This window comes from Helianthus annuus, chromosome 15, assembly GCF_002127325.2.
Source record: "Helianthus annuus cultivar XRQ/B chromosome 15, HanXRQr2.0-SUNRISE, whole genome shotgun sequence".
NCBI lineage: Eukaryota > Viridiplantae > Streptophyta > Magnoliopsida > Asterales > Asteraceae > Helianthus > Helianthus annuus.
This window is the reverse complement of record NC_035447.2, coordinates 80,451,933-80,596,111: the sequence shown is the minus strand read 5'-3', so window position 1 is coordinate 80,596,111 and position 144,179 is coordinate 80,451,933. Positions and strand designations below refer to the sequence as shown.

At 37.7% G+C, this 144,179-nt stretch overlaps 4 protein-coding genes and 1 non-coding gene across 7 annotated transcripts; 2 read left to right on the top strand and 3 right to left on the bottom strand.

Moving 5' to 3' along the window:
* Positions 1-9,777: 9,777 nt before the first annotated feature.
* Positions 9,778-14,998, top strand: LOC110912038 (probable prolyl 4-hydroxylase 10). Its single transcript, XM_022156707.2, has 8 exons — positions 9,778-10,080; positions 10,151-10,235; positions 11,663-11,760; positions 11,862-11,959; positions 12,684-12,813; positions 12,898-13,085; positions 14,207-14,294; positions 14,792-14,998. Exons 1-7 carry the CDS (start codon positions 9,875-9,877, stop codon positions 14,278-14,280), a joined length of 879 nt encoding a protein of 292 aa, XP_022012399.1. The 5' UTR covers positions 9,778-9,874; the 3' UTR covers positions 14,281-14,294; positions 14,792-14,998.
* Positions 14,999-32,694: 17,696 nt separating this feature from the next.
* LOC110913948 lies at positions 32,695-33,303 on the bottom strand. The gene has a single exon (XM_022158765.1). The coding sequence runs from the start codon at positions 33,301-33,303 to the stop codon at positions 32,695-32,697; it is 609 nt and encodes a 202-aa protein (XP_022014457.1).
* Positions 33,304-77,028: 43,725 nt separating this feature from the next.
* On the top strand, positions 77,029-91,177 carry LOC110912039 (NEP1-interacting protein 1). 2 transcript variants are annotated; one of them, XM_035983960.1, is made up of 5 exons: positions 77,029-77,377; positions 77,995-78,173; positions 78,632-78,715; positions 78,789-78,956; positions 90,999-91,177. In XM_035983960.1, exons 1-5 carry the CDS (start codon positions 77,212-77,214, stop codon positions 91,071-91,073), a joined length of 672 nt encoding a protein of 223 aa, XP_035839853.1. In that variant the 5' UTR covers positions 77,029-77,211; the 3' UTR covers positions 91,074-91,177. The 2 variants fall into 2 exon arrangements, with proteins under 2 accessions (XP_035839853.1, XP_022012401.1); XM_022156709.2 differs by lacking the exon at positions 90,999-91,177 and adding an exon at positions 79,229-79,491 and having other exon boundaries at positions 77,036-77,377.
* Positions 91,178-108,051: 16,874 nt separating this feature from the next.
* Positions 108,052-114,638, bottom strand: LOC110912040 (probable protein phosphatase 2C 46). Of its 2 annotated transcripts, XR_002577609.2 has the most exons (6): positions 114,383-114,638; positions 112,904-113,333; positions 112,451-112,818; positions 111,674-111,910; positions 108,907-109,218; positions 108,052-108,613 (listed from the first exon to the last, which is right to left on the bottom strand). XR_002577609.2 is itself a non-coding variant. In XM_022156710.2 (5 exons), exons 2-5 carry the CDS (start codon positions 113,211-113,213, stop codon positions 108,958-108,960), a joined length of 1,176 nt encoding a protein of 391 aa, XP_022012402.1. In that variant the 5' UTR covers positions 113,214-113,333; positions 114,383-114,637; the 3' UTR covers positions 108,059-108,957. The 2 variants fall into 2 exon arrangements, 1 of the variants encoding a protein (XP_022012402.1); XM_022156710.2 differs by having other exon boundaries at positions 108,059-109,218; positions 114,383-114,637.
* Positions 114,639-122,859: 8,221 nt separating this feature from the next.
* On the bottom strand, positions 122,860-122,966 carry LOC118487876. The gene has a single exon (XR_004882818.1). It is a non-coding gene; the product is annotated as a small nucleolar RNA R71 (small nucleolar RNA).
* Positions 122,967-144,179: the final 21,213 nt, after the last annotated feature.

Genomic DNA, 144,179 nt, shown 5'->3' with positions numbered 1-144,179 from the left:
TAATTGCTAAATTCTTCCCTGAAGTTTGACTCAAATTGCTAGATCAGTCCAAAATCAAGTTTTGTTGCTAAAACAGTCCCTGAGCCTAGTTTCTGTTGCTATTTCAGTCCAATTAATTGACGCCGTTAGAACCTTCCGTTAATGAATGAGTAAAATTGCTAAATTTGTCCCTGAGGTTTGCCTCAAGTTGCTAGATCAGTCCAAAATCAAGTTTTGTTGCTAACAGTCTAGGTAATTTTTTGAATTTGTTAATTATAAACTTATTTAGGTATATAATTTTTCTAGACTTGCATTAATTTTTTGAATTTGTTAATTATAAAATTATTTAGATTATAAACTTATTTAGGTATATAATTTTTCTAGACTTGCATTAGTACAATATTTAAAATATAATAGTATGTACAGTTGTATGTTAAAATAAGTGAAAAAACAAACCTATATACTAAACAAAAAACAAACATACTTGTTTATATCAAATTACATACTTAGTTGTATCAATTCAAACCTGTAATAGAACAGTGTGCATCATTTAATTAACTGCAAAGAGTCATTATAAAATATAAACGTATAATTAGATAGTTTACCTATGATATATAATTTTGTTTGGTTAACTTGCATTTAGATATTAACAACTGAATCTCCACTTTTGTACCAGCATTGTTTATCATGTGATCAAATTATAAAATTTTAAAAAATAATAATCTTCAGTTAGCGAAATATTAGGTATTTTTACCATGTTTGCAACTGTTGATTTAAATTCCCACCAGTTTTCAGTTGATAGACGAAGAAACTATCATGTAGTGGATAAGTGGGGTACATTGAAACTCCCAATTACAGCCTCTATATAAGAAGCACCACAATTAATTTTTCTATAATAAAATAGGTAATCAAAGTTTAAGCAAATGGAGCAGATACATATGAAAGCAACAGATCTAAATTCCAAGGTATTTTAACTACTCAAATGTTTTAATACACGTACCTTCTAATTTGAAAGTTTCGTTTCATGCTAGGTTGAGCCAGAGAAGGGCCTTGCAACTAATGAGACTGTTCAGACCCACGCCCATTTTCCAGTCATTTGACATCCGATATACACCGTGACCTAAAGTGAAGGTTAATATATTGAAAATTGTATAATTAACAAATTCAAAAAATTAATGCAAGTCTAGAAAAATTATATACCTAAATAAGTTTATAATTAACAAATTCAAAAAATTACCCGGACTGTTTTAGCAACAAAACTTGATTTTGGACTGATCTAGCAACTTGAGTCAAACCTTAGGGACGAATTTAGCAATTTTACCCATTCATTAACGAAAGGTTCTAACGGCGGCAATTAATTGGACTGAAATAGCAACAGAAACTAGGCTTAGGGACTGTTTTAGCAACAAAACTTGATTTTGGACTGATCTAGCAATTTGAGTCAAACCTCAGTGACGAATTTAGCAATTAACTCTAAAAGTGGTTGTAAATTGTTGTGAATAGAGGGGAGAGAAAATGTTGTTCATTTGTAAATTTAAGAGGACACTATTCATCTTTTATAGTTTTTTTAATATATTTTGAAAGTGGTTGTAAAGGAAGAGAGAAAAAATGTATTGATAAAGGTATTAAAAAGTATTATTTAATTGAAAAGATAGCAATTATTAGTGTAATATTTGGTAAAAATAGGGGATTGGATGTGAATGCTCTTATTTTGTTGTAAAATTCACTTGACTGTTACTAGGTTGATTGGTTCAGTAATTATCTTTGATTACTAATCTTTGTGTTTTTGTCTATTATCTTTGATTCTTTAGTACACTTGTAAACAAATTGAATAATTAAAATTAAAAATAAGCCCTGACTAACTGAATAATTAAAATTAAAAATAAATCTTAAAAGGGCCTTAATTTTTTTGTTCGTTTAGGTTTCTAAAACTGTTGGACCGACACATCTCATAAATTTAGACCTAAGCGAGTATAAACTTCATAAAACTTTATCTTTTGAAATGTAAACCTTCTTTGTTAAATTAAAATAGGGGTTTTCGTTACTGAAAAAACCTGTTTGATCCTCATTCCTAAAATGGCAACAAATCGAAGACGGTTTTTAGGTTATGTGATTTGGAAAGAATATATATAAATTTTAATACAAGGCAAAGTCAATTGTAATTTGAGACCTTGTAGTTGTTGACTATTAAAATGATAATATATGGTTGTCGATATACTATTTATATGGGTGCACATCGTTTGCTCTCTCTAATCTATGGGCAACCAATTGGATTGCAAACGGTTGACCAAAATAAGTAGACCAATTCTTCAAGAATTGATAGATCATTATTAAAAGTGCGTCTTGTTTGAGATAAGATCCAATCATTGAATCAACTAAAGTTTAAATAAATAAATTTAGAATTTATAATACATGGAAAAGTTCAAATCAAAACCATTTTTATTGTGAAAAAACTTGAAAACTAACTAAAAAAAGCTTAAAAAAACACACCAATTTTTTTCCAGTTTTTTTATAAAAATCATAGGTTTTTTTATATAAATTTTTTTTTTCAAATTTTTTTTTTGTAGTACACTTGTGTAATAATACACATGTGTGTATTACACATGTGCACTATAAAAAAATATTTTTTGAAAATTTTTTTATATGTATAAAAAATGGTGAAAATTGGTATGCAAAAAAAAAAATTTGGTATGTATTTTTGGTTTTTTTAATTAGTTTTCAAGTTTTCACAATAACTAGTGGTTTTCCTTTGAAACTTCCCCTATAATACATTTACTCTATAGTTGATACAAGATAATATTACTTCAAAAGTATATGTGTTCTTATTTTAGTTCATTTAATATAACGGATATTACGAAGTTTCTAAATGGAAATTGCATCAACATAGAAGATTAATGGGCAAAAAGTTGTGGTGCTATCGCCTTTTGAATAACAAAACTAAGTCAATTAAAAACTACATCCAATGATCTCGGGATCATAACATTACTATGCATGAGTCATGACCCTTTGAACTCGACTAAGTAGGTCCACAACTTCTGACGCAAGAAAACCAAAAGTATTAAAGCAAATGGGATAAACACGTGTTGGTTGTCAAGGGGGAAAACCCCTGTCAGATCTATACACGCGTGGTTTCCTCTTATCCATCTGAAGACCAAAAAGTCGGTTGGTTTAAGGGTAGATCTTGCTTCCAATAGGTCAGTTAAGAAATTCACGAGTACCTTTTTCTTAGCGGAAATCCAAGTGCGCTAAATATGTCAAAAAGAACATCCCTAACCAAATGATGTCGGTACTTGAATCCCGTGAGCTCTCTACAATAAATTGCGTGCTCCCCAAAAGAGTCCAATCACGCCTTATGATAAACAAAACATATCTTGTCAAATGGAAATAAATGAATCATGAAATGATACTTAAGGATAGTAAGGTACTCCACCGGCAACATATGTTGGCCTAACCCATCTACAGGTATAACAAGAAGAAATCTTGGGCATGTGGTGCTCGTAGATACCCAAAAACAGTCAAGTCAAACTGTACTTCAATATCATGGACAATTTTACTAAAAGAGCACTCGCCAATGCATGTTAGGCTTTAGGGGGCGGTGTCCTTATTAGTGAAACCGATAAAGTTGAAGCTTTGAATTGTATCACGAAGACAAGGCAAAGCACAAACATAATCAAAATTCATACCACATATGGTACTGTCTCGTAAGATGTAGTCCTATAGCACCTAAGATTGGGCCCTCGAGGCCACAAAGGCATAGAATAAAGCATCTACAGCCAAATACAACCCCAAAGCTCCAAACCTAATATGTAAGGAAGCAAGGCACCACTGAAGTCTTTTAACTTCTTTTTATTCAATAATATTTAAGGTTGTTACAAAAATCAGTTTAACTTCTTTTTAACGACAGGGAAATATCATTAATTATAAAAAGTAGGATCTAGCAAGTTTTTTTAATGGCAAGATGGAAACCACATAAAAGCACCGCTGGATGTTTTTTGGTTAGATCATTGCGATCGCTCTTAGCTACCCCAACTTCAAACTGAGATGGATGTATGATGACTTGAAATAGGTGTCTAGAAAAAAAGTCAACATCTTCGGATGGAGACTTGCTCTTAATCGTCTCCCAACACGAATGACACTCGTTAGACGAGGTATTGGAGTTTACTCTTCTATGTGTCCACTTTGCGGATAGAAAAGAGGAAACTCTTGAGCATATAATGATATCATGTTATGTAGCTTCAGTCGTTTGGCAACGGGTTTTTAATTGGTGTTGCATTCCACAAATCTTTGCTTAATCTTTTATGGATCTATTTGATATATACAGAGGCGTCTCTGAGAATTCACGTATTCTGTTCGAACTCGAAAAAATATGCAATTCCGTAATATTTTATTAATATTTAAAAAAAATCAAATTAGTTTTGGGCTCAATAAACCTAATGCCAAATGGTCTAAATTCTAAACCATAAAAAATGATTTGTAAATGGGCCTATATTGGAATTGGTACGTGTTTACTATTTGAAAAATAATAAATAACATTTATATATCGGATTTTTCTTATTAATATCGTGTGCCCTTCGAAATCACGGGTCTTGTGTGGAGGTCCTCCCCGCACATCATCATAGCCGCCACTTGATATATACAAGGGCGTTGAAGGGTCTGTGCAAAAATAGAACGCAGTGCAATCGTGGTTAATTTAGCGAGAAAGGAATGGAGTTATTTTTCAAGTCGAAAAGATTGATAATAGGTAATATATTGGATGAAATACGTACACTTGTGTTTTTTGGTAAAAAATCGGTCCAAGTTAGACTCATTAGATTGGGAGCACTAGTGTAGATTTGACTTTTATAGTTAACACGTAATTTGGGATTGATTTGGGTTATATATGTTTGATGTTAGCGTACTCTAGATTGTTAATAAAATTGCCTTTCAAAAAATATAAGAGACACCATGAAACCATATATCATTAATCACAAAAATTAGTTTATTTATTTATTTTTTAAACGGCAAAGGTTACATTTCTTTAAACTACACCAATAAATACTAAATTACACCTAATGTCAGGATTTGAATCCTGGTCTTTTCTCCAAAAGGTAAGAGCCTATACCACCCAACTATAGCTGGAATGGCTAAAAAAATTAGTTTATTTCCCAATTTACTTTGCGTCGTCATTTAAGGCCATGGGGTATGGGGCTTGGGTTGGGGCGTGGGTTAGGGGAAACGCCCAAGGCACCACCCCGGGTGGGCTTGGGTTTGGGGCGTGGCTCTTGGGGCTTGGGTTTCAAGCCGGGCGTGGGGCGGAGGAGCAAGGTGACATGACGGTTGCTGAGTGGCCCATTCAAAGTAGCCGTTGGGCTAGCCGTTAGGGGCTAGGTTTTAAAAAAAAATCTTTTTTCCTTTATATATACTTACCACATTTAACATTTTTCTCACACAATATCAAACACATAAAACACAATATTACCATGAGTTCTTCAAGTTATAGTGAATCGTCATCATCATCTGACGATGGTGCGGAAATATTTCTACAAACGATCGCGGCGGTGGTGAAAGCTATCGTGGAAGACGAAGACGATGAGGAAGAGACTCAACAACCTAAACGGAGGAGGAGGTACATCGCTCGTGAATGGCACACCGCTAACGATTTGTTGGTAAGCGATTACTTCTCAACGGAACCTAAGTATGATGAAAAAATGTTTAGGCGTCGTTTTCGTATGAGTGGAAACTTATTTTTAAGAATATCTAGAGATCTTGAGGAGAAATATGATTATTTCCAACAAAAACCCGATGTAACCGGGCAATTAGGATTTAGTACGTGGCAAAAGGTCACGGCCACACTTAGGTAGTTAGCGTACGACAATAGTTCGGACATTATGGATGACTATTTAAAAATGTCTGCACGTGTAGCTAGAGAAACTCTTCACAACTTTTGTTCGTGTATTCTAGAACTTTATAGGAAAAGATATTTGAGAAAGCCCTCCTTCAGTGACATGCAACAAATATTGGAACATCACGCTGATTATCATGGGCTACCCGGGATGCTAGGTAGTTTAGATTGTATGAAATGGCCCTGGGAACTTTGTCCTACCCAATGGCAAGGCGCTCACACTAGTGGATTTCACGGGGTGCCAGCCATCATGCTTGAAGCGGTTGCGTCCCAAGATCTTTGGATATGGCATGCGTTCTTCGGTATGCCAGGTTCACATAATGATATTACCATCATAAACCACTCGCCTCTTTTCAATGATCGGGTAAATGGTATAGGACCCAAAGGAACTTTCTTTGTAAACGGGATTGAGTACATGTACGGGTACTACCTAGTTGATGGGATTTACCCAGAGTGGGGAGTTTTCGTAAAATCGTTCACAAGACACGGTACCTCAGATCCAAAGAGATTAAAGTTTAACAGGGTCCAGATGGCTGCACGTAAAGACGTCGAGCGAGCATTCGGTGTTTTGAAGAAAAGGTGGAGAATATTGGCAATGCCTTGTCGACTATGGGACAAGGATCAAATTGGAAACGTGATGTACACATGTATCATTCTTCACAACATGATTTTGGAGGATGAAGGTAGAGCGGTCGTAACCTACTATGATGATGATGACCACCAACCAGGTAACGTAACAGACGAAGATAAAGCGGCAAATGAATTTTTATTAAAGTCAAGGGATATACATCAGAACCTTCGAGCTGATTTGGTGGAACATGTTTCAACGATTCCTGGGTTCGAAACCGACGAAGACGAAGAAGAATGACTGTTTATTATTTTGATAATTATTATGTATGTTTATGTATTTTTTTTATAAAAAATATGTATGTTTATTTTTTATGTAGTTATAAATATAAATATATATTAAAAAAAAATTGTTGATGTGGCTATGCCACCCGCCCAGTCACGCCCAACCCAAGCCCCAACCATACCCCTTGAAAACTTGGCTTTGGGTTGAGAATATTCAACATCCACGTGTCACCAGATACCCAACCCAAACCCTACCATACCCATGGTCTAAGAAAATTAATTTAACATTTTAAGGATCATTAAAATCAACTTTAAAGCACTTGTTAATTCAACCATGAAAAGTGGAAACCCAAATTTACTTGCTTAAATAAGCAACACGAGATTGATATTTTTTTTCTTTATATTTCTGACTTTTCATTTGAACTAAGCTTTTGGTCTTCTCACTCAAATTCAAATGTATATATAACGAGAGGGACTCAATTGTTAAATTTGTATAACATTGGGGGTTGAAACTAAAAAGATAAAAACTCAACATGCAATCTAATTTTAACCACATGGTTCAATAATAGTAACAGGGTGCCCACGTAATGTGATGGAGGTGATACTTTGCAATACTCTACTCGTGTTTCTGGTAGTTTCTTATTCATATAAATAGTCATTGTAGCATAATTGTGGTGGATATACGTCATAAGTGAAGTTATCGGTTAATCTATTTCTTTGTAGCGTGCATAGTTTGGTCGGTTCAACTATTATCCTCAACCGAAGTTGAAACTGAAATTATCGGTTAGTCTATTTTATTAAAAAAATCGGTTTTCATTTAATCAGTCCGGGTTATTCAGTTAGAATAACGGTTTTTTGTTCGATTCGTTCAATTTCGGTTGATAGCTAAAACCAAAAGTTGGCTAAAGCTTTTGCTTAGAAAAACATGAAATTGAGGTATAGATACATGAAATGAAGGTATAAATACATAAAATGGAGGTATACATATAAAATACATGAACTAAAGGTTTAAACGCTAGAAATATATGAAAATAGTAATGGTTTGGTTGGATTAATTTTGGTTAGTCGAAGGTACAAAAATAAAATCAATAACCAGTTGTGGTTAATTGGTTTTCAATTCATTCATTTTTTGTAAATTTTGGTTCGGTTTCGTCTAAAAGGGTGCCCGCGTGATGCGGCGAGAAACACAAACACTGTCAGGGCGTGCATTGTTCAGTTGGTTCAATTATTATCCTCAACCAAAACCAAATGCATCAATTAGTCTATTATTAACCAATCGTTTTTCGGTTAATTGGTTTGGTTTACTCGGTTCATTAGTCTATTTATACTCATTTTTTGTTTGATTCGTTTAATTTCAGTTAATAGCTAAAACCAAACCTGAGCTAAATTTTATGCTTAGAAATACATGAATTTGATGTATAAATACATTAAATGAATGTTTAAATACATGAAATGGAAGTATAATTATATAAAATGGAGGTATAAATATGAAATACATGATTTGAATGTATAAACGCTAGAAATATATGAAACCATGAATGGTTCGGTACGGTTGATTTTGATTAAACGATGGTAAAAAAAATCGATAACCGGTTTTAGTTAAACTGGGTTTCTTTTAATCGGTTTTCGGTTAATTAAAAAACTATAGAAATACTATACTCAAATTAAAGAGAATAAAATACTCATTTTTATGATGTAATTTAAAAAGAAAAATATTAACATACAAAAAAGTTACGAACATTTAAAAAATAATAGAAGAAGTTATTTTTTTCTATCAGAGATAACGTGTAACAATTGATTAATTATCTAATGCTTTGTTAATAAATGAAATTAAAGTGTAATTAAGATGAAAAAGAAAGCATAAATAGTGGTTGAAAGACCCCAGTTTTTATTTTTTGAAAGGTGTGAATTATTCGCGAATGTCGGGAGGTCTAGCATACGTTGTCTTAACCAGGTCCGCGCTAAAGAGCCCTCTCGCACAATAGATCTCCAATTTAAACCTTCAATGAGAAACCCCTATCACCTAGACTCAAACTTGAAACCTGGAGGGGAAAACTCACCCGTGTCCACCATAGGTGAAACTTAAATACCATTTGACCACCACTAGAGCACTAGTGATGGTTTGAAAGACCCCAATTTTAAGTTGTACAAAACAAAAATAATTTATTAACCTTTTGATATCTTAAAATATGCTTTGCTTGATATAGATAGAATATACTTTGGATTTAGTTTAATTAAAAACTACCACGAGTTGTGAGAACCATAAGAAATTCTACTTTTCGCTCGAGTTGGGCCTTCATAATTTGCACAAAGGTAAATGAAAATGTTATAAACACATCTGTAAAGAAAAAAAAACAAAAAAAATTGTACAGTCATTAATTACGCCTAATGTAAATTTTTTTTACACCCGATGTAAATTTTGCATGCGTCATTTTTTTATTTTTTATTGGAAGAAGTGATTTTTTTAAGATTCTTGAGAATTTTTTTAAAACACCTTTTGGTAAGCTTAATTCTCATAGTTCACACAACTCAAGGTTATTCTCATTTTACCCTTTCTCGAATACATGTTTTCCTTTACTTTTGAGTAAACTACCAAAATGGTCCGTAAGGTTTGATCACTTTTGCCAGTTTAGTCCAAAACGTAAACATTTTGAATTTGGATCTCTGTGTTTCAATTTTGTTTCCATTTTCATACAAAATCAAAGTCTTGTCAAATTTTTCAGTTACCTTCCAGCTTTTTGTCCTTTTTATCCCTTTTAATGAATGGCAAAATGGTCAGATCTTTCTAATTTGTTATAATAAAACGTTAAAAGACCATTTTCCTCTTCATTAAAATGGAGGAAAAAGACAAAAAAAGATAGATATTAACTGAAAAATCTGATCAGATTTTGATTTTTGAAAATAACAACAAAATTGAAACCATAGGGATCCAGATCCAAAAAATTTAAGTTTTGTAATAAAGTGGTAAAAGTGAACAAAACGTGAAACCTCAAGGAGCATTTTGGTAGTTTACTCTTACTTTTTGTCAAAACAAAACAAACAGAGATGGAGGACCAAAACACGACACATGTTGAACAACAAGCACCCACTACCGTTGACTACTCATTTTTTTAAATTACAATAATCAGCTCATCCTCACATTTCAATCTCAAATCTTCAAAAATGGGATCCAAATCACGAATCCACCACCCTCGACCTTCTCAATTTCTACGTAAATCATCTTCAAATCTCATCTTCACAGTACTCATAACGTGTTCATTCTTCATCTTAATCCTTCTGGCCTTCGTAATTCTTTCGATTCCGACCAGTTCCTCCGATTCTCCCAAGGCCCGTGAAGTCAACTCCATTGTTCATCGTTCTGTTGAAAGGTTTGTTGACTTTTTTTTTTGAATTTGTTGTTGATCTGATGATTGATTTGATGGGTTTTGGTGAATGTAGCAAGAAGAATGGAGATGAGAGGAGTGATCAGTGGGTTGAAGTTATTTCATGGGAGCCTAGAGCTGTTGTTTATCATAATTTTTTGGTTAGTATTTTTTCATTGACACAAAATTAAACCGAACCGGGATGTACCGATTTTTTAAAAATTAAACCGAGCCTGCCGGGTCAGCTGGACCGGCCCAAATGGTTCGGTTTTGGTGGCTTGCCGGTTTGGGCTGTATTTTTATTACCGAATCGCATCATTAGCTTTTCGGTAGTATAGTTTTAAAAAAAGTTAAACCGAACTGGCCGGGTTAGCTGGGGCGGCCAGATTGGTGAAACCGGCCCAAACGGTTCGGTTTTTGATGATTTGATGGTTTGGGCCCTTTTTTAGTACCGAATCGTATCAATAGATTTGCACTAAAGGACACCGTTTTGGCGGTTCAGTTCCAAATTGTAAACTGTCATTAGCTCGGTTTGGGTGGTTAGGACGGTTTTAATGGTTTTTGAACACCCCTACAATTAGAATAGAATGAATCTTGACACCAATCACAAACACCTTAAGCCTATAATTCATGACAGACAGAGTAATACTTGACTATAGTACCCATGGCTTTATAGCCTAGTGGTTTGGGGGTGAGACAAGACTTTGGACCAATAGGTCCTGGGTTCGATTCTCACAAGGGGGGTTTTTCCCATATTTATTGGGTTTCCTCTTGAATTAGTGTATAGGCATTATGCCTAGTGGAGATGGATATGACCAGGTGGTTCCGCTGGTGACACGATGATACTCCAGTGGTCCGTCAGTGATCCAAATTTGCCGTTCAAAAAAAAAAAAAAAAAAAAAAAAACTTGACTATAGTGTGTTAAGATTGTGCTCCATTCTTGTCATTGTTGGAGAATAACTTTTCATTACAAATCCATAGTCTAGCAACTAAACCAACAACCGCGCGCGAATGAGCTTCAAAAGAAACATATAAGTTATGCCTCTAATATAAAGTCACTGATTTTAACTTCATGGGGTCTGGATGACCAACATAATTTATTCTTCATGTTCAATATCTTACAACATGACTGTACCCTTTCGTCTCGTTTTGGATTCCTCTGCATCTCTTCGTTAGCCGAATCCGGAGCTTAGTTTAATAGGACTCCGAGACATTTTGGTCATAAATTCTGAGGCGTGAGGCGCACACATCACGTACGCAAGGCGTTGCTCTATGCACAACCAGATAAAACCGACCGCTTTATTGTTTTCTTAACTTGCAAAACAGGTGATCGTGTTCAAACTGTTAGGTGTTGTCATGTAAAGTTGTTTAGTTCCAACGGTTAAGTAACTCACGTAGCACATGCACAATATGGATCGTAGAACCGAATAAAATTTACCATGGTATTATGTTAAACCATTGCAAATTTAGAATCCTAACATTTAACACAACTATAAGCATATGCAAACACAAAAGTAGTTACTTAGTGGAGTCTGTTTCAGTCTTGCATAAGTTGACCAAAATAATTTTAGTCAACTTCCAATGGCAGTCCCAGGATGAATGTCAGCATCTGATTGATCTTGCCAAGCCTCACATGGAGAAGTCGACCGTTGTTGATAACGAGACTGGCAAGAGCAAAGATAGTAGGTGTGCTTTGTATACACTTCAGTTATTAATATTAGTAGTATGTTTTTTTAGTGTCATTGAGATATTTATACTGCCGAGAGTTTTGCGTGTCTCTTGTTCAGGGTGCGTACGAGTTCTGGAACATTTCTGGCCAGAGGGTATGATGAAACAGTCAGAACCATTGAAAAGAGGATTGCGGATTTCACCTTCTTGCCTGTAGGTATGCGTTTTTTCACTCTAACCGGATGTTCTAAACACATGGGAAATATCAATCCTTTCACTCTACCACGTTGTGTTTTATCTCAACTGGGTCAAATTGTAAAAAAAAAAAAAAAGCTAAAAAGGAAATGGTTAAAGTGTCAAACGGGTTAATAGCGAATAGAGGACGATAGTGACAAGCTACCTATACGCTACGTAACGATACGATGAAATAGCGGGCGCTATTTTATGTTTAACGATATACTAGAAGATAATTTTAGAAATATTGTATATGTGTATTTTATCAGTCATTTATTAAAATACGCTGTCTTCATATGTATATTAAAAAAAACAAAAATCCTGCTATTTTAGAGGCATATATCATCGCTATTTATATTAAAGAAAAAGAAAAGAAAACCTACAATCCCGCTATTTTCACGCTTGGAGTTGCCAAAATCAGATAGCGACATATTGACACATCGCCACGCTAAACGCTATAACGAGCGCTATGATCGCTATTAACAACACTGATACAACCTCCTAAATTGTATTTGTTTAAAGATTAAGATTATTATTGTAGTACTATTATTTACATAATCATATTTAACACATTATATATTTATAAAAAAATGTCCTAAATGGGCAAAAGAAAAGTGTTTACGGGTCAACCGGCCCGTTTTGACATACAATGACCCGTTCAATCACAACCTATTTTAACCCATTCTTACTGTCTAATTTGTGTCCAGAAAATGGGGAAGGACTGCAAGTTCTACACTATGAAGTCGGGCAGCAATACGAGCCTCATTTTGACTACTTCCTTGATCCATTTAACGCCAAGAATGGTGGTCAACGAATGGCTACGGTTCTGATGTACCTGTAAGTGATGCTTTCGTTTTTATTGAGTTTTCCTCGTTTTTTTGTAATCACATCATTGATATCTTTTTGTACTCTTGTTCGCAGCACAGATGTTGAAGAAGGGGGTGAGACGGTTTTTCCTAACGCAAAGGGCAACGTTAGTGCTGTGCCTTGGTGGAACGAGCTGTCTGAATGTGGTAAAGACGGGCTATCTGTTAAGCCCAAAATGGGAGACGCGTTGCTGTTCTGGAGCATGAAACCTGATGCATCTCTAGACTCTTCAAGTTTGCATGGTTAGTTGATTTTCATTTATGCTATGTATTAAACGTGTCAAACTAGACAGTTAGACATGTCTGTCAAGTTGGGTAACAGGTCAAAAACGGTTTGCGTTGAAATGGATCATTTTTAGCATTGGTTGAAAGAGTTGGGTTGACCAAGAAAGATTCTTTTGTCCATTTTTTGGATCTTTCCATAAATATTGATGTACTATATATAATTACAAAAAATATAGAGTAAAATGCCAAAATGGTCCCTGAGTTTAGGCTACTTTTGCCACTTAAGTCCACAAATGAAACCGTTTGTATGTGGGTCCATGAGGTGTCATTTTTTGTTATTTTCATCCAATTGTCAAACTGGGTTATAATTTTTTGTTAACTTCTCCCCCTTTTGTTGTTTTCCTCATTTAAATGAAGGGTATAATCGTCATTTTATACCATAATATATTTTAATTAAATGAGGAAAACGACAAAAAAAAGAGAAGTTAATAGAAAGAGTTAAATGCCATTTTAGTCCCTGTGGTTTGGACGATTTTGCCAGTTTAGTCCAAAGGTTTCATTTTTTGCCTGTGGGTCCAAAAAGGTTTCATTGTTGCCATTTTAGTCCACTGGGTTAACTCCATCCATTATTTATGTAAACGAGAAGGGCAATTCGGTCATTTTATATGTAATTCTATTAACTAGAAAGGCAATTCGGCCATATAAAATGACCGAATTGCCCTTCTTGTTAACAGAAATAATGGATGAAGTTAACCTAGTGGACTAAAATGGAAACAATGAAACCTTTTTGAACCCACAGGCGAAAAATGAAACATTTGGACTAAACTGGCAAAATGGCCCAAATCACAGGGACTAAAATGGCATTTAACGCTAATAGAAATTTCTAATCCAGTTTGCCAATTGGATGAAAATGGCAACAAAAATGAAACCTCAGGGACCTAGATACAAAAAAAAATTCATTTTTGGATTAAAGTGGCAAAAGTGGCCTAAACTCAGGGACCATTTTGGCATTTTATTAAAATATATATATGCCCGGTAAAATGGGCGGGTCGGGTAACAGAGTAAACTGGTGTTATGGTCAACATGGGTTCTTTTCAATGCTTTCTCTTTTGTCATGCATATCTTTTCTTGATTTGTAGGTGGGTGCCCTGTTATTAAGGGAAACAAATGGTCCTCTACAAAATGGATTCATGTCGAAGAGTATAAGGTTTAAATTTGCTTTAAAAGGTATTCCTGTTAACGACCTCCACTACTCAAGAATGTTATATGCATAGTTAAGAGTAAAACAAGAGACTCAAAACTCACACATAGAGGTGAATTTCGACCCATTTAGTTATAAATGAGTAGATTTGGGTCAGGTTGTGTGTTATCTTAAATGGGTCAGATCAAAACAATGAGCTAGAAAGGGATGTGTGAGTCAAATGGTTTGAAAGTCATCCATAGCCGATTTTTGTAGTCTATTTTAAATGCATACAATCTCCTAAATTATTTTATTTAAACAATTATTATCATACTAATAGTGTATTGTAAACATGCTACACTAATTTTTTTTTTAACGGAAAATTCATTAAAACACTAGCAAGACGTCCCTACTCGTGTTGACTCATTACCAACATTTCGGACTTGCCCATCTTGCTACCTCTACTCGCGTCAATTTGGTTAAAATATTTTCTCACTACCCGGTTGACTAATTTGAATGCTCTTGATTTAATCTGTTTTGGCAGGTCTGAATGACATCAACTGTTTACAAAAGCCAAAATATTTGATGTAGTCATCCCTCATTTCCATGTAATTTCTTTCATATAATATATACATAAATATTCATAATTTATACTTTTGTTCTCATTATTTCAGACATCAAGTTTATATAATTTCAATATATATTTTTATACAAATAAGAAAACAAGTCAGTGTTTGAACAAGTTAAAGTATGACATCCTTTACATTGTTATATCTTTTATTATATTTTTATTATATTGATTATGATATGTATGCAAACGAGGATATGACCACCATTTAATCCAAAGGCATATTGATTATGATATTGTTAAAAACTATGGTATTATGATGATTCAGTAACATGAACAACAAGAACAACACAAAATAGCGACAAAACAAAGTGACAAAATCTTATTTAACCCAAACCAAAAAAGTACCCCCCAAACCCTAAGATCTTACAATCGTAAGATCAATACAAACAGGAACGATACAACCGTCTTGATGATCATCCACTGATGATCATCTATACCAATACTTGCAACAGATCTCTCAAACAGATGAGAGAAACCAACAATACAACCGGAGAAAGATGAACAAAACCCTAGATCTAAAGAGATGAAAGTGATTATACAGAGAAAGTAAATAATGAAGAGAGAGAAGTCTCTTTTATACTCCTCTTGATCATATGTTCCACAACGCCTCCAACAGATCCAGAACTTGTCAACATAAGCCCTCAGATTTTCACTTTCAACCCTCCAAAATATCTGGCCCAATATACTGTTATAACAAACTTAAACAACCAAAGAATTAGTTACAACAAAGCCCACAAGTTAGGCCCAACAGGTATTAACAAGCCCAGCTAGAATGTCTAAACCCAATAAATGAAAGCCTGTATATCACATTCTTTCAACATCCCCCCATCATTCATTGGGTTTAAACATATTAATCATGCCTAACTTATTGCAAAAGAACTCAAGCTGACCCACACTAACACCTTTAGTGAACAAATCAGCAAGCTGATTTTCAGATTCAACTTTTACAGTATTAATGAACCCAGCTGCAACCTTTTCTCGTAAATAATACAAATCTACCTCAAAATGCTTGGTCCGTTCGTGAAACACAGGATTTGCTGCTATTGATATAGCTGCACTACTGTCACAACACACTTTAATAGGTAATTTGCATTTAACATGCAACTCATCAAGCAAGTTAACAATCCAAACCAATTCACAGGTGGCTGAGCACATTGCTCTATACTCAGCCTCCCCTGTAGACCTGGAAACCACACTTTGTTTCTTGCTCTTCCAAGAAACAAGGCAATTTCCAAACAACACACAGTAACCAGTCACAGACCTTCGGGTATCAAGACATTTTGCCCAGTCCGAATCTGTATAACAAACCAAATCTAAAGAACTATCCTTATTAAACAAAATACCCTTTCCTGGACACAACTTCAGAAACCTCAACAATCTCAAAGCAATTTCAAGATGAACAACTAAAGGTTTATGCATAAACTGACTCAAATACTGAACAGTATAGCTAATGTCCGGTCTAGTTAGAGACAAGTAAATCAATTTACCAACTAATTTCTGATAATTGGTAATATCATTTAATACTCTTGTATCTTCACTAACTCTTTTGTTAACCACATGGCTTAACTCAACAGGAGTATTAACAGGCTTGCAGCCTAAATACCCAAACTCAGACAGCAGCTCCAGGCAATACTTCCGCTGGTTTAAACACATTCCCTCATCACTATAAATAATTTCCAAGCCTAAAAAATATCTAAGGATGCCCAGGTCCTTGATTTTAAAACTATCACTAAGCAGTTGCTTAATTTTATCTATCTCATTATTATTATTACCAGTTATGATAATATCATCTACATATACAAGTAATACAACAAACACAGCTTGTTTTGACAAAGTATATAAAGAATGATCACAACAACTCTGCACAAAACCAACATTAAGAAGAACATCTGTTAACTTCTCATTCCACTTCCGTGGAGCCTGCTTTAAACCATACAACGACTTAACTAATTTACACACTTTGTTGCCATTATTAGAAAAATAACCTTCAGGGGGAGACATGTACACATCCTCAGTTATTGACCCATACAAAAAAGCATTATTAATGTCTAATTGAAACAACGACCAACCATTTTTAACAGCTAAACTTAAAACACACCGAATAGTCACCATTTTAACAACTGGTGAGAATGTCTCACCAAAATCTAACCCTTCACGCTGGTTGTAACCCTTGGCAACCAGCCTAGCTTTATACCGTTCAATTTCGCCATTCGCCTTATACTTAATTTTAAAAACCCACTTACAACCTATGGGTTTTCGGTTAACAGGTAAATCTACCAATTCCCATGTTTTATTACTCAGTAAAGCCTCCATCTCTAAGTTCATTGCTTCGACCCATTTAGGGTCCTTAGCAGCCTCACTATATGTTTTAGGTTCAAAACCTTTATTTAAACTACTAACAAAACATGCAGAATCAGCAGATAAACAAGCATAGTTAACCACTTTGTTAATGTCATATTTTACATTACCATTTAACACAAAATCCTGAAATCGTTTAGGAACAGACACAATTCTAGAGGACCGTCTAAGGTCTTCTAGATTTCCCTCAGCTGGGCTGATCTCATCAGTTGACACACCAGTGTCCTCTGCCCTGCCAGTCTCCCTACTACTACTACCTTCTACACCAGATCCTAAGTTACAACCTGAACTACTTGGACTAGGAGTGGCAGACGTAGAGGAACCTGGCTGCTGATCATCACTGACTGTGTCGTGAGAATCAGTAGTACCCTCTTCATCATCGGGAGTTAAAGAAAACTCAGGTGAATTTGTTTCAGTTTTATCAAAAAAATTGACCAAGTTTAAACTGTTATCAACATTAACATCATCATTAATCTGTTTAGACTTAAAAGGATACACATGTTCATAAAACTTGACATCTCTAGAGAAAAAAACCTTTTTCTCATCTATACTCCACAGTTTATAACCCTTTTTTACATTTGAATATCCTATCAAAACACACTTATCAGCATGATAAGCAAATTTATCAGACTCATTCAAGATAGTACTGAAACAAAGACACCCAAAATTTCTAAAATAAGACAGAGAGGGTTTAAAACCAAACATAAGCTCATAAGGACTTTTTCCACTCAACACAGAAGATGGCAGCCTGTTAATAATATACACAGCAGTTAGCACACAATCACTCCAAAATTTCAAAGGTAGGCCACTCTGAAACATTAAAGTTCTGGCTGTGTTTAAAAGATGCCTATGTTTACGTTCAACTACCCCATTTTGTTGTGGGGTATATGAACATGAAGTCTGATGTATAATGCCTTTCTGTTTACAAAACACATTCATTTGATTATTTACAAATTCGGTACCATTATCACTTCTAAACATCTTTACTTTCTTTTTAAATTGAGTTAACACAAGTTCATAAAAGTATTTCAAATTTTCAAAAACTTCAACCTTACTTTTAAGCATATAACACCATACAGTTCTAGTAAAGTCATCAACAACAGTTAGAAAATATTTATAACCTTCATAGCTAGACACTTTGTAAGGTCCCCACAAGTCCAAATGTATTAGATCCCCTAACTCCTTTGACTTATGTTCACTCAAAGGAAAAGGGACTCTAACTTGTTTGGACCTGTGACAAATCTCACAAGGACTATGCTCAACATTTTTAACATCCAAATTATCTTTCAACACAGCCAAAACCTGATCAGAAGGATGACCTAACCTACTATGCCAAAGATCAGTTCTAACAAAACTATTAAAACACAGGCTAGCAAAATTACCATCTCTACCAACAAAATACAACCCATTCTCTTGTCTACCAATCACCAGAATTTTCTTTGACCCCAAATCCTGTAACATACAGTTATCTTCATTAAACAAGACATCTATTTTATTGTCTTTTGCTAATTTGTGAACAGACAACAAATTAACACTATACCCAGGAACATAGAAAACATCTTTTATAATGACATTGTTAATCAACCTAAGATCTCCAATTTTTAACACACTAACACTTGTTCCATTAGGGTGACCAACTTTTAACCCACACTCAGACACATCTATACAATTAAACATGTCCTTATCACTTTTAATCATGTGCTGATTAGCACCTGAATCAACAACCCAATTATAGTCATGATCAAAACACACACTGCTAGAACAACTCAGAAAACCAGACACACAAGCAGACATACCTCCCATATTGGACTTCTCCTGATCCCCATCAGGCTTTTCACCAACTAAACTCATAAGCTTTGCAATCTGTTCTGGAGTAAAAGGCAAAGCAGACACAGCAGAACTAGAAGGACCAGAAGACATACTAGATCTACCAGTATTGTTACCATTACTTTTACCAAAAGACACATTACCCCTTTTTTTCATACCAGGAGGATAACCAATTATTTCAAAACACCTATCAACTGTATGACCTATCATGTTACAATGAGTACATTTTAGGTTTGAATTAGGTCCTCTAAAATTTCTTCTTGATGTGTTTTGATTAGATTGATTAGACCTAGCCACATAAGAAACACTTTGACTCTTAGACCCACTACTTGAGAGTCTATGTGACTCTTCTCTAGAAACAATAGAAAAAGCAACTTTAACAGATGGAAATGTTTCCCTTGTCAAAATGTTAGTTCTCACAGGCTGATAAACATCATCAAGCCCCATGAGAAACTGCATTAACTTTATAAGAGCAGAAAAATCATTGTAGTCCTTAGCAGCTTGACAAGAACATGAAGGCAGTTGAAGCATTGCATCAAACTGCTTCCACATTGTTGTCAACTTGTGTCACACCCCCAAAATCCACCTGCGGAGTATCACCGCTTGGGAGCGTGACTGACCAGGATCAAGCCACCAATCATATTGAACATGCATATAGTATTAAGTAAGGTAAAAGAAAACCATCCGTTCAATACAAAAGGTGTTCAAAACATGTTATTGTTTTAAAGTGTAGCGGAAGCATAGTAATAATCCAACAATAGTAAATAGTTCAAATGTTATAATAGTTCAGCATAGAAACCACGAATCCTTGTCCACAACGACCCGCTTCTCCAGTGCAAGCTCCAAGTACCTAACGATCTGCAAGGCATGTAACAGAATGGTCAACAAACTAGTTGAGCGAGTTCACAGTAAGTAAATGTGTAACAGTAAGTAACAGGTGGCTCTACAGGGCCGATAGTAAGTTATGCTGGTGGGGGCTTCCCATGTTAAGTTACCACTAGACTATTCGTATTATTATCCCTGTTCTTCGTCCGAGAACAGAAGCGTGTATAAAGTGTGCGTAGGTTTTACGCACGTATCCTTCGTAACCTGAGGATAGGAGTAAGTAATGCGTACACGTAGGTTTTACGTGCGTATCCTTCGTAACCGAGGATAGAATGGCATGTGAACCCGTAGGTGTTATCCCAACCTACGTAACCGTCCTGACATCCGAGGACATGATAGGTGATAGTCTAGTAAAGCATTAGTACGTTCCTTTCAATAATAACCTTTAACCCATTCCCACGACCCGGGAATCCCATGCCTTAGTAGGAGTGTGAACTCACCTCGGTTTGCTCGGTATGCTAAGTTATGCACTCACAAGTAATTAATCACGTCCTAGTGTATGCACGTATAACAAATCAGTTCATGTTCACAATTGTACGCATGCAGTTAATGTTCACATAACAGTCAGTTGCATAACAACACACACGTATTATTTCACCTTGCACGAATACAGATGCTAACATTCATCTCTAGCATGGCATGTCAAATAATCCAGCATATAATCAATCAGTCAAAGTATGTTCATAATCCCTAACATCCTTCGAATCCAGTCACTATCTTTCGACAACAGTAATCACAATTATCCTTCGGACCAATGTTATGTTCCGAATCCTATGTCATCTTTCGGCCAACCTATCTTTCGGTCCAACTATCTTTCGGTCCAATAATGGTTCGGTCAAACTAGTATCTTTCGGTCAAATTTATGGTTCGACTAACAAGCATCCTTCGACAACAACTATGTTTCGGGTAGCAACATCTTTCGACAATTAACAGTTACGTTTGATCACCATCAGTTACGGATATCATGCAGCCAAAAACAGAAACAGAAACCCTAATCATCTACAGCCGTCATCATCATAACAATCATCATCTATCATGCATGTCCAAACAAATCACAACAAGTACCAATTCTTAACAGTACATCTACATAACGAGTATCATACAAGCACGATTCCTCACTACAATCGATCTGTAATATTGATTAATAATCCGAACAGAATACCAAAGATCCTAATTGATAGCAGGTTTAGATCTTTGCGTTTAAACTAACCAAACCGTGTTCACTTGTTTCGTTTTCGTTTACCATAATCAATATCATCACAATATATCCGATTAGCATCTATATCCGATTAACATTCATATTCGATTAACATACGTGTCTGTTTAACATACAAACATATTGCAAGACAACTGGAAAAATCACGAGATCATATACACATAAAGCATCACATACTAACCGGAAATCTGGATTACGTAATGAAATCCTTTGAACAGAGTGTAGGTCTGCTATATGCCGTCACACACACAAGGGAACCGAAAGCTCTAGGGTTTTGCCGATCAAAAATGTTATTACGTAAAGTTTCTAATCCAACTTATATTAAATCGGCAGTGGGCCAAGGCCCAAATTGAAAGACTGGGCCGAAACATATCGAAGGATATGTTTCGAGTGCGAAGGATATGTTTCGAGCGCGAAGGATATGTTTCGAGTCCTTCATATGTTTCGACATCCTTCGATTCATGCATCATGTTTCGTGGAACATCCTTCGTAGGTTGGGCCATGATTCACACTAACTAGCTAACATACAGTACAAGTTTCACAATATGGAACCCATTATACACGATCAAACAATTATGCACAATCAAGCAATCAACATATATATATACTTTCATATCAATCCAATGTGCAATTAAGTAATTAGTCAAACACATGCTCGTGTAATACGTATGAAATCAATCTTAGAAATTCGAGTTGTCACATTATCCCCAACTTGAAAGAAATTTCGTCCCGAAATTTGGTACGCACTTACTGAGGTAGCTAGGCAAGTTACATAGTTCACCGGTTTTCCTGGGGTGTCACATCATCCCCCCGTTGATTTGGAATTTCGTCCCGAAATTCAGTAGTAGTAGCTTCAGCCTCAGAAGTGGATGCATTGGGTTCGAATAGCTGGGGGTACTTTTCTTTCATCTGGTCTTCGCGTTCCCATGTATACTCCGGGCCACGCTGGGAGTTCCAACGAACTCGAACAAGAGGGATTCTCTTGTGTTTGAGGACCTTAACATCCCGGTCCGTGATTTCAACTGGTTCCTCGACGAACTGCAACCGCTCGTCGATAGTGAGTTCCTTAAAAGGAACTATAAGGGTCTCATCTGATAGGCATTTCTTCAGATTCGACACGTGAAATACATTGTGAACTGCACCGAGTTCAGGAGGTAGGTTTAATCTGTAGGCTACCTTGCCAATCTTTTCTAAGATTTCGAATGGTCCGACGTACCGCGGATTCAGTTTGCCTCGTTTACCAAATCGAACCACACCCTTCCAAGGTGAAACTTTCAATAAAACCCGGTCCCCGACCTCAAATTCCAATGGCTTTCTACGCTTGTCCGCGTAGGCTTTCTGACGGTCGCGCGCTGCCGCCATGCGTTGTCGTATCTGTGCTATCTTTTCCGTGGCGTCCACAACAATATCTGGACCCGTAATCTGACTATCCCCCACCTCTGCCCAACAGAGAGGTGACCGGCATTTACGTCCGTACAATGCCTCGAATGGAGCGGCTTGAATGCTGGTATGGTAACTGTTATTGTACGAGAACTCCACCAAAGGGAGGTGCTTTTCCCAGCCGTTGCCAAAATCGATAACACACGCTCGAAGCATGTCTTCTAGAGTTTGAATAGTTCGCTCAGACTGTCCATCCGTCTGAGGATGATATGCTGTGCTCATGTCTAATCGTGAGCCGAAGGATTTGTGCATTGCTTGCCAAAGCTCTGACGTGAATCGTGCATCGCGATCCGAAATAATAGAGGTGGGCACTCCGTGCCTCGAAACAACTTCCTTCAAGTAAATGTCTGCTAAAGTAGAAAACTTATCCGTTTCTTTGATAGCCAAAAAGTGAGCAGACTTTGTGAGTCGATCAACGATTACCCAAATAGTGTCATTCCCACGCTGGGATCTAGGTAAGCCCGTAACGAAATCCATGGAAATTTCTTCCCATTTCCACTGCGGTATCTTGGGCTGCTGAAGTAGACCGGCTGGTTTCTGGTATTCAACCTTGACTCTCGCACAGGTTAAGCATTTTCCAACGTACGTAGCGATGTGAGCCTTCATACTAGGCCACCAATAAGTAGTGCTGATGTCGTGGTACATTTTATCCGACCCTGGATGTACCGAATAGCGAGACTTGTGAGCTTCATCCATTACCAGTTGACGTAATCCGCCATAGAGTGGGACCCAAATACGCCCCGTTACATAGTAAGCACCGTCTTCCTTTTGTTCCATGCGTTGCCTTGAACCGCGTAAGGCTTCAGCTTTGACGTTTTCGGGTTTCAGTGCTTCTAACTGAGCAGCTCGTATCTGTGCAGGAAGACTGGACTGAATGGTAAGCTGTAGCGCTCGCACGCGCTTAGGTAGAGAGTCTTTCCGACTGAGGGCATCAGCCACAACATTGGCCCTGCCTGGATGATACTTGATGGCGCATTCGTAGTCGTTCAGTAGTTCAACCCATCTTCGTTGACGCATATTCAAATCCTTTTGCTTAAGGATATGCTCGAGACTCCTATGATCGGTGTAAATCGTGCACCTGGTACCGTACAGGTAGTGTCGCCATATCTTAAGCGCGAAAACAACAGCTCCCAGCTCTAAATCGTGCGTCGTATAATTCCGTTCATGAACCTTGAGTTGCCGAGAGGCGTATGCGATAACTTTATCCCGTTGCATCAATACACAACCAAGCCCTTGTATTGATGCGTCACAATAAACCACGAAGTCATCCGTGCCCTCGGGCAGTGAGAGAATAGGCGCGCTGCAAAGCCTATCCTTTAAGTACTGGAAAGCGGTCTCCTGTGTATTACCCCATCTGTAAACGACACCTTTCTGTGTAAGCATAGTGAGTGGTTGCGCGATCTTGGAGAAGTCTTTAATAAATCGCCTGTAGTAACCTGCCAAACCCAAGAATTGGCGTATTTCTGTCGGTGTACGTGGTGCTGGCCAGTTTCTGATCGAATCAACCTTGGATGGATCGACATGAATCCCATCCTTGTTTACCACATGGCCTAAGAAGTGGACTTCACGAAGCCAGAAGTCGCATTTTGAAAACTTTGCGTACAGTTGCTCTTTTCGAAGAAGTTCCAAGATAATACGTAGATGCTGCTCATGCTCCTCCTGACTCTTGGAGTAAATCAAAATGTCGTCGATGAAAACGATGACGAACTTGTCGAGATACGGTTTGCACACCCTGTTCATGAGATCCATGAAGACTGCAGGTGCGTTTGTAAGCCCGAATGGCATGACCAGAAACTCGTAGTGACCATAACGAGTTCTGAAAGCAGTTTTGGAGACGTCCTCATCCCGGACTCTCAGCTGATGATACCCTGACCTCAAATCGATCTTGGAATAGTAACACGACCCTTGCAACTGGTCGAATAAGTCATCTATGCGTGGAAGAGGCTAACGGTTCTTCACCGTCACCTTGTTGAGTTCACGGTAGTCGATGCACATCCTGAACGTACCGTCTTTCTTCTTCACAAATAACACTGGAGCTCCCCAAGGCGAAGAGCTTGGACGAATAAAGCCCTTTTCCAAGAGCTCTTGCAGCTGTTTCGACAGTTCTTCCAGTTCGGTTGGAGCTAAAGGATATGGTGCGCGGGCTATTGGCGCTGCTCCAGGTGCCAATTCGATCTGAAACTCGACTTGGCGATGAGGCGGTAAGCCTGGTAAATCTTCAGGAAACACCTGAGGGAAGTCACGTACAACTGGGATATCCTCCAGCTTCTTTTCCTTTGCTGATGCATCAGTAACGAGAGCCAGAATGGCAGTATGCCCCTTTCGTAAACATTTCTGCGCCTTCAAGTAAGAGATGATGCCAACCACAGCACCACTTTTGTCACCTTGTACTTCGAGAGGTTCTTGACTGGAGCGAGGAATACGAATAACCTTTTCCTTGCATAAGATCTCTGCGTGATGTTGAGATAACCAATCCATGCCGATGACGACGTCGAAGCTACCCAAGACTATGGGTATAAGATCAATCGTGAAAGTCTGACCCGCTAGAACAATGCTACAACCCTTGACTACATGAGCGGCTTCTACACTTTTACCATTTGCTAGTTCTACGACGTGTTTAGTGTCTAGAGGTGTTGGTGTACGTTTTAATAAGTTACTCATTTTCATGGACATATAACTCGTATCAGCACCCGAATCAAATAAGACAGTAACGTAAATATCGTCGAGAAGGAACTTACCCATAACCACGTTAGGATCATTCACTGCATCTCCTCGACCCAACACAAATGCTCGACCACGAGCTTCATTGCCGTTGTTGTTGTTGTTGTTGTTGTTGTTGTTGCCCCCATTATTGTTGTTGTTACGGTTCTGGTTCAACTGTGGGCAATCGCGTTTGAAGTGACCTTCAGCCCCACACTTATAACACCCCCTGTTGCCCTGTTGCTGATTCTGCTGATTCTGTGGAGCTGGTTGCTGAGACTGCTGATTCTGATTTGCAGGACGAGCGCTTCTACAATCTTTGGCCTCGTGACCCATCTTTAAACACCTTTGACAACGGCCCTTATTGCACTGGCCGCTGTGATGCCTGTTGCAGTTGTTACACTTTGGAAGGTTTCCTCGATACCCTCCCTGTCTGTGGCTGCTCGATGAGTGCTGACTGGGACTTTGGTAACTATCCGTCTTTCGCTGCTGAGACTGTGACTGTACCGATGCTGATCCCTTGCTAGAATCCCCCTCCCATTTTCTCTTACTTTCGCTGGGAGTGGCAAGTGTAGTAGTAGCAGTAGCGGTAGCACTGATACGCTTTGGCAGTTTGCCCTGGTCTACTGCCTGATCTGTGATGCGATGAGCGAGGCGCTGAATTTCTTGGATGTTGTTGAGGTTAGCCGACGTAACGTGGCTCTGTATTTCTGGTGCCAAACCTTTGAGATACAACTCAATTCGCTTGTATGGAGGATCTACCATAGTTGGGCACAGCACAGCCAACTCATTCGATCTTTTGGTGTAAGCTTCGATTTCCGAACCAACCATTTTCAAGTTATACAACTCGTCCTCCAACTTGTGAATGTCTTCTCTAGTGCAGTATTCCCTCTTGATCAGTTCTTTGAATTCATTCCAGGGTGTGGCGTTAGCAGCTGCCAACCCTAAGATCTGCACTTGTGCGTTCCACCAAGTGAGCGCAATCCCTTCAAGTGTGCCAGTGGCGAACTTCACCCTGCGAGCCTCAGGGCATTCACACATTTCGAAAACCGACTCGATCTTTTCAAACCAGTGGAGGAGTCCGACTGCCCCCTCCGTGCCACTGAACGAGCTAGGACGACAGTCCATGAAAGTCTTGAAGGTACACGCAGGTTGTTGCTGAGCGGGTTGACCTATTGTGTACGAATAGGACAAGGTTAAATACGAGAATTATTGTAGGATCTAAAGATCCTTGTATGAATCTATACCGCAGGATATACTACCTGCTTGGGCGGCTGCAACTGCCGCAGCAACGAGAGCCTCTAGCTGGGCTTGAGTCATGGTAATTCGTGCGGCCATTGATCTTCACATCAAAGGCAACATAAATGAGAAAGGTTCGCGAATAGTGCGATGACAGAAGAGTGTAAGCACATAAGTATTCTCATGCAATGACAAGTTGTGAGCAAGTAATGTAAGCATACTATGAGCAAAGTTCTATGCAAATTCTAGCATGTAGGCAATAAACATAAACCTTATTACCTAGGAAGTTGAGTCTTGCACGTGGAGCGAAGCGTCGTTGTGGATCGTTGAGAGCACTGTTCGGGTTATAGTCTGGTTTTAATAAAAACGTTTTCCCATATTAAAACCAAGTTCTCTATAACCAATGGCTCTGATACCAATCTGTCACACCCCCAAAATCCACCTGCGGAGTATCACCGCTTGGGAGCGTGACTGACCAGGATCAAGCCACCAATCATATTGAACATGCATATAGTATTAAGTAAGGTAAAAGAAAACCATCCGTTCAATACAAAAGGTGTTCAAAACATGTTATTGTTTTAAAGTGTAGCGGAAGCATAGTAATAATCCAACAATAGTAAATAGTTCAAATGTTATAATAGTTCAGCATAGAAACCACGAATCCTTGTCCACAACGACCCGCTTCTCCAGTGCAAGCTCCAAGTACCTAACGATCTGCAAGGCATGTAACAGAATGGTCAACAAACTAGTTGAGCGAGTTCACAGTAAGTAAATGTGTAACAGTAAGTAACAGGTGGCTCTACAGGGCCGATAGTAAGTTATGCTGGTGGGGGCTTCCCATGTTAAGTTACCACTAGACTATTCGTATTATTATCCCTGTTCTTCGTCCGAGAACAGAAGCGTGTATAAAGTGTGCGTAGGTTTTACGCACGTATCCTTCGTAACCTGAGGATAGGAGTAAGTAATGCGTACACGTAGGTTTTACGTGCGTATCCTTCGTAACCGAGGATAGAATGGCATGTGAACCCGTAGGTGTTATCCCAACCTACGTAACCGTCCTGACATCCGAGGACATGATAGGTGATAGTCTAGTAAAGCATTAGTACGTTCCTTTCAATAATAACCTTTAACCCATTCCCACGACCCGGGAATCCCATGCCTTAGTAGGAGTGTGAACTCACCTCGGTTTGCTCGGTATGCTAAGTTATGCACTCACAAGTAATTAATCACGTCCTAGTGTATGCACGTATAACAAATCAGTTCATGTTCACAATTGTACGCATGCAGTTAATGTTCACATAACAGTCAGTTGCATAACAACACACACGTATTATTTCACCTTGCACGAATACAGATGCTAACATTCATCTCTAGCATGGCATGTCAAATAATCCAGCATATAATCAATCAGTCAAAGTATGTTCATAATCCCTAACATCCTTCGAATCCAGTCACTATCTTTCGACAACACTAATCACAATTATCCTTCGGACCAATGTTATGTTCCGAATCCTATGTCATCTTTCGGCCAACCTATCTTTCGGTCCAACTATCTTTCGGTCCAATAATGGTTCGGTCAAACTAGTATCTTTCGGTCAAATTTATGGTTCGACTAACAAGCATCCTTCGACAACAACTATGTTTCGGGTAGCAACATCTTTCGACAATTAACAGTTACGTTTGATCACCATCAGTTACGGATATCATGCAGCCAAAAACAGAAACAGAAACCCTAATCATCTACAGCCGTCATCATCATAACAATCATCATCTATCATGCATGTCCAAACAAATCACAACAAGTACCAATTCTTAACAGTACATCTACATAACGAGTATCATACAAGCACGATTCCTCACTACAATCGATCTGTAATATTGATTAATAATCCGAACAGAATACCAAAGATCCTAATTGATAGCAGGTTTAGATCTTTGCGTTTAAACTAACCAAACCGTGTTCACTTGTTTCGTTTTCGTTTACCATAATCAATATCATCACAATATATCCGATTAGCATCTATATCCGATTAACATTCATATTCGATTAACATACGTGTCTGTTTAACATACAAACATATTGCAAGACAACTGGAAAAATCACGAGATCATATACACATAAAGCATCACATACTAACCGGAAATCTGGATTACGTAATGAAATCCTTTGAACAGAGTGTAGGTCTGCTATATGCTGTCACACACACAAGGGAACCGAAAGCTCTAGGGTTTTGCCGATCAAAAATGTTATTACGTAAAGTTTCTAATCCAACTTATATTAAATCGGCAGTGGGCCAAGGCCCAAATTGAAAGACTGGGCCGAAACATATCGAAGGATATGTTTCGAGTGCGAAGGATATGTTTCGAGCGCGAAGGATATGTTTCGAGTCCTTCATATGTTTCGACATCCTTCGATTCATGCATCATGTTTCGTGGAACATCCTTCGTAGGTTGGGCCATGATTCACACTAACTAGCTAACATACAGTACAAGTTTCACAATATGGAACCCATTATACACGATCAAACAATTATGCACAATCAAGCAATCAACATATATATATACTTTCATATCAATCCAATGTGCAATTAAGTAATTAGTCAAACACATGCTCGTGTAATACGTATGAAATCAATCTTAGAAATTCGAGTTGTCACAACTTGTTATAATATTCTGCTACAGTACTACCATTTTGTGCAATACAGTTTATTTTTTTATATAGGTCATAAACAACAGAACCATCAATTTTATCAAAAGACTCTTTTAAATCATTCCAAACTTCAGAAGCTAGTTTAGAAAAAACTTGTCCAAGAAATAATTCTTCTGAAATGGAATTCAATAACCAAGTAAGAACAACTGAATTGCACCTATCCCATTGAGCAGCTAATATATCATCATCCTTAGATTTTTCTACCTTACCATCAATAAACCCATACTTATTTTTGGCTTCTAAAGCCAATTTCATGGCACTGGACCACACAGCATAATTTTCAGTACCTTTGAGTTTAATACTAACAATGGTCAAACTACTAGAGTCACTAGGGTGTAAGTACAATGGATCTCCTATATCCAATTTACCAATCAATGTCTGTGAAGTGCTAGGAGCAGGTTCAGGAGGCATAATGACAACAACAATAAGACACCAAATATTCAAACAAACAACAACAGGTAACAACAGCAAACACACAAACAATCAACAAATAATCAAAAAACACAACGGCGAAACTGAGTCAGGGACCAGATTCCAGGTTCATCACTCAAAAGGTGCCTGGACAAGCCTTTACTCAGGAGCCAATCTATCCTAGACAACCAATAACAACCAAGAACAAATATATGTGCCGGTCCTCACTACCCCGACTTCAACTATACCAATCAACAGAAATAAAAGAGAGAGATAGAACAAGCTTACAGTGGGTGCAACCTCCAAGATCACCAGATCTGTAGTTTTCAAGAACTACAAGATCTGATGCAAAGAAAACACAAAATAACCCTTCTGGTCAGTTTGCCCTAGATCTTCTAGGATCTAGAGACCAACGCAGAAGTCTTGACACAAAGAGGGTACAAAGAATCTTCAAATAGTGAACAGATCTAAACAGATCTGTTAACAAATCATCCAGCCCTAAGCTAGGGTTTCGTCGAACACCACCAAGAACAACCAGATCTAACCAGATCTGGTATCACCAAAAATTTCCGAGCACAGAAACCCTAACAAAACAACAATAAAGAACAACAAATCAGAGACACAAGATCAAAAATGCAGCGGATATACAAAACAGATCATCAACAGGAGCTCATAGCTCTGATACCATGTTAAAAACTATGGTATTATGATGATTCAGTAACATGAACAACAAGAACAACACAAAATAGCGACAAAACAAAGTGACAAAATCTTATTTAACCCAAACCAAAAAAGTACCCCCCAAACCCTAAGATCTTACAATCGTAAGATCAATACAAACAGGAACGATACAACCGTCTTGATGATCATCCACTGATGATCATCTATACCAATACTTGCAACAGATCTCTCAAACAGATGAGAGAAACCAACAATACAACCGGAGAAAGATGAACAAAACCCTAGATCTAAAGAGATGAAAGTGATTATACAGAGAAAGTAAATAATGAAGAGAGAGAAGTCTCTTTTATACTCCTCTTGATCATATGTTCCACAACGCCTCCAACAGATCCAGAACTTGTCAACATAAGCCCTCAGATTTTCACTTTCAACCCTCCAAAATATCTGGCCCAATATACTGTTATAACAAACTTAAACAACCAAAGAATTAGTTACAACAAAGCCCACAAGTTAGGCCCAACAGGTATTAACAAGCCCAGCTAGAATGTCTAAACCCAATAAATGAAAGCCTGTATATCACATTCTTTCAACAGATATGTATGCAAACGAGGATATGACCACTATTTAATTCAAAGGCAATGCATACTAATCTTTCTAAATATGATATATTAAATCTCAATATGTGTAATAACTATAAGAATCAATCACTATTAGACATGTGTTCTTCATTCAAAAAACTAGACAAGGGTATTTTAGACTTCATCACTCTGTTTTCTGAATTTAATTAATTTCAAATTTTAATTATTCCCTATATTCATGCACTATTTCAAATCAAAATTTGAAAATATTCAATAACAGGCACTTTGTAAATCAGCACAATCTTCACAAATCGCAACAATAGGCACTTTGTTAATCAGCACAATCTCCGCCAACAACAGGCAATTTGTTAATCAGCACTTTGTAACAAATTATTACAACTATATGATTGTTTTAAACGAAGATAAAAGTCAATAAAGATAAGTACCAAGAATTCAAATAAAGAAATAAACAGATAAATTAAAATAAAAACTTGAAATTAATTTTCCATTACGCAATTAGCATGTGTATTTATATAAATTTAGTTTCCTGTTGTGCTTGTTTTTCAAGTGCAGCAAAAAATAAATTTAATTCCCTGTTGTGCTTGTTTTTCAAGTGCTGCTAAAACATGTGCTACTTATTTTTTTTCAATATGTTTTTAATGTGCTGTTTACACATGTGCTAGTATGTTTCTAAAGTTCTGTTAGCACATGTGCTGATATGTTTTTAAAGTGTTGTTATCATATGTGCTGGTATGTTTTTAAAATGTTGTTAATACATGTGTTGGTTAGTTTTCAAAGTGCTGATTCAAATCACCTTCAAGCAGCATAAAATCTTATGAGAAGAATATTTAACAAATTTTATGAAATATCTCAATGGGCAATTATAATGTAATTAACACATAATCAGCACAATTATAAAACAACTTTTGGTAACTTTTTTAAAAGTTACTTTTATAAATAAAAAAAAAAGTATAGCAATATGGTACTCATATTAAAGATAAAAAAATACTTGATTTTATGGTATATTTTTTTAAAAAAATAATGAAGTATATAAAAGTTATTTTAGTTTAAAAAACCTTAGTGGAATTTGTATTTAATTGAAAATGTCAAATGACTAGCAATTTTACATAATTACCTCTAACTTGTTAGTACTAATTTTTAATTATAAGGGTTTTATTTATAATCAACCATAACCCTTAATTTAAACTATCAATGGTTCAGATGATCTGTTCTTACGATTCTTACACATATATAAAACATGTTTTTAATAAAATACACACATAATACAATACACGTATGTAGTTTATGAGGTCTTAAAGTAGGATATTTAGGAGTCTTTTAAGTGCATAATTCAACATTTAAAATAGGTATGTAGTTCATGTACAAAATGCTTTTTACTAGTATTAAAATGTTTAATTATCATCAATTTTACATCCGTAATAGCAACTAAAAACAGGTCTATTAAGGAGAAGACGCAATTGTGATGTCTGACAAGTAAAAAACTATGATTTGACATTTAGTGGGTTCATGATTGGTAAACCTTCTTTAACTCACATCTTTTTAGTGAATTTCATTAAAACACGCAAACACCACCCAAACTCCAAGACGGAGAAGAGGGGCCGCAAAACAACATTACATTAAAAGCAGATTACACCAAGACTTCCAATCTCTATCCTTGCATTTGTGTCTATTACTAAACAATAAGAACGTAATCGCCTTCACATCCGTAACAATCTCTACCACCGTGCGTCGGTTATCTTCAAAAATTCGATCATTTCTTACTTTCCAAATCCTCCAACAACAAGTTATAACTAACTTCCCCTCTAATAATTTCCTTTCGCACAGGGGACAATCCGTTTATCTTAGGCATATCCATCACATATTTTAAGCTAAATGCAAAAAAATTAGGAATACCACACCATCTTAGAATAGCATCCCACACCCCCATCGAAAAACCACATCCAGTGAATACATGAACCACCGTTTCCTCTCCATCCTCGCAGAAAGCACACAATGTATTTTCCATGTGAATATCCGTTCTACTTAACGTCGTTTTTGTAGGAAGACGGTCCAACAAAGCTCTCCACATAAATATATTACATTTATCTGGTATCCACTTATACCAATCGAGCACTATATCACCACCTTCTGCATTATTTTCGACAAGCCACCTTCTCACTGCAGCTACCGTGAAGCACCCAGTTGTATCCCCTTCCCATCTCCAATCATTTATACATTTGTTAAGAGACACATATCGAATAATTTCCATAAGCTCCTGCATCTCCCTTAATTCAACGTCCGAACCCGGTTCCCTTTTCCATGACCATTGGACCGAAGTGAGGCTATCCGCTTGAACAAAAATATCCGAGACCAAACACATCTTACAAGTCTCCAACTTAAATAAAGTCGGTACATTTATCTAGTATGAGAGCTCAAAAGAATTACACAAGTGTGATCATTTTAAATGCTTAACGTTATTTTTAAATCTGGAAAAATGTTAAATCAATGGAGAAGTAGCGTCGTAGTGCTCTTATATAAAAACAAAGGTGACACACAATGTTGTGGGAATTACAGAGGGATTAAGCTTCTAGGTCATACTATGATATTATGGGAGAGGGTTACTGAGACTAGAATTATAAGAGAGACTCAAATCATGGCAAATCAAATTGGTTTCATGGTAGGACGGTCAACTACGAAAGCGATGCACATTCTAAGGAGGTTGTTAGAAAAGTATAAGGAGAAGAAGCAAGATTTACATATGATGTTCATTAACTTTGAAAAGCATACAACAGTGTGCCACGTAAACTGATTTGGGATAGTTTGGAGGGTAGATGTGTACCTGAGACTAGTATGACAATACTGAAACTAGTGTCCGGGCGCCTGTAGGGGGATATTGATTTCTTCCTTGTGGAGGTAGGAATCCACCAAGGGTCTACATTGAGTCGATTTCTTACTCAAATAAATGCAGCAATTCGCGAATGGGGGGTATGCTATTTTGCAGTCGTCCTGGATAAGTTGTTTATGTCGATTCAAAAGACAGTTCTGTTGGGTTTTTCACATGTTTATCAAAGTGATTTCATCCATATAAAATCAAAACGCAGCGGAAAAATTATTTAAAACATGTTACTTACAAGATATAAAATTCATTTGATATGTAAAACCCAATACCCGGATCCATATACGAACATGCATGCTATCAAAATAAAACACAACCATATGGTGTTTCAAGAATACTACCTTCCAAGGAGTAAAAACGTGAAGAAGATGATGCTTCTTGAATGGTAATCTTCAAGTGTAGAAGACCTCAAGCTTGTATACCTCAAGCCTTCCAACAAACACTTTAAGTTTAGCTAGGATTTTACACTTGTAACTCGCTTGAAAATTCCCTCTTGATCAACCATACATGGCCGAAAATTAGAGAGAGCTTTCTTAAGTTTCTTGCACTTGAAAAATCAAATTTGAAAAACCTTCTAGGATGAGACACTATGGCGGATTTTTAGAGAGCAAAATTTCAAGTCATTCTTTTGAATCTTGTCATACAAAACTTGCTAAAAGATGTGAGATATGTTGCCACCACAATCACCCAATCATGGGCCATCTAACCATGCAAATTGCATGTCATCTTATTGGACCAAAATTGGTCTTGGGAAGACCATGGGGGGGGGGGGGGGCACATGGATTTTTATAAAAAAAAATTCAAAAATTCTTTAACATTTTAAGTCTTATTTAATTTTATAACTTTTATAAAATTATAACATCACATGTTATAAGACTTATACAACCTTTTAAAATGTTATTTAACCCATTAAATAACAAAATAAAATACCCTCTCAAAATAAATTATCCATATAATTTATTAGTTTCTCAAGTGCAATTATTTAGAAAACCAATTTCTAAATATTCTAAGTGTTAATATTTATTTGTTTGATCATATCATAAATAAATATTATAAGTGTTTGTCTAGCTTGTTATTGGGTATAACTCGACTTGGATCATAACGTACTAGCCACATCAATTTAATATGTGTCTTGGGCATACAGAATCCAACAATCTCTCACTTGCACAAGATACATAGAAGATTGATGCAAGTAGTAAAGACCACCTAACTACAGTTTACTACCCCTAATACGTATGACTATATGTGCCATTCAATAACATCATCCCCTTCAAGTCCCTTACTTGAACATGATTTAGGTGAATCTATCATTTATCCCTTTATTACAGATGTCATGTCAAATCCAAATACATAGTGTGATCATTCTCCGTTGATTTAACTTTAGCATGCCTTAGACATCTTACTCTCAACGAATAAGAGGAACAAATCCCTTCTTGACTACATACGTCTCTCACAATCACATTGTACCACACCTGGGCTTAGCCTTATGTACTGTCTTATTACAAACAGCGAAGAACTAAGTCAAGGTATGATATTTGGTGAATATCAAGACCCAATATGTATCTCAGGTCAGAGGATACTATGGTATTCTCCTTTACTCAAATTTACTATGATCAATCACAAATGATTCCATGCAGTAACATTTGAGAGCGAGTCAGTCCAATATTTGTATCCCACAAATATATATGAACCTTGGTAGCAACACTTTGCTCTATATTCATACCTAATGAATATCCACCAATCCAAGTTCATAATAGTCTTACATTCATATTTTTTCCCACAAGTATGATCGACTACGAACATTTAGAATAATTAATTTATTCACGGATTTAAACATGCTAAAATGGAACATAACTCAAAATATCATAAAAGAGTTAAAATAACAATTGTTCCAATATCCAAATATGAAATAGATCAAATCCAATCATTAGAATATCGAAGTCCTAGGGCACAAGTGGCAGATCCACATGAATTATTTCGATCAATGAAGTGGCGATGTATTCTGATTCTGTAGTGGACAATGCTACCCTGATTGTGATCGAGAATCATCTCGATCAGTTTGGAAACTCGTGTCCGTGTAACCCTTTACAACGAGTTTCGATTCTCACATCCTTGTAATCCTTTACAACGAGTTCCTCTTCACCAGACCCATATATTAGAAACATATCCTTAGTCCTTCTAAGGTATTTCAATATACTTTTAACAGTCATCCAATGACCGTTACTTGGATTTTGCTGGTATCTTCTCGTCATGCTTAAAGCGCATGACGTGTCCGGTCCAGTGCATATCATTACATACATAATGGATCCTATAGCAGACGCATGTGGGATTCCTTTCATTCTTTCTTGCTCATCCTTTGAGCCTGGACATTGAGACGCACTCAAAATTGTCCTCTTTTGAATAGGTACTAAACCTTTCTTAGAATTCTCCATCTGGAACCTTTTCAAGACTTTGTCAATGTATGCACTTTGGTTTAAACCTATCAAGCGCCTTGATCTATCCCTGTAGATCTTCATTCCAAAAATGTAGGCGACTTCACCAAGATCCTTAATGGAAAAACAACTTCCAAGCCAGGTTTTATACCTTCCATGGTTGGAATGTCATTTCCAAATAGTAAAATGTCATCGACATACAGTACTAAGAAAGTGATGATGCTCCCACTAGCCTTATTATATACACAAGCTTCATCAGCGTTCTTGATGAATCCATATTCCCTAATCTCTTCATCAAAACGGTGATTTCAACTTCTAGATGCTTGTTTCAATCTACAGATTGATTTCTTTAATTTGCATACTTTGTTAGGATGTTTTGGATCGACAAAACCTTCATGCTGAACCATATAGACATCTTCCTCAAGCTATCCATTAAGGAAAGCCGTTTTGACATCCATTTGCCAAATCTTATATTCATAATATGCAGGTATGGCAAATAATATCCTAATTGACTTTAGCATCGCCATGGGCGAGAAGGTCTCATTATAATCAACCCATTGAGTTTGAGTGAAACCTTTTGCTACAAGTCTTGCTTTTTAAGTATCCAAATTACCATGCATATCAGTTTTCTTCTTGAAAACCCACTTACTTCCAACTACTTTGTAGTTAAGAGGTGGCACAAGCAATTCCCAAACTTGGTTGTCATACATGGATTGCATCTCTACGTTCATGGCTTCAAGCCATTTGTCACAATCAGATTTTGACATTGCATCATGGTATTGTCACACCCCGACCACGTAGAACATACAAAACGTGGCGGAAACGTCGGGGAGTGTCGTAACAGAATCATTGTTTCATAACACATGGAAATTTAAATATTGTTTTATTGATTAAATGAACTCGTTGTTCTATTACAATCACATAAGTACAACTATGATCTTCCAAGTTTTAAAGTTGCTAAGGCACGAGTCCATCCTAAATGTAGCATGCATCAACAATCATCTCAAGACAGCACCTGAAACATGTGTAAAAATAGGTACGTCAGCATAAAAATGCCTGTGAGATACATAGGTTTTGTGAAAACGGAGTTCATGACTTGAGTTTGAGAAAATGTTTAGTCATGAACCTCGTATTTTTGCTTTGTCTTGTAAATCATTTGAAAAACGATAGGATCAGATGATATGTATAAATAAGAGAATAATGTATGGTTAACTGAATAACCATGTAAAATGAGTTTGTATAAGTTAAGTTTGTTTGAAAAACAATGTTTTAATAAAACGTTTATGGTATATATAAAATATACCTTGGTTTTAAGAAAGTTGAATAAGTAATATATTAAAATATATTTCAGTTCCAATATTGTTAACCCAAGTGTACTAAATAACGCCACGGTATGTAATGCAATGAAAACACTTATATATAAGAAGTACCAGCGGCGTATCTACCATGTTTTCATCACATTACACTCGTTCCGTTATCTAAACACTAACCAAAACCAAATCGTTTGATAGATAGTATATTAAATATACTTTAGTTGTTCAAAATAATAGTTTCCAGTAGTATATTACAAGTATACCTTGGATTTATAAATAACACATTAAACCATGTTTTAGTTATGTAAGTAACATATCACAATATGCTTTGGATGATTACAAAATATATGTTGGTTCTGTACAATACCACACATGAGAGTATATCAAACTATACTTTTTGGGAGTATATCAAAATATACTTTAAAGGTGCGATTTAAGAATTCATTCAGACCTGGTGCATCAAACTACACCTTTGAGACTATAGGGATACCACAAAGGAAATCCCTATTTGGATGGAGAAACGAATTGGTTTCAGACATTCCATGACAACAGGAATGGGGTGTCTAGTCCTATAGCGCTATATCATACTACCAATCGGTCTGGTGAACAAAATAGGTACTATTCCAACAATTACTTTTGTAATTTTTTTGAGAAATCAGTGTTTAAACCATAGATAGTCATTTAGTTTGTCAAAAGATAAATACTATCATGTATAATCAATTATACTTTGAAATCATGAAAATAACAGATAGGTACACATGTTTCACCCCAAAACAGTTCAGAAACAGTAAAAGAGGGGAACTATGTACTCACCTGAGATTGCTTTGAGTTCCTTGTATAACAACCAGATAATGCTAAAGATCACGGGATATCAAACGACACCTAATAGGTAGCTATGTTAATATACCGGACCAAATCGGAAGGATCGGACAGTACGCGGGTTCGTAAACCAAACGAGTATGGAGACTCGTGTGATATGGCTTAGCAAAGCCTACATACTAAAATGAAACCTAATCTAAGTGCTTACGGTCCATCACGACCCGTTTAGGTAGCTTATGCTACCCTAACGCGTCGTTCGCGTAGAACGCGTTCGGGACGCCTAACATTGCGACCACACGGTATAACCTCGGAAGGTTATAGCTATGGTCACCTAATGTGTTTGGTCGGGTCCTAATGACCGACCAAATGGGTCGGGTTCGAAAGTATAAGCGATGGTTTAAATCGCTTACCTTACGACCCTATATAAGCACTAAACTAAAAGTGACGAGCTAAGCATGTTAGAACATGCTTAACTAAGTTTAGAAACAGGTTTGGCATCAAAACAAACGGCTTTGATGCCTACGAGTAGTTTGGTTACAAAATACGCAAGAATGCGCATTTTGGCCGAAACTACGACTCGTCACTGGGCCTAGTTAACGTGGTGATCAGTAGGTATAGTCACTACGGACTATAACCATCGTGATCACGCTCACGTTATGAAGTTCCATGAACTTCGCATCGACCATAAGCTGGTCAATGCAGAAAGTCAACAAAACGTTGACTTTCGGACTCGAAAAGCGAATAAAAGAGCGAAAGAAGACTTACGGAGGGTCCCCGAGTGCTAATCAAGACCAAATAGCTCAGGTATGAAACAATGGTTTCAACTTAGAGCTCTAAGATCTGATTTTGTGAATTTTACACTAAAGGGGGGGGGTATTTATAGGAAAAGTGGAACCGTTAGGATCGTTTTATCGAATATCGTGCCTTGATCTCGTGCGTACATGTGTCCAAGTGGATAAGTTCAGTGAACTTGACCCTTGGCTCTTCGTTGGGTGAAAAGGCATCGCCCCTTGATCGAACGAAAGGCCAGATTCTGCATTAAATGCAAAATCTTCTGTCAGACATGTTCACGCGGCCCGCCTAAGGATTTGGCAAATCCTTACGCGCCCCGCCTAAGGTTCCCAGACCAGAATTTTCAATTTTGGTCCCTGCACTTCAGAAACACGTATTTTGGCCCATTTTTGGCACGTTTAAGCCCCGTTAACCTCATTTCAAGGCTCTAAGATGAAGTTAAAGTGTAGGGGACTTGAAATATGCTCAAAAATATTCCGGATGTCGGTTCGTTTGGCCGTACGATCGCGATGTTCGCTTAATTACGACGGAATGCGCATAAGCGCGAAAGATGATCCAAATGACGCGACGAATGGATTTTTCTCATGCCAAACACTAAGGCATAATATTATAATGCTTACATAAATTTTTGGATGTCCGGATGTATTCAGAACGTGAGTTATGCGCGAAAGTGCAAACTTATGCACTTTTTGACACTTTTAGTCCCTGAATGATCCAAAAGTTTGTTTTAGCATACCAAACCCCTCAAAGCCTATTTCTAAGCTATGTAAAGGATATATATGGTATGTTTAACTTATGGACATGTTCCGGAATGTTCGTTACAGTTCAAATTGGCATACTTTCGCAGTTTGTCAAGTTTAGTCCCTGTAAGCGAATTAACTTGTTTTTGCCATACCAAAGCCTTCAAAACTTATTTCTAAGTTATGTAAAGGTTATTTAAGGTATGTTAAGTGTATGATGGTCTCCCGGAGTATTTGTCGCATTAAACTGAGTACGTTTATGCACCAGTTTGCGTATAATTCTCCAGAAAGCGTTGTAGAGTATGAAATTGAACAAGAATTGATATGTGCATAGCATACACATATTTATACAAATCCCAAGTATGAAATACAATATTTCCTTGGTTTGGCATTTGTTTGATGGTTGAAGTGACACAGGTGTCACAGGTATGTGGTTGGTTCATCTGAATCTACCACGTAGCATCCATCCATGAAAAATCCATATCTTTCAGGTGGACTGCTAATTCTACCAGATCTGCGAACGTTTTGTGTGTATTGATCAACCACTTGATCGTTTTCAACAACCTCTTGTTGAGTGCTAGTATCAACAAAATGTGTATCGGCTTGTGGTTCTCGATCCTCATCAAATGTTCCACTGTTCTACTAATTCCTTCCACAAGGGACTTAGCTTCCAAGAACTCAGCCTTTCGAGCAACAAATACCTTTTGCTCTGTTGGATCGTAGCAATAATATCCTATATCATCTTTAGGATATCCTACGAAGATACACTTAGTGGATCGTACTTCCAATTTATTTGGGGTGTATTGCTTCACATAAGCTTCACAACCTCATACCTTCAAATATGATAATGATGGAGCCCTTCCATGCCATATTTCAAAAAGGTGTCTTATCCACTTTCTTGGTTTGGGCCATATTTAATACACGGGCCACGAAGAGCAAAGCGTAACCTCAAAATGATAGAGATAATGTGCTCCTAGCCATCATACATCGAACCATATCCAAATAGAGTTCGATTCCTCCTCTATTGGAAAGAAGAACTTTAATAGAGTTGATTTTCTACTTCACTTTGAAGATTCTGAAACGTTTCAAAAACTTCATCTTTGTGTCTTAGCAAGTACGCATAACCATAGCGACTATAATCGTCGGTAAAATAATGAAGTATCTTTCACCATTCCTAGTCATTGGCTTAAAAGGACCACATACATCCGAATGTATGATACCTAATAAATCTTTTATCCTTTTCCATTAAAGGGTTTCTTAGTCATTTTACCTTATAAACAAGATTCACATGTATCAAATGAACCAACTTCATTTATCTCCAAAAGACCATTCTTTCGAAGTGTTTACATGCGACATCTGTTTATATGACCAAGGAGATAATGCCAAAGATAGGTCTCACTCAAATGCATTTTGAGTTTCTTGGTGATTGCTTGGTACATTTAACTATCAAATGATGTAATATCATGAACCAATTCATAAATACCATTTGAAAGCATAGCTTTAAAGTAAAACATGTCATTCATCAAAATATAAATGTCATTGTTTACAAACTTTAAATCAAAACCATATTGTCTTATAAGGGAAACTTGAATAATGTTCCTAGTCAAACTAGGAGCATTCAAAACATTTTTAAAACAATTTCCAAACCATTCGGAAGTTTCAAAACATAGTCTCCTCGGGTTTCAACTTGAACTTTCACTCCATTGCCCATGAAGAGACTAATGTCTCCCTTCTTGTAATGCTTATTTCTTTTGAACTCTTGCAACAAGTTGCAAACATGAATTCCACATCCGGTATCTTATACCCATGTGTTTGGAGAAATAACATTTAGGTCAATATGTATCATAAAGATTGTACCTGAGGTTTGCCCCACATCCCTCTTGTTTTTCAACTCCTTGAGATAGGTAGGACAATTCCTTTTCCAATGTCCTATCTCAACACACTCAAAGTGTGGATCGTTCGTGGTAACCTTTGCCTTCTTTTCTTTTGGTTTCGGTGGTTCTGCTTTAGCGTTTCTTTTCTTTTCCCTTTGAATTGCCCCTTTTCATTTGCAACACTTGCCTTGGTGTCAGGATGATGCCCTTTCTCCTGTTGCCACCCTCAATGATCGTTAGAATGGATAAAGCCCTTTTACCCATATTGAGCCTTTCGAGGTGATCAATGTGGCTTTTTCATCTTAACGATATAAGATGAGACCGATTGGATTTCCTCTATCCGACATGCATGAAGTGCTCGAACCGTTTCGAAGCGCTCTACCCTTGCTTATTGTAGGAACATTTACTTCAATTAGGTAATCATGTCGTACGCTCATGATGTTCAAAATCCTTTTGAATCTCGGGAATCATAGTTCCAACATGAGACGAGAGGCTTGCATACTATCCTCGGTATACTTAATTCAATCGTTATAGGCATCCTCATCTTCCATAAGATGTTTATCGGGAATAGGATCGTTCAACACATAGGATATCCTCTCTTGCTTGAGAACAATTCTTAAGTTTCGATACCAATTCATGAAGTTGTTATGGTTGAGACGATCCTTTTCAAGGATTGTTTTTTAGTGATAGGTTACGTACGATTTGGGTAATTGTTAGCGGCCATCTAAAAAATTTTACAAAGTTTAATTTTAGTATTTTCGATATCATTTTATTTTAATCATTAATACCCTTTCATGTCTCATAGACAACTAATAATTAAAATCTAGAATCCAACGTGACATTTAAATATTGGTTAGGTGACTTTTATCCCATTATTTAAATTAACAAGGTAGTCAACGTTTGACGATTGCAACCCTTTGCAACTTCTAGCCATATGGGATCGGTTAAACATCTTTATGTTTAGTTGGCATGTTTAATCCCATAAACACCTTTGTACGCCATGCTTCGGTGACCCTGAGCACATGGTTTCCAAATCAAGTCGTCCAACTTACACACACATGTGAGTTTATACATATAAGTGATTAGGAGTCCTTTATCCCACAAACATGGTAACCCATCTCGAACATACAAGTTCCCTCAAATGTGGTTAGGTGACCTTTATCCCTCAAACAAGTTCCCAAGTGATTCGAGTGTTGTATAAAAGGATGGTGTTTGACTTGTTTTATAAAAGGGGTTTTTAATATTTATTCTAGTTTAGAAAATATTATGTACCATACATTTGCATGTATTCAAATCCTTGTTACCTTAGTGAATACAAATTTTCAAGGTTCTTTTTAATAAAACCCGTTTTATTATAAAAATCATTAACTTTTAATAACCTTTTATTAACCCTTTTAGTGATGTTGTTAAGAACTAATTTTAAGCTTGTTGTTGATTATTAGTTTGTTAAGCATGCATATCGACATATCACCCAAACAACATAAATAAGCAATCACACAAGCATAACACACATATCAATAGGTGCATAACCATAGCTAACTATTTTTGACAATACTTGTTAGCCGAAATAAGTGTGCCAAAAGGTCCTTCCTAAGGGGTGAATATTGACACAAGTAATGTGTCGTTGAACTCCCACTTGATCCCGCATCCAAATGCTTCAAGCCTTCCTCTTGTGTTGTGATTTCTCCACTTTCTTTGAGCTTCTAAATGTCTTTTATATTCAGCTCCAAACTCCTTTGGGCTTCAAAAATATGTTTTGGTTATTGGGCTAAAATCCCGTTAAGAACTATGAAGTCCTTTAGGCCCAAAATTAGCCAAAACCAAAAACACATTTTTGTGTGCATATTCTTTTACAAAACATTATCCTAATACATTTTTCTAGTAAAATAAAATGCACCTAATCTATTTACTTACATACCAAATGAAAATAAATAAATTACATATTTTACAAATGGAAGAACAAAGATAATTAATTATTACAACCCATTGAAATAATTATACCCTTATACAATTAGCAACTTGGTTATGTTTCATTTATTTAGAAGTCATACCCCCTTTGCTTGATTTTACTCACACCCTTTCATTTTATATATTATATATTATCTATGCCATACGAAAACGAATTGGCACTGTTTCATCATAAAAACCAACTTCCAACGTGTCAATTTAAAAACCAATTTCCACCGTTTCAACTTTATGCCACCGTTTCGTTGTTAATACATCGTTTCGTAATATTTATTCCACAACTGAAAAAGTAAATTTTCCTTCCACAATATTATATACTTTTTAAAACTACGTACACATTGTCTTGGTTATCAAATAACTGCTTCAACCCACACCAAATCGTCGATTGCAATCTTCTCCATATCCCTTTCTCTTTCTTGATGAACAATTCGGCTTTTGCTACGCCCATTCCTCGCCGGTAAATGCTTGCCTGAGTGCAGAATACGACCATGTTTGAATTGGTTATCGCCAATCAGAGATCCGGCGTTTTTCAAAATCGTCAAAGATTTGATGGTCATGGTTATTGAACGGGTTTAAGCTTCGACGGTTATTGTTATTGAGAACGAATACAGGATTTTCATCACCATCTCCAAAGTAATGAACCAGGAGGAAAGTGGAGATTTTCATCACCATTAAACTCTGATTCACGTTTTAAATTTCCAAACCGTTGTTACCGGCGAGTGAAGCATTGGCGCGTAGAATATCGTCGATATTATACGTATCTGACGGAGCAATTTTACCAACGAATGGAACGATAAAGTCCCGATGTGTAGAAATCTCTCATATGGCGGAGAACGCGGTAGAGAGTCGAGGAAGATAATGACGCCACTTCGACCAGGGATTAATTGGTGTCACTTCATAGAAAGAAGATGTCGTACATCAAACAAAAAACATAAATTATATGTTTGTTCCTTTGAATATAAATTGCTTATGTGATATGAACGCACGAACTAGGTACTAAAATATTCATATGCGGTGCCAACTAATTGGGTTTTTGTATGTTAGGGTTTACTGTGTGTTCATTATTTGAATGCAATTTGCTTATGATGATTAGTTACCAATTTGCTTTTATGCCACTTATTATTTCTTCTTTAGGGGTATATTTTGTCTTCATCAATTTTAAATATTCTTCCCTCTGTTTTTTTCCGTGAATCATACAGAATTTTATGAGTTTCAATTAGTTGTTTAGACTGCCTAACCAGGTACTAATATAAAAATAATCTATTCCTAGATTGCATAATCAGGTACTACTGATATAAAAATAATCTATTTTCAACGTACTACTATATTGATTACATACATATACATATGCTGATGACCAATAATTCAACCCTATATCTAAAGTCAAAGATGCACTCGAATTTTGGACATCAAACCCCTAATTATAAGTTTATAACCCATTTAGTGGTTTATATTTCTCATAAAGCAAATTTCATGCTTTTTTTAATTTTCATCCTGTTGGTAAATTTGTATTTTTTATACATTTGATTCAAATTATTTTTATTGATCTTCGGATACTAACCCTTAAAAGTTTGTGTAATTTGTACATCATCTCAATCTCATATATGATGTGTTATCTGCATACAATTCCATAAACCATATGTAATTCTTATCGTGGGATGTCAAATGCAAGTAATCTGCATTTAGTTACCCATGGAAGGAGATGGAGAAGGAAGTAAAAACCTTAACTTCAAATTTGTACATACATAATCAACATCCCGCTGCAACGTGTGGGTTCACACCAACTCGTTAAATATAAATCACAAACACAATCATTCAACATATTCAAACACATGGTCATGGCTAGATTATGAGCACCAAAATATATATCCACATATATATATAAAATTGAAGAAGCAAAAATGGTTCCCTTTTTTTTAGGGGAAATGGACTGTATCACCCTCAACTATGCAAAATTGGCCGATATCACGCTCAACTTTCAAGTTGGCTCCCACCACCCCCTACTCGACAACTTGGTGTCACTGTCACCCCTTCGTTAAAAAAACACTAACTGAGTTTGTTTATTTTGCTGATGTGGCTTTTTATCTGATGTGGCAAGGTGACGTGGCAAGGGACTTGTGAGGTGGACAGCTTACATGGACTCACCCTTTATAATCTCTATCTCTCTGTCTCTATAAACATAACAAAAACCCTAATTCAACACAAAGTCACAAACACATATTCTCCAAATTGCAGAGGACCAGTTACCGGAATCCTCAAAGGCTATCTCGGCTTAAGCTCTGCCATCTTCACCGACATCTGCAAAGCACTCTTCAACAACGATCCAACACCGGCGAAGTTCCTCCGTCCTCCACCGCCGTCGAAGAAAAAACCAAATCTCGGTATTTCAACATCTTCAACGCTGTCGCCGTCATCATCGTCGTTTACCTCTTATTCTTCGACATCACAGGCGAAAACGGCACCACACTTTCTCAAATCCGGTCAGATCTGAAAATCCTAGTGGTGAGAAGGGGGAAGAAGGTGGTGGCTGAGTCGATGGCGGCGGTGGTCAGAAGGGGGGGAAGGAGGTGGTGGTGGTGTTGACGGTGGCGGCGGTGATCGAAAGTGCAGGCCGTGGTCTTTTAGATCTTGAACTGATCGAAAATGCAAGCCGTGGTCTTTTAGATCTGATTGTATAAAGTTGCGATTGATGAATGTTAGTGAAATACATACTGTCACTTTATAACAACAACAATTACATATCTTTCTTCACCAATTCTAAATCATTGCTGAATATTAGTGAAATACATACTGTCACTTTATAACATACTGTCACTGATCGAAAATTCCAATTTGTGTTGTTGCTGAAATATGCAAAGTAGAAGAAAGATTTTATAATTGTTGTTGTTATTCATCGATTAAATCTGCAGTGGTTGCTGCACTCGTATGCAACGTCACTGTGTTTCAGATCTAATGTTCACAATTCTCAACTTTTATGTTTAAAGTTTGGTTCTTGATGAAGATTTGAGGTTCTGATCTTGTTTCTTGATATGGGTGTTCTCTTTCTTGAAGAAATTGATCATCATACTCTGTTTTTGGATTGATTTAGCTTTTGTTTTGATCTGATCTGGATTTTGACCTTCAAACATTATTCCAACCGGAATAAAATGAGAATCCACATAGAGCGGTGCCGGTTACATCCAGCGGCAGTTAACGACACGTAAATGAAGGTTCTCAGGTGGCTGAGAGGTTGAATCGGAAAATATTGAATCGGACCACCACTGATTTAGGGTTTTTATTTAGTTACAGGAATGATGGTAAAGGGTGAGTCCACATAACCATGTCATGTTAGTAAAAATTGGCCACGTCAGCAAAAATTGGCCAGGTCAGCAAAAAAAACTAACCTCGTTAGTGTCTGGTTAACGACGGGGTGACACAGCAACCTAAGTGTCGAGTAGGGGGTGGTGGGAGCCAACTTGAAAGTTGAGCGTGATATCGGCCAATTTTGCATAGTTGAGGGTGATACAGTCCATTTCCCCTATTTTTTAAAACCTACTTTTCAGTCAAGAATGAAAAAACCGAAAAATATGGGTTTTTGTCCAAACAAACAAATCATCCAAATGATATAATTTTTCAAGATACTTTTATGCATGTATGAAATAATCTTGAAAAACAAAAGGAGAACCATGGTGAAAATTTCGGCCATAGGGTTTTACCTAAACCCGAAACCCGAAAATTTCAAATCCTATGAAGCATGCACTCACATAAGCGGCTCTAGATGCCATTGCTGGGTTTTTCACATGTTTATCAAAGTGATTTCATCCATATAAAATCAAAACGCAGCGGAAAAGTTATTTAAAACATATTACTTACAAGATATAAAATTCAATTTATATGTAAAACCCAATACCCGGATCCAAATACGAACATCCATGCTATCAAAATAAAACACAACCATAGGGTGTTTAAAGAATACTACCTACCAAGGAGTAAAAGATACGAAGAAGATGATGCTTCTTGAATTGTAATCTTCAAGTGTAGAAGACCTCAAACTTGTATACCCCAAGCCTTCCAACAAACACTTTAAGTTTAGCTAGGATTTTACATTTGTAACTCGCTTGAAAATTTCCTCTTGATCAACCATACATGGCCGAAAATTAGAGAGAGCTTTCTTGAATTTCTTGCACTTGAAAAATCAAACTTGAAAAACCTTCTAGGATGGCACACTATGGCCGATTTTTAGAGAGCAAAATTTCAAGTCATTCTTTTGAATTTTGTCATACAAATCTTGTTAAAAGATGTGAGATGTGTTGCCACCACAATCACCCAATCATGGCCATCTAACCATGCAAATTGCATGTCATCTTATTGGACCAAAATTGGTCTTGGGAAGACCATGGGTGGGGGGGTGGGGGGGGGGACACATGGATTTTTATAAAAAAAATTTCAAAATTTCTTTTAACATTTTAAGTCTTATTTAATTTTATAACTTTTATAAAATTATAACGTCACATGTTATAAGACTTATACAATCTTTTAAAATGTTATTTAACCCATTAAATAACAAAATAAAATATTCGCTCAAAATAAATTATCCATATAATTTATTAGTTTCTCAAGTGCAATTATTTAGAGAACCAATTTCTAAATATTCTAAGTGTTAATATTTATTTGTTTGATCATATCATAAATAAATATTTTAAGTGTTTGTCTAGCTTGTTATTGGATATGACTCGACTTGGATCATAACGTACTATGTGTCTTGGGCATACAGAATCCAACAAGTTCCATGGCACATGCTTTTTGAAGATGATATTGTGGTAGTGGCGGAGACTAAACAAAGCTTGCATGAAAGGTTAGAGGAATGACGAGCAGCTTTAGAGGATAAGGGTTTAAGAATTAGTCGGTCTAAGACATAGTACTTGTACTGTGATGTCAGTGGTGTAGGCGATGATGAGGACAACCAGATCACCATTGAGGGGTAAGTGGTTCCACGGGGAACTAAGTTCAAATGTTTAGGATCTTTTGTATAAAGGGATTGGGAGATAGATAGTGATGTACCCCACCGCATCCAGAGCGGTTGGTGTGGGTGGAGAGCATCCACTAGGGTACTGTGCGACATAAAAGTTCCCAACTAAATCAAAAGAGGAATTTTAAAGGATTGCAGTTAGACCGGATATGTTATATGAGACAGACTGTTGGTCCATCAAGAAGACACATGCATGCAAGATAGAGGTAACAGAGATGAGGATGCTTAGGTGGATGTATGGGCATATAAGATTAGACCAATAAGAAATGAGTTTTTTTAGAAAAAATGTTAGGAGTGACTAGTATATCAGATAGGATAAAGGAGGGAAGAATGAGATGGTTTGGACATGTGAAGAAGAGGTAGACAACGACGCTAGTTAGAGTTGTGGCAATCCTCAGTGTGCAAGGGAAGAGGAGTAGAGACAGGTCTAAAGTGACTTAGGAGGAGCGGATTAGACAAGATTTGCTAGAGTTGCACCTATATGAGGCCATGGTCCATGATAGGAGTTTGAGGAGGCGTAGGTGTAACATCCCGTATATTTTCATCAAGAGAAATTTATAGGGTTGCACTTAGACCGGCTATGTTATATGAGACAAACTATTGGCCCATCAAGAACACACATGCGTGCAAGATGGAGGTAGCAGAGATGAGGAAGCTTAGGTGGATGCATGGGAACACAGGGTTAGACCAAATAAGAAATGAGGTTTTTAAAAAAATGTTAAGAGTGACTCGTATATCAGATAGGATAAAGGAGAGAAGAGTGAGATGGTTTGGACATGTGAAGAGGAGGTAGACAACGACACTAGTTAGATTTGTAGAAATCCTCATTGTGCAAGGGAAGAGGAGTAGAGATAGGCCTAAAGTGACTTAGGAGGAGCGGATTAGACAAGATTTGCTAGAGTTGCACCTATATGAGGTCATGGTCCATGAAAGGAGTTTGTGGAGGCGTAGGTGTAACATCCCGTATTTTTTCATCAAGTTATAATGCGACACGTGTCCAAACTCTCCGTATAATTCCGATATGTGGAAGGAGAGGGACCAAAATCATCAAAAAAAGGGATGAATCAAAGTCGAGGGACTAAAAGTTGAAAAAATGCAATTTTTCCATTTCTGGAGGTCCCTTACGGACCGTAAGGGGTTTCAAAACCTTCGTGCGCCTAAGGTCCTTACGGATCGCAAGGCAGAGGCCTTACTGTCCGTAAGGCCTTCGCTGGAAATGAAACCGCAGCTCGCAGCTGCAGGTCTGTTTCCTTGCCACCTAGCCATGATTTTTGCCACTCTTCTTCTCCTATGGACAGCTAATATGACAATAATCCTTCTCCTAAAGCCTCTAGTCACACTTGGCATGATTTGGGAGATCTTGGGTTAGTATAAATAGGTGATCATTGTGTTCATTTTGATCACACATTCACAAACACTCTAAATCTCTCACTTGGAGCTTCTTTAGAGATTAGGAGCAGCTCTCTGGTGTTCTCAAGAGTCAACAAGTCTAATATATCCTTTCCCTTTGGTCAATTTCAATTATTTAGCTAGTATTCAACCGAAACAGTTTCACTTCTAGTTTGACTTTCAGTTCTGACCACTTTGGTCAAGTCAAAGTTCTAATTGAACTATCCTACGTGATCATAATAATGAAGGTATGAATCCCCTGCGATCATACCTTCCGACAATCACGTTAAGTAGGCGAAATAACGAGTCAAGCGTGTTATATATAAAAGTCAAAACTCAAAAATAAGCGTTTGGCGATAGATGAACTTCTAAGTATCCAAACCACATATTTTGACATGCCCAACTCGTCATACTTAGTTTAGCACTCATTCTTATATCGAAAGTCAAGCAGTTTGACTTTTCCTTTGACTTTCGATTCTGACCCATTTGGTCTACTTTGAAACCCAATCAAGGCATGTTATGTGACCATAATATTATAGGGAATAACCCTCTGAGGTTATACCTCATGTTCGTATCATTTGAAAGGTTAATTGACGAGTCAACCATATATATACTTTTAAAAATGTCAAAAATGCCCTTACGGCATGAAAATGATTTTAAAACCTAAGAGGAATATAATTTGACCTCAATACTGATCATACAATGTTATAAAATATATTTTGACATAACGGACTCGTCATATACCTATTCGACCACCTAATGCCGTATTTGCGCACACAACTAGTTTAAATATATATAAAATATATAAACTACTCGAATTGGGTTTAAACCTTTCGAAATCACACCAAATCAGAATGTTTGGTTTAATAACCCATATCCAACAAGGCTTTGCACTCGGAAGGGTATAAAACACATTCTAACCGGTCAACGCTTACTCTAAGTGAAACCGAATAAAATTCTAAGTAACGGGTCAAGTCATAGAACTTACTAAATGACGCGTGAATTATGACACCCTGCGAAAACGCTCAACAAAACTTGCTTCCTCAGTGACTGTTTGCTAAATTTCGGGACAAAATTTCTTTAAACTTGGGGATGATGTGACAACCCGTAACTTCGTGGTAAAAACCATTCGTTTCGCTTTTACAAGTTAATTATACACTTATCTAATTTATTTTAAACAACAAATACTTGAAGCCAAATCCTTATTGTGTCGGACCGACCCGGACCATTTGAACCAAAACACCTGTTTCACTTGTCGATCCAACTCACTTGCATAACTCAAAACTTAGAACCGTAGCATAAATCTTATACAATCATTATTATTGATTTATTATTCATTTAGATTAGTTGTTTATGAGTTAAAAGAAATATATATATATATATATATATATATATATATATATATATATATATTATGATATGTATGTATGTTAGATAATCAGTCAATGCCACCCCACATATTATTCTTTTTTTTTTGTGGACAACCCTTATCGGCCCAACACCAAACTCCATGTATTTGTTTCTTGATTTTAGCCCACCCCTTCCCAAACCGCCACAACCTACTGTTGATTGATTGTCCGAATTATTGGCATCAACAAACAATAGGAATTATATATATAACAAAACCACGTCTCCTCTTTCATCTAAACCCTAACACCTCCACTTTTGGTTACAGCAACCACCACCGTCCTTGTTTCAGTCAAGCGCAATCACCGGACGACGGTAAGGTCCCTCTCCCTTAGTTCGTAACTCTTTAAACTAACACTTTCATCATGGTTCCTTCATCGCGGTTTTGGTTCGAGTTATGATCTTTGTTTACATGATACCATGATTAACTGTCTTTGCAAACTTGAATTGGTGTGTTAAATCTGTATGTATGTATTTATATAAATAACAATGATCATGAGGAGTAGGAAAGTATGTATATGTTGTGATAAATGAACGTGATCGTTTGAAAGTGTATTGTCACGACTAACCGGCACTTATGGATCTGATCATACATAGCCGTAGATTATGATTAGTATGTGGGTAATTAATAATTATGAATGTACAGTGACATATGTGTATATGTGGAATATGATTATGATTAAACATGAAACTCTATGAGAGTATATGTTGCACGATGATATATATACCTGTGAATGTAGAGAATAGGGGAAGTATGATGCTGTGTTGCGCATGAAGGTGTCCAAAAATATAATATACATGTGAAACTGTATGTTTGTATGATGATACATATATGCACTATACCAGCTCGATGATATATATAAGTCGAATGTGTGAATGTTTATATGCTATTGAGTACTGATTTCGTGATAATGACACTTAGAACCGTAGTAGGATGCATGAAAAACAATTTAAAACAAGTAATGCTTCGTTCAGCGATTTTCTGCAGAAAATACGCTGACTTGCGTAGCCTGTTCCGGGACTTTAAATTATCGAAACCTTACGTTTTCAGAGTCTAAAACCAAGTATCCGGAAATATCTTTCAAACAGAAGTGTTTCGTATTTTTCGGACAGGTCTAGCTATTTTTAGCGGAATTGTTTCTAAAACTGCTATGAGCTGCCATTTTCTGCAGAAAATGCAGCGAACGTTTTGCGTTATAACTTGGTGTGTGTTTACTGTTTGAATGTGAAAATGTTACTGTAGATACTAGGGATCGGACATGCGATTTTGATTTTGGTTTCACGCCAATCAGATAAACGTATATTTTTAAATAAATTTTTCAGCAAACCTGACCAGATTATGTCAAATCTTATCATGGTTTGGCGCAAGATTTTTCACGAAAAATCCGTAAGGAATTTGGTCACCAAATTTTAACGCAATGGTCTCTGGTTCGATTGAAACATTCTGCAATTCTTGGGGAACTATCCGGTGACCGAACGGTCCCGATTAACGCACCGCAAATTGCCCGAAAATGCACTTAAAAGCTGAAATTTTGTGACAAGATTTATTTGTGATTTGTGACGAATATGTGGTCGCTAATCCGAATAGCGACACATTGCATGCATGTGTACATATATACATTATAATATTTTATGTGCAACATGTTAGAATACGTGTAGGAACTTTGTGCTCTATTTGAAACCACTAATTGACTAAATGGTAATCATACTAGGACGTGATTGACCAACCCTGACCTTTAGCTATTTTAAGAGTTCAACCGAGCACCCTAAGGTGAGTTCACACTTTCCACAAGGCATGGGATTCCCAAGGGTTGGGAATGGGTAAATGATTTAAACTGAAACTGCGTGATCTCTTGGCTTGGGATACGTACACACCCTCTTTATTGAAGGGTGACAACACGTGATAAGGATATAATTGGAACCTGCGTAATCTCCTGGTTTGGGGATTACGTACACACCCTCTTTACTGAAGGGTGACAGCACGGATACTAGACCAAAACTCTCTATCATGAAGTCCCCCCTTTTATATCGACTTAATCGCCGGGCCAATGGCGAGCGGGTCATTAGTTAGATAGCGCTATTTAGGTCTGACAAGCCTCACACCGTGCCGCAGAGGACGGGCATGAACTAATGGATCTGGGCACTAGTCAATGATGATAGACATTGACGTCAGGGCACCAACTTACTTTAGTCAGTGGTCGATATGGTAAACGGGTCTAGTGGTTCACATGGGGAAGCCCCCACTGGTTATGGATATGTTTGGGAAACAGGGTAAACGGATTAACTTACAACGTACAAACAAACTTCTGGTTTTTGAAACAACTTAACAATGAACACCAACTGTGAACTTGCTCAACTTTGTTGTTGACTCGTTGTTACATGCCTTGCAGGTCGTTAGGTACTTTTGGAGCTTGCACGAGGAGGCGCGGTCGTTGTGGGACATGGATTGTCATATACCATGTCCAGCATTTGATACATTTGAACTTTTGTTTTTGGTTTTAAATATTATGCTTCCGCTGATTACTTAAACTATGTTTTGTTTGGACACCAATTATATTGTGTTTGGGTTTTATATTTACTTACACGTTATGTTCAATATGATTGGTGGCTTGATCCTAGTCATGTCACGCCTCCAAGAGGTGATACTCCGCGTGTGGATTTTGGGGGTGTGACAGATTGGTATCAGAGCCATTGGTTATAGTGAACTTGGTTTTAAAAAGGGAAAAGCTTTTTGACAAAACCAGACTATAACCTGTTCAGTGCTCAACGATCCACAACGACGCTTCACTCCACGTGCAAGACTCAACACTTTAGATGGTATGGTCTATGTTTATGTTACCTACTTGTTAGTTACATTTGCATGGTGCATTGTTTATGGTATGCTTAGTTAACGTAGTAGCATGATTGCCCTTATTAGCCCTAGTGTGCTTGCTTTGACACTCAACTGTTTACTTTAAACTTGACAAGTAGTGATCAAATTATTTTCCTGTTTTCTCCTCACCCCAATACGACAACTGTTTTATGCGTTCTATTTATCCATACGACTGTCTCGACATGACGTCGCCATCTGACCCTCCGTACATTCGGTTTGCATGTCAACATTCATGAAGACCAGACCTGGCTCAAACAAACTTGGGTTTAGGAGAACTACACCTACTCATCCCGGTTGACGAACCCTATCACCTTCGCCTGTCATCGTCACCAGAAACGAAGCAGCCACAGTTACACGCGTTCGTCGTTTTGCAACTCGCAACCTTACCCACCAAACTCTGTTTTGGACAAATGATACACTCGCGCGGCCACGATGTAACGAACTTCCCTGTTGTGCCCTGCCGCCATGCACCACTACTGGAAATTACTTCTAGACAATAGATTAGTTGGTCGAATCCTTCGGTTATTAATGGACCTCTGTTTTCGCTCGAATCTTCGTACGAACCTCATTAATCCCCTGTTTCTTTAATTGGCAACTGATATAACGAAACGCTAACAACCATACCATGATTTCCACCGATCACAAGATTAGCCCCCCCCCCAAGCGTTGTAAGGTATCTATAGATCGAGTTCGTCGGAACTCACTTCAAGCCATTGTTTTAGAACAATTTTCGGGACGGAAATTCTTTCAAGTAGGGGATGATGTGACACCCTGCGAAAACGCTCAACAAAACTAGCTTCCTCAGTGACTGTTTGCTAAATTTCGGGACGAAATTTCTTTAAACTTGGGGATGATGTGACAACCCGTAACTTCGTGGTAAAAACCATTCGTTTCGCTTTTACAAGTTAATTATACACTTATCTAATTTATTTTAAACAACAAATACTTGAAGCCAAATCCTTATTGTGTCGGACCGACCCGGACCATTTGAACCAAAACACCTGTTTCACTTGTCGATCCAACTCACTTGCATAACTCGAAACTTAGAACCGTAGCATAAATCTTATACAATCATTATTATTGATTTATTAATCAATTAGATTCGTTGTTTATGAGTTAAAAGAAATATATATATATATATATATTATGATATGTATGTATGTTAGATAATCAGTCAATGCCACCCCACATATTATTCTTTTTTTTTTGTGGACAACCCTTATCGGCCCAACACCAAACTCCATGTATTTGTTTCTTGATTTTGGCCCACCATTCCCAAACCGCCACAACCTACTGTTGATTGATTGTGCGAATTATTGGCATCAACAAACAATAGGAATTATATATGTAACAAAACCACGTCTCCTCTTTCATCTAAACCCTAACACCTCCACTTTTGGTTACAGCAACCACCACCGTCCTTGTTTCAGTCAAGCGCAATCACCGGACGACGGTAAGGTCCCTCTCCCTTAGTTCGTAACTCTTTAAACTAACACTTTCATCATGGTTCCTTCATCGCGGTTTTGGTTCGAGTTGTGATCTTTGTTTACATGATACCATGATTAACTGTCTTTGCAAACTTGAATTGGTGTGTTAAATCTGTATGCATGTATTTATATAAATAACAGTGATCATGAGGAGTAGGAAAGTATGTATATGTTGTGATAAATGAACGTGATCGTTTGAAAGTGTATTGTCACGACTAACCGGCACTTATGGATCTGATCATACATAGCCGTAGATTATGATTAGTATGTGGGTAATTAATAATTATGAATGTACAGTGACATATGTGTATATGTGGAATATGCTTATGATTAAACATGAAACTCTATGAGAGTATATGTTGCACGATGATATATATACATGTGAATGTAGAGAATAGGGGAAGTATGATGCTGTGTTGCGCATGAAGGTGTCCAAAAATATAATATACATGTGAAACTGTATGTTTGTATGATGATACATATATGCACTATACCAGCTCGATGATATATATAAGTCGAATGTGTGAATGTTTATATGCTATTGAGTACTGATTTCGTGATAATGACACTTAGAACCGTAGTAGGATGCATGAAAAACAATTTAAAACAAGTAATGCTTCGTTCAACGATTTTCTGCAGAAAATACGCTGACTTGCGTAGCCTGTTTCGGGACTTTAAATTATCGAAACCTTACGTTTTCAGAGTCTAAAACCAAGTATCCGGAAATAGCTTTCAAACAGAAGTGTTTCGTATTTTTCGGACAGGTCTAGCTATTTTTAGCGGAATTGTTTCTAAAACTGCTATGAGCTGCCATTTTCTGCAGAAAATGCAGCGAACGTTTTGCGTTATAACTTGGTGTGTGTTTACTGTTTGAATGTGAAAATGTTAATGTAGATACTAGGGATCGGACATGCGATTTTGTTTTTGGTTTCACGCCAATCGGATAAACGTATATTTTTAAATAAATTTTTCGGCAAACCTGACCAGATTATGTCAAATCTTATCATGGTTTGGCGCAAGATTTTTCACGAAAAATCCGTAAAGAATTTGGTCACCAAATTTTAATGCAATGCTCTCTGGTTCGATTGAAACATTCTGTAATTCTTGGGGAACTATCCGGTGCCCGAACGGTCCCGATTAACGCACCGCAAATTGCCCGAAAATGCACTTAAAAGCTGAAATTTTGTGACAAGATTTATTTGTGATTTGTGACGAATATGTGGTCGCTAATCCGAATAGCGACACATTGCATGCATGTGTACATATATACATTATAATATTTTATGTGCAACATGTTAGAATACGTGTAGGAACTTTGTGCTCTATTTGAAACCACTAATTAACTAAATGGTAATCATACTACGACGTGATTGACCAACCCTGACAGTTAGCTATTTTAAGAGTTCAACCGAGAACCCTAAGGTGAGTTCACACTTTCCACAAGGCATGGGATTCCCAAGGGTTGGGAATGGGTAAATGATTTAAAGTGAAACTGCGTGATCTCTTGGCTTGGGATACGTACACACCCTCTTTATTGAAGGGTGACAACACGTGATAAGGATATAATTGGAACCTGTGTAATCTCCTGGTTTGGGGATTACGTACACACCCTCTTTACTGAAGGGTGACAACACGGATACTAGACCAAAACTCTCTATCATGAAGTCCCTCCTTTTATATCGACTTAATCGTCGGGCCAATGGCGAGCGGGTCATTAGTTAGATAGCGCTATTTAGGTATGACAAGCCTCACACCGTGCCGCAGAGGACGGGCGTGAACTAATGGATCTGGGCACTAGTCAATGATGATAGACATTGACGTCAGGGCACCAACTTACTTTAGTCAGTGGTCGATATGGTAAACGGGTCTAGTGGTTCACATGGGGAAGCCCCCACTGGTTATGGATATGTTTGGGAAACAGGGTAAACGGATTAACTTACAACGTACAAACAAACTTCTGATTTTTGAAACAACTTAACAATGAACACCAACTGTGAACTTGCTCAACTTTGTTGTTGACTCGTTCTTACATGCCTTGCAGGTCGTTAGGTACTTTTGGAGCTTGCACGAGGAGGCGCGGTCGTTGTGGGACATGGATTGTCATATACCATGTCCAGCATTTGATACATTTGAACTTTTGTTTTGGTTTTAAATATTATGCTTCCGCTGATTACTTAAACTATGTTTTGTTTGGACACCAATTATATTGTGTTTGGGTTTTATATTTACTTACACGTTATGTTCAATATGATTGGTGGCTTGATCCTGGTCAGTCACGCTCATTGCGGTGACACTCCGCGTGTGGAATTTGGGGGTGTGACATGAATATTCTAACAAATATATAAACCTGTTTTATTTTGGACTATAGAGACCTCCAAATAATCGTGCCTAGGATTTACAACTTGATTTACGGCCTTGCTTCAAAGGACTTAATTAACAGTTTTTTTGCTAAGCAAAGGTAAATACTCTTAACCTATTTTATTTGAAAACTTGGGATATGGCATTAGTAACTTGGAGCGGGTATTATATAAATGGGCAAATGCTTTAATAAATATAAGAACCCATTTAATCCATTTTGCTTGAATAACATTATACACTTGAGGGTTAATGGTACCGTATCCGGACGTCCCTACTCATAAATTAGGAATGACCATATAAAATATGTGTAGGGTAGTAGGCATACACCCGGAAGATGTTATATTAAAGATGGTGTATACCATCATCACATACCGGTATAGATTTCTGGTATCCGGCTATATTGACAAGCATGTAAAACAGGTGACAAGAAATCTATCCCAAGAAATACTAAATGATTACCTACGGGTTATCATAGTATATATATCAAATGATTTATAAAACTTATTTTTAAAATGTGTCAGTTAATTGTATTTACCAGTGAAAACTGAAGTATTTTCAAAAGATTAAACCACAGGCAACGAACCTTGATTATCGGCTGGAAACTGTTCGGTCAAAGAAAAGCTTTGGAATTTGCGACTCCACTTCTTAAGGCTTATGATGTCCTAAGTTTGTTTTATCTCCTATCCCACCTTGTGGGAATTGTATCGAACAACTTGTATAATTTCAATAAATAAATTTCAAGCCTTTATGATTATTACTTTATAATTCTATCTTCAGCTGCAAATTGTGAAACTGTTATCAATCGTCACGCATAAACCCACCAACCAAGCCCACTGGAAATCAGGGTGTGACAGGTTGGTATCAGAGCTACAATTTGAGGGATTTAGACACTAGCCTTTTGTGTCTAAACTCAAATATTACAACCACGGATTCCATAGGAAAACTCCAAGTCTAAGTCCTCCAGGACTAGGCTAGTACTCCTATAGTTATTGATTTTATATATTTAAAAGGAAAATGCCTCCACGACGACGGGGACAAGGCAAAGGACCAATGATGGACGAGGACCACCGCGACTCCAACAATCACATTCACATCATTCTAGTGGATCATTTCATGCATCCAACTATATAAACTCTCCTTATCCAAGTCAGATTCCACAAGACGATTTGGATCTAGAGATTCCAAACTCCGAAACAGAATACTACCCTATCGAAACGCCTAGTGACACCGCATCCTACCACGGTTCCCCGTACCATGGTCCCGACGAATGGAATATGTACTTCAACAGTTCACCTTTTATAATACCACCGAACATCATTCATCTGAAAACCTACATACACCTTCTCATTAACCTCCTGAAATTCCTCCTCCTCCGTAGGATAACGCCCTAGTACCCCCCCCCCCAACTAGTGGAAGAACAAACATCGCACCAAACCAAGAATGTCGGTGCGACCAGGAGTACCTCTTAGCCCACTTCCCCCTCTCCCTCCATCTACTAGCCACTATGCACCTATTCAAGAGTATCCACAAATGGGAGGACCCTCAGACCTGGCTTCGGTCGAAGATCCTACACCACCAGGTTATTGTAAGCCTTCGGCTTAATGAAATTTTGAATTTTATTCTTTTTTATTAAATTAAATTGATCTTCTATAAATCGACAAATCTTCTTGATGGCATGTAGCATAAAGATACAATGGCAAGCCAACAAAATGGTAGTAATAATGGCGGTGGTGGCAATACGGTTCACACTGACCGAGAAGGTGGAGGAGATAACCTCTAAACCGTTACATGACATTGTATTCTTGTATTTATGCCTATCTTATGACATCATATCTGCTTCTATTTTTCTAGGTTAATCTTTCATCAATCTTGTTTTTGTTCGTGTTCTTGCTAGTTTATTCATTCTTATATTTTATTGTTCATTTATTTGTTTTGTCTACTGTCTAAGTTGAGTTGGGGTTCTCTCTAGAAGCAGCCTCTCTATCCCATGGATAAAGGTAAGGTTTATCTATATCTCACCCTTCCCATAACCTATAATAGCTTTGTTATTTGTGTGATTTACTGTGTACGGTTATTAATCATTTTTAACGTGTTAGTTTCGATTAATTTTTACCCATAAGAAGCAAGTCTATCTATTTCTTCAAATAGCTTAGTAAGAAATACAATCTTGTTATGAAAAATTTATACGTGTTGTATATATGCACCAATAAGAATTAAGCACCACCATTTGCACCTTTTGGCTTTTCAGTCTTTGCTTTGGTACGGTCAGGTGTACTAGTGTATTACTATGCAACTAGCCTAAAAATCTTGATGGGGTATATATTTTTCTCTAAACCCACCTTGTGTTAGAATTTGATCAAATTTCTTTAAGCAATAAATAGCTTTTAAGAATTACGTAAAAGCTTGTTATTTAAGATAATACTTAAAAACGAGGGTTACAAGAAACGCAATTTCAAGATCTTTCGAGTGTCAGTTTACAAGATTATTGGGGAAATCAGAATTTTGAGTTTGACTTTGTTGAAGCTCATGGGAGGTGTCGAGTCCTAGTTCCCGATGGACGGTTAAAAGGTCTCGTCACGTGTAAAGGCTCCACTTAGTCGTCCTACAAAAGAGAACACCGTTAGCCTCGCCACGGAGGACCCTGGGGAGGGGGGGAATCCGTGACCAAGCTCCGGCGTGAGAATAAGTAAACTTGCCGGAGAGGTGAGTAGCTTATTCCGACGAGTATGTGATCGCCGGAATATTCTCCCTTGTGTGAGTTCTGGATAATGTGTATTGAATATGGTCCGAGGATGTCGGAATAAATGTAGTGTTTGAGTATTAAATGAGAAGGGTTCTCGGAAGCATACTTAACCGAGTATCTTACCTTCCGTATATAAATGAAGATACTTATCTCTCTCGGGAACGTTACCGAGACCATCTAACGATTTCTTGAAGGCTTTGGGGAACTCAGACACGTGTCTGAGCCCCAACAGGTAGATTGCCAGCTTCATTAATGAAGCCAGCTGCGAGTTACCTCTTTTCCGGCAAGACACTTTCTCTCTCTCCGTCATACATTTAATATACATTTAATGAGGGCGGAGATATCAGATCCTCCATATTCCCGCGTTTTCTATTGGCCTTTTTTAAGAGGAGAAGTTTGGTTTTGGGCCTTACCAGCCGGCCCAAGTGACCGGAGCCCAAGACAGGTTCACTGGGCAACAAGTGGGCCTCGTCGTCAAGAGGTTAGGGGGCATTCTTAGCTTATGGGATCCTCAGGTTCTTATAACAAGGAGGGTGGTGAAAAACAAGTACTTTTTTTTTCATTTCAGGGAAGATAAAAGGATATGAAAGAGTTTCACATTATCAATGTGTACGCTCCTCAAGGAGTACAAGCTAAGCGTAGTTTATGGGGGGGGGGGGGGAGATACAGGGTATTATGGCGTCTTACACTGGGTGTTGGGTTGTTTTTTGGAGATGTTAACGCGGTTAGAAATCTAGAGGATAGGCGGAATTCTAAGTTTAATTCTTGTAGCGCCAAAGATTTTAACGATTTCATATTTTCGTCTAGGTTATCAGAGTTTGCCATGAAAGGGAGGAATTTTACCTTTTGTAAAGGAAAAGGATCCAAACTTAAATTGAGTAAGATTGATCGGTTTCTGGTATGCAACAATTTTATTAAGCTATGGTTGGATGCTTGTCTAGAGGCTCTTCCAGGTTTTATATCGAACCATTCCCCGTTGCTTTTAGCCACTGAATCATGAAATTTTAGTCTAGTTCCTTTTCATTTCTTTGATTCGTGGTTTGAAAGGAAGGGTATTGACGAGGTTATAAAGCAAGCTAATGATACTTTTAGTTACACTGTTCCTCTAGATTTGTTTTTGTTCAATAAGCTAGGTTATTTTAAAAGATGTTTGAGAATATGGATTGGTTAGAACAAGACCAAAGAGAATGAAGAACATGAAAGTTTTGTTGCTGAATGGGTTCAATTGGAAGACAAACCTGAGTACCGAGATTTAACAGATGAGGAACAATGGGTGTATTCTGAGTGTCAGTGGCGAAGCTTTAGATTTCTGACCAGGGGGCCGAAGTCAGCGGACCTAAAAATTTCTATAAAACCGGAGGGTCGAAAACGTATATACCCAAAAATTCACACTTTCCACAAGGCATGGGATTCCCAAGGGTTGGGAATGGGTAAATGATTTAAAGTGAAACTGCGTGATCTCTTGGCTTGGGATACGTACACACCCTCTTTATTGAAGGGTGACAACACGTGATAAGGATATAATTGGAACCTGTGTAATCTCCTGGTTTGGGGATTACGTACACACCCTCTTTACTGAAGGGTGACAACACGGATACTAGACCAAAACTCTCTATCATGAAGTCCCTCCTTTTATATCGACTTAATCGTCGGGCCAATGGCGAGCGGGTCATTAGTTAGATAGCGCTATTTAGGTATGACAAGCCTCACACCGTGCCGCAGAGGACGGGCGTGAACTAATGGATCTGGGCACTAGTCAATGATGATAGACATTGACGTCAGGGCACCAACTTACTTTAGTCAGTGGTCGATATGGTAAACGGGTCTAGTGGTTCACATGGGGAAGCCCCCACTGGTTATGGATATGTTTGGGAAACAGGGTAAACGGATTAACTTACAACGTACAAACAAACTTCTGGTTTTTGAAACAACTTAACAATGAACACCAACTGTGAACTTGCTCAACTTTGTTGTTGACTCGTTCTTACATGCCTTGCAGGTCGTTAGGTACTTTTGGAGCTTGCACGAGGAGGCGCGGTCGTTGTGGGACATGGATTGTCATATACCATGTCCAGCATTTGATACATTTGAACTTTTGTTTTGGTTTTAAATATTATGCTTCCGCTGATTACTTAAACTATGTTTTGTTTGGACACCAATTATATTGTGTTTGGGTTTTATATTTACTTACACGTTATGTTCAATATGATTGGTGGCTTGATCCTGGTCAGTCACGCTCATTGCGGTGACACTCCGCGTGTGGAATTTGGGGGTGTGACATGAATATTCTAACAAATATATAAACCTGTTTTATTTTGGACTATAGAGACCTCCAAATAATCGTGCCTAGGATTTACAACTTGATTTACGGCCTTGCTTCAAAGGACTTAATTAACAGTTTTTTTGCTAAGCAAAGGTAAATACTCTTAACCTATTTTATTTGAAAACTTGGGATATGGCATTAGTAACTTGGAGCGGGTATTATATAAATGGGCAAATGCTTTAATAAATATAAGAACCCATTTAATCCATTTTGCTTGAATAACATTATACACTTGAGGGTTAATGGTACCGTATCCGGACGTCCCTACTCATAAATTAGGAATGACCATATAAAATATGTGTAGGGTAGTAGGCATACACCCGGAAGATGTTATATTAAAGATGGTGTATACCATCATCACATACCGGTATAGATTTCTGGTATCCGGCTATATTGACAAGCATGTAAAACAGGTGACAAGAAATCTATCCCAAGAAATACTAAATGATTACCTACGGGTTATCATAGTATATATATCAAATGATTTATAAAACTTATTTTTAAAATGTGTCAGTTAATTGTATTTACCAGTGAAAACTGAAGTATTTTCAAAAGATTAAACCACAGGCAACGAACCTTGATTATCGGCTGGAAACTGTTCGGTCAAAGAAAAGCTTTGGAATTTGCGACTCCACTGCTTAAGGCTTATGATGTCCTAAGTTTGTTTTATCTCCTATCCCACCTTGTGGGAATTGTATCGAACAACTTGTATAATTTCAATAAATAAATTTCAAGCCTTTATGATTATTACTTTATAATTCTATCTTCAGCTGCAAATTGTGAAACTGTTATCAATCGTCACGCATAAACCCACCAACCAAGCCCACTGGAAATCAGGGTGTGACAGGTTGGTATCAGAGCTACAATTTGAGGGATTTAGACACTAGCCTTTTGTGTCTAAACTCAAATATTACAACCACGGATTCCATAGGAAAACTCCAAGTCTAAGTCCTCCAGGACTAGGCTAGTACTCCTATAGTTATTGATTTTATATATTTAAAAGGAAAATGCCTCCACGACGACGGGGACAAGGCAAAGGACCAATGATGGACGAGGACCACCGCGACTCCAACAATCACATTCACATCATTCTAGTGGATCATTTCATGCATCCAACTATATAAACTCTCCTTATCCAAGTCAGATTCCACAAGACGATTTGGATCTAGAGATTCCAAACTCCGAAACAGAATACTACCCTATCGAAACGCCTAGTGACACCGCATCCTACCACGGTTCCCCGTACCATGGTCCCGACGAATGGAATATGTACTTCAACAGTTCACCTTTTATAATACCACCGAACATCATTCATCTGAAAACCTACATACACCTTCTCATTAACCTCCTGAAATTCCTCCTCCTCCGTAGGATAACGCCCTAGTACCCCCCCCCCCCACCAACTAGTGGAAGAACAAACATCGCACCAAACCAAGAATGTCGGTGCGACCAGGAGTACCTCTTAGCCCACTTCCCCCTCTCCCTCCATCTACTAGCCACTATGCACCTATTCAAGAGTATCCACAAATGGGAGGACCCTCAGACCTGGCTTCGGTCGAAGATCCTACACCACCAGGTTATTGTAAGCCTTCGGCTTAATGAAATTTTGAATTTTATTCTTTTTTATTAAATTAAATTGATCTTCTATAAATCGACAAATCTTCTTGATGGCATGTAGCATAAAGATACAATGGCAAGCCAACAAAATGGTAGTAATAATGGCGGTGGTGGCAATACGGTTCACACTGACCGAGAAGGTGGAGGAGATAACCTCTAAACCGTTACATGACATTGTATTCTTGTATTTATGCCTATCTTATGACATCATATCTGCTTCTATTTTTCTAGGTTAATCTTTCATCAATCTTGTTTTTGTTCGTGTTCTTGCTAGTTTATTCATTCTTATATTTTATTGTTCATTTATTTGTTTTGTCTACTGTCTAAGTTGAGTTGGGGTTCTCTCTAGAAGCAGCCTCTCTATCCCATGGATAAAGGTAAGGTTTATCTATATCTCACCCTTCCCATAACCTATAATAGCTTTGTTATTTGTGTGATTTACTGTGTACGGTTATTAATCATTTTTAACGTGTTAGTTTCGATTAATTTTTACCCATAAGAAGCAAGTCTATCTATTTCTTCAAATAGCTTAGTAAGAAATACAATCTTGTTATGAAAAATTTATACGTGTTGTATATATGCACCAATAAGAATTAAGCACCACCATTTGCACCTTTTGGCTTTTCAGTCTTTGCTTTGGTACGGTCAGGTGTACTAGTGTATTACTATGCAACTAGCCTAAAAATCTTGATGGGGTATATATTTTTCTCTAAACCCACCTTGTGTTAGAATTTGATCAAATTTCTTTAAGCAATAAATAGCTTTTAAGAATTACGTAAAAGCTTGTTATTTAAGATAATACTTAAAAACGAGGGTTACAAGAAACGCAATTTCAAGATCTTTCGAGTGTCAGTTTACAAGATTATTGGGGAAATCAGAATTTTGAGTTTGACTTTGTTGAAGCTCATGGGAGGTGTCGAGTCCTAGTTCCCGATGGACGGTTAAAAGGTCTCGTCACGTGTAAAGGCTCCACTTAGTCGTCCTACAAAAGAGAACACCGTTAGCCTCGCCACGGAGGACCCTGGGGAGGGGGGGAATCCGTGACCAAGCTCCGGCGTGAGAATAAGTAAACTTGCCGGAGAGGTGAGTAGCTTATTCCGACGAGTATGTGATCGCCGGAATATTCTCCCTTGTGTGAGTTCTGGATAATGTGTATTGAATATGGTCCGAGGATGTCGGAATAAATGTAGTGTTTGAGTATTAAATGAGAAGGGTTCTCGGAAGCATACTTAACCGAGTATCTTACCTTCCGTATATAAATGAAGATACTTATCTCTCTCGGGAACGTTACCGAGACCATCTAACGATTTCTTGAAGGCTTTGGGGAACTCAGACACGTGTCTGAGCCCCAACGGGTAGATTGCCAGCTTCATTAATGAAGCCAGCTGCGAGTTACCTCTTTTCCGGCAAGACACTTTCTCTCTCTCCGTCATACATTTAATATACATTTAATGAGGGCGGAGATATCAGATCCTCCATATTCCCGCGTTTTCTATTGGCCTTTTTTAAGAGGAGAAGTTTGGTTTTGGGCCTTACCAGCCGGCCCAAGTGACCGGAGCCCAAGACAGGTTCACTGGGCAACAAGTGGGCCTCGTCGTCAAGAGGTTAGGGGGCATTCTTAGCTTATGGGATCCTCAGGTTCTTATAACAAGGAGGGTGGTGAAAAACAAGTACTTTTTTTTTCATTTCAGGGAAGATAAAAGGATATGAAAGAGTTTCACATTATCAATGTGTACGCTCCTCAAGGAGTACAAGCTAAGCGTAGTTTATGGGGGGGGGGGGGAGATACAGGGTATTATGGCGTCTTACACTGGGTGTTGGGTTGTTTTTTGGAGATGTTAACGCGGTTAGAAATCTAGAGGATAGGCGGAATTCTAAGTTTAATTCTTGTAGCGCCAAAGATTTTAACGATTTCATATTTTCGTCTAGGTTATCAGAGTTTGCCATGAAAGGGAGGAATTTTACCTTTTGTAAAGGAAAAGGATCCAAACTTAAATTGAGTAAGATTGATCGGTTTCTGGTATGCAACAATTTTATTAAGCTATGGTTGGATGCTTGTCTAGAGGCTCTTCCAGGTTTTATATCGAACCATTCCCCGTTGCTTTTAGCCACTGAATCATGAAATTTTAGTCTAGTTCCTTTTCATTTCTTTGATTCGTGGTTTGAAAGGAAGGGTATTGACGAGGTTATAAAGCAAGCTAATGATACTTTTAGTTACACTGTTCCTCTAGATTTGTTTTTGTTCAATAAGCTAGGTTATTTTAAAAGATGTTTGAGAATATGGATTGGTTAGAACAAGACCAAAGAGAATGAAGAACATGAAAGTTTTGTTGCTGAATGGGTTCAATTGGAAGACAAACCTGAGTACCGAGATTTAACAGATGAGGAACAATGGGTGTATTCTGAGTGTCAGTGGCGAAGCTTTAGATTTCTGACCAGGGGGCCGAAGTCAGCGGACCTAAAAATTTCTATAAAACCGGAGGGTCGAAAACGTATATACTCAAAAATTTATATACGAAAACTACATACTCTCCACTACTGTGCTATAAGTTCGGGGGGTCGGTCGCCCCCTCCCTCGCCCATACTGAGTGTAAAACGGGATTAATGGAAGTGGATAACTTAACACTAAAAGATTTGAAGCAATTATCGAGGGCTAAATGGGCTTCATTTTGGGGATGATAATTCCACCTTTTTTTCACGGGATTATTAAAAGCAAGGAAATCAAAGTAGTATGCATGGGATGGAGATAGATGGTAATTGGTGTAAGACCATGCGTAATGGACAATATAGGGGCATGAAAGAGTTTGATAAAGCCCCCAGCACCATCCCCTTGGGCATTTTAGGGACATGAAAAGGGAGGGGCATTTCTAGAATAATGCCCAAAGAGGAGGAAAAAATGGCAAGTATTGAATGAAATGGGCATTAACCGTTACACATTTTTTGCAGGGGCGTTATAATGTTGATGTGGTGAAAAATGCCCCATTGGGGGCATTAACCATTACACATGGTCTAACAACCCAAAGATCATAAAAATGGAAGCATTTAAACTTTTCTCAAATCGGTTTAAAGAACCAGTAAGGAATAGGCTGAAATTGTATTGTCCAGACATTAAGCGGTAGAGTGATATCGAAGCCGAGTCTCTTATAGTGTCTTTTACGGGAGCTGGAGTTAAGGAGGCCGTATGGGAGTGCAGTGGGGATCGGGCTCCTAGACCGGACGGGTTCAATTTTCGGTTTATTATGAAGTATTGGGAACATATATACATATATATATATATATTGCAGTTTTTAATCATTTTCATGAATGAGGAACAATCTCAAAAGGGTGCAGTGCTTCTTTTATTTTTCTCTTTCCTAAAGTCTTGGATCCTTCGAACTTCAAAGACTTTAGACCTATTAATCTTATTGGTTCTATCAACAAGGTCATTTCAAAAGTCCTCGCTAATAGGCTCAAAAAGGTAAAAAGGTGATGAAATCAGTTATTTCAGATACGCAATCAGCTTTTTTGAAGTGAAGAAATATAATCGATTGTCCGTTAATTATAAACGAGTTAATTTCTTGGATACTATTAATGAAGATGAAAAGTTTGTTGTTCAAGATTGACTTCGAAAAGGCGTTAGGTCATATTAATTGGGATTTTATTGATTTAATTATGGATCAACTGAACTTATCGGTCAAATGGCACAGATGTATAAAAAGGGTGTTATGTTCGGCGAGATCCTCTATTTTGGTAAATGGGGTTTCCTTCGTTCGAATTTCAATTCCGGGGGGGGGGGGGTAGGCAAGGTGACCTCTCTCGCCATTTATATTTATCATTGGTATGGAAGCTTTGTCTTATATGATCTCGAAGGCGGTTGATTTGGGTATTTTCAAAGGCATGCATACTCCAAATTCCGGTCTTGTTGTTATGCATCTCCTTTATGCGGATGATGCACTTTTGGTGGGTGAGTGTGGGGGGGGGGGGTTAAAAGAAAATGTGCTAAATAAGCGAGAATTTTAAGACATTTTCATTTAGTTTCGGGTGTTCAAATAAATTATGCAAACTCAAATTTAATTGGAGTGGGGGTGAATTAGGACAAGGTCTCAAGTTTTGCAAAGTTAATCGGGTGTAAGTTGGTTCTCTTCCGTGTTAATATTTGGGGCTCATTATTGGGGCTAATATGAATAGAGTGCATCATTGGGATTTAATTCTAGAGACATTTGATAAAAGACTCACTCTAACGCTCTGTTTCCGAATTAACTTAACGAGAGAAAAGAAAAGAAAGTAAAACTAAGAAAGGAAAGGACGAGAAAGGAAAAAAAGATGTCTTTCCCACCATTTCCTCCCAAATCGGAAGGAGAGAAAAACTAAAGAATTTAGCCTAGTTTTCTTTTCATTTTCTTTCTTTCCCTTCCTTAAATGAAACTCGGGAACATGACATGTTTTATTTTCCTTTCTTAAATAAAACTCTGGAATACAAAATATTTTTACTTTCTTTTTATTTCTTTTCCTCTCCTTCCATTAGTAAACTCTAACTCTGGAACACAGTGTAAGGAAGGTGCCATGTATATGGGGGGGGGGGGGGTTAACTTCACTAAAACTTTTTCTCTCTTTTTAAGGCACCTTGCAAGGTTATTGATCAACTAGAAGCTAGAAGAAGGAGATTTTTCTAGGGAGGCAATGAAGATAAACAAAAAAATAATTGGGTTTGTTGGAGCAAAATAACTTCATTAGTTGAAGCGTGAGGGCTTGGTTTAACGCCATTACGAGATGCAAAAATTGCTTTATTATCGAAATGGTGGTGGAGGTTTGAGACTGAGACAGTTGCCCTTTGAAGGAAAGTAATTATGGCCTTGCATTCTTCAAATTGAACGCGACTATACATTCCTCACTCTAAGTGTCTACCGGGTACTTGGAACAACATCATGCGTGTGGAGAACGTCTTACTTAATTCTAATTTGATATTTTCGAATCTTATCAAAGGGGAGGTGGGGGTGGGGATAAAATTAGATTTTGGATGGATACATGGGTGGCGGATCAACCTTTAAGGTTGATTTTTCCGAATCTTTTTTGATTGAAAAAGAAAAGTCAGTTTTGGTTAGAGATTGTATTGATAAGTTGGAAGGAAATATAAGTTGGAATTGGAGATGGAAAAAGAATCGGCTAGCTCAAGAAGAAAAACACGCCTTGGGGTCATGCTTAAGTTTATTGAATGGAGTTTCATTTACTAGTATTTTTTATTCTTGGAGGTGGACTCCAATTTTAATGGGGTGTTCTCGCTAGCTTCAATGAAGAAAGTGATGTTAAGCAATGTATCGACGACTGCTCCGTTTGTTCCCAAATGGAATACATGGGTGCCAATAAAGTTAATATATTCATGTGGCGAGCTGAGATGAAGAAGATTTCTTCGCTTGTTTCATTGTCTAGAAGGAATGTGCACACTGAGTCAGTTATATGCAAGTTGTGTGGAGAGAGTGATGAAACAACATACCATCTACTAACTTTATATTATTATGTGGTGCGGATTTGGCATTGGATAAGTAATTGGTGAAGTATCCCTCCAATTTATACGTTTGAAGTTAGAGATTTGTGCTCGATGCATAGCAATTTCAAGAAAGGTGCTCGAAAAGGAAAGGTGATTAATGGGATTATTCGTACCACATGTTGGAGCATATGGAAGGTAAGAAACGATGTTATTTTTCTCGGATAATAAGAAGAGTGTTGCTATAGTTGAGGGAGATATTAAGTCTCTTGCATATCTTTGGATGAAAAATTGCTCTTCTTTGTCAAATCTTCCTTGGAAAGATTGGTATATGTTTAAATTTTAAGTTGTTTGTATGTTTTTTCTAGCTTCTTGCTGGTTCGTTTTAATGAAAGTCACCGTTCAAACAAATAAAGAAAACACTTGAGAACATTTTAAAATAACATAAAACAGAAAGTAAAAATCTTTTCTTTTAAAATAATAAAAGAAAATCAAATATAATATTGTTCCTTCTTAAAAACCAGAATTATTTTATGTACTATAATGTTTGTTTATTTTGAAAAATATGAAGATGAATAGTGGACAATTCAGTCCTATATAAATGAATTAAATTACTTGCAATAATTAGGGGGGACGGGGCGTCCTGTGGTCACCACCCCATCACGCGTGGATGGACACAAAACATTGCCGCCGGTCCTTTTTTTCACGCGTCAATCTTATAATGTGTCAACTTGTTCACGCGTGAAAGTTTCAAACATTGGAACGTTGTGGAATGTTACCGTTTAAAATAGAAAAACCTTTAAATCTATATATATCACACTTTCTTCCCATTTCATCCACACAAAAAATACATATCACACATTCTACAGATTTCACAAATGGATTTTCCTACATCTTCGTCATTTCTGATTGACGGCGATAGTGATAGCCAATCGTCTTCCAACAATGAGACGGTTGAATTTTTCGAGTCGGTGTATAAAGAACTTGAAGCAAGTTCGAGCCGCCCAAAGAAGAAAACGGTGGATCGTGATCGTATGCATGCCAACGAAGTGTTAATGAACGATTATTTTGTGAAGAATCCGATCTACAATGCCAAAACGTTTAGAGATCGGTTTCGTTTACCAAAAGAATTATTTTTAAAGATTATTGGAGACATCGAAGCAACTTAAGAATGGTTTCAAGAACATTACGACGGGAGGGGCAAACGAAGTTTCACGCAAATAAAAAAAATGCACGTCTGTCATTCTCCAACTAGCGACAGGTAACCCTCCCGATCAATTTGATGAATACTTAGCTATGTCGGACAGAACTTCACATGAATGTCTACATTTTTTTATAACGCGGTCATTAAATTGTATGGTAAAGAGTTTTTACGTAAACCGACGAGACACGACATCTCACGTATTTACGCCGCACATGAGGCTAGATGGCATTTTCCAGGGATGCTCGGTAGCATCGATTGTACACATGTCGAGTGGAGAAACTGTCTAAGAGAGTTGCGAGGGGTGTATGTTAAAGGTGACGTCAAAAGACCAACCATCAATCATTTATGGTTTTGGCATTCATATTTTGGTGTTCCAGGTTCAAACAACGACATCAATGTTTTGCACACGTCGCCGTTGTTTCAATCGTAACGGATGGTACCGCGCCCTTCTGTCCATTCTATGTTAACGGACGATATTACAGACGAAGCTTTCTTCTTGTGGATGGTATCAACCCATCATGGTCTGTTATTGTGAAAGCTCATGCATTTCCTGTCGAGGCTAAATAAAAGGCGTTTAAAAAGTTGCAAGAATCGGCAAGAAAAGATGTTGAGAGAGCTTTTGGTGTTTTAAAGGGTAGATGGGGCATACTAAGCCGACCGGTTCATGCAATGAATAAGAAATCAATACATAGCATAGTATATGTATGTATCATATTGCACAATATGCTAATCAAAGAAGACATACGTGCAATATCTCCAGATTGGGTGCCGGATCCTCCCTCCTACACAAGTTGTCGTTCCCGAAAATATCCAACAAGACTTGCGTGATGAAGAAATTCACTTTCGGTTGAGATACGATTTAATCAACTAGTAGGTTCTTTAGGTTTGGAATTTCCTAATTCGTTCGAGGAGTAGAGTTTTTTATGTATGTTTTTATTTTTATCGTAGTCTAAAATATTTTTAGAAATATTGTTTTTAATTTTAATGAAATTTATAATTTATAATTTTAGTGTTTTTTTGTTAATTTATAATTAAAAAAAAGGTTGTGAGTGATGGAATTTCATCATAAGTGACGGACATTTCCACTAAAATCTATCACTAGTGATGAAATAATGCTTGATGACATGACGGAACTTAATTGAAAGTTGTGAGTGAGTGATGAGTGATGGATGCCCCTACCCTTTATATGAAATATACACTACTGCATTACTAGCTACATAAATGTTCATGTGTGGGCCGTCCAACTTTAAATATGCAATTTACAAGTGTTAGTAATTTATGGTTGGCCCCAATCCTTATCATTCATATATCAAAATATCTTTCAATATATAAAATACTGACCATTAATTTTCTTGACGTCAGGTATGTTACACGCAGTGTTTAAAAAACCGGTAAATATCGGTCGGTTATATCGGTATTAGCGTTTCCAGATGTAAATCCGGTAGGAAACACCCCGGTAAATAAGTGAAACGGCATAAGGTTTGTACCGGGGTAAAATCTGGTATACAGGTTTGAAACGTAATACCGGTACCGGCCCAAGGTTATTTTAGTTTGGGTTGTTACTTATTTTATTATATATGTTACGTATCTTACGTAATTTTAATATATTATATTCTTAGTAACTAAAAGTTCTTATTTAATATTGTATGAAAAGAAAATAGTTATCCTCTAGTTGATGAGGATAACGATAATAGTGAATTTCATCTTTTATGCAATCATGAACTTGATGTATTAACACTCAAATGGCTTAAAAATATTGTACACTTTCATTTAAAAGAGCTTGTTAGAAAATTGAATGATTTTCAATTATCTTTTGGATTGTTTTTTATTATGGATTAGCTTTTGGATTATCTTTTAGTATGTAATCATGCATTTTTGGATTAACCTTTTGAGTTGATGTTGTAATTTATGAAATTATAGAGTTAACTAGTCAACCCGGTTGAACCACTCGGTATAACATGGTTCAACTGCTTAAACCATTTTTAGCCTAATCTGGTTTAATTTAAAAACCGGGTTTTAAAACATTGGTTACACGTGGATAAAAATATAGTGTTCAAGTGTTTATTATGTATGTATAAACACGTTCTTGCTACAAAATTGGTATTTATATGTATAATTCTTTTCGCTCAACTTACTCTATAATTCCAATTTGATTCTATAATTATAATGATGTATTTCAGTTGATATAACGAATGCTTATATGGGATTAGAAAGGAGATTCGCAATGGCTAAAATTTATCATAATTTTAACAGCATATTTAAAGACGCCGTAAAGATAGAAATTAGTGGTGAAAGTGAAAAAAAAAAAAGGAAAACTTAGTCTCATGTTTTGTTAGCTTATTGATAACCATTTATTTGTTTGTAAAAAAGACACTGTTTAAGGGGTGTTTGTAAAAGAAACTTTTAAACCTATTGATAAACTAATATGTCAAAGTCATTTAAGTAGTGTTTGGGTGAGCTTATTGTATTTTGATAATACAATAAGGGGTAAATTACTTTTTGAATCCCTGTGTTTTATTGGTTTTAACTAGTTGAGTCCAAAAGCAAAAAGTTTAATGACCTGAGTCCCTATAAGCATTTTCTTTAACCATTTGAGTCCATTTTTTAGATTTCTGTTAAGTCTGCTGTTAAGCCCCCCACGTGCAATCCACGTGAGGGGTATTTTCGTCCATTAAGCCTATTAAGTGTTAATTGCTCCTGAATTTATCTGTCCAACCTCAATTAAAACCCTATTTTTACCTCCCAAATGTTACACTCGCTCACAATTCCACTGATAAACTTCAATCCATCTCGTTGATCATCATCTACAATCGAACGAAGAACAATGGTGAATCTTCACGACATCTCAAATTGGAGAAATCAGATGCTAGATCTGAAGGCACCAGTGGGCTAGCCGATCGAGCCATAAGCTGTGGATAAGGGGTGTTGCTTCTTGACAAAGATGATCCTAGAGCCGATGGAGATCCCATCCCCTGAAGATGCCCAAAATGGGAATCAGAAAAGTCAACATTTTCATCAAATGCGTTAGGGCTAGCTAGGGGTGTAAATGATGCGCAACGGCTCGAGAGCTACTCGGGATTGGTAAAAAGTTCGAACGAGTCGAGCTTTAACGAGTCCGAGCCCGAGCTCGAGCCTGAAATATAGGGTTTTAATTGAGGTTGGTGAGATAAATACAGGAGCAATTAACACTTAATAGGCTTAATGGACGAAAATACCCCTCACGTGGATTGCACGTGGGGGACTTAACAGACATCTAAAAAATGGACTCAAATGGTTAAAGAAAATGCTTATAAGGACTCAGATCATTAAACTTTTTTGCTTTTGAACTCAACTAGTTAAAATCCATAAAACACAGAGACTCAAAAAGTAACTTACCCTACAATAAGTTAATAGGTTTGTTTAATAAAACCCATTGTTTATTACATTGATTGTCTCATTTTATATTTGTTCCATTAGGATGAAAATGGGAAAAGATATGAGGTCAAAAACAATAAAAACAACCTCATTATAATAAGAATGGACAAAAATAAATAAAAAATAAACAACCCTCTTACAAGAAAAGAAAAAAAAAATACACCATATCATTATACACGCTCTCGTCTATTTTATTTGAATCGCTACACTCTTCCTCCAATCTCATTGTCTTCAACAAAACCCATCATTCTAGTCATGATCTCGACCCTCTTAACACTCTCACCGTTATCGACCATATGTCACTACACACTCATGGCTATTCATTTTCGCCAGGACCTCTCATGGCTTCAAGGTTTGTTCACCCATCTCCTATGTATGACAAATCTCCACATTAATTCCCACAACACTTTTATTTCAAACACATCATCTTACTTAACTACATTTTAAACACAACTTCTCATACATTGATAGTGCATGAAACATGAAGCATACTCGGCTAACATAGTCGGTTATTTAAAAATATAAAAAGGAGTAAATTACAAAGTTCGTCCTTTATGTATGTCTAAAATATCAAAGTATGTCCTTTATCTTTAATAACCTCAGAAAACATACTTAATGTTTGAAAAACCATTCAGGTTATGTCCTTTACCCTAAACCTAGTTTGTTTTCCCAGTTAAGTCAGGTCATGTGAGAAGCACATGAGGGCATTAATGTCATTCTACCATCATCCTCTCTCTCTCTCTCCCACACTCTGTCTCTCTCTCTAGAACACACACACTCTCTCTTCTCTCTCTCTAATTATACATATATAGAGACATAATTTTTCTCTCTCTATCACATTTCTATCTCTCTCTAACTCCCCTACCACCACCACCACCTGCTCCCACCGTCTCCCACCACAACCGCCGTCACCACCATCCACCTGCCACCAACAACACCACCACCCCATCAGCAACCACCATCTTGAAGCATCGACATCGTTTCCATGGACACAGAGTTCCTCGGCGTCGTCAACCGCCCTAACCACCACCACTTCCCCCACCACCGCGCGACCAGCACGCTTCCGATTCATATCAGCACGCAACCAGAACTCGGAAACCCTAACCACTGTGACCAGCACACGATTTGTTCAGTGATTTGTTCAGTGAAATTTTCGGAGATCTGTTCAGTGATTGAAACCCTAACCGCTGTGACCAGCCTGAGATCTAGATCTGTAAGTGAAGACTTGAAATTTTCGGAACTTATGATGAAGCCCTAGATCTGTAATTGATGTTTGAGATCTATAATTGAAGCCTGAGATTTGTAATTGCATTTGATTTTGGAAAGAGAAAGGTAAGAGGTCGATTTAAAACTGGTTGAGGTTTGTATTGTTGTTGCTTGGATTTATGTCCGGCGGGTGGTTATGGGTGATGATGACTAGAGATTGCCGGAGGTTGCAGGCTCGGTGGTGGTGGTTCTGATGGTTTGTTTTTGCTTGAGTTTATTTCCGGCAGGCGCGGGTGGTGATGGCCGGAGGTTGCCATAGATTGCAGGTGAAATGGTGGTGTCTAGGGGGTGGCCGTGGACGGTGGTTGGGGTGGGAATGGTGGTGAGAGTAAAGGGAGTGGTGGTGGAGGTGGCTAAGTGAGTTGTCTGTGTAATTGTGTATCTGTAATAAATTGTTTTATTTATTGGTTTTATGATTATTTATTATAATATTTAGGATAAAATGACTAAAATACCCTTATGTGGGATTGACTTAGTCAACTTTAACCATGAAAACTAATTGTGTTATGACTAAAGGACATAACCTGAATGGTTTTTCAAACATTAAGTATATTTTCTGAGGTTATTAAAGATAAAAGACATACTTTGATATTTTAGACATACATAAAGGACGAACTTTGAAATTTACTCTATAAAAAAGAAAAGAATTAAAAAAGGTTATTGATATATTGACTAAAGCACTCAAGTATTTATTATTTTTTTCTTAGCAAGAAAGAATTAGTTTGTGTGTGTCAGGTTACTAAATGTCCCTTTGACCCCACAAGCCAACAAGAGATTTAGAAACCCATAATTCATAAATGCTTCTTGCTCATCTACCTTTGATTTCATCTTTTCATATATTTTGCTCTTTCACTAAATGCAATTCAAACAAAAATCAGAAAAAAAAGTTAAAAAAATAATAAACAAAAATGGAGGTATACACTTATGCATCCCATTTTGCACCATCATTTTCACATATTTCATGTTTTTCAGTCAGAAATGTTTTGTTTAAAGTGAAAGATTTCATTAGTTCTGCTGTTTCCATGGTTCTTGGGAATGTTTTCTCTGCAATTCTCACCTTCTTCTTTGCATTAGGTATGTGCTCTATAATTTGTTTCATAGATTTTTTGTTTTGTGTTTTGTGTTTGAATCTGATAGGTACAACTTGTTGAGTGTAAATCTTTAATGGTTTTTTGATGTGGGTTTTCTGTGATTTGAACTCTATGTTTGATGATCTTAGTTTGTAGTTGGACATTTTGTTGCTGATCAAGAATATAAGATTATATGTTTTTTTTTTATTTTTTTATTTAAGGTAGGAAATCTATGAATGTTGATGGGTAAAAAAGGGTCAGGCTATACACACCACCGGCAAGTTATACTGGACGTATAACATTTTTGCCATATGGGCCGTATAACTTTACTAAAACTGAGTGATGTCAGAAGTTATACGACCTGTGTAATGTGACAGGTCTGTGATCTACGAAAGTTATACGACCCGTATAATGTGACAGGTCTGTGATCTGCGAAAGTTATACGGGTGGTACAACTTTTACGCCTGTATGATGTGACATGCATGCTGGTGTGCAGATTGGGTGCGGTGTACCTATAGCATTAACCTATATTAAGGATATGCATGTTATAACTTTGATTTCCACCGTTTTTGCTGAAAGTTCAATCTAATGAGAATGATGATGATGTTTTATGTAATGCAGTAGGGACTTTACTAGGAGCAATGACAGGGGCTTTAATAGGGCAAGAGACAGAAAGTGGTTTTGTTAGAGGGGCTGCAATTGGAGCCATTTCGGGTGCGGTTTTTTCGATAGAAGTCTTTGAATCTTCCCTTATTTTGTGGAAATCTGAAGAATCCAGGATCTGTTGTTTTCTTTATTTGGTAAGCAATTCAGTTTTACCCTTTGTAGGCATCGACAACTTTGAGTAAATTGATCTTGCTTCCACTAGTGTCGTGCCATAGCCTCTTTAAGGCCACCTGACAGCGCAATCTGCAATTTACTTACCCCGTTGGTTAGCAGGGTATTGGTTGGGTCCCGTGAGTTTTCCAGTATCGCGTTCCCATGGTTAGAAAAAAAAAAACTATAAGAAGTTGCAAGAAACTAATCATCATGATAAATGCAAATTTCTATGTATATCCTTGCTAAGCCTGGCAAAATGGGTGGGTCGGGTAACGGGTCAAAACATTTTCTGACCAAAATGGGTTCGCGTCAAAACGGGGGGCGTTAACCCTGGCTTTTAAGCAACTTAATATAGAGTATGACTCAAATTCTTCAAGAATTACCAATTCTAAAACATAGAACTAAACACCACTAAAGCTAATGACACTTGTTACACCAGATTGATGTCATTGTAAGCTTGTTAAACGGAAGGCTTGTACGCGAACGGATTGGTCCAGCTATGTTGAGTGCGGTTCAGAGTCAGGTAAATCAGTCAATTAAAATGGTAACAAGAAAGAAAATTTTAAAGGATTCCTGATTTTCTTGTTGGACAATAGATGGGAGCTATTGAAACAAGCTTTGATGAGGTGCATAACATATTTGACATTGGTGGATCTAAAGGCTTGACTGAGTATTCTGTGGAAAAAATACCTAAAATCGCCATTACTTGCGATAATGATGTTGATGAATCTGGAGAACGCGTTTCTTGTTCCGTGTGCCTTCAGGTAATATAGTTATTTTTTCGTTTTTATCATGATATTTTCTTATTAATATTTTGATTCGGGTTATTTTTTAAACGGGTCAAATTAAAAAAAAACAGGTTGAACAATAAACGAACATCCAATGCACATAAAATCACATATAACACAACTCCTTTTATCTTTTGTATTAGATCCAGTGACAAGTTGATTGATTATTCACTTTTGTGAATTAAAGATTTCCATACAATTTAATACTATAAGACCCCACTTTGAATTTTGATAATTTGGTGTTGTAGGATTTTCAAGTAGGAGAAATAGTGAGGAGTTTGCCACACTGTCATCACATTTTTCACCTACCTTGCATTGATGAATGGCTGGTGAGACATGGGTCTTGTCCATTATGTAGGAGGGATCTTTAATTTTTTTTTTCTTATTGTATATTCCCACTTGAGATTTTCATTTCATCTCAATTTGACTTGTAACGTTTCTTGTATGCGTTCGTCTTATTGCATCAAACAAATAAATCATTAAAAGTTTAATGGTTTTACTCGCTTTTCTATCCGGCTCTTGCTACTAGATACGTATGGTGGACGTGCAGGGGGTGTTTGGGATTGAGTTTGGAAATGACTTATTAAAAAGCCAATAAGTCATTTCCAAAAGCAAAGATTTGGAGCTTTTCCAAATGACAACCTTGGCTGACCCAAAATGGGCAGATTATAGTCACTGAGCCAAACACAGGGGTTGGGGATTTTTTTTTCTTTTTTTTTTTGGGTTGGGGGGGGGGGGGGGTGTTTGATGCTAGAGGCACACCTAGAACTAGAACTATTTTTAGATACATTAATTTCATACAACCAGATATAAACATTTTCGGGTCAACAAGAGCTCAAGTCGGGTCAGATTGATCACAATAAACATACCTTTCTGAATACGATACATTTATGAATATGTACTACAATATTTTTATGTTTTATTTATTTTAAATACAAAGAATGTAATGAATTTTAAACCATTGAGAGAGAGAAGGTATAAAATACATTACGGCTTAACGTACATCACGTACGACAACGTGCGGGATTTTGTTCTATAACATACATGATTAATGTTTTCAATATGCGTGATTATTGTTTTCAACATGCGTGATTTTGGATTTTTGAGTTACAACGTGTGTGATTCTAAATTGAACGTGCGTAAATATCTGTCGTACGTGATGTACATTAAGCCGTAATGTACGTTAATCTTCCTCTCTCTCTCTATCTCTCTCTCTCTCTCTCTCTATATATATATATATATATATATATATAGGGCTTGGCTATATAAGAAACTCTATCTTTTTTAAAAATCTATGCAAACCCATTGTCACCCATTGATTAACTTTCATCTAACTTGATCAATGGCTCTCATAATTTTGGTAACAATTAGATTTAAAAGAAATGTTATAATACACATTAGTCAACTAGAAGGGCATTTTTGGAAGTAAATTCCTTCTCTCTCCACTATCCAATCATATCATCTCTCTTTAATGCACTGATCTTTCTCTCTCTTCATATCCATTTCAAAATCACAATCTCATCTCAACTCTCTTAATTCCCTCTCTCTAAAATCACATATCTCATTTTCTCCTCCCCAAATCAAAACCCTAGCCCCCATGACTTTCCCTTCTCTCTACACAACACTTACAACCTGCAAAGCCTAGAGAGAGAGTGAGAGCCGTGAGAGAGAGTACCAGAGAAATCGAAAGAGAAAGAGAGGTCCAGAGAAATCGAACGAGAGAGAGAAAACTGGTGGGTTTCCAGCCACCCACGACAGCAGCAGCGCTGTGGCGGTGGTGTTGTTGACCGTTATGGTTGGGGCAGGGGAGGCGGTAGATGCACGATGAGTGAGGCACGATGGTGGTTGCAGATCTGGTGGTTGGTGGAAGGTGGTGGTTGGTTCATTCTGGGTTGTTGGTAGTTGATAGCGGAGACAGTGGATGGTTGTAGAAGGTGGTGGAGGGTGGGTGGTTCGTGGCGCCGGAGTTCGGAACGTCGTCGGAGTCAAGATCTAGTAATGGTTAATGTTCTCTCTCTCTCTCCTCTCCTCTGTCTTCAATCAAGATCTAGTAATGGTTAATGTTTATGTATTTTAAATAAATCGAAAACTTTAGGATGAGATTTTGAACGAGATTTTATTGTTGGTTTGATTGCTTGTTTGGGGATTTTGATCTTAAGAATAATTGTTTTTTTGTTGGTTTGGTTGCTGGTTTAGGCTTTTGATCTGAACAGTAAGTGTTTCTTTTTGTTGGGTTGTTTAATTTACAGAAACATACTCATAACATGTGTTAAGCACCTGTTAGAATGATATATAACGTGTGTTGATTTATAGAAATAGATCCATAAAGATATTCAATTGACAAGCTGGATGAATATAGGCGACGTTAATGCGGGGACATTGAATAAGTCAAATCTTTTGGGAAAGAAGTTTTCGTTCGTTTATAACATGTGTTAGTGGTTCATTCTATAACAGAACACCATGATGTAACCTGACATGTGTTCATGTATAACATGTGTTAAGCCCCTATTAGAATGATATATAACGTGGAAAAGAACTCTTCGTTCGTTTATAACATGTGTTTGTTTTGCACAATTTGGAATGTATAGCATGTGTTAAGCCTCTGTTATAATCTTTTTGTAACCTGACATGTATTCATGTATAAGCTAGTGGTTTACAAAACACCATCATGTGTATATACTGATCTAACATGTGTTATAATTTGTCTGTTCGGAACATGAAATTGATTAACATGTGACAAGGGTGAAAACAGTCGACGGGGGCGATGAGTTTAATGGTGAGCTTAGTTAATATCGTAATCTTGTTGTAACCCCACTTGTATACATATGATAACATGTAAGCATCCATTATAACCCGACTTGTATTCATGTATATCAAAAGTGGTTTGCAAAACACCATGATGTGCATATACTGATCGTAACACGTGTACAAGTTAATATGGAACATACAAGTTAATATTGTAACACCGTATACCTGGGATAACATGTGTTAAGCCTCTGATATAATCTTGGTTTAACCCAACATGATGTCATGTATAAGCTAGTGGTTTCTAAAACACCATGATTTGTATATATTATAACAACATAGTATACCTGATATAACGTGTGTTAAGCGTCTATTATAACGTGTGTTAAGACTTCCAGAATGTGTTAAGACCATACCGTTTTAACATCATCTACTAGACAAAACAATAAGAGTCTCAAATTACATGTAGTTGCTTAACATGTGATAAGGTTGAAAATAGTTGACGGAGGCGACGGGTTTAATGGTGAGTTTAGTTAATATCGTAATGTTGTAACCCCACTTGTATACATATGATAACATGTGTTAAGCATCCATTATAATGTTTTTGTAACCCGAGTTGTATTCATGTATATGAAAGTGGTTTTCAAAACACTATGATGTGCATGTACTGATCGTAACACGTGAACAAGTTAATATGGCACATACAAGTTAATATCGTAACACCGTATACCTGGGATAAAATGTGTTAACCCTTTGTTATAATCTTGGTTTAACCTAACATGGTGTCATGTATAAGCTATTGGTTTCCAAAACACCATGATGTGTATATACATACTGTAACATGTGTTAAGCGACTAAAATGTATAACGTGTGTTAAGCATCTATTATAACGTGTGTAAAGACTTCCATAATGGATGAATAAACTCCAATAGTAACTTAATAACAATAGAGTAAACCTGATATAACGTGTGTAAGCATCTATTATAACATGTGTTAGGACTTCCAGAATGGATGCATAAACTTCAATAGTAACTGTAATAGTAGAGGTACAAATACGGGGGGCGCCTCCAACAGAAAATGTGTTAAGTCTAGACCGTTTTAACATCGTGTACTAGAGAAAACAACAAGAGTCTCACATTACATATTACTAGTAAACAAAAATACATAGCACTAACACGTGTTACGTTGTACATGGGTTTCACGTCACATGTAACACATGCATGTCCTGAAGCTCAAACTATAACACGTGTTAGTTGTGTTGTGCTGTAACATAAACATGGTCATGATCCTTAAGCATCTGATCCACGTTTGACGAAACCAACGGTCCCGAGAATTGGATCTTGTTTCCCTTGTATCCATCACCATCCTAATAACAAAAAGATAAGATAACCGTTAAGTCGTTAACTAGACATAACTATTAACTATTATACTTGGTGTTCGTGTTTCAAAACCCATATTCTATAATCGGCTGAAAAGAAAAAAAGTGAAATGGGTAAAATGAAATTGAACGATTCAAACTATTCAAGCATGTAAGGTATAATATGAAACCGGCCATTTATGTACTTGAAATTTAGTATGTAACGTGTAATATGAAACAGGCCATTTACAATTTACATATCATAATCTTAACATAATAAACTTTCCCAACGCATCCAAAAGCATTTATCCATGACTCAAACATCCACACAGTCCCCAAGCTCAAAATTTCAATCATCTAACAATATTACCCTCGCACATTAAAAAAACCCCCAAAATTAATCCAAACAAATTTTAAATCAAAAAACAAACAATTAAACCTTTGTAGTTGATATGAGTTCAACATTCGGATGGAGATCATTCCCCCAAATATAATCTTTGGATGGAGAACATTCGGGTTCAGATTGATACGATCTCAAGAGCTCGTCAACATCGGTGAACTTTGAGCAGTAGTTGATGATGGCAACATTCAGATCTGGTGTTATTTTGAGGATGCTACGGACCCACATGGTTCTTCAAGGAATAAAGTATAGCCATTTGGGTTAAATATATTCAGTTCCACATCTGAATATATGGGTTGGGGGTTGGGGGATGGCAGTGGTGGAGGGGCAGTGGTGGCAATGGTGGGGGTTGTGCAGCGGGGGTCAGCCGACGGTGGTAAAGGTGCAACGGTGGTGGGGGTTGTGCAACAGGGTTGGAGGTGTTTACGGTGGTGCCGGAGGTACAATACTGATGGTGGTGCGGTTGTGATGATGGTGGTGGTGCGGTGGTATGCATGTGAAGATGTTAAAGGAGATATGAGGGACGAGATCTAGAAATTTTGGCTTTTAAAAATGAAATAATCTATAAATGGGGGGTATGGTGATTTGTGAGGTGATGGGCATTAATGCTACTGTCAAATCAAATGGGGAAGAGTTCTTGGGTTGGATGGATAGATGTATAATTACTAATATACCCTTAGAGGCAATTAGCATAATGAGTTGACTTGGATGACGTGGATAAATGTAGGCCACATGTTAAGTTTGGAAAGTTTTCTAAAAATTAAGGGTTTCTTATAGAGCATTGCCCTATATATATATATATATATATATATATATATATATATATATATATATATATATATATAGGATTCTGTTCAAGGAGGAACAACTACCAGTTGCGAGAACTATGAGAACTCTTCCAATCCAATAGAATTTTAACACATCACTTATAATCAATTTAATTCAAAAGAGTATTTTAGTCTTTTTCTCTCAATGTCATATCCACTCTCTCTTATCTCTAAAACACATCACATCACATCCCCTATCTCTTATCCCTTTCCTTTTGTTTATTCATCCAAACCATTAACTTAGTTTACTTTTTATGTTAAGTTGAAAGATATTTGGATGAAACCGGCAAATATAAAACCTTAGGGACAATTTTAGCAATTTACTCCAACTCTTTTTAATTTCTTTTATTTAATTGATTTTGTCACACACACACACACACACACATATATATATATATATACACACACACACACATGCAGTTTTGTAAAAAAAAAATTAATAGTTTTGTCACATAAGTTTTATAAATTTTAATTTAAACCACTAACTCAGTTTGTTGTTTCTGTTAAGGTGAAGGATGTTTTAAATTTTATAAATTAAGACAGAAATTAATATCCAGTTTTTTTTATATAGATCAGTTTTATAAAGAGAAAACGATATATAAAATAAATGTTAAGGTTGTGCAGCACATAACAATCGATTACAACTTTTAGTTATAAAGAGAAAACGATATATAAAATAAATATCAATGGTGTGCAGCACATAATGTTAGGATCTGAGTTTCTTGAGATTGTGTTGTTTAACAGAAATGTAAGATGAAACAGAGAATGATGTGCAGCAGAAATGGAAATAAACTTTATAACACAATCAAAGAAGAACAGTTTTCAGCAAACATGATTTCATTAGTCGAAAGATTGTATCAATTACAAAGATCAACTATGCATACATGCATCACTAAACTCCCCCTCAGCCTGAGCTCACTAGCTTGTTCGTATAAGATGGCTTGTTGCAAAAGAGCTAATATAACAGTACAGGTACTGTTCTATTTATAGAACAAACCTAACTACTGAGCATCTAAGCTGACATCACCTAGACAGTGACATCGAACAACCTAACAACCTCTAAACATTGATCATACAATAAACACTGATGCAGCTTCCCACTGTTGTTGCCTAAGCACTGATATTGGAGATCAGTGCTTTCTTCACAGGGTGATCAGTCCTTGAGTCAGCAGTGCTTTGGTCTTCATCAGTACTTGAGAGACAGCAGTTGTTAGGGCGTCAGTCTTTATACCTCAGCAGTTCTTTGATGAACAGTTGTTGTGAAGATCAGCACTTAGAGTCATCAGCTGATAGATAACCACTGTCATTGGAGAAAGTCTAGGACATGCAATGCTTATTGTGATCAACTGTTGAGAACCAATTTTGGCTTTTCATATCATCTGTTCTTCTGGGCTTGATTACTTCAGCCAACAATCTCCCCCTAGAACAGATGATGCCAAAACACTTCCTTATTCGTGATCTTTATTCTCTCATAAGATTTTCCCTAACTTTCCCTTTGAATTGCAGCTCAAAGTTGAGGGAATCTTCATCATCTCCATCCCTACAGAGTTGAAGGTCTAAAAGATTTAGGAGGTCATCTGCATCCAGACCTAATGCATCCTCCCTTGAAATGTGTTCAACTGTTCCATTGGACTTGAGCAAAGTCAATACATGGCTCTTTTTATCAGACTTCCACTTTAGTATTTTTTAGTTCAATGGATTTCTGGGGATGGACTTTATTTGATAAGAGTTTGGTGATGGAGGCCTGCTCATTAATCTTTTGGCTGTTTCTTGTTGCTTTGAAGCAGGATCCTCTCCAATCATTTGCTTGATGGCCTCTTTCATAATTTCAGCTTCTCTCTGTGCATCTTCCTCATCTATCTTATTTTGCCTTTTTCTTTGATTTAAGGCAATGGTGGATAAGTCAGATGATGTGAACAGTGTTTTTAGAGAGAGGGTCTGCTACTTTGGCTCATCAGTGGCTTTGTCTTTGTATGCTGGTTTCTTTGGTGTTGTAGGATCTGTCTCTCTTAGTTTTTCCAGCTTATCATAGACCATATCAGTATACTGCCTGGACCATTTTGAGATGGTCTTTGCTGAACCATACTTGGCTGCAACCAACTCAGCTTTCTTCCTCTTGTATTCTAAGGTGAGTTCTGCAATGGTCTTCTTATACTTGTTCCAGAATGGTGCAGACCTCTTCATCTGAGGATCATTCTTTACTCTTTCAATTCTGTTGATTTCTGCTTTGAGAGCTATGAGTGGTCAGTCTTTAAATTATTCAACTTTGGCAGGATAAAATTTATCTCCCATAATAAGCTCTAAGAGATCTTTCCTCAGCTTCTTTTGCAGATCAACATTTGGTGGTAAGTTTGACATCTCTTTGCTTAAGTCTCTTGCATAGTCTTCCAATTTCTTGACTTTACTAAGCCCCTGCTGCATTCGACTTGAGATGTTCTTATCACCTTGCCCTAACCCTTCATACTTAGCAGCATATTCAGCTTGCCTGACTTTGAGTTTCAGATACTCTTCCATGTTCTTTTGAGGTCTGAAACCATGAAGGGATGGGAACTTTCTTTTAGTTGGATCATCCTCTGTATAGAATTGCCTCATTTCATCTTTCACCGCATGCAACTCCAGAGGATAATTTACTACCAATGGGATGGTTATTGAAGGATCATGACCTTCAAGTGTTTGTGGGTCAACCAGTGGATTTGATGTTGGTGATGGTGGAGGATTGAATGGTTCAGGGTTGGTTTGAATGAAAGGTGAAGATGATATAGGAGTAGGTGCAAGGATATCATCATCATTCACCTAAAACTTTCTTTTTATAGTGTAAACATTTTTAGGAGAAGGGGTTTTTGTTGGAGATTTGGAAATAGGAATGAGTATAGCTTGGGAAGGGAATTGGAAAGTGGTGGATGATTGACTAACAACTGTTGAAACAACAGGTGTTTCAACCGCTATAGTCATAACAACTGTTGAAGTGTCAACATTTGTTGCAGTGTTGGATGGTATTGGTGAGGATGGTTTTGATGAGGATGGTTTTGGTGAGGATGGTTTTGTTTTCTGCTTTTTGGCAGGTTGTTTTTGTGGTGGTGGTGTTGGTTTGAGTGTAGCAGTGGATGGTCTTTTAGTGCCAGCAGTGGTTTGTTTTTCAGGTGTTTGTTTTTATGGTTTTGGTTTTGAAAATGTGGCAAGTGGTGGTTTATTGTGTTTGAAAGATTTCTTCCTGTTGGAGGTACCAAGATCCTTTGTTTTGATTTCCCAATCCCACATTGCCTTTTCTTCCTTTCTCCACTCCCTTTCCCTTATTTCATTTTGATTTTTAACAGTCTTTGTGTTTGCTTCCACTTCATCTGCTTGAATGTTTAGGGTTTCATCAATTCCCTTTTTCTTTTCTTTGGCAGATGTTTATCAGTGGTTGCAGAAGACTTCTTCTCAGTATCTAGCTTTTGATTTGGCTTTTGCCTTGGAGTAGGTCTGCCAAACTTTTTCATGTCATGTTTCTCCCCCTTTTTGGCATCATCTTGATCATCATCATCTTTGTAGATAGGTGCAGGGGTAGTGCCAGTCATTGTTGCTTCTGATCAGTGCCATCTGATGATTATGTTGAGTTTCTGCAATTCCCTTTGAGCAGTAATGATTGGTTGAACAACATTCCATAGCTCTTGGGAGTATTGTTGTGGAGTGGGTTAACTTTTGGAAGCTTGAACCAAAAATTGAATGGATTCATTCATCTGAGCAACAGTGGTTTCCATGGTTGAGAGCCTCTTCGTCAAATATTGGTATTTTAAACCATCACCCAAATGAATGGGATTATCTGATTTCCTACCAGTGGTAGTTGTATTAGCAGTTGAACCAGGAAGAGTCTACAATGGTTCATCCACTTATGCCCCTTTTTCTTGGTACTGGGGACTTCCCTCTGCAGTGGTTACCTTGGAAATCACACCAGTGGTTAACTTGAACACACCAGTGGATACCTTGATAGCATCAGCAGTGGTTGCCTTCAAGGGAGTCTTACTTATGAAACTACTGTCCAGATGTAGATCAGTGGATCCAACAGCTGTAGTAGCTGCTCCACTTGAACTACCAACAGGAATTTCATGAAATTCCAGTGGTGTAACCTCCTCAGCTGTTTGTGGAATACCCAATTGAGGTGATTCAGACGCAGCCATTGTTGAGGTTGTACTCTCTTTAATGTGTGATTGAGAGGGGCGGTTTTGGGTCTGAAGCTCAATGGCATCAAAAAGAGGTTGAATAGATGGTGGAAGTTGAGATGAAGGGATAGGTGTTGAAAGAGAATTTGCCCAGGGAGAAGGGTTGTTAAACATATTCTCAAGTGAGGATAATACTTCATGATGTGGTGTCCCTGTGCTTACAACCTGTTCCTTTTTGTGAGGAAGTAGGAGAAGTTGAGGCTTTGGGTGGAGATCTTTCCAGATATTGTGAGGAAGTAGCAACAGTGGTTGTTGGTGACTTTTGTGTTGTCACTGGGTTAACTTCTGGGATTTAATCTTCCAAAAGACCCTTTTAAGTGGGTTTGGTGGGCTTTTTGGATGTTTCTTTGTCTTTTTGGGAATTGTTGGTGGGGGTTGCACAATAGTGGTTGTGCTGCTGTGTTCACCAAGAGCAGTAGGCTCAGCAGTTGGAGTTTGAGGAGCAGATGTGGACTCATCCAAAGTTTGCTCAGACTCCCCTGCTTATGTTTTGGAAGGTTTTGACTCAGACAATCTAGTAAAAGTTTCAGCAGACAGGCTGTTTATTTGAAAAGGTGCACCTTGTACAAGTACTTGTGCATTTTCCTCGGCCCACTCCCTTTACACACATAACCCATGAGGAGAGTGTATACTCCTCATTATTTGAAAATCACACAACACACATCAAAACCCTACTCTCTCTTTCTCTCCTCTCGAAGCCGACGGCAAACATCCCCTCTTCCTCGAAGCTTTCTTGCTCGGATCGATCCTATTCTTCTCTCAACCGGTTAGTGTTTGTAATTATCGGTTGTGTGTTAAATGATGTTATGATCTATATGTATTACATGGTGATTTAGGGATGGTATGTGTTTGATTGTAATGTAAATTGATGAGGTATGGTGTTCATGAAAAATCGGTTCACATGTGTAGTATATTTAGATCATTATAGAGTTGATAATCGTATGATGTTAAAGAACCGAATGTATGATTGTCGGCTGTGATGTGTTCGTATTCGGATGATCGGTTGTGATTAGACTTGTTAGGATGCATGCTAAAAATCAATAGCATGAGCCGTGTTAATGAGGGTAAATGATTATGGTTGTTGATTATGTTTTGACTATCATTAGAGTTCATAGGGATGTGATGATAAAACCCCTATTTGATCGATTATTGCATGTTTAGAAACTGATAGTAATGGTTTGATTGAATGGATGGGAATTAGGAAACTGTTAGAAGGATTGTAACCGATTGCATGATTCTAGGGATTTGATAACCAATCGCACAAGACTCCCTTGATCGCACAAGATCAGATCATACAAGATCTGATCTGATCGCACAAGGCTGTCGCACAAGATGGGCTGGAGTACAACTGGTTAGAACACAGTGTACAACATAGCATATGCATGATCGCACAAGACCTTGTGGATCGCACAAGACAGTGTCGATCGCACAAGGCTTGGGCCACACACGAACGCCTGGACTGTTGGGCCTTAAAGCCCAAACCCAGTCGCACAACTTAACTGGATCGCACAAGTTCATCCGGACCGCACAAGATCAGTGTTTGTTATTAATTGGGCTGTGTATGCTGTTGGGCTTCTTAATTGTTGGGTCGGGTATATGTTGGATCGCACAACATGTTGTGGATGGCACAAGGTTGTGCTGAACGCACAACATGTTGGGCCGGGTAATTATTGGGCTTCAAAGGGTGAGTCGCACAAGTAGGATATGATATGTACTTGACTGTTAACGTGTTGCCATGATCATTACGTGTTCTTGATTTGCTAGTTCTGTGTAAACTTATGTGCACTACTTGAACCTAGACCTGACTTGTATGGTAACCATGTTAGGACGTGGTTGACCACATATAGCTCAAGTGACCATTTTGTTTATCTGCCGAGCAAACCGAGGTGAGTTCACACTTTCTACAAGGCATGAGACTCCCGGTGGTTAGGGAATGGGTAAAGAGATTAAACAGAACCTGCATATTCTCCTTGGGTAGAATATGTACCTCCGCTCCTCCATAGGAAGGACGACAACATTGAACCTGTGTGATCTCCTTGGGTAGATTACGTACCTCCGCTCCTCCATAGGAAGGACGACAACATTAACTTACTAGACAAAACTCTATCATGAAGTCCCTCATTTTTATATCGACTTAATCATCAGGCCAATGGCGAGCGGGTCATTAGTTAATAGCGCTATTAGGGTTGACAAGCCTCACACCGTGCCGGTAGGACGGGCGTGTACTAATGGATCTGGGCACTTAGTCAATGATGATAGACATTGACGTAGGGCACAACTTATTGTTCGTCAGTTGTCGATATGGAAACGGTCTAGTGGTTTACATGGGGAAGCCCCCACTGATTTTTGGATATGGTTTGGGAAACAAGGATACTAGCTAACTCGTGGTTTACGAAGCAACTTATGGTTTTCGAAACAAACATTAAAACTAAACAACCAACTGTGAACTCGCTCAACTTTGTTGTTGACTTGTTGTTACATGCCTTGCAGGTCGTTAGGTGCTTATGGAGCTTGCACGGGGAGGCGTGGCCGTTGTGGGACATGGACAGTTGTGTGCCATGTTAAACATTTGAAACATTTAAACTTATGAACTTATTACTTATGTTTGGGTTTTACCTTATATGCTTCCGTTGTTAACTTAAAGTTGGTTACTTTCTTTTAGACACCAATTATATTGTGGCTGGTTTTATTTATTTAATTACGTTGTTCAATATGATTGGTGGCTTGATCCTGGTCAGTCACGCCTCCATGCGGTGATACTCCGCTTGTGGATTTTGGGGGTGTGACATAGTCAATGCCCTCTTCCTGTCTAAAGCCTTGAACCACAAGCCTAGCTTTATTTTTTACAACAATGCCCCTTTCATCAGTTTTATTTTTGAAGACCCACTTTGTGCCAATAGGACTCACACCCTCTGGCAGTGGTACAAGTTCTCATACTTGTTGTCTTTTAAACTGTTGGAGCTCTTCTTGCATAGCTTCTACCCAACTGTTGTCTTTAGGTGCCTCTTGGTACTTGACTAGTTGATGGAGTGATAGAAAGCCAGCAAAAAGACAAATGTTTTGGGATTGACTTCTAGTGAGAACCCCTTCATTGATGTTGCCAATGATTTGATCTGGTGGATGAGACTTCAGGAAGATTAGATCTCCCTTGTATGGAATAATGGCATTAGAGGGTGAAGGCTGCAGATGGGAATCATTTGAGCTAACATCTGTTGGTGACTTTGATGATCCAACATATGTTTGAAATGGAGGTGGAGGGATAGGAGGAATGGGTGTGGCACAATGTTGATTTTTATCCACTGTTGGCAGATTTTTATCAACAGTGGTTGTGGATAATGTGGTGGCAGAGGTTGAAGGGCTACTTTGATCAACAACTGTTGATGCAGCAGTGGTTGAGCTTTGACAGCTGTTTTGAACATCTGATGATCTGGTGGTGGATGTGAATTTGTGTTGTGGAATTACAACTTCATATCCATTGTCTTGTGATGGAGATTGTGGTGTACCTGCAGGGTTAGTCTTGACAGACACATCTTCAAAAGTAAATTTATCAAGATCAAACAATTCAGCAGGGTTTGCTGGGATTTTCAGTGATGAAAGTTCATTGAACTTTACATTCAAAGTCTCTTCCACACACCTAGTCCTTGTGTTAAACACTTTGTAGGCCTTGGCAGTGGTTGAGTATCCCAAGTGATAACCACAATCTACTTTGGCTGCAAATTTTGAAATCGAATCTTTTAGGTTTAAGATAAAACATGGATAGCCAAAGATTTTGAAGTATGAGATCAGTGGTTTGATCTTGAACAGAGTTTCATAGGCAGTATTTTGATGCCTGGGGTTGATCAAAACTCTGTTCTGCACATAGCAAGCAGTGTTTACGGCCCCTGCCTAAAAAGGTAAGGGTAAACCTGAATCTGCAAGCATTGTTCTGGCAGCTTCAATTAAAGTTCTGTTTTTCCTTTCAAACACCCCATTTTGCTCTGGTGTTCTTGGGATGTTGTACTGCCTTACAATCCCTTTTGACACACAGAACTCATCCAACTCCTTGTTTCTAAACTCTGTTCCATTGTCACTCCTATAGACTTTTATTGGTAAGTCAAATTGCTTTTCAACCTGTTTGACAAAGTCTTGTAAAATGCATGCGGTCTCATCTTTAGAATGTAAGAAGTAAGTCCATGTAAACCTAGAAAAATCATCTACAATGACTAAACAATATCTTTTCTTTTTCAAGCTCACGATTTTTACTGGGCCAAACAAATCCATGTGCAGCATTTGCAAACACTTGGTTGTTTTGGACTCCTCAATGGACTTGTATGAGCTTTTATGTTGTTTACCTTTTAAACAGGAAACACAATGCTCAGGACAAGTAAACAATTTTTATGGAAGACCTCTTACAAGGCCTTGTTTTGACAAAGCAGTGATTGTCTTGAGATTTGTGTACCCCATTCTTTTGTGCCATAATTCTGTCTCTTTGTTAGAGGCAGCTGAGAACAGACAGGCATCAGTCATAGGGCTCTCTTTTGACAAGCCAACTACATAAACATTGCAACTCCTTTGAGCAACAAGTTGAGTTTTTCCATTGGTTATTATTTCTTCAATCTTTTTGACCATTTCTCGTCCAACAATCTTGCAACTCTCCTTAGTAAAGAATGACCCATAGCCTTTGTCACTCATTTGTGAGACACTAAGGAGGTTGAACTTTAGATTGTCAATGAGATTGACATTTTCAAACTTGACTTTTCCTGACTGAACTGTTCCAGAACCCAATACCTTTCCCTTAGAATTGTTACCAAAAGATATATCACCCCTCCATGATTTTTGAATTCTTTGAGTAGGGCTCTACATCCAGTCATGTGCCTGGAGCCTCCACTATCTACATACCAAAGACTATCTAAGCATGTATAAGCTCCCTGCACATGAAGTAAACAATTAGTTCAGGAGGGTCTCCAAAGCCAATAAGGCTTTGGATGGGGTTACAACAGAGTCAGTATCAAGTCCAGGAACATGGACAGTGGTTAGCTCAGGGGTTTGAAAAGTTTTTGAACAATGTTTCTCTAACCACTGTTATGGACCATTTCCTGTCAGATGTTGAAATCCAAAAGGATGCCTGTTCACTTTTGATTTAGAAGGCTTTTTGTAAGCCTCATAAACATGTGGGACCCTTTGGTATGGAGGTTGACCTCTTCCTCTTTGGAATTGGTTGGCAGGAGGTGCATCTGTCACTTGAACATCTCTTGGAGCAGAGTTTTTGTTCAACTATTTTGTAACAGCTGTTTGGACAGACACAAATGGTTGTTGTTTCATGATGGGTTGTTTTGATGAACTCACAGGTGTTTTCGAGGTGTAATCCTTTCTTTCATGATGGGTTGTTTTGATAAACTCACAGGTGTTTCTCTAACATCAGCTCATAACCTTTGCAGGATTCCACCCATTTTTCACAAGAGATTTGGGTGGATTCCAACTCCTTTTTGCAAGCATGATATTTCTCTATCATGGCTTGAAGTTGGTCCTTGGTTATACTGTGTTCATGTTTAAGACTGCAGATTTCATTATCTTTTTCAAACAATTTATTTTTCAGTTCTTTAACAGACTTCTCAAATTGTACTTCATCTTTTAAAATCTTGTCCCTAAAGTTTTCATTCAACTCTTTAACATTAGCAAATGCTATGATGCATTTGTCTGAACATAGGTTTTTCAAGACCTGAGGTGATTACTTAGCTGTAGCCATCATGGCACAGTCACAGAGATGCTCACAAGCACTGGTGTTCTTCTCCACTTTATCTTTGCACCATGGGTCAGCAAGAGGTTCTAACAGTGGTTTAGGTTCCTTCTCTAACAGCTGTTCACCAATAACAGCAATAACCACTGCTTCTGTAATTTTATCCACTGTTTCAGCATTGGATTCTCCCTCTTCAGTTTCCAAGCCTTCTGGAATTGACTCTAAAGCTGCAAAACAGAATTCATCACAAGGAGCATTATTTTTAGCAAATAGAGCAAAGTTTTCATCAGATAACTCATCAGGCATGCTACTCCAATCAACAAAGCCTTGGGTAAAGAAGCTTTGCTGACTAGCCTCTGCTGGAGCAGATGTTTGTGCAGCATGTTGTGGTGTAGGTTGTTGCACTTGGACCTGAGAGACTGGGGCTTGGACATACTGAATTTGTGGGACAAGGGCTTGAACATATTGCACTGGAACAGGTGTTACAAGGTGTGCATAATGAGCAGTGTTTACATGAGCAGCAGGGGTATATTGGGAATAGTGCATAGCGTTTTGTGTGTTTTGAGGTCTATGGCTAGGATGTGTTATGATTGGTCTACTATTTTGGCTTCTACATTCTCTAGCACAGTGTCCTAGCCTGTTACACTTGTAGCACTTTAGTTTTGATTTATCCAACCCCACTTTTAAATTTCCATGTAACCCTGGAAATTTTCTTCCTATTCTCTTATAAAACTTACTGGTTCTTACACTCAGCAGTGCCAGTTGGTGGAAAATGTCCATTTCAACCAGATCAGTTGGATCAAAATGCTGGAGATCATTGAGTTCAAAGGATAAGTTGTCAGAATTCTAGTTTTCTCCACTTGCTGTAAAAGCATAGTTGGTTGAGTAAGAATCAGAGTTGTTTAAAGCTCCACCAGCAGTTATGTCAATGTAATGATCATAACTCTGATCCTTACTACTACCAGATTCTTCTTGACCCAGAAGTGATGTGTTACCAAAGGTGTAATCATCAGCAACCTTCCCTAATTCTTGTAACTTCTTTTTCTGGTTCAACTCTCTCTCATAAGTGAGGTGTCGACCATGAAGTTGGGCCAGACTTAATTCTTTGAATCCAACAGAGTTTCTAGTCACAAAAGCAATTGTGTCCCATTTGTCAGGTAGTGATCTTAGAAACCTACTATTTAGAGTTGATTTTGCAAATTCAACATTAACAAGTTTAAGTTCACTAATGAGACAACTAAAACGTTCAAACTGTTGTGTTAGTGATTCTCCTTTGACATGGCAAAACGTTTCATACTGTTGGTTTAAAACCTCCCTGTTATTTTCGATAACCTCTTCTGTTCCACCGAACAGCTCTTTGAGAGCATCCCACAGCTCTTTGGCACTGTTACAATGTAACAGTCCAGCATAAATGTCATTTGGAAGAGCTGAGGCTACTATGCTAAAAGCCTTTGCATCTAATTCAATTTCCTGAAAATCTTGTTCTGAGTAATTTTCAAGCTTTTAGGCACAAAGCCTTTTGGATCTTCACTACTAGGCACCATTGGAACATGTGGTCCAAAGATGACTGACTTCCAACATCCGGTGTTTTACTTAGCTAACACATGGCCCATCTTACGTTGCCAGATATTGTACTCGGATCTGACAAGCATAGGTGGCTTGAATAGTGTTCCGGTGTTGTGAGGGTCATGTGATTGTGATGTCATCTTGGTTGATTTTACAAAAGTTTTCGAATAATCAACTTTGTACGTGATTATCTCTTACTCTGTTTTTTTCAACTGATACAAACAACTTTAAGTATCAATAGATTTGAGCTGAACTTTTATGTTAAATTGATTGTTAGATCGAATTTGACTGTCCTATGCTCTGATACCAATTGTTAGGATCTGAGTTTCTTTATATTGTGTTGTTTAATAGAAATGTAAGATGAAACAGAGAATGATGTGCAGCGGAAATGGAAATAAACTTTATAACACAATCAAAGAAGAATAGTTTTCAGCAAAGATGGTTTCATTAGTCGAAAGATTGTATCAATTACAAAGATCAACTATGCATGCATGCAACACTAAACTCCCCCTCAACCTGAGCTCACTAGTTTGTTAGTACAAGATGACTTGGTGCAAAAGAGCTAATAGAACAGTACAGGTACTGTTCTATTTATAGTACAAACCTAACCACTGAGCATCTAAGCTGACGTCATCTAGACAGTGACATCTAACAACCTAACAACCTCTAAACATGATCATACAAAACACTGATTACAATAAACACTGATGCAGCTTCCCACTGTTGTTGCTTAAGCACTGATATTGGAGATCAATGCTTTCTTCACAGGGTAATCAGTCCTTGAGTCAGCAGTGCTTTGGTCTTCATCAGTACTTGAGAGATAGCAGTTGTTAGGGCTTCAGTCTTTATACCTCATGAGTTCTTTGATGAACAGTTGTTGTGAAGATCAGCACTTAGAGTCATCAGCTGATAGATAACCACTGTCATTGGAGAAAGTCTAGGACATGCACTGCTTATTGTGATCAATTGTTGAGAACTAGTTTTGGCTTTTCATATCATATGTTCTTCCGGGCTTGATTACATGGGCCAACACATAACAATCGATTACAACTTTTAGTATTTAATCAAGTGTAGAGACAGAAATAAATTGTAAATCGCTACATATTTTTAAATGTGTTGAGCACCTAAGAAATATATTGGCAGAAATAAAATATTTATCTAATTAAGATTATGAGGGTAACTAACTAATATTTATTCCGAGTGCTTTGGGTAAAGAAACTTTTGGTTCATGGCATTATACTTACTATTTGGTGGGTAATTTTAAGGTTTGGTAACAATACGTTGTTTGATGGGGGGGGGGTGTGGCTTCTGTTTTTTTGTTAGAATCGAATTTAAAATAGTAGAAGATGAATTACAAACTTGGTACATATGATAAAATTTGTTTATTTGGCCTTTTTCTATAAGGTCATTAGCATTTTAGTTTTATAAAACTTAGAGGTTGGAAGTAGATTTTATTTTTATAAAACTGGTGTATATAAAAAGAATTGGAAATTAATTTTTGTCTTGCTTTATAAAATTTAAATGGTCCTTCACCTTAATATAAAAAAATAACTGAGTTAGTAGTTGGATGAAAATTTATTATAAAAATTATGTGACAAAACTATTAATTTTTTTTATAAGAACTGCCTGTGTATTCTGTTTTATATTTATGTGACAAAATTAATTAAATAATAGAAATTAAAAAGAATTTAATTAAATTGCCAAAATCGCCCCTGAGGTTTTATATTTGCCAGTTTCATCCAACTATCCTTCAACCTAATAGAAAAAGTAAACTAAGTTAGTGGTTTGGATGAAAATGGCAAAAAATGCCAAAGGTGAAAGGCTATGTGGCACAAAAAAAAAGTCATTTTGGATGAAACTGACAAACAGAGTAAAAACATGAGTAAAATAAACGAGAAAAGTGAACGATTTATATTTGCCAGTTTCATCCAACTATCCTTCAATTACTCTTGTGACGTAATAAACATGAGTAAAATAAACGAGAAAAGTGAATGATTTAACCTCGGGAAAAGTAGGTTGTCACAAATTAGATTTTGATGGAAGGTTAGCAGTTCTTTGAAACTTAGGATGAGTTCTTTTTGTGTTTTCTGAGAAATTTTGTTATGCCTCAGGCTTCTTTCCCTTTGAACTGGATTTTGAAGGTATGGAAAAATTGTCAGAACATGCAGATTTGTAGGATTCTGCATTAGATTTTGATGTTAATCTGTCAGAATTTGATCCTGAAGCTTTTACAAAGGTGGTAGAATGCTTTTGATGTTTGTTTTTACTTATCCCAACCCTTCACCCTTGTTTTTTGGTGTTGTTTCTATCAGGTTGATAAATTCCCTTGCTTGTAGAAAACCTTTTACATTGATTTCACTGTCATGAATTTTGTATAAAGTTTCTCTCTTGCTCATAAAATTCTATTTTAGCCTCTTGTGTTAGATTCTCTTCAAGAAGTGACTTGTTTTTGGTTTTAACTTCATTTAAAACTTTTGCAAATCATCAGATTTTCTGTTTTCTTCAGTCTGTTTTTCTTGCAGAAGTTTAAAATCTGTCATAAGTTTATTCAATTGATGTTTCAGATCTTGATTATTTGAGCTTACCTTGTTTTCTGAAGATTCCGATTATTCATCTTAAATCCTTGCCATTAGGCAAAAGTTAGCCATTTCTTCATCATTATCATCAGAAGAATCATTTGTTAGCCAGGAGTTTGTTCCAGCAATCAAGCTGGCCTGTTGTTGTCTTTTGGCCTCTTCAAGCTTCTTCTCATAATATGAAACATCCTTCTGTTTTTTTGTTCTTGCACTATGAAGCATGGTGTCCCTTTTGTTTGCACTTATAGCACACTACCTCAGCTTTTCCTTTTTCTTTAAATTTTCCTTCCATCCTTCCTCTATCACCCTTCTTGTATTTGTTACTTCCTCCTCTCAGCTCTTACTCAAATTATTTGGTGAGCAATGCTATGGCCTCAACGAATGCTGAAAAACCTGATGAACTATCAGAGTTTTCCAAGTAGGAATTCTAGCTATGAGAGGATTGTGGATCTGAAGTGATTATTCTCTGTGAGTTGGAGATGAGGGCTATAGGTCCTCCTCTGTGTGTTGAATTTTCACAAATTTCCTCCTCTCTTGGGACAAGAATGCTGTAGAGATGATGTAAGCTCATATTTCCCAACTATAGGGTTGATGCCAATGTCATTGTTAGACTTCTCTATTCCCTGGGTAAGGCATCCAGAAACTTTACATTTCTCTCATCATTGGACTTTTCAACACAAAACTTTTTGATGTCATTTAATAATTTTGTGAATCTATTATATGTTTCAGAAAGACTCTCATTAGGAAGACTTTTAAACCTTTCATATGAAGAAACACAGCTTGTTCGTTTGTTTCTTTTCATTCTATCCCCTCCTTCACAAAGATTTTCCAACTAATCCCATATTTCTACTTCAAAGAATATGTCATTTGGAAGTGCCATAATCATAGTAGTTGTTAATATGAATAAGAGAAACTCTGTTATAGCCATTTCTGTACATTCAATGTACTCTACGGATAGAGGAATACATAGAGTTGAACATAGTAAAATAAGAAATTGAAAGATTTCGTTGAAATTGTTCGTTTGGAAATTTCCCGAAAAGCTAATCATAGGTTCCTCTCTCCATCGGAACAATAGGGCCGTTATGCTCATTACTAAACTTGTTGAAGAGATGAAATATAACCAAGGTATATCTTTTTGATCAGAGGTTGAAGGTTGAATCGATCATCAGAAGAAGAATTAGGCCAAAAATTAGGATACATTCTGGGAAAATCAAGCTTCCATCGAAGAGAAGCAAATGAAAGGCTTTCATAAAAATTCTCGTAGAATCGAGAATGAAGTTTTCATTCTGTACATGCCAGATCATGAATTAGTAACTGCATCCAATTTCTAAAAAATTCCCAGTTGTTTCCATTTTTGGAATGGGATATTTATGGAATCTCCATGAATAGGATCAAACCTTATTCCATGGTATTTACATGAGGAGCTAAATGAAATATGTTCTTTTTATACATATGTTTATAAAAAAGCACTTACCTGAGTTTCCTTTTTGAATTGTATATTCAATCATGAATGATGTATTAATTAGAGTTAGAGTATTTAAGATAAATATAGTAAGATAATAGACTAAATATATAAGGATATAACCCTCTTTGGATTTGCCCAAGATCTTTGGAATACATTTATTTCTTGCAGGTCTGGCTTGCTTTGGTTTTGGTGCATTTCATGTAACAGGCTTGTATGGTTTGGCCCTTTCATCGGCTTCCACCAAATCCTTGTCCTCTTTGCTCCAGTTTCTTTTTTGTTTTGGAACCCAAGATGCAGGTATGGCTGGTGTTTGCTCAGTTGCTGGAACAACTGGAATTTCAATACTGGGAATATGTGGGCCTCTCTCAATGGATTGAAACAGAGTTCGATCATATCCATTTAAAAAGTTGATCATCCTGATTCTCCATTAGGGGTACTCCTCTCTGTCAAAGCACAGGCTTTGATATAGACCCAATATTGAAAGCATTGTTCCATGTTTGAAAGTTTGCAATATTTAGATAAAAACGAAGTATCAAAGAAAAGATACTTTTGAGTAGTTGATCATTTGAAAATAGTTTATTCAATCTACTCTGATACCAATTGTTGGACCCAGATAACAATGCTCTATCTAAAGTTGGCAAGTGATTTCAACAAGTATGAAAATAATGTGCGGAAATATAAATCAAACTTTCAAGAAACACAACTACAGAATTTTCAAGTTTCTATCACTTTGAAAAGTTTTACAAGGTGATTGTGAGGTTATTGACTTAGTACAAATGAATACTTAAAGAATTCTGTAATAAAGGACAGTGGAGTCTTGTAGTATGTATTGAATGCTAGGCTTTACTCATCTTCCCTTCGAAGTAATATTCGCTATTTATAGAGAATGTTTGACATGAATAAACAAATGTTTATTCATGCACTTGTCTGCATAAAGTAGCTTTTTAGCATATTCATTGAATCCATTCAAGTCCACTTGCTACTTAGAATTTCGTGTAGAACCTTATATCTTTAACAAGTTGGTTCATCAGATTTCTAATGAGTAACTTACCATGTGAGTGCATAATGTCTATCACTTCTGTCAATCACGTTTCGTAGCAAGAAATTAAACAAAACAAGGTTTTATAAGGTTAAATATAGGAGAATGGCATAATTGTAAATAGGGAGTCTTTCCTTAATGAGAGCCCTATAAATAGGAGTGTTTTAGTTCATTTTATAACTTTTGCAACTTTGGAGCATTAGAGAAGATCTAGAGAGGGAAAGTGCTACAAGGTGATTCAAGGTTTTGTACATTGTCATATCATCAATTGAATCATCATATTATTACGTTCTTGTGTCGATCAACACACGTACACGGATTCCGCACATGATACGTGTTCTTTGCAATCGTGTTGGGAGTTCAAATTCGACCCGGAAACGCATCCACATACCAGAAATCTGATATCTTGGACATTAGATTTCTGATGAATAGAATTCACCATATTCTGATGATAAATACCAGATTTATCATCAGACTTATCAAGTTGGTCTTTTTTGATCGTCCTTCTTTGATTATGATCTCTTTCTGATGCTTATTGCAGATGATACTTATCTTGTTTCTTAGCATGTTGTCTTATGTCTTCTTTCTATATGACCTGTTGATTTTGTCATTTTCAAGATTTGGTCAGAGTGATCATATTTTTCTTCAACACTTACAAAAGTTTCCTAACATTTTTCACTGCTACCAAATGAGACTTTTTAGGGGATGCTTGATATCTTGCACAAACACAAGTTGCAAACATGATATCAGGTCTTAATGCAGTTAAGTACATTAATGACCCAAGCATGCATCTATAGAGTGTCTAATCTATCAAGTGATCCTTTTCATCAGAAATGAATGGTTTGTTTGTACTCATGGGAATGCCACATGGTTTATAGTCATTATGTGAAAGTTTTCAAATGTGTTTTAATATATTTATTTTGATGAATGAAAGTTCCATTTTCAAGTTGTTTTAGTTGAAGACCAAGAAAACACTGTAACTCTCCCATGGCACTTATTTCAAATTGAGTTGTCATCAATTTTCTAAATTCTTCACATATTTTATCACATGTGGATCCAAAAATGATTTCATCCACATAGATTTGAACTATTAACAAATCTTTCCCTTTCCATTTTAGAAACAAGGTTTTATCAATTCTACCTCTTTTGAGTTCATTAGATGAGAGAAAAGTGGATAGAGTATCATACCAGGCTCTTGGTGCTTGTTTAGTCCATAAAGAGCTTTATTTAGCTTGTAGACATAATCAGGATGGAATGTCTCTTCAAATCCTTGTGGTTGACACACATAGACCTTTTCTTGGATTTTACCATAGAGAAAAGCACACTTTATATCCATTTGATACACCTTAATGTTGTGATTGATAGCAAAGGCCAGGAAGAGTCTTATTGCTTCCAATCTTGCTACAAGTGCAAAGTTTCCATCATTATCTATTCCCTCTTCTTGTCTATAGCCTTGAACCGTAAGCCTGGCTTTGTTTTTTACAACAATGCCCCTCTCATCATGTTTATTTTTAAAGACCTATTAATTACCAATTGGACATGTATCATTTGGTAATGGAACAAGTTTCCATACATGTTGTCTTTTAAACTGAAAGAGCTCTTCCAACATGTTTTCCATCTAACTGTTGTCTTTTAATGTCTCTTGGTACTTGACAGGTTGGGTCAAGGACAGAATACCAACAAAAAGGCAGATATTTGAGGTTTGGCTTCTTATGAGCACTCCTGCAGTGATGTCTCCCCTGACTTGTTCATTTAGATGTGATTTGAGAAATAGATGGTTCCCAGTGTAGGGAATGGTGGAATTTTGTGGTGAAGGGCATGATTGGAAATTTTTTGGTGAAACATATGTTGCCACTGTGTTATGGTCAACAGTGGTTTGGAATGGAGGTGGTGAAATTGGTCCAAGTGGTGAATTTGTTATGGAAGATAGATCAATGGTTTGACCACATGTGTAATCAGTGGTTTGAAGTAGACTTAGGTCAACAATGGTTTCAGTTGATATTGTTTGACTGTTGTTTTGAGGCGATGAACTTTGTGGATCTGAAGAGACATTGTATTGAGAAGGCATCTCAATGTCAAATTTGTAATCCTGTTGTGCTGCGTTTGGTTTACATGTATCAACATTAACCTTGGCAGTAACTTCTTCAAATTTGAATTTAACAAGGTCAAAAAGATTTGTTGGTTTTTTAGGGATTTTTAAGGAAGAAGGTTTTATGAACTTTTCGTTTAAGGTTTCTTTTATAGTCACGATCCTTGTGTTAAACACTTTATAGGCCTTGGCTATAGTAGAATATCCCAAGAAATAACCACACTCCACTATGGCTGCAAATTTTGAAACTGAATCTTTAAGATTCAAAATAAAGCATGGGCAGCCAAAAATTTTTAAAAATGAGATTAGTGGTTTGATGTGAAAAAAAAATTCAGTCAGTCTTTTGATGCCTAGGGTTAATTAAGACTCTATTTTGAAAATAATATGCTCTGCCCAAAAGGACAAAGGAAGGCCAGAATCTGCAAGCATAGTTCTTACAGCCTCAATTAGGGTTCTGGTTTTTTTTCGACAACCCCATTTTGTTCTGGTGTTCTATGAATACTGAATTGTCTCACTATTCCTTTTGATGCACAGAATTCATCAAGCTCTTGGTTTCTGAATTCTTTCCCGTTGTCACTCCTGAAGATCTTCACAGGCAGATCACATTGTTTTTCAACTTTTATGATAAATTCCTTTAGGATACCTGCAGTCTCATCTTTGGAATGTAAAAAAATAAGTCCATGTAAAGCTAGAAAAATCATCAACTATTACTAAACAATATCTCTTTTTCTTAAGCTCATCATTTTTACTAGGCCAAACAAGTCCATGTGCAACATTTGTAAGCATTGGGTTGTTTTGGACTCTTCAATCGGTTTGTATGATGCGTTGTATTATTTGCCTTACAAGCAAGAAACACAATATTCATCACATTTGAATTGTTTAGTTAGTAGACCTCTGACAAGATTTTGTTTTGTCAGAGAGTTAATTGTTTGTAGATTAACATGTCCCAAACTTCTATGCCATAATTCTATTTCTTTTGTTGATAATACAGAAAAAAGGGATACATTCGTCATGTGTTTGTCTTTTAACATGTCTACTACATAAACATTGCCACTTCTATCAGCAACAAGTTGTGTAGTGCCGTCAGCTATAATTTTGTCAACCTTTTTCACTATTTCTAGTCCAACAATTTTACAAGTTTTCTTTGTAAAAATGAACCATAACCTTTATCACTCATTTGTGAAACACTAGTAGATTAAATTTTAGATTATCAATAAAATTAACATTTTCAAATTTTAGCTTACCAGCTTGGACAGTTCCAGACCTCAACACTTTACCTTTTGAGTCATTTCCAAATGATATATCACCTCCTCCATGTGCAAATAAGTTTGATAGTAGAGCTTTGCATCCAGTCATGTGTCTGGATCTTCCGCCATCAACATACCATAGACCATCTAAGCATGTAGATGCTCCATTTGTGGTAGCCATCAAAACATAATCACAATCATATTCATATTTAGTGGAATTCCAGGGACGATCGTTGTCAACAACTTTTGCATTAACCTTTTTACAAACTGTTGTTTGTACTATGTTAAATGCATTCTCAACAACTTGTTGGTTGGGAGTTTCTTTGTTGTTTTTCACAATTTCCTCTGTTTTATAGAATTTTTCTTTTAACTCATCTCATAACTCTTTTGCACTATTACAATAGCATAGATCTCATTTGGTAGAGCCTTTGCAACAATATTTAATGTTTTGGCATCTATCTCAATAGTTTGAAAATCTAGCTTAGAGTAATTTTTCGGTTTCTTTGGCTCCTGAACATTTGGATTTTCGACACTAGGTACTATTGGAATGTGAGGTCTGAATATAACCAACTTCCAACATCCGATGTTCTTTTGAGCAAGTAAGTGTACCATCAGACGTTACCAGATATTATACTCTGATCTAACAAGCATCGATGATTTGCTGCTGAAATCAAAATCATGGGAATAACGATTGTCATGTGCCATTCCTTTTAATCTTTTGTGAAAATAAAGTACGCAAATCTTTTATAAGTTATGGTTTAAACTCTGAATTAAGATATAATGAACAGATTGGGTCTCTTTATGTGTTGATCTTTTGATTATTAAACTGATTGTGAAATCGAGTTTAATGTGACCAAGCTCTGATACCAATTGTAGGATCTGAGTTTATCAAACTTGTGTATTTAAGCAATCAAAGAACAAACAATTTATAAATTCTAATGCAAGTAATATAAACACACAACCTAGAAGTTATATCAAAATTGTTTTCTATTGAAATCAAATGATTACAAATACAGTACAATGATTATACAAATTACCCCTCAGCCTGATCACACACTTTGTTGTTCGTACAAAAGGAATGAATGTGATGAATAGATCTCTAACAGGTGAGATCTATATATACAAGTATGAAAGCTCTGTATGTAAACAGTTGACGTCACCCTGATAGTGACATCTAACATTCCTAACAGAAAATATTCCACAGATATTAGTAAACATCTGCGGAGATCTAACATCTGATCTATTACATGAAAAGTCTGTTACAAAGCAAATAGTGTTGTATTGATGAAGCATCTTATCTTCAAACCGCTGTTGCTTTGTTCCAAACATCTGTTTGGCCAAAACAGATGTTTGGTCTTGCTTCAACAGGGCTTTGGCTATTTGATCAGTGCTTGGTTCTTCTTCAATAGTGGTTCCAAGGCTTGAACAGATGTTAACATGTCTACAACAGATGATCTGATTAGTGTTCAAGATTCATTATCTTTGGGAGAAGAATGTTTCATCTATTGTTTATTTCTTGATCAATGGTTATGTTTTAGCTTTAGAATATCATTTGTTCTTTTGTAGGTCCGACAATATAAATCTATATCCGTTCATGGTCTTATGTCCAAAAATTTAACCTTAAGATACTCATTACCCAAAAAACAATCTTAAACCCTTCTTAAAAACAGACTTGAATGGCAAAAGGTTAACTAAATCTCTAACAATTATATACTTTAAATGATCTGATCTAACTTTATGACAACTTACACTTATACACTGTTATGTTTTCAATAAGTAGAAATGGGAGTGCATTTAGCAACACCCAATACCAATATATTCATTATCGAGTCGTATAAACCAGTTTGAATAATCAGATCGTATTACTTATAACATGCATTTTTCAAACTTAAATAAAGATTAAAACTAATCATATAATTGAATATTCATAATTACCCGGCCTAAATGCTTCGACTTACATATATCGTGAAGTCTTTATAATATTTGACATGGGATTATATTTATGATATTTTGGTTATGAAAGATATTCAATCTACGATATTTTGGTTGATGTTCAATCATTGGATAGTGATCACATTAGTGGAAACTGAAATCCAGATGGGACTTTGTGGACCACTAGGACGCAAAGGGAGGCCTTGGTTGGATGTTGAGTTTCATTTAATTGTTTTTCATCCTTTTTTAGGCTTAAGGGTATAAGGAGTGGTTAAACACTTTAAAGTGGCAAACCAAAAAACCGACCAATGAGAGCGCGCCATGTCAATTAGGCAAAAGTGTTTAAACTTTGGTGAAAAATGTTGGCAATGGTTTAAACACTTGGTGAAGTGGTAAACTATTTTAAAAAAAAAAGGAAAAAGGTGTGATTGGTTGAGATAGGAATGGACCCCACCCACAATACCCTCCCTCTCTCTCCTTCTCCCTCTTGCCGAATCGGTGTTCCATCACCGATTTACCCAACTGAATCGGCAAACTATATGTTGGCGGTGGGGTGGCCACACTTTACCGAATCGGTAAAGGTGGTTTACCGAAACCACTCCGCATCCCCTAACATCGCCTTCTTTTGAATAATGTATCAATTTTAATACATAAGTTACAAGTTAGTAAAGTATTATTTCTCTGGATCTAGATTTCAGTTGGGACAAGGGGAGTCACCTCTGGATCTACATATAAGTTTTATCAAAAAATTAATAATAACTTTATATAATTCACTAACATACAAAATCTAAATACTATTATCGAATGTATATACCAGAAGAATTTTTTTTTTTTCACTTTATGAACATACTAAAATAAATCAACGATAGATAAGGGTTCATGGAAAATAAAAATATAAATTAAAAAAATCGGGTATATAGTTCAGGTAAACGGGTATGTGGTTTCGGGTAATTAGGTCGGGTATCACCTAATCTCATATCCGACCCATATCCGCAAAAATTTTTAAAACTAATTTCATACCCGGCCCAATACCCGTCGGGTATCGAGTATACCCGTCCCATTTGTGTCGGATTGGACTCGAGTATTTTTGTCATTCCTACTTAATAATGCACCGGGATATAACCCTTTATATTAATATAAAGAAAAGTGGAAGGTCTAAATTTAGGTCTTATGACACTACCACTACTAAATTATAAGGTGCAATTAATTAGTCAATATGGACCGGGTTAACACCTTGATGTCCTATATCCATCTTGATGAGCAATATGTGATGATAAGGAGCAAGTGAGCAACCTTCAATCTTATGCATGATCGAGGTTGACTGGTTTCGCTAGTTTGGACTCATGAAAGGAGTGAATGTAACTCCCAACCATGATGATATAAAGATGAGTATACTCTTGAAAATTCAACACCTATTAAACCCTAAGTTAAAACATATGTCTTAACAGTTCACTGGGTCACTTTTTATTACACCTAATGATATTGATGTAACAATTAGCATATATCATAATTCATGGACCATGTGTCTTAGATAATTGCATCTACCGCCATTGCGCATTTGACATTAAAAACTTGAAAGAATGACATGAACACCACCTACATAAAAAGGGGTCGAATCCAATCTATTACCACTTATTATAGACGTGACATCTTTGTCTCGACAAGGACTTGTCTTTCATATTGTGTATGATCGAGATTAACTGGTCTCACTGGAAGCTGCCTCTCTATTCCTACAGTGTAGAGATAAGGTTGTCTACATCTTACCCTCCTCAGACCCTACCTTTTTGTTATTGATGGGATTTACTGAGTATGATGATGATGACTGATTAGGGGAGTGGTATACACTCATGGCATGTACTACCGTTTAGTAGTTGAGGTACCCAAAAGATAAGCAAAAGTGATAAAAAAAACAGTAAAATATAATACAAGTAAATATATTTATACGCCAACTAGCAAGAAGCTAGCACTTACATCCCGAACACAAATAGGAAACAACAACGAGAAGGAACCCCTTTATACAATACAATTGATACTAAAACGGTACCAATCTTCCCATAATAAACCCGTTCTTCGCGATATATTTTTAATCCAAAGAAAGCTTTAAGCCTTTGTTTCTTCTACCACCTTCGAAACGGGTGGCTGCTTAGCATGAAAAACGACCTCATTTCGGGCTCGCCAAACACTCCACAAGGCCGTATATATGGTCGCCTACACGGCCTTCCTCTGCCCTTTGGAACCACCCAACATTTCATGAAGATGCAGCACGTCGGAAACGTGAAAGGCAAAAAAGGCTGGAGATCTCCACCATTGAGCAAGAACGGACCACACATCCACACTCTCTATGTAACCCCCACAAAATGTTTCGAGATGCAAGTACCTCCGCAAACGGGAGCCGGTTAAGGATCACTCTCCAGAAGCACACTTTTTTCATGACCCAGGAATTCCACCAGAACGCCTTAAGAAGGCCAGGAATTACTACATAAAAAAAACAGCTGTCGCTAAGCTCGCTATTCATCGCCATAACCAACATAGCGACACATAGTCGCATCGCCATAAAGCGCGCTATAGCGACCGCTATGGTCGCTATTAACAACTATGCTCAAGCTCCTTAAAACCAAATTTCACATCTTTCACAAACTCTTGTCAAAGAAGTGAAAAACAATTATGATTTTCTAACATGGTTTACAGCATTTACAAGATTCTACCATCGTTGTTCTTTTTATCTCCCAAGAAACCAAATAACAGAAGGGTTCGCGTTAAAATGTTACCTTGTACATCAAAGAATTAAAATTAGAGACTGATAAAAACCGGCTGACAACTCAGGCGGTGGTGGTTGATGATAGTGGTGCCAATGTTTTAGCTGGGAGGTTGAGACTGGCACCTCTTAGAGACAAAGTGGGGCCCTTCCATGAGCTCGCTTTACTCGTTAGATTTGAGTCCAGAAATACGACTACGACTGTGATGTCATCATGGAAATGACGCCTTACTCCCCTTTCGATTTTCTTTAAATCCGAATACCTCATTTCTCGTTTCTTTGCGGCTTCTTGTAATGCTGCTTTCACTAGCCTTCTAGCACTTCCCTGTATTGTAGATACATGTCAAACGGGTCAAAATGGGCTTAAGCTAGAAGATTTAACTAAAAAAGAAACAAGTCAAAATGGGTTTAAGCTAGAAGATTTAACTAAAAAAACAAGTCAAACGGGTCGAATTGGGTTTAAGCTAGAAAATTTAACTTAAAAAACCAAGTCAAATGGGTTTAAGCTAGAAGATTTAACTAAAAACAAGCCAAATGGGTCAAAAAGGTTTTAAGCTAGAAAATTTACCTTAAAAAAACAAGCCAAACGGGTCAACATAGGTTTAAGTTGGAACATTTAAGTTATCATAAAAAACAGCCAAACGGGTCAAAATGGGTTTGGGTTAGAATACATATCTAAAGAAAACAAGCCAAACGGTTTGGTAAAGATGGGTTTAAGTTAGAATATTTAACTAAAAGAAAACTAGCCAAACGGGTCAAAATATGTTTAAGTTGAAACATTTAAGTTAAAAAAAAAAACAAGCCAAACGGGGGTTTAAGTTAGAATATATATTTAAGTATTTAACTAAAAAGAAAACAACCCAAATGGGTCCGGTCAAAATGCATTTAAGTTGGAATATTCAACTAAAAGGAAAACTAGCCAAACAGTTCAAATTGGGTTTAAGCTAAAATATTAACTAAAAGAAAACAAGTGAAACTTGTAAAATTCGGATTAAGCTAGAAGATTTAACTGAAAAGAGGGTATAACTAAAGAAAAAACAAGTCAAACGGGTCAAAATGGGTTTGAGCTAAATAATTTAACGAAAAAGATAACAAGTCAAATGGGTCAAACTGTCAAAGTGGTTTAAGCTAGAAGATTTAACTAAAATAAGTACAACTCAAACGAGTCAAAAGGCATCCAAAGAGCATTAAAATGCATAAAACTCAACTTGCTAAATTCAAGTTGAATTTGCTAATAAGGTATTCTTTAGCATACTCAACAGGTAAATGGTGTATAAAATTCACCGAATAATAGTAAAAATGTATGCGAGTTTTGTATTTGCAATTTTGCATTGCTATTCTTTGTGTACGTTTGTGAGACCGTGTATCCATATGCGATCAAAGTTGAGTGTAAACTAACACTTTGCGTACATCAACTTCTTTTACAACTCACCCACAATAAACCTAAGTACTACAAGAGTAGCGCAACTAGTGACTCTTGCAATTATGTTTACATGTCCATTTATTCAACATCATAATAATACAAGACATATTCTAGTCATGCTACTTAATGTTGGGTGGAAGTTTCATAATTAAGGGGGATTTTACGGTCCATTTACAGGACTAGCATATTTAAAATCAAGGTAGTTAGATTTTCTCACACTTACGGGGAAATTTGAAAACTAGGGGTCTGTTTGGTATAGGTAAATAGAATGGACGAGGGAATGGAATGGATAAGGTAATGGAATGGACAAAGGAATGAAATGGATCATTACCATTCCGTAGTCTTGTTTGGTTACCATGTGGGAATGGAATCAATCATTAGATTCATTACCTTGTGTTGCTTGGTAGGCAGGAAAAAACCAAAGACAGGTGATGGCGGTTGGTAGTGGCGGCGACAGGTGGTGGCGGCGGTGGGTGCCGGTGGTCAGTGGCGAAGGGTGGCGGTGGCCGCGACGGTGATGGTGGTTGGCGGAGGGTGGCGGCGGTTGGTGGTGGCGGTGGCGGTAGGCGGTGTTGGTGATGAAGGGTGAGAGAAGGAATGGAATGGAAAAAAAACATGGGGTGGATGGAATGAATTTGAGGGAATGAAATGTCTTATGTAATGGGTGATTCCATTACCTTGACCAACCAAACACATTTATTTTCATTCCCTCGCAATAGTTCATTCCAATCCGCCTCTTATTACTGCATAACAAACACTACCTAGAGGTGGTAATTTCAACTCGTTTATATGAAAATAGGCATTCAAGATAATAACAAAAATAACCATAAGCAGTAATAATAATTATATAGAAACTTAAAAACCATGGTCGGTGAACCATGCCTTAAGTTTTCTTTTTTGACCCTCGAGTTTGTAGACTTTACACATTCAAGTATTCAACCCTGATCTTCTGGTAAGTGACACATTAACCCCTAACTTTTGTTATTTAACAACTTTGACCGCCATTTATTTCTACATAATAACTTCACACCTCATCTTCTCCAACACTTAAATTCTTGTGTCTAAATTACTTAACGACTTCACACCGCAACGTGCGAGACATTATACTCTTTTTTATCTATGCCTAACCACGTTAATGCCACTAACGTATCGTGTCACCACGTCACGCATGCACACCGCAGTTAATATCGTAACGCGTGTAACGAAGTCACAAACGCGTCGTTATCGCCACAACGCGTGGCATGAGTAAATATCTAGTAAATATGAAAATTTGAACTTGATGCACCAAAACTATGTGACTCTGTTCTGCAAAGGCTAAAATACAAAGATATTATATTTAGTGAAGAATGATGCTTACATTATTAGGGTGATTTTGCACTATATCAACAGCTTCCTGATTGCTAAGGTGCTCCCAAAGACCGTCAGACGCAAATATAACAAACCGATCTTCTGGCAGGATTTCATGCATCGAGACTGATGGGTCCGCGCTCAATATCGGCCTTCTTATAGGGTCACGAAGCCGAAATTTAGCATATAATGGTTCCCTATTGAACTCTGCTTTTTTTAGATATACATCACCTATAGATCTAGATATCTGCAAGACAATTTCAAAAACACAAACCTGTGTTATAAACAAAATATTCATCAAACACAATTTCATATTATTATTTTGATTTTTGACGATTTAAATGTAAACAATAATTGATAAAGTTGACAGCAATGGGGTGTAGTCAAATGGGTCAAAAGGTTTGAAGTCAGCCAAAGTTTATTTTTAGTTTTAAAAACCACATGCATCATTTTAAGATGAGCCCGGTCCGTACTGGTACCGAAAGAACCGATCCCGAAAATCTCCAAAATTGGGTACGGGTACCAAAAATGCTCGGTACGGTATTTGAAGGTAAACATCGGTTAAACACCGGTACCGTACCGAACCGAAAGTACTGATCCCAAAAACGCCAAAAAGTGGTTGGTACCGAAAATGATTTGGTATGGTAAATTCGGTACTTGTTCGGTTTCAGTATTTGGTACCATTTGCTCATCCCTGATTTTATATAACCATTTGGTTTATTATTGTAATAGTATTGCTTTTCGTATCATAAATAATGCATTAACATATTTATCCAAACAATTTTACCTGAATGAGGCCCTTCACACGCCACACATTATGTTTCAAAACTACGATATGAGGATCATCGGGATGCAACTTATGAAGTTCTTGTCTCACGGACTCTATGCTTGCATTGTGTTCGGTCGACAGTTGGATTGCAATAACCTCCCCCGTAGCCTTGACGGTCCGCCCCAAAACCGCACGTGAATCGCCAGCATTCGCAATGTAAAGTATTCCGTTAGAAATCACACCAACCAGACAGCAAGATCCAACCGCAGCCAACTGTGGTTTCACCGTCCATTGTCTAGCAACAATCGATAAAAACCCTTCTTCTGTCGCTCTAAACGCTCTTTGTATAACATCCACCGACATCGACTGTTGTTCTGACGTCAACCCTACAAAGTTACAAACACAAACACTCATTTCAATTCACGGAATTTAAGATCAAATTTCATGTTGACTTTGACTCATGTGACTCACTTTTGAGATTCTGAAAAAGGTTATCGTTGACATAACGGGAAGTTTCGGGCCCACCATGACCATCATAAACTCCAATAAACGTTCCGTACGGGCCGGAATCTTGGAAGCTCAACGAGCCCGATTCGATCTGGCTTTGATCCTCTAGCAACATATTGGCCTGAACCACCGCCATTGAGAACTCGCCGGTCAAGTGTTGACCGATGTCTTTATACCAAAGCAGCCCCTCTTGTCGGCCGGTTGCATCCGAACCCGTATAACAGACCGATGGTCGCCAACAGGCCTTTAAAAAGTTTATCAACTTTGATAACATCCCTCATCTCAATTCTCACCACAACTTACCGCTAATTTCTCAACATCCAAAATTGGATGTGAAGAACACTATAAAGCCCTATATCTCCGGAAATTATAACCCTTTTCGGTCCCAAAATTCCTGCAGACCATAACATATTAAAAAACTATATGAACAAATTATAAGGGGTTTGCAAAATTATACAAGGCGAACCATACGAATTCACATTTAACATCATGAAAATCCATCAGAAAAAACTCAAATTTTCTTGAAAAAACAGTAAAGCAATAACAAAAGATTAAAATCATCATGACCTAATTAAGCTAAATCCTTAAAAGGGTTTACAAAATTAGTGGTCAAACAGGGTCAGCTATACCAATTCACATTTAACAACATTAGAATTAGAATACATAAAAAAAAAAGAGTTAATTACTGTTTTCGTCCCTGTGGTTTGTCAAAAATCACTATTTCAGTCCATTAGTTTAAAAATTGCGATTTCAGTCCCTGTGGTTTCACTTTCATAACCATTTCAGTCCCTGTGGTTTCACTTTCGTAACCATTTCAATCCATTATTCTGTTAAGTACAAGGACTGATATGGTTACGAGGTGGACTGAAATGGTTACGAAAGTGAAACCACAGGGACTGAAATCGCAATTTTTAAACTAATGGACTGAAATAGTGATTTTTGACAAACCACAGGGACGAAAACAGTAATTAACTCAAAAAAAAAACTAATCTTTTTCCTTGAAAAACCAGTAAAGCAATCAATATAAATAAAACACAAATATTAATATCATCATGACCTAATTAAGCTGAATCTTTAACAGGGTTAGCAAAATTATAGGTCAAACAAGGTCAACCATACCAATTCACATTTAACATCATTAGAATACATATAAAAAAAACTAAAATTTTCTTGAAAAAACAGTATAGCAATCAAGATTAAAAACACAAATATTAAAATCATCATGATCTAATCAACCTGAATCTTTAAAATGGTCTGCAAAATTATTGGTCAAACAAGGTCAACCATAACAATTCACATGAAACATCTTAAAAATCTATCAAAAAAACTAAAACTTTCATGAAAAAAAAAAAATACAGCAATCAAGATTAGCCACCCACTTGACTTGACTTAACTTAATACATCAAAATAGCAAGCCCTAAAGAATCAAGATTGAAGACTTACAGTTGCAAGTGTATGTTACTGAATCATATCAAATGAAAAAGATGGAGATCTGAAAAACCCATGTGGGTTTGAACGGATTAGATCTGTAGATCCATAAAAAATCCAAACTTTGGGCATAAATATACGTATATGTTGTATGTATAAGTATATCTTTTTTGGGATATTTTCGTGTGAGCAGATTGAGATTGGAGAGAGAAATAGGGCAATGGGAAGATAAAGATAATTGAAGAGAACGAAGACAGGCTTTCTCTTTTTTTTTTTCTCTTTTTCTCTTTTTTTTTTATTTTTTAATTGAAGCTTAATTAATTTATGTTTATGATTTGGCTAAAGAGCACCATGAATATTCTAAAAAATGTGGACTAAGAATCTGCCGAAGAGTCAAACCTGGTTTCAAAGAAAAATTAAGGTTGAAGAGGGTGTACTCGGTAATCTTTGATGAGGATGTGTTCTTGAAACTATAATATTAGCGTTGGTATTTCAGGTATCTTATGCGGATAATGAAATCATGTTATACTCTCTAAAGACGCAAGTGCTTGTGAAATCGGGTTAGTTTCAAAGAAAAATTAAGGGTGGACAGGGTCTACTCGGTAACCCATGATCAGATAGTGTTATCGAATCTGTAACGTTAGTGTCGGCCTTTCGGATACCTTACACGTGTAGTGAAATTAGGTTATACTCACCAAAGATGCAAGTGCTTGTCAAATCATGTTATACTCGTTTTAATTTCAAAGAAAAATTAAGTGTGGGTGGGGTCTACTCGGTAACCTTTGATCGGGTAGTATTGTTGAATCCATAACACCGACGCCGGCCTTCCAGGTAACTTACACGAGTAATGAAATTAGGTTATACTCACAAAGACGAAAGTGTTTGTGAAATCAGGTTATTTTAGAAACTTATGAGCTTTTCTATAGTCCAACTTTTAGAAACTTATTTTAATATAACAATTTTGTCAAACCATAAAAAAGAAACAACCAATATAAGATAAAACCCATTTTATATTTATACCCAATCAAACTTTTTTAAAATAAGGCCATCCGGGTGGTTTCCAATATGTGCATGATAGAAATTGTTCACGCGTGAACAATAGGAAAACACCACCGCCACCTCATAAGTTTAACGCGTGGACATTAAATCGCGTTAACATTTTGACGCGTTAAACAATTAAAAGCCGACCGTTGGGCACGTGTTTGTTGACCGTTTTCTTTTTGAATGTTAGTTTAATAAAAAAAACCTATAAACAATCTATATATACTTTACAATTTTATACCATTTCACCCACACCAAAACACAAACACATATCACACATTCTACAATTTTTATACCATTTCACAAATGGATTTTCCTACGGATTCGACGATTCTGACGGACAGCGATAGCGATAGCCAATCGTCTTCCGACAATGAGACGTTTAAATTTTTCATGTTGGTGTATAACGATCTTGAAGGAAGTTCGAACCACCCAAAGAAGAAAATGGTGGATCGTGATCGGGTACATTGTGACAACCACGGCAAAACTAGGTAAACCCTAATTGTACGTTCAACTTACACGATTCATGAAACGATAGCAAACATGACTCAGATGAATCCAAGGGTACGTTATGGGTAGTACATGATCAATAATGACAAACAGTGTGATCAAGATGCCTTAGTATGTTAAAAACAGATTAAACGGAAGCTTGTCGTTTAAAAGTGCACAAACCGAGTAATACCGAATTGGATACAAACGATAGTGTCGTAGACGATTCTAAGGGCACGGAAATACTTGAACATGATAATTAGACCATAACGTAAGATTTGAGGGCTTATCAGGTAGTTGGCACGTTAAACAAAGCAGCTTCCGGTTAGCGGAACGCCTTTGATTTTAACGCAACCGGAAACGACCAAACATGCAACGAATAGTCAGTCAAGCCTAAAAACACTTATTTAACATAAATACAAGTGGTTCTAAGTCAAAATATCAAAGTGTACCGGTTTCGTTGTCGGTGGGTTCAGTTTTCAAAACCGTTAAAAACCGCGCAAAAAAACGGGCGAAAAAGAGTCTGTTTAACGAACCGTGGGTGCGTTTAACACCCGATGTTTATCCTAAACATTATATGGCAGCTAATACTTATCTAAAAATACAATTTTCAATGTTGAGCAAGTCAATGGAGCTCCTAGAAATTTCTAAGGCCATGTGTAGTCATAAAGCACTTTTGGGGGCGTTATGCGACATGTGGCATGCCACGTCAGCAAGGGGCTTTATGGGGCGTTATGCAATTTGAGGTCGTAGTCATAAAGCCCCTTTGTCATCATTACTCAATTAATTTAATTTTAATTTTTTTAATTAATTTCTAAGTTTTATAAAATTAAAAACATTCCATTAAATAAAAAACAATACATTAAAATAAAAAAAAGTTAAAGCAAAAAAAATTACATCTAAAAAATAATTTTATTCTTCGGTTTCATTTTCGTTCTCTCCTTCTTCCTCTTCGTTTTCTCCAGCATCCAAACCTACGTCTTCAAAGTTCCCGTCTTCGAATTCCTCAACCTCTTCTTCCTCGGAATCTTCGTCGTGATCACTGTTGAATCGAATTGGGCGAATCGCCCAAGCATGCTCAACCAAATCCGCCTTCAACGTGTTATGTATTTCTCTAGATCGCAATAGCTGAGCATTTGCGAGTCTCTCTTCCATTGTTGCTTGGGTTCCTTCGACTAAATCTTCTGGAATATAGTTTTGGCATATCGCTCTTCCATCATCCTCAATGATCATATTATGCAAAATGATGCAAGCATACATGGTCATTCGTATTCTATCCTTATGCCACATGCGACAAGGATTTCTAAGAAAATGCCATCGTTGCTGTAGAACCCCAAAACACCTCTCGATATCCTTTCTCGAAGACTCTTGTAATTTTTTAAAATACTTTCTTTTTTCATCGAACGTTTCAGAAAATGTTTTAACAATAATCGAATACTCCGGGTAGATACCATCGACCAAGTAGTAGCCATGCTCGTAGTCGTTCCCGTTTGCATGAAAACCGGCCTTTGGTATAGTTCCAGAAATGTAGCCCTCTAATAATGGTGAAGCCTCTAACATATTAATACCGTTAAAACACCCGGCTACACCAAAGAAGGCCGACCAAACCCAAAGGTCGTACGACGCAACAGCTTGTAATACCAAAGTTGGCCCTTTTTGATCACCCCGTGTATGTTGACCTCGCCATGCGGTTGGACAATTATACCAACGCCATTGACGACAATCCAAGCTACCAATCATGCCGGGTATTCCATGCTTTTCTAGATGCACCTCATATATTTGTTGAAGGTCGTTCCAAGTGGCGTGTCTCAAATAACGTTTTCCATATAACTGGCATATACCTAAAAAATAATTTAATATACAAAAGTTTTACTAGTAAGCTACTAAAAAATAAATATATAAAAGTAAATAAATAAAAGACAATAAAAATTACCATAGCAAAAATGTTCCAAGCAATCTCGGGTTGTTTTCTCCGCCATCTTCAAGTACTCATCGTTGATGTCGTACGTGTTTCCGTATGATAATACGCGTAAGGCGGATGTCACCTTTTGAATTGAGGTGAAGCCTAGATATCCTCGCGCGTCCATTCTTTGCTTAAAGAAATCATACCTATTTTCCAAATCATTATTAATGCGCAAAAATAACCTTTGGCTCATCCGAAAACGTCATCTAAAAACATTCGGTCCGTGAACCGGTGTCGCATCAAAATAGTCTTTCATCAAACGCTCGTTCGACGGCTTCACGATCTCGCAAGATATAGGTGCGTCGCAAGATGGGTCGTGGAGGGGGAGTAGGCCGAATGTGCTCAAATGCTTGTATCACAAAAGTACATGCACTCGTAACCGCTTCTTCCTCGGCCGCGTCTTCGTCGGGCGAAAAAAATTTTCGGTAAATTTCGGTGAAAGAGTCTTCCGACGGGGAACCCATTTTTTTGAATAAGGTGAGACTAGCTTCAACACTTTTTTAAAAATATATAGAGAATGAGAGTTGGAATGTATTGATTTGTAAAAAAAAAATGGAAGAGTTGGAATGTATTTATAGTGTGAAAATAAAAAAAAATTGATTTTTTTTTTTAAATATGACCGTTTGACAACGGTCAAAAATTCAAAACAATCATCAAATAACGCCGTGATAAACATAGCGCTTGGAATTTTTTTGGGCATAGCGCCCTTCGTCCCGGTGTGGCCGGCGCCATCTCGGCACTATGGGGGCATTTCGCACCCCACTACGTATGCTCTAAAGTGTTGTACCTTGCCGCCATGCATGAAATAAATAGTAATGAAGTTTCAAAAGTATTCCAATTAGGTCACTCAAGTTTTAAAAGTGTTCCAATCAGGTCACTCAACATTCATTATTCATTAAAATTAAGGGTTTTTTCATCCATTTCATAGGTAACCGTGGTGATGTGGATTTTTGTTTCTTTTTTCTCTTTTATTTGATGCTAACGTCGAGTAATGACGTGGATTGTAACTTTTTTTTTAATTTTTAATGTAATTAAATGGTTTTTATTTTTAATAAATATAATTTCATATATTAAAATAATTCGACCCCAGCATCTTATGCTCCATTTTTTTCTTGACACGTGGAAAAAAAGACATGGCTCGATTTGACTGTTAAGTTATCTATTTGTGACAAAAATGACACCAATAACCTAATTAAAATATTTTTAAAACTTAATTACTATTCTGTGAAATTTTCCCTATTTTTTTGCAAACTTATTTCATTACTTCTCATAACCCCCATACATTTCATACATCTGATCTGGACGAGAGTTAACCAAAGATCAAAGGTAACATGAATTTTATGATGATTTTTATAGTGTTTTTTTTTTCATAACATAAGAAAAATACTTTGTTCTAAACTATAAACACTTTGAAAGTTGGCCATGAGGGCTGTTCAAGGTTGGGGTCATGTATAAAAAGTTGTGTGTGATGTTTAATGCTGGAAAAAGAATGTTTATGGATCGAAATTTCGACTTATTCGACAAAATTCGGACAAAACAATCTCTAACCGAAAAAGAACGGATTTAAGGCTTGATTGACATGAGTAAATGCATATTTGTGTTGTTTATGGTATATAGGTACTGAACATAAGGATATTTCACTTCGGGAAGCACAAGAGTTGCTTGAAAATGCACGAACCGCTAGGTATAACTTCCAAAAATCGAATCTAGGATATACAGAATTGTTTATAGCATAACTTGGTCCATGGGTATTCAATAAACTTGAAATTTTGCAGGCTGGTCATATATGATGAAAAGAAGACTCGATTGAAAGTTTAGAATTTTCTGAATTTTTGTGATTTTTGGTGAATTTTTAACTGTTTTAAAGGAATAATTTCAGATAAAATACTAAACAAGCTCAATAAATCACCAAATATTACAGGGAGGTTGGGTTTAATATGTAGAACATCCTGGAAAACTTTGGGGATGATTAACTGAGTTTTATTTGGGTTTCAGAAATCGCGTTCTCGCAAAGTTTCGGTAGCCGGAAACGCAGTATAACCAATTCAGAAAAATCTCAAATTTTTCCAGGAAGTTCCTGGACATATTGGTATACCTCTGTGAATTTTTGGGAATTTTTGAAAGTCGAATCATTATGGGCGCAAATTATTCGGTTAAAATACAGTTTTTTCACAAATTTATTAAAATTAATAAATTAATTTAATAAATTCTATACATTTTTATCAACTTATATAAAAATTCTCAGAATTTTATAAAATATATACATTGAGTAATAATTTTTTTATTAAAAATCTTATTATTTTATACAAAAACTGGCAATTGTAAACGCATAACGAATGATGTGCACAAAATGCAACATATAAATTACATCAATTGTGGCATAAAACTAACCCTTTTTAGTATTAATGTTGGAAAAAAGTGTGCTTTTGTCTTCCTTTTGTATTTTCAGGATTAAATGAGCTCAAATAGACAAAAGAAGCAAAAAGCCAGCTAAATCTAACATAAATACAAGAAAAGGAACAAATGTGGCATGCCTGACCTCCCGACAACATCTTCCTAAGCAAAACAAGAAGACAGAAGACCGAACACGCCCCGTGTTTAGTGAGCACGAGGGCGTGCCCAAGTGTCAACAAAAAAGACAAAGTGGTAGAAGCTTCCATCGCCCACCACGGGGCCGTGCTCAGCGGGCACGGGGCCGTGGTCAACTATAAGATTCGTGGAATCCAGGCAAATCTTGATAGTACAGATATGCTTCTGCACACGGGGTCGTGCTCAGCGGACACGGGGGCGTGGTCAACTAATGCAGACAAACTGCATTTAATGAAGAAAGAGAGGAGGATGGACACGGGGCCGTGTCCAGCGGACACGGGGCCGTGCCAGCTTCTGTTCAGCCTATAAATAGGAGTGCTTGGAGCTCTTGCAACTCATCCTTGGCACACCACCTCTCTTACACTTCACCCACCACCCACCACCATCACAACACCATCATCCACCACCATCATCCATTGTCCATCATAAGTGTGTGCGTCGTCTCGGGATCCAAGATTGATCGTAAGAGTTCTTGACAAAAGGCCATGTTTGCCTAAGTCTCTTACATCACTTGGTGAAGACAAGCGTTTAGTGTAATAATTTTTATTTTTAATCTTTTGCACTTTTTAATTGGTTTTGTATTAATGACTTTAATTACTAGTTTCTTATGTTGAAGGTGATTCTTCCTTATCATTTGTCCGTGGTGTCTTGCCATTATTTTACCGTCTATATAAAATAAAAGATTTTCACCATTCATATCTCCACGGTCTATATGGAGGTATGTTAGCTACCTGGTCGGGGGTTAAGGGAATGCTTTGGTAAGAGTCTTGCCATTGTTCAGTGTATAGATCCTGCAAAGGACCTGGGTCAAATTTAGTAGGACCTCCTTCAATACCCAACGATATTGGATGGCGGGGGGTCCAAACTCTTTGACCCCCTCATAAGTTAAACTACTATTAAAACTTTAACCCGACTACTTAGGACTGTATCCTTGCTGACTCAAACTACTTAGCCGAGGGTAACGTCGCCTTCAAAAGAGGGGCCTACCACATTATGCATCAATAACTTAATTAACTATCTTTCAATAATCCGACCCTTTAGGATTGTATCCTTGCTGACTCAAACTACTGGGTTGAGGGTAACGTCGCCTTCAAAAGAGGGGCCTACTATAATAACTAAGATAATCTCTTAAACAAGTGCAAAAGTGCGAAAATAATCAAAGGTTACACTACACACGAGTCGGATCCAAGTGATTCATCTTGTCTATCTGTTTTTACTTTTATTTTTATTTTCAGCATTTTAGTTAGTTTTATTTTTCTAGTTTAAAAACCTTTTTCTAACATTTTGATTTGATTAAACGTTGAGGATAAACCGGTACTAAAAGCTCTTGTGTCCTTGGACGACCTCGGTATCTTACCAACACTATACTACGTCCACGATGGGTGTACTTGCCCATATGTGTGTTTAGTGTTAGTGAATATCGTGTTTATAAATTTAAAACTTGACTAAAAAGTGTAAAAAGGGCTTAAAATATACACCTAATATATATAACATTTCACACGCATCAAGTTTTTGGCGCCGTTGCCGGGGACACAAGGATTTTAAGAAAGTTAGGAATCAGCGGCCTAATCATTTTTTTTCTATTTTATTTTTATTTTTTAGGATTTTCTTAATTTTTCAGCTTCTGCAGAGCTTAGCACGGGATGTGCCTGGTCGGACACGGGCCGTGCTCAGTAGTGTCACTGGCAGTTTTTATTTTCCGAGTTACAGAGAGCTGAGCACGGGGCCGTGTCGGTGCAACACGGGGCCGTGTCCAACTTCCCAGTAACAGGGATCCGGAAAACAATCACTGTATCTCCGACCACGGGCCGTGTTCACTGAGCACGGGGCCGTGGTGAACTTTCTGACCAACATTCTTTTCTGTTTTCATTGCAGGACTTGGAACCCAGGCACCACATCTGAACTTTCTACGTAGTGTATGAGCTCCAGTTCTAGTAGAGACATAAAAGAACCTCTAGAAGAACCCGAACGCTTTCTCAGAAAAAGACTTAAAGCTAAAAACCAAGAGAAAGTTTCGGGGGACCCACTTCCAATGGCAGACCAACGTACCCTCATGGATTACCTACGACCCACCGTGGGTAATCTCGACGCCGCTATCAATGCCCCGAATGTCGAAGCTAACAACTTCGAACTTCGGCCACATTTGATACAGATGCTTCAGAACTCCGCAACCTTCCATGGGCTTGCGGACGAGGATCCCCATCTACATATTACTAATTTCTTAGAAATATGTGATACCTTCCGGATCAATGGAGCATCAAACGACGCCATCCGCCTTCGGATGTTTCTGTTTTCACTAAAAGACCGAGCAAAGGCTTGGCTCAATGCCCTCCCAGTTGGCTCGGTAAACACCTGGGACGAACTAGCCCAAAAGTTTCTATATAAGTATTTCCCTCCCGCTAAAACGGCTAATATAATGACTGAAATTAATACATATTCATAAGAGGATGGGGAATCCTTGTATGAAACTTGGGAAAGGTTCAAGGAGCTATTGCGAAAGTGTCCTCGTCACGGTCTTGCGGTATGGCAACAAGTATCCACTTTCTACAATGGGTTGTTGCCACACACAAGACAAACACTTGACTCTAGCTCCGGGGGACTTTTAGGTAATCGCCGCCCACATGAAATATACAATCAAATTGAGGAAATTACTCAAACCAATTTTCAGTGGCACACTCCCTGAGGCAATAAATCTATTGACCCGGGCGCCCATAAGGTTGATGAAAGCACTTCTTTACAAGCCCAAATCGAGGCCCTTTCTTCAAAAATCAAAAAGTTAGAAATGACAAAAACGGTCTCGGTTATGGCTTGTGAAGGGTGTGGTGGGCCACATGAAAGTTGGAGTTGTATGAAAGAAACTGATGATCAACCAGAGTCGGTAAACTACATTGCTAACAGACCTAGGCCGTTGTGTCCTCCAACGGGTACCTACAACCAAGGATGGCGTAACCACCCTAACCTTAGTTGGAGAGAACCCGGCAATGGTAGTAACCAACAAAACCTAAACCAACGAACAAACTTTTAACAACCAAGAAACGAGTCACAAAATTTCCCTCAACAACAAGGTGGACGAGAAAGGCTTGAAGATACTATATCTCGCCTCATCTCCGATACTGAAAAGAAAAACTTAGATCGATTTCAACAATTGGAATCGAATTTTAGAAATCAACAAGCTAGTATACAAAACATTGAAAAACAAATAAATCAATTAGCTCAAAATTTCTCCGAGAGACCACAAGGCGCGTTACCAAGTAATACCGAAACAAACCCAAAAGAACAAGTCCATCTCATAACATTGAGAAATCGTATCGTGGGTTCCGAAGAAGCTCCACCACCGCCAACTGAGGGAAGCACAACACTGCCCCAACAAGAGAAGGCTTCCCCTCTAATTCAAGAGCCTACCACGGCTCATCCGGTTCCATACCCCGGTAGGTTAATGACTTAATTCGCCAAAAGACCAATGAGCAATTCGCAAAATTCGAAAATTTACTAAAACAATTGCATGTTAATATTCCATTTATTGAAGTCCTAACTCAAATGCCTAAATACTCAAAATTCATGAGGGACTTCCTCACTCATAAAAGGAAAATTGAATCATTGCAATTAGTTAACTTAGGCGAAAAATGCTCCGCCCTTGTACTCAACAAACTCCCACAAAAGAAGATTGATCCTGGAAGCTTCATGATTCCTTATTCGATCGGGGAATCCCCCGTTCGTAATGCACTAGCCGACCTTGGGGCTAGCATTAACCTCATGCCTGCATCAATGTTCAAACGACTCGGCCTAGGAAAAACAAGCCCGACCAAGATAAGTATACAACTTGCCGATAGATCCGTCAAATACCCGCAAGGTGTCGCTGAAAATCTATTGGTCACAGTCGACAATTTCGTCCACCTGACTGACTTTGTCATACTAGATATGGAAGAGGACACCGAAGTCCCCCTCATACTAGGGAGGCCATTTCTAGCCACTGCACAAGCAGTGGTAGATATGAATGACGGAACACTTACTTTGAAGTTTGGGGATAAGGAAGTGAAGTTTGGGGTTGGGATGAGAGTAGAGGACGATGACCCGGTCAATTACATGAAGGTCATTGATTCGAGTTTGGATGATGCTCTCTGACGGTGCATCATGGGATACAAAACATCCCGCTCGGATAACATGTAACCTGACTTTGGGTCTAGCCAAGGACCCTTATAAACGTGGCGCACCACGGAGGCATTTCGTGGAACTATCCTTAGTTTAGCTTAGATTAATTTTTAGTTTAATTTTAATTTTCAGGAATAAAACACACTCGGGATGGTGAAGGATAACAAGGGAAACGAGAAACATCACACCATGCACGAAAACAGGGCCATCCGACAAAAATTTCTTCATTACAGCAAGTTCGGCACGGCCCGTGTCCACCCGACACGGGCCCGTGCTGCATAATCTGCAGAAAACGCCCAGTTCAGGTAACTGGACACGGGCCGTGTTCACTGAACACGCCCCCATGTCCAGGTTTCTGTTTCTTTTTACAAACTTTTGTTACTGGCACTTGAACACGGGGCCGTGCCCGGTCACCACGGGGCCGTGTCCAGAGTACCAGTATCATAAAATTTTGCTTTTAACACCCTTTTACACATTCAATCAACCTAAAAACTTATTTTTGGGACACATTGAGGATAATGTGTAATTTAAGTATGGGGGGGATGATAAAACTTTGAATCTTGCAAGTCCTAATTAACAAGCCTTACACAAAACTCTATTGGAACCGCTAATCACCCCAAATTTTTTTTTCAAAAATTTTCATTTTCTTTTTACTTGTCTAGGTTTAAGTTGGAAATTTCAAGTTCTAACAAGGTTATATTTTTACAAATTTACAACCGATAGCGTCGTGATAAAAAGAACCAACATAAGAAAATTATGAAACGACATGACAAGCTTAGTTAAAATTTGATTATATAACTTGATCACATAAAAAACCCATTCCCACAAAAGTGAGTTTTGAGCCTTTATTGAGCATACAAATACATATCTTTACACTAAATGCTCATTTTTCGTTTCTTGTGTGAATAGCAGCTTGGTTCTTACGACTCTAGAACTTGTCACGACAATACATTCCCGGTCCTTTCCAACTTAAACCCGAGTAAGTAAATGATGGAGGCATTAGGACTAACCCTTTTTCTTTCTACACCATTAATTTTCATTTTTTTTACCACCTACCCAAAATCCCCCTAGTTAACCCCTTTGAGCCTAAACCTTTTCATTTCTTAACCCAAAAACAAACACCCTTTTTACCCACCAAAACTCATTTTATTTTAACCCTTTCTTTTAGTAACAAAGCTCGGTTTTTCTTATGACTTGAATATATATATATATATATATATATATATATATATATATATATATATATTGATGATGAAACCAAATAAACAAATAAGTTCATCAAAAATAACTTTGTTTGAAAGAAATAGTTCATCAAAATAAAATAAAATTTTGAAAAATAAAAAGTCATTCAAAAACCGACGCTTTTTACGCTTTTCACCCTTTTACTAACCACTAACCCAACCATCCACCTTTAGCCCAAGCCTAACCCTTCACCCAAAAGTCCTCTTGATATTTACAAAGGTATATAGTTAAAAAGGAGGAGGATTGATTGCTTGGCAAGCTTATGGTAGGAGTAAGTTCCATGCCGCTCTCGAGTGATTCACTAAAAATACACCTTCGGCCGAGTGTTGAGTGATCCCCAGTGAGGTACGTGAACTTGTATATAAATAGAATTTTAAAAAGGCATATTATGCCCTAATAAGTAATTTATCTTATGAAACGTTTTTAATAGATCATGACGAATAGGATTGTAAATAAATAAAAATAAAACTTAAATAAAGAATCTTGGAAATCCCGACACTCTATGACAAGCCCAAAAACCTTCTCTTCTACCCATTCCATTTGGGAGTGAAAAAGCCACATTATAAAGAGTTTTGCTTGAGGACAAGCAAAGATTCAAGTGTGGGGGTATTTGATGTGCACAAAATGTAACATATAAATTACATCAATTGTGGCATAAAACTAACCCCTTTTTAGTACTAATGTTGTAAAAAGTGTGCTTTTGTCTTCCTTTTGTATTTTCAGGATTAAATGAGCTCAAATAGACAAAAGAAGCAAAAAGGCAGCTAAATCTAACATAAATACAAGAAAAGGAACAAACGTGGCATGCTCGACCTCCCGACAGCATCTTCCGAAGCAAAACAAGAAGACAGAAGACTGAACACGCCCCGTGCTCAGTGAGCACGGGGGAGTGCCCAAGTGTCAGCAGAAAAGACAAAGTGGTAGAAGCTTCCATCGCCCACCACGGGACCGTGCTCAGCGGGCACGGGGCCGTGGTCAACTATAAGATTCGCGGAATCCAGGCAAATCTTGATAGTACAGATATGCTTCTGCACACGGGGTCGTGCTCAACGGACACGGGGGTGTGGTCAACTAATGCAGACAAACTGCATTTAATGAAGAAAGAGAGGAGGATGGACACGGGGCCATGTCCAGCGGACACGGGGCCATGTCCAGCGGACACGGGGCCATGTCCAGCGGACACGGGGCCGTGCCCGAGCTTCTGTTCAGCCTATAAATAGGAGTGCTTGGAGCTCTTGCAACTCATCCCTTGGCACACCACCTCTCTCACACTTCACCCACCACCCACCACCATCACAACCCCGTCATCCACCACCATCATCCATTGTCCATCATAGAGTGTGTGAGTCGTCTCGGGATCCAAGATTGATCGTAAGAGTTCTTGACAATCAAAGGCCATGTTTGCCTAAGTCTCTTACATCACTTGGTGAAGACAAGTGTTTAGTGTAATACTTTTTTATTTTTAATCTTTTGCACTTTTTAATTGGTTTTGTACTAGTGACTTTAATTACTAGTTTCTTATGTTAAAGGTGATTCTTCCTTATCGTTTGTCAGTGGTGTCTTGGCATTATTTTACTATCTATATAAAATAAAAGATTTTCACCATTCATATCTCCACGGTCTATATGGAGGTATGTTGGCTACCTGGTCGGGAGTTAACGGAATGGTTTGGTAAGAGTCTTGCCATTGTTCAGTGTATAGATCCTACAAAGGACATGGGTCAAATTTAGTAGGACCTCCTTCAATACCCAACGATATTGGATGGCGGGGGTCCAAACTCTTTGACCCCCTCGTAAGTTGAACTACTATTAAAACTTTAACCCGGCTACTTAGGACTGTATCATTGCTGACTCAGACTACTTAGCCGAGGGTAACGTCGCCTTCAAAAGAGGGGCCTACCACATTATGCATTAATAACTTAATTAATTATCTTTCAATAATCCGACCCTTTAGGATTGTATCCTTGCTGACTCAAACTACTGGGTTGAGGGTAACGTCGCCTTCAAAAGAGGGGCCTACTACAATAACTAAGATAATCTCTTAAACAAGTGCAAAAGTGCGAAAATAATCAAAGGTTACACTACACACGAGTCAGATCCAAGTGATTCATCTTGTCTATCTGTTTTTACTTTTATTTTTATTTTCAGCATTTTAGTTAGTTTTATTTTTCTAGTTTAAAAACCTTTTTCTAACATTTTGATTTGATTAGATGTTGAGGATAAACCGGTACTAAAATCTCTTGTGTCCTTGGACGACCTCGGTATCTTACTAACACTATACTACGTCCACGATGGGTGCACTTGCCCATATGTGTGTTTAGTGTTAGTGAATATCGTGTTTATAAATTTAAAACTTGGCTAGAAAGTGTAAAAAGGGCTTAAAATATACACCTAATATATATAACACTTCACACGCATCAACGTACCTGCCGGAACCACGAACTGACCAAAGACTAAACTAGAAATAAGTGAAACACCAGAGTTATTCTGGACTGTTCCGGGACAAAACGGGTACTTGGAGTACATTACACGCCAGTTCGGGCGATTACCCACGACGAAAACGGAAACTTAAAATTGGGCAACCTTGGATCCCCAAACGACCGAACTCCCTTAATATAAAGTTAATAATTTCTAATGGAAAACTCGTTAGTACATTCCATATGATCATGCCACTTTCCGAATATCTAAAACAAGCGACTTTGACCGGCATGCAAAACGGTGCCCGGAAACCAAACTAAAATCTGACACTAAGATAATACCCACAACTCTACTGTTATGCTATAGGTCAATTCTCGGATGAATATTCCCATCCGAACCCAAGTTATAACGATTCCCGACCGGAATCCTGTTTTTGGTAATTAACCCAACACTAACTGATACCAGGACTGAAGTAGTAGAACACTGACACATATACCCCGCATGATTGTTGTGCTTACTTATTATGTAAGTTTTCACTACCCCACTTTCAAACTGTTTTACTGTTTTACTTGGGGTGAAATGCATGTTACATACATACATACTTGTACATACATACATGTTGTGATATGAATTATCTGAGTTATACTAACACACGAAAAGTCCCCACAAACACGAGTGATCAACTATATGCCGGTGGATGTGTGAATAGTAATATTGGTCTGACATGTGACATCCCGAACTTTCAAGGTTAGTGTTGTTTAATCTTCTGATCATAACTTCTCATTATCCATCCCTCTTCTAGGTGTTGAACGCTCTGTGCTATTATAAACTTGTTAAATATAAATAAAAAAACGGATTGGAATAATGTTTACGTTTGGGCCGGTTAACAAAGTATACACATGTTGGGCCGCACCTTGGCACACACACACACACTTTGTATTGGGCCGGCTATCCTAATATCATATATACACACGCATACGTAATTAGATGAGTGTGGTTCCCATAATTCAGCACACATGGAATTATTAGAAAACCCTAATCATCTCTTCTCTTCCCCTTGTGTCATCGGCGATCCTTAGGTCCGAAGCCTCCTTGATTTCTCGGTTAGCTTTACATGTTTATTTTTATTCTAATCCTTGATTTCCTGTTCTTTACTATATGCTGAATGATTAACAAGGAGATTAATGAACTTATATTGATGAGAGTGATGTGTACTAATGAGATTTCAATGTTATGAATGATTGTTGATAGCAAGATGGGGTTTAGTCGTTATATATGCATGAGTAGTAGGACGTAATTTTATAGATTGTAACAATGGCTTGAGGATGATGGTGTGTCATGTCGTGTATGGAAATTATATGTGTAGGAAGAACAGAAAACACTAATGCATGACACAAGTTAAATAGTGAATTCAAGATTTATTCGATGACAGTTTGATGTTTAGATTAAACTGATTGAGAATGGGGTTGATTGTGTGGAATGGAATTATTTGGGCCGATGATACACACATCGGGTTGGGCTGTAATGGCTTCGGGAAATAGAGGGGATGGATGAGCAGCCGCATAAGCAAACTGGGCTGGGCTCAGGTGGGGTTGTTTAACATGGACTTCGTGTAATAATATGTACATGAACCAAAACTAACTATATGTTACTAAATGGGGACTGATGACAATAGTAAATGCACTAAAGTTGTATTACGTGACCATGTTGTTTGGCTTGTTTGAGATGTTTAAGATGGATATTGTGATAACATGTTGAACAATTGTGTTGACTTCATATAAATTGTGGTTATTAGTAATATATTGTCGCATATAAGGTTGTAGATCCAAAAACAAAGTGAATTAGAAAAGCTTAAGGTAAAGTTTGGGCCACGTGCTACTGACTTGGGCTAGAAAGGATAACAGACCACACGCACACACTCTTATCTGTATGCATACTTGAATGTTTGGTGTTTGGGCTGTTAATGTGTTACGCATATGTGAACTTAGGTGCAACCTATGCATGACCCTAATTACTTGTTATGTGACAATGTGTACTACTTGTTATCTATTTAACTCGTGAAAGACTTGGGTGAAACCTTACCTGACTATGATAATCATGATAGGACGTAGTTGAATTTCTGTACGACAAGTAACTAAGTCTTACCGAGCAAACCAAAGGTGAGTTCATCTCTTGAGCATGCGTCCCGGTGGTTGGGACAGTCAGTGGGTATCCCGGGGAGGGATAAGTCTTTTGGGTAAAAACGGGAATGTTGGATAATATACTCATCCTATCACCATTAAAGTCCCTCCTTGTTGTTTGGTTACCTGAGAGGTAACAGGGTATTAGTTAGTAGCGCTACTTAGGTTTGGAAACCTCACCCGTACCTGGGAGGATGGGTGTTGAACTAATGACCTAGTCATGACCAATGCTTTGATAGGAGCATTGGAGAAAGGGCAATGTAAATCAGAAGCCGTCTTGTATTCGGGGTATTATCAACATTAAATTCAATGGATTAACTAAACACTTGGTAACTAACGTTTTCATAAACTATGAACTCACCAGCGTTGTCTGATACACTTGTTGCATGCTTGCAGGTCGTTAGATTTCTTGGATTTGGAACTTGCTGTCTGGAGTAGCTGGAGTGGTCATGGGTCGTACTGATTTTATACACATGATGGGTTTATCGATTATACACATTTGCTTTAAAATAGTTAAACTATTATTTATTTGTTGCTTCCGCTGAACTTGTTGGATTTTCATTAAACTTATTGTTGGCACATTTCATTAATAATTGGCAATTTCATTTGAACACTTGTTATGAGCTCAACATGATTAGTGGCTCGTTATTGGTTTGTCACACATCTAGCGGGGTTTCCATGGGTGGTATTTTGGGGGTGTGATAGTTTGGTATCAGAGCCACTGGTTATAGTGAACTTGGTTTTAAAAACGTTTTTATAAAACCAGATTATAACCGAACAAGTTCTGAATACGACCATGACGCTCAGCTCCGGACTGCAAGGTTCGTCTCTCGTATACTCATTGTACTGCATAACTAGTGAACACTTACATATGATATTGCATGAGATTGCACGTTTAGTACAACAATATGAATTCATGAATTACTTGCATGTGTCAAGTGACCGATAGTGTGGTGTTACCCTAGAGATTTGTGACCCATGATTTGGGATCTTCTTTGTTTGACATCTGAGGTTGAGGAACCATTTGACATGTGTTAGGAGGAACTGAGATGAGCATGCAAATCACAATATTATTGTGGGTGCACACATAATAATAATGTGGGGTGCATGCGAGTCCCAGTGAGGCTTAACAAGTGAAAAATGGGTTCCGTTTCATTATTTGATTGATGTGAAGCACAACAGTCTATAGGAGTCGTGACAGTGATTGTCTCCTACTTGAACGTGGTCTTTTCACTCCTCTTCGAATCTCGATGCTATCGGGTATTATCTGAACACCCATCTGAACGCCTAGCGAACTGTGTAGAATGTTAGGTTCTTGTACGAACATCCCTGAGTTGGATGTTGCAACGACAAGGATTGGTCTATACCTTTCTCACCTTCCTTCGTTTGCTGGAACTCAATGTGTTGATGCCTTAGATCCCGAAGTGCGATCACTTCTGCAACACTCTAGTAACATACCGTGTATTACTCAATCAACTTGCTAGATCGATGGACAAGAGGATGAGCGTAGTACTTCACCGACCTCAGTATTTGAACAACTCTGATTATCGGTGATGAACACCAGTGAATTGGCTTCAATCGAATCCTTAACCCTAGTAAGCGACTTATGGAGTTGACCCTTATGAATCAATCGGGACATAATCGATGACGATTGACTGTAGAACGGAATGTATAACCGTCCGCACCATGAGTAGTGCCTTAGGACGTGGCATGGAATGTGAAATGATGGACCCTGTTGGTGAAAGGACGCCGGACACCATTACAGGCAACAACATTGGGGGCAAAAGTCGCGACAACCTCAAGGTACTTGTAATCGTAGCCTACAGCATGGAAACAAAGGTGACTTCAAAAAGGATTGACCGTGGTTCAGTCAAGATGACAACAACCAAGGGAACGACGGCAGAACTAGAAATTCTCATAACAAGAACAACACTGGAAATGATGCTCATGGCAGGACATTTAGGATTGGCATAGGCGATGCCAGGCAAATAGCAACACTATAGCTTGGATGAGTAGTTATTCGCTTCGTCACTGATCTGCTTGCCCTGACGCTTCGTGAAACCGAACCTAATGTGGAATCGGCTGAAGGTAAGTCAAATGAAAACTCATATGTTAGTTGGGATGCAAACTCGACCTTGTGGGGCAGGTATTCGGCACCGACCTTCCTTCTACTACCCTTGATGGCTACAATGCAGTAGTTAGTGTGGATTGGTTATCCAGAACTCGCGCGGATGTACCCAGTGAGGAGAAAATTTTGTGTGGAGAATTGTTATTTGTTCTAAAGCGTCAGATTGGTGCAAAGGTTAGCACCATTCCAGCTATAAGGGCCCAGAAGTGTCTACGGAGGGATGACCCCGCTATGTTAGCAACCGTTTCTGATGATAAGGCAAAGGAAAATAGGATCGAGGATCCACCAATTGTTTGCGACTCATCTCAGTGTGCTATTCGAGGAACTTTCAGGTTTACTACCACAACTGTTAGTCGGAATCTCAGTTGATCTCACGCTAGAGGCAGCTCCGAATACTCGTACTCTTACCGTCTTGCACCCGGAGGATTGCAAGAACTGTATAAGCTACTACAAGAACTGTTGGACAGGAGTTTTGTCGGACCTAGTTTTCACTTTGGGAAGCCCCAATTATATCCGTGAAGATAAGCCTTTTTGTGTGTGTATTGATTATTAAGAACTCATCAAGGCGACAGTTGAGAACCGTTTGCCTCGACCATGTATTGACAACCTGTCGACTAGTTGCAAGGAACGAGCTTTCATTCGAGGATTGATTTACGAGCGAGCTATTGTCAGAAGGAAGTCTAAGGGGATAATGTTCCTACAACGGCATATCAAACGCAGCGTGGCCATTTCGACATTGTATTCCAAAACCTTAGGGCTAATCATCCCACCGGCAGCTGTATGGATCACATGACTTGACTATGCTTATTGATGACGTGTTGAATCATTTCCAGGAGAAAGGAACATCATAGGCGGCATCTGCATCTTATGTTAGAGCTCCTGAGGGAGGAGCCATTCCGTGTGAAGTCTTGATAAATGTAACTTCTGGATTCGAGAGGTACCCTTTTTGGGTCATATAATCAACGAAGTGCGAATGCACGTGGATCTCGCTAAGACCTGTTTTGGTTGGAAACTGATCGACACCAAAGAGTCCTTCGAGGACACAACAGTTTCTTGGTCCCGCTTGATATTATCGCAGATTAATCACAGGATTTTTGAAGGTCACGTATCTTAAATCTCTTTAGCACAGCCGGGTGCTGTGTTTGTGAAAGACAGAACAGGAGGACGTCTTTTCAGCTTTCTCTGCAATGCATTGAGCATCGTCTTTACCCGAGGGTGCGGGTGATTCAGTGGTATATCATTATGGTTCAAATCAGAGTCCCAGTTATACGCCGATGTAACACGAGAGATTGATGACTCATGTAATGGAGTACAAAGAGGAACTGCACGACATACCACCTGCGGTGGAAACCGTGGTCTTTGGATTTAAGTTAGAGGCATCACTTAGACGGTACCGAATGCACTACTTAGACCGATCACAAGGGCCTCCCGTGTACCCTGGTTTCGAAAGAGCTAAATCAGTTAATGGCATCGCTGGATGGAACTTTTTGATGATTACGACTGTGAAACGTGAATGTGCGCAGGATTTGCAGCTCACTATCGACTCTAACTTACCTAATTAGACTCGCTCTGTTCGAACTGGAGAACTGAAGGTAGAGGATTTCCAAGTTGAACTCATGCGGGGCATGGAGAAGCGACCGTTGGCAGGTTAGACGATATTCGCTACCTCATGGAATGAATGTGGGCCTCATTATACGGCAACTGTAGGGAATTTTTGTGAGCAAGCACACCGGCCTTGAAATTATAGTCGTCTGGGTTTTGATGAGAGACACTAGGACTTATAAATCTTGTTCGAGTGATCGGGATGAAGGCCCACCTGGCAATGTATGTGGATGATGTTTGACTTGTGGAAAGTCAAGGTGGAGTATCAGAAACCAGACACACCTATACGGAAATGAGAACATATTGCCATGGATTTTGTCACTGGTCTACTTACAACCCGAAACAGAAACATTATCACCTGGGCGATCGCTGATGGACTCAAGAAAACTGACGGGTCTTCACAGTTGTGAATGTTCCTCTGAGAGAGGCGGCTTTTAGGCACGAGGTGCCAACTCCTGTTACCTCTGATTTTGAACTATACTTGATTTATGACAGGCGACACACAACACCCTTGGCTCACGTTTAGGCATGAGCATTACTCGTCATCATAGGACAGATGGTCAGAGTCTCGAAGACATGCTGCGAGCATGTGTGTGATTGACTTAGTGAAAATTGGGAGGACACATACCTTTGGTTGAGTTCTACCGTAGCAGTTACCATTCTGGTATTCAGACAACTCTGTTTGAGGCATTGCATGAGCAGTAACGTTAAACTCCTTGTTGGATTAGGGTGGGTGAAAACCTAATCACAGGTCTAGGACTTATACTCAAAACCCCTGGAAAGATTGTTCAGATCTGAAATCGTTTGGCGGCAACGCGTGACCAGTAGGAAAGCTGATAAGCTTAGGAAACACTAGGAGTTCGCTCTAGGCGAACGTGTTATAATCGAAAGTCTCACCCTGGGAGGGTGCGGTATGCTATGGAAAACGTGGCAACCTTAGTTTACGATACGTTGGGACATTTGGATTTCTGGAACGAAACGGTAACATGGCTCACAAACTCGAGTTACCTGTAAAACAACTGGAAAGATGTCGCAATCACAAGATGATAAAAATAACATTGGCTCTTTGTTTAAACCACCTATGCTGAAAAGAAATGAGTACAACATCTGGGAGCGAAGGATGCATCACATCCTCGCTCAACAAAACACTGGATGTTGGAGGTCTGTCGTTTTCGGTCCTCATGTTCCTATGGTGCCAAGCGCAGAGGACGCAAAAAAATATGTTCCTAAACCAACTGAAAATTACACTGAATTGGATTTTCAGAAGTTTGAACTGGATGCCAAAGCGTTTAGCATCATAGCCTCTGCACTCCCCAACGAAATCTATGCTGGACTGTTACATTGTGACAGTGCAAAAGAATTGTGGGATGCATTGAAGGAACAGTTCGGAGGAACAGAGGAGGTTCTCAAAAACAATAGGGAATTCTGAATCAGCAGTATGAAACGCTTTGTCATATCAAAGGGGAATCACTAACCCAACAATTTGAACGTTTCAGTTGTCTCATCAGTGAGCTAAGGCTTGTTAAGGTTACATTTCCAAATGCAACCCAAAATAGCAGGTTCCTTAGATCATTGCCAGAAAAATGGGACACAATTGTTTTTGTCACCAGGAATTCAGCTGAATTCAAAGATCTGACCCTGACCCAACTCCATGGTAGACTCCTGACCTATGAAAGGGAGTTGAACCAAAAAAGGAGGTTGCAAGAGTCTGGTAAAGTTGCTGATGACTATTCATTTGGCAGCACAACTCTGTTTGGTCTGGAAGAATCTGGCGGTAGTAGGAAGGATCAGAGTTATGATCATTTTATTGACATAACAGCTGGGGTAACTTCGTCAACTCTGATTCTCACTCTACAAATTATGCTTTCACAGCAAATACTGAAAACCAGATGTCAGATAATTTGTGTTTTGAGCTGAATGATTTGCAACATTTTGATCCCACTGACTTAGAGTAGATGGACATCTTGCATCAGTTGGCCTTGCTTAGTGTAAGAACAAGCAAGTTCTACAAAAGAACAGGGAGAAAATTTCCAGGGCTTCATGGAAATTTAAGGGTGGGGTTGGATAAATCGAAAATCAAGTGTTACAAGTGTAGTAGGCTAGGTCACTTTGCTAGAGAATGTAGGAGTCAAACTACTGGTCCCATAATAACTCACCCTAGCACAAATCCTAGACCACAACAACAAAACACTGTGCACTATACCCAATATGCCCCTGCAGCACATGTTAACACTGCTCATTATGCTGCAACCCCTATGCCGGTGCATTATGTTCAAACCACTGTTCCACAAATTCAGTATGTTCAAGTCCCTGTCCCTCAGGCACAAGTGCAACCTGCTGCACCTCAAACAGCTGCTCCAACTGTGACACAACCAGATCAGCAAAGCTTTTTCACACAAGGCTTTGTTGATTGGAGCAGCATGCCTGAAGAGCTTGGTGATGAAAATTTTGCTCTATATGCTTCTGATGATGCTTTTAATAATGAATTTTGTTTGATGGCATTAGAATCAATACCAGAAGGGGATGAAGCTGAAGGTGAACAGCTAAGTGCTGAAACAGTGGATGAAGTTGCTGAAGCAGTGGTTACTGCAGTTGCTGGTGAACTACTGCTGGAAGAAAATTCAGAAACCCTGATTGAACCACTGACCGACCCTTGGTCCAAAGAAGACAAAGAGGAAGAAGAGCCGAAGAAAGCTGGTGATGAAGAAGAGAGAGCCGATGAAGAAGATAATCATCAATGTGATTGTGCCATGATGGCTGCTGCTAAGGTATCACCTCAAGTTCTTGAAAAACTGTGTTCAGACAACTGTATTATTGCATTTGCTAACATTAAAGAGGTGAATGAAAACCTTAGAGATAAAATCTTGTCTGATGAGGTCAAATTTGAAAAGTCATTGAAAGAACTTAGAAACAAATTGGCTGAAAAAGATAAAGAGATTAGCAGTTTGAAAGAAGAACAAAGCATAACCAAAACTCAACTCCAAACTATGGTAGAAAAATACCAAGTTTGCAAAAAGGAGTTAGAGTCTACCCAGATCACCTGTGAAAGGTGGTGGAGTCTTACAAAGGGTATGAGGTTATGCTTGAGAAACAGCTTAAAAGCAATGTCAAGTTTGGTATAGGTCATAGAAAATATGATGGCATTGCAAGCACTGCTGCAATGCAAGCTGTTTCTTCTGAAATCATACCAACCAACAAAAATGGCCAAGAGGTTAAAATAACCGACAAACTTGGTAACAAAATTACTCTGGAAAGATCTGTGGGATCCTCAACTTTTGAGGAAATTGAGAAATACCAATTTAAACCCACATGGTCTGATGAGTGTGATATCCTTGAAAATTTCAAACCAATGGATTTCACAACCACTGATGGTGTAAAAGCTCCAAAAGCAAGAGTCATTCCTATCAAAGATATCCCAACAGGGGTTTAAAACTCTGTTGCAAAGGAATCTGAGAAAAGAAAGAAAAGAGAAAAGATCAAAAACTTGTTTTGTGAATTCTGTGAAAAGAAGAATCATCTAACAAAAGATTGTTTTCATTTAAAAGCATATGATATAAACAAAACAAGCAACATTTCACCTGCTGCAAGCTGCACCATCTGTGGTAAAAATAACAACAAAACTAAGGAATGTGTGTATCTCAAAAACTTTGATGAAAAGAAGAAAGAGTACACTGCAAAAACATCCTTAAGTTCATCAACATCATCTGTTAAGTTCACCAAGAAACAACCACTGTTCATCCCTGTCCAAACTGCTGTCACAAAACAGCTGAACCAAACATCTGTTCAAAGGGATGTACAGGTGACAGATGCACCTCCAGCCAATCAATTTAGAAAAGGCAAGGAAAAAGCATCATACCAAAGGATTCCACACGTTTATGAGACTTACAAAAAGCCCTCTAAACCAAAAGTGAACAGGCATCCTTTCGGTTATCAACAGATGATAGGTCAAGAACCCCAACAGTGGTTAGAGAAATACATTCCCAAAAATGTACAAACCCCTGAGCTAACCACTGTCCATGTATCTGCCTCCATCCCAGACACTGTTGAGACCCCATCCAAAGCCCTGTTGGCTTTGGAAAACTTTTTGAACTAATCCTTTACTTCATGTGCAGGGAGCTTCTGCATGCTTAGATAGTCTTTGGTATGTAGATAGTGGAGGCTCCAGGCACATGTGACACCTGTGTCACCGCGACCATCGATCAAATACCAAGCCGATGAAATATTGTATTTCATACTTGGGATCTTGTATAAATATGTGTATCTTTTGCATATATCAATCCTTGTTCAATTTCAAACTCTACAACGCTTTCTAGAGAATTATACGCAAACGGGTGCGTAAACGTACTCAGTTTAATGCGACAAATACTCCGGAACATCAACATATACTCAACATACCTTAAATAACCTTTACATAACTTAGAAATAAGTGTTGAAGGCTTTGGTATGGCAAAAACAAGTTAATTCGCTTACAGGGACTAAACTTGACAAACGGCGAAAGTATGTCAATTTGAACTGTAACAAACATTCCGGAACATGTCCATAAGTTAAACATAGCATAAATATCCTTTACATAGCTTAGGAATAGGCTTTGAGGGGTTTGGTATGTTAAAACAAACTTTTGGAACATTCAGGGACTAAAAGTGTCAAAAAGTGCACAAGTTTGCACTTTCGTGCATAACTTACGTTCTGAATACATCCGGACATCAAAAAAATTTATGTAAGCATCCTAATATTATGCCTTAGTGTTTGGAATAAGAAAAATCCATTCGTCGCGACATTTGGATCGTCTTTCACGCTTATGCGCATTCCATCGTAATTAAGCGAACATCGGGATCGTACGGCCAAACGAACCAACATCCGGAACATTTTTGAGCATGTTTCATGTCCACAATGTTTAGGCATCATTTTAGGGCCTTAAAATTGGCTTTACGGGCCTTAGAAGTGTCGGAAATGGCTTAAATACGCAACAGGGACCAAAACTGCCATTTTTGAAAGTATGTGCAGATCAGAAGCTTCAGGCGGCCCGCGTGAGTTTTGCCTAAATGTCTAGGCGGGCCGCGTGAGACTGTCAGACAGATTCAATGTATGCATTTAATGCAGTTGGCCTTTCGTTCGATCAAGGGGCGATGCCCTTTCACCCAATCAAGAGCCAAGGGGCATTTTCTGACTTACCACAACATTTCGACAAGTGTACGCACGAGATCGCGGCACGACATTCGATAAACGATCCTAACGGTTCCACTTTTCCTATAAATACCCCCCCTTTTGTGTAAAAATCACAAGAATCAGATCTAAAAGCTCTTAGTTGAAGTATTGCTTCATACCTGAGTTTCTCTGATCTAGATTAGCATTCGGGGACCCTCCGTAAGTATTCTTTCGTTGTTTTATCGCTTTTCGAGTCCGAAAGTCAACGTTTTGTTGACTTTCTGCATTGACCAGCTTATGGTCGATGCGAAGTTCATGGAACTTCATAACGTGAGCGTGATCACGATGGTTATAGTCCGTAGTGACTATACCTACTGGTCACCACGTTATCTAGGCTCAGTGACGAGTCGTAGTTTCGGCTAAAATGCGCATTCTTGCGTATTTTGTAACCAAACTACTCGTAAGCATCAAAGCCGTTTGATTTGATGCCAAACCTGTTTTCTAAACTTAGTTAAGCATGTTCTAACATGCTTAGCTCGTCACTTTTAGTTTAGTGCTTATATAGGGTCGTAAGGTAAGCGATCTAAACCATCGCTTATACTTTCGAACCCGACCCATTTGGTAGATCATTAGGATCTGACCAAACACATTAGGTGACCATAGCTATAACCTTCCGAGGTTATACCTTGTGGTCACGATGTTAGGCGTTCCAGACGCGTTCTACGCGAACGACGCGTAAGGTAGCATAAGCTACCTAAACGGGTCGTGATGGGTCGCAAGCACCTAGGTTAAGTTTCATTTTAGTATGTAGGCTTTGTTAAACCATATTACACGAGTCTCCATACCCGTTTGGTTTACGAACCGCATACTATCCGATCCTTCCGATTTGGTCCGGTATATTAACATAGTTACCTATTAGGTGCCGTTTGATATCCCGTGATCTTTAGCATTATCTGGTTATTATACAAGAACTCCAAAGCAATCTCAGGTGAGTACATTGAACCCCTCTTTTACTGTTTTCCAAACTGTTTTGGGGTGAAACACATGTGCCTACTTGCTACTTTCATGCTTTCCGGTTTTCACATCATATACTGCTATGTTCGATAGTACATATATAGTACATGATCTCATTGTGTTTATGCTATGTATGCCCATTGTGTGCGTACTTAGTACATTGCTTTACATCACATTTCATGCTACGTACGCCCATTGTGTGCACACGTAGTACATTGTTTCACATTGCATATCTGTTGCATATGCTCATCCAGCATATGAACACATTATTCTACATTTTGAACCGTTTTACTCTACAATACATTTCATGCTACGTACGCCCATTGTGTGCATACGTAGTACATTGTTTCACATTGCATTTCTGTTGCATATGCTCATCCAGCATATGAACACATTACACTACATTTTGAACCGTTGTAACCATTTGACTATGTGAACCGTCTTACCCCTTTGATTTCATGAACCGTCTGTAACCATTGAACCGTGTAAACCAGTTGTATCCGTTGACATGGATTACATTTGACAATAGACATTTGACTATACATGAACATTTCTACCGTTGTTAAACATTTCATCTTGATGGTTTGGTTTGAGTAAGTGATTTAAGTAACGAGGCATGTGTAATATGATACAAGCATGGTGGATACGCCGCTGGTACTTCCTATATATAAGTGTTTGTATGGTATTACATATCGTAGCGTTATTTGAATCATTTCAATTTGAAACATAGAACATTTTATACAAATAACACGCTTTTCACAAGACATTGACTTACAAACAACAAATCTTATACAAACTCTTTTTTTTTTTTACATGGTTATTCAGTTAACCATGCATTGTTCTCTTATTTATACATACCATTTGATCTTACCGTTTTTCAAATGATTTACAAGACAAAGCAAAATACGAGGTTCATGACTAAACATTTTCTCAAACTCAAGTCATGAATTCCGTTTTCACAAAACCAATGTATCTCACAGGCATTTTTATGCTGACGTACCTATTTTCACATGTGTTTTCAGGAGATGATGCATAGGACTTATCAAGACATACTTAGGCGGACCTGTGCCTTAGTGACTTAAAACGAGACAAGAACTAGTTAATTTATGTTATGTACACTTTGTTTCTTGTTTAGACAATGTAAACTTTCATTTTTGATTTATAAAACGAAACTTCATTTGCCATGGATTTGAAACAATTGATTATGTTACAACACTCCCCGACATTTCCGCCACGTTTTGTATGTTCTACGTCGTCAAAGTTTTGGGTCCTAACTAGTGTGAACACGTGCGAACTGGAAGAGTGAATGCCTGTACCCTGGGTTTTCTGTCTAAGGTTTGAGTGTTCGTACAAATCCACATAATCGGACCAGTCACTCTTACCTGGGAACTCTTGGGGTGAGTGTCCACTTATAGGTGAGCATGTCTTCGCGATACACTATGAGGATCTATTTGCTTTGATTCAGCCTTGGTGTTGTTTGTTTGCTTCATGATTCAAACAAGTGACCATCAACCGTGATTATGGTCAGTGATTGTAACATCCTATTCTTACCCAATACCATTTTATTTGTTTCCTTTCATGTTTTCCTCTTTTAGAATGCCTCCTCGACGCGAACAACAGATAGCAACCGCCGAGCTGGCAGAAATTATTGCGCAGCAGATGGCTGCTCAATTCCCAAATCTCTTTGCTCAATGGAACCAAGCCAACAACAACAACAATGGTACATGCAATTTCAAGAGCTTTAACTCGGCTAAACCACTCAAGTTTAGTGGTTCTGAGGGAGCAACTGGGCTTCTCCAATGGTTCGAGAGGATCGAGAATACCTTTCGCCACGTGAAGTGTCCGGAAAATCGCAAGGTCGAGTTTTCGTCGAGTGTGTTTCAGAAGAGGGCTCTTACATGGTGGAATGGGGTAATGAGAGACCGTGGTGCAGATGTTGCTCTAGCACAAACATGGGCTGAACTGAGAGCTCTTATGATGAGAGAGTTTTATCCTCGTCATGAACAACGAGCGTTGGAGAAGGAGTTTGATGATTTAAAACAAGATAGTGGCGAACACAGGGCATATACTGATAGGTTTGAGGAGTTGAGTCTACTTTGCCCGACTATGGTCGCCCCACTCGACAAGGCTATCGAAAGGTACATCGACGGCCTGCCTGACTCGGTACAAGACATTGTCACTGGTAGCAACCCTACCACACTCCGTCAGGCCATTGAGCTATCTGCAACCTTGACTGAATCGCAGATCAGAAAGCATAAACTTTTTCGAAAGGGTGACAAGAAGCCAATCGAGGAATCAAAGACCATGGATGAACAGACTGAATCTCCTAAGAAGTCAAAGAAGCGAAAGGCTTCTCAGAACTTCGCCATGGTCGCTCACAATGGTCAAGCCGTCCCCAACCAACCAGCTCAACCCCCTGCTAGAAAACCATACAATGGAACTGCACCTTTGTGCAACCAATGTGGCCTCCATCATCACGCCAATGTACAATGCCGCAAATGCCAAACTTGTGGACTTATAGGCCACACAGCAAGAGTCTGCCCAGCTGCAGCTGCGCCAAACCAAGCTGGCAACAATCCTGCTCAAGGTCGTTTTCTACCAGGCTCTTGTTTCAACTGTGACGAGATGGGTCATTTCCGAAGAAATTGCCCAAAGCTTGCTAATGCAAATCCAGCACAGGGATAAGCATCTGACTGACAAGAAGACAACATCGTTTAGAAATAATCACGTCTTATGTATTATTTTCTTTTGTTGTCAAGGTCCAAGAAACCGTTGTTATCGTTGTTTATAAATAAATCTTTTATTTGCATTGCAATGTATTTCTGTGGTTGCGTGTATAAACGACAATAGCGACAATCAAGGGACCGTATTCCTTAAAGAAAAACTACCCCCAAAATTCTCCCATTCTATAATCGCTTGCGTCTTCTACAAAATTCCTAAGTACCCATTTATTCTAAGGAAACGAAGTACAAAGCGCAGGTTACAACACAAGACGAATACCCAAAGTACCACTATAAATCCTTAATAGGGTACCTAAGGACTTCCCGTAAGTCTTTAATTGTTGTATACCTTAATTCGAATGTGGTGATTCCTTGTAATCAAAAAAATCGAATTTTGGGAGATCTTTCTATCTTCTCAGATAGATCCCAGTGAACATTGAGACCCGTCGATTGGTTTCCATATCCGTATTTAATCAATAACAAGTTAATAACAAATTATAATCAAGTTAAACAATTATGTGACTTTGTGCTTATGTGTTCCCTTATGTGTTGTTGTGAGATCCAAATTATGTTATCCAAATCCTCGTAGAATCTTACATATCCTTGTACAAGAGATTCATAGTAGGATACCCAAAGGTATTACTTAAAATCCTCAATGGACTTCTATGTTATAGTTAAGTCCTTTGGATTATAAAGTACTACTTCATAATTAGACCCCTTGAGTGGTCTAGATAAACAGGTTGATCCAAAAAAAAAAAATCTGGCTAGGGATATCATGTGATGATATAGCTGAAAGGACTCCTTGGTGGCCTAACTAAGAAGATCCCCTGTCGATCTAATTAAAAAGGAACCGATGGAAGTCTAGTCACCCTCATCACAAGTTTGATATCCTTCCCCGAAACATTACAAAACAAACTGTGCGGACTGTGCAAGGGATTACGTAATTATGGATGCATACATAATTATGGAATTTAGTGCACAGAAATCACAGCAAGTTCTGTCATGTGTCTAGAGTTAACCCTATTCATTTCCAACTCTGATGAAGCAACCGTTGAAAATGACTCCGTTAGTTCATTTTCGTTTCTGACGATTTATCCGTTGGGGAAATGAATATCCGTTGTGTAATCCTTCAT

Excerpts from the sequence above, each read along its gene's own strand:
- LOC110912038 (XM_022156707.2), top strand. The coding sequence starts at position 9,875 with ATGGGATCCAAATCACGAATCCACCACCCTCGACCTTCTCAATTTCTA. Across the intron at positions 10,081-10,150 it reads GTTCATCGTTCTGTTGAAAG|CAAGAAGAATGGAGATGAGA; the intron begins GTTTGTTGACTT and ends TGGTGAATGTAG. Across the intron at positions 11,960-12,683 it reads TTTCACCTTCTTGCCTGTAG|AAAATGGGGAAGGACTGCAA; the intron begins GTATGCGTTTTT and ends ATTTGTGTCCAG.
- LOC110913948 (XM_022158765.1), bottom strand. The coding sequence starts at position 33,303 with ATGTGTTTGGTCTCGGATATTTTTGTTCAAGCGGATAGCCTCACTTCG.
- LOC110912039 (XM_022156709.2), top strand. The coding sequence starts at position 77,212 with ATGGAGGTATACACTTATGCATCCCATTTTGCACCATCATTTTCACAT. Across the intron at positions 77,378-77,994 it reads CACCTTCTTCTTTGCATTAG|TAGGGACTTTACTAGGAGCA; the intron begins GTATGTGCTCTA and ends TATGTAATGCAG. Across the intron at positions 78,957-79,228 it reads CTTGTTCCGTGTGCCTTCAG|GATTTTCAAGTAGGAGAAAT; the intron begins GTAATATAGTTA and ends TTGGTGTTGTAG.
- LOC110912040 (XM_022156710.2), bottom strand. The coding sequence starts at position 113,213 with ATGTTATCAAAGTTGATAAACTTTTTAAAGGCCTGTTGGCGACCATCG. Across the intron at positions 112,819-112,903 it reads CCTTTTTCAGAATCTCAAAA|GGTTGACGTCAGAACAACAG; the intron begins GTGAGTCACATG and ends GTAACTTTGTAG. Across the intron at positions 109,219-111,673 it reads TGCAAAATCACCCTAATAAT|GGAAGTGCTAGAAGGCTAGT; the intron begins GTAAGCATCATT and ends TCTACAATACAG.